Source organism: Chlamydotis macqueenii, chromosome 5 (assembly GCF_036417535.1).
Source record: "Chlamydotis macqueenii isolate bChlMac1 chromosome 5, bChlMac1.mat, whole genome shotgun sequence".
NCBI classification, from domain to species: domain Eukaryota; kingdom Metazoa; phylum Chordata; class Aves; order Otidiformes; family Otididae; genus Chlamydotis; species Chlamydotis macqueenii.
In genome coordinates, this window is record NC_141560.1 from 52,178,311 (window position 1) to 52,294,450 (window position 116,140).

General features: G+C 40.0%; 3 protein-coding genes across 5 annotated transcripts; 1 reads left to right on the forward strand and 2 right to left on the reverse strand.

Annotated features, from left to right (window-relative positions):
- Positions 1 to 1,103: 1,103 nt before the first annotated feature.
- TOLLIP (toll interacting protein) lies at positions 1,104 to 33,792 on the forward strand. 3 transcript variants are annotated; one of them, XM_086748848.1, is made up of 7 exons: positions 1,104 to 1,255; positions 11,681 to 11,830; positions 16,858 to 17,040; positions 18,479 to 18,631; positions 19,957 to 20,047; positions 25,230 to 25,250; positions 30,329 to 33,792. In XM_086748848.1, the coding sequence occupies exons 1-7, from the start codon at positions 1,223 to 1,225 to the stop codon at positions 30,541 to 30,543; spliced, it is 846 nt and encodes a 281-aa protein (XP_086604974.1). In that variant the 5' UTR covers positions 1,104 to 1,222; the 3' UTR covers positions 30,544 to 33,792. The 3 variants fall into 3 exon arrangements, with proteins under 3 accessions (XP_086604974.1, XP_086604975.1, XP_086604976.1); XM_086748849.1 differs by lacking the exon at positions 25,230 to 25,250; XM_086748850.1 differs by lacking the exons at positions 25,230 to 25,250; positions 30,329 to 33,792 and adding an exon at positions 21,396 to 22,281.
- Positions 33,793 to 35,837: 2,045 nt separating this feature from the next.
- On the reverse strand, positions 35,838 to 39,073 carry LOC147600580 (uncharacterized). Its single transcript, XM_086749622.1, has 2 exons — positions 38,150 to 39,073; positions 35,838 to 35,984 (listed from the first exon to the last, which is right to left on the reverse strand). Exons 1-2 carry the CDS (start codon positions 39,071 to 39,073, stop codon positions 35,838 to 35,840), a joined length of 1,071 nt encoding a protein of 356 aa, XP_086605748.1.
- Positions 39,074 to 49,485: 10,412 nt separating this feature from the next.
- LOC147600581 (uncharacterized) lies at positions 49,486 to 92,831 on the reverse strand. The gene is made up of 44 exons (XM_086748146.1): positions 92,759 to 92,831; positions 89,565 to 89,633; positions 88,553 to 88,618; positions 87,201 to 87,462; positions 86,749 to 86,863; positions 86,052 to 86,142; positions 85,099 to 85,208; positions 84,666 to 84,882; positions 83,639 to 83,764; positions 83,042 to 83,159; positions 82,100 to 82,238; positions 80,790 to 80,900; positions 80,135 to 80,204; positions 79,181 to 79,318; positions 78,932 to 79,096; positions 78,370 to 78,464; positions 77,434 to 77,560; positions 76,416 to 76,671; positions 74,731 to 74,783; positions 74,253 to 74,353; positions 73,273 to 73,424; positions 72,702 to 72,840; positions 72,501 to 72,614; positions 71,814 to 71,993; positions 70,320 to 70,559; positions 69,449 to 69,605; positions 67,527 to 67,655; positions 67,029 to 67,155; positions 65,780 to 65,823; positions 65,500 to 65,691; positions 62,698 to 64,176; positions 61,568 to 62,451; positions 60,382 to 61,006; positions 56,986 to 60,078; positions 56,367 to 56,522; positions 55,910 to 56,160; positions 55,266 to 55,440; positions 54,091 to 54,137; positions 53,113 to 53,235; positions 52,912 to 53,010; positions 52,385 to 52,507; positions 52,017 to 52,062; positions 51,515 to 51,626; positions 49,486 to 49,843 (listed from the first exon to the last, which is right to left on the reverse strand). Exons 1-44 carry the CDS (start codon positions 92,829 to 92,831, stop codon positions 49,603 to 49,605), a joined length of 11,430 nt encoding a protein of 3,809 aa, XP_086604272.1. The 3' UTR covers positions 49,486 to 49,602.
- Between the last annotated feature and the right edge of the window lie 23,309 nt (positions 92,832 to 116,140).

Consider the following 116,140-nt stretch of genomic DNA (forward strand, 5'->3'; position numbering starts at 1 on the left):
AAAAATCCATGTCTTTTCAGGTTTAGTTTCTTTTCTAGCGTTAGGAACAAGACAAGGATGATTTGCTGCTTCTTTAATGGTTTTGTAGGTTTGCCTGAATTCTGCTTCCAGCAGAGGAGCATTGATGGGGGTAAGAGGGAATGTTACCGCCTTTCTCTTCAGCTGGCTGGTTGACTTACAGCTGGCAGCAAGTACATTCATTCAATGGCTCCCAATCAATTATATCTTGTAGTAGTCATTCTTCTGAGTACCAAGACATATGAAAATAGATGAGTCCGTTCCCACTCCAAGTAGATGCTAGGGTAGTGTGGAAGAAAAAGCTGGTGCTATATTTGGAGCATTCCTAATTGCACTGTTCTATTTCCAGCTGCCGAAATCTGCGCTAGAATTTTAATTAAGGGCTAAATTCGTGCAGCAGATCCTAACAACAGGAAACAGTTATGTTATTTAAATAGGCTTTGAAATGATCAGATTTTATCTCCCAGAGCAGCGCTCGGATGAATATTAAAGCCGCTTTTGTTCTTCTGGAAAGGGCTGCAGTTGCTCAGCAAGCTGAAGGAGGTCACGCGCTCCGCTTTGCCACACCACTGACACCGGGCCAGCTGTCCAGAGGACAGGCCGGGCGGGACAAAAAGTCGTTTCCTTACACACACCGCGCCCACTGGCAGTAAAACCAGTGGGGACAGCTCCACGGACTCCTCCGCAAGACCTCTGCCCCGCTCCTCTCGGCGTGGGAGACGGCAGCTCTGCCTCAGGCCGCCGGGGACCCTTCCCGCCGGCCCCCGCTCCCAGCCCTCCTACGGGTCTCGGCGCCTCTCAGCACCACAGCGCCCCCTAGCGGCCGCGGCGCTCTTCCGCAGCTTTCGGCCCCGCTGCGGCGGCCGCAGAGCTGAAGGGCGCATGCGCAAAAGCCGCTCCGCACCACCCCCTCGCTCCCCTCCCAGTAGGTCGATAGGCGCGTGCGCAAGAAGGCGCCGCCGCATTCCCCCCCTTCCTTCCCTTGGCGCATGCGCACGGCGCGGCTTTGGAAAGCGCCAGAAGGGGCGGGCGAAGAATGCGTTGCTGATGGCACGCCTGGCGCTGGGGGCGGGGCCGGGGTCAGCTGACCGAGGAACCTCGCGCTGAGTGACGGTTGGCAGAGGCCGTTGGAGCAGTAACGGTAGCGACGGCGGCGGTCGCCTGCCGGGGCGGAAGGAGGGGTCTCGGCCCGAGGGAGGGCGCTATGGCGACCACCGTCACCACTCAGCGGGGTCCGGTGAGTGCTGCTGGGTGAGGATGAACCGCAGGGACCTCTGAGGGCTGTCTCCTGTTAATTCTTGCGACTGCAGCGTGTTGGGCTGCTGAGGCCCAGCTTGGACCCTTCTGGGCTTCAGCTTCTGTCCCTCTTCCGCTCGGCCCGGTTCCTGCCAGTGGGCCTCGGCAGGAGAGTGACTCACCCTTCTTGTCTCCCTCCCTTCCCCCGCTCGCGACCTGTGGCAGCGAGGAGAGAAAAAAGCTTCAGATTGCCGTGATAGGAGGGGAGGGCGCCGGGGAAGGGAAGTCTGCCTCTTCTCCTGGTTCTCCGCCTTGGGAAGAGGCTTTGGGAAAGGGGAGGGGAAAGTCCCTCCTATCTGCGTGTAGGGCTTGAGGCTGTTCTGGCTGTTCTTTGTTTAAGGGCCTTCCAAAGGAGCGAACGGCTTAAACTAAACCCAAGCTAACCCTCTTTCTCTTTAAAGCAGAGTAGAGCTTTGGGTTTGCATGGATGGGCTGGGCACATTCAGGTAGCTGTCTAGGAAATTGCTACCTGAAAGCTGGGACGTGAAACGTGCTGAAAGACGCATTCAACGGTAGTATGTAGGCGTGTGTGTTTGCAAGGGAGGAACTGAACAGTCTTACAAGCAATTTAACAGTCTTCTCGGAGTTAGTGTTTGGAATGTGTTATAGTTTAGTTTTACCCTGAAATAAACTTGCCCCACACCGGGATGTTCTGCTGTGCGCTGTATAACTCCAGTATAACATCAGCTCTCAATTGATATGTTGTTCCTGTCTCTCCTGTCTGGAAGGATCCGGTGGTAGTTGACAATATGATGTTGCTCTCCAGGTGAAGTAGGATTTTCTTAAACAATCAGTTTAAACTGCTATATTTTACTTGCTAGAAACAGCTGCTTTTTGTGTGTGTGTCTATGCAGCCTTGATGAAAGATCAGAGGAGTGACTTATTAAACTGCTAATCTGGAAAAACTGCATCATGGTCTGCTGTTATCTCATGACAGTAATATTATATGATTATCAATTTAATTCCTTAAAATGCCTTACGTGTCTGGTCATCCAGAATAGATTCCTTTTACAATAGATTATGATGATGGTTCTGTTGTTGGAATGAAAGTTTTAAGTGGAGAATTAAGGTAAGAAGAGTGAATTAATCTCTTGATGGTATCATGAAAATACAACTGCTGTTTTGGTTGAATCTGTGGTGAATTAGGTAGCTGCTGTCCCCGAAGGCTTGATCTTTGAGAGCTGATGCCGTGATCACACCCAAATAGAATTCTGTCAATATGTAAAAGATTTTGCTCGAAATAATGTAAATACCTGAAAAACAGTAAGAGGTTGTTTGAAAGTAACTTCACTTTTAGTTATCCTTTAGTTTATGTTTGGAGAAGGTTGGAGAGATTGAGGGAGTAGGTGTGTGAGTAGGGATAGAAGGAAACAGTAACAAAGTAAGTGGTTTGGCTAAAGCTGAGGGGTAGGCTTGATTGCAGTCCTAATTTGTGGAAAGATGAAATTATGCAGATATTTTATCTCTGAAATGGGGGAGCATTTCTGAGAGAAATTTTAGTTGCCTGTGATACCAAACACCTTGTTGGTACTGAATAGAGTACTTTCAATACCTGCTTTTTTTAGCGTGGTGAAATCCTCTTCTTGGGTCAATATGAGATTTTAGAGAGAACTGGCTTGGACGTGGTTATAATCTTGCAGATGTCTGAATCTCGTAACTTCCCTAGTCTTTCTTAAATGTTTTGAAGGAACTGCCTCTTGGTCCTTAGAATGTTATTCTTCTAGATGTGTTATTTTAGAATTATCCAGGTACTCCTATATAATCTCTTGGCAATGTTTTGTTACTTAAAATTTATTTAAGCCTGACAAATGGAAAGATTTATTATGATTTATCTTGTACAACTTTGGCTTGTTTTGAGTTTTTGATTTTTTTTCTTATATGTTCCTAATGTTGTGTATGCTTTTCTTCCTTGTCTTAACAACTTCAGAGACTTGACTGTTTTCAAGTGAATTAATAAATTATGGGATATTAAGCTACCGTTCACAGGTGTGAATGCTGATATGATAGATGCCTGCCTTTCTTAGCTCTCTCTAGAGTGGCACATAGATTTGTACTTGATTCTATATATACAACTGCATTACAAATGAATAGCCACTGAATGGTGCTAAAGGATTGGGAAACACTTTCTCTTTAGTGCTGCAGAGAACAGTTCTGTCTCTTTCCATTTGAACAGGGAAGAAAATATTCAAGGTTGTTTCATGCAGGTAAGAAAATAAAGTATACTGATATACTGTTGTTGCCAGTCTTGTTCTTATACCTGTGCTTTCTAGTTTGTGATGATGCTTATTTGGTGACTAATTAAAACCTTCTGATTGCTGTTTAGTTTTTCAGATTAAGCAGAACTGGAATTCATCTTATCTGTTACTGGTAAATACTCTGCTAGAATATAGATTTCTCTGACTGTTTTCAGGATGTTATGGAATTATTGTATTTTCATGTTTTGTGATCTTTTGAGAATTAAACAGCTTTTGAAACCTAAACTATAACTGAATATGGAAGGGCTGCTAAATGACACCTTTTCTAAGTGAGAGGTGTTAATGAACAGTTTGATCAGGCTTCAGGTTAAGTCTGAGAGACCAGAACATTGTATTTATGATTCCTTAGCTAGCCAAGCACACCCAAATCTCCATGATTTTTCACCATGCTGGCAAATATGTCAGGTCCTTCAAAATTAGATTGAGTACCAAGCTAGGACTATTTAGATTTCTGCTCCTAATTTCCCTGGTAATCACCACTTTGATGACTGGAAATCTTCTAATGTTTAAACTATATTTATGGTTATTTCTCTTTTCTTGTACTAATACGTCCTTTAACTATGTAAGTCTTGTTGTCTCTGATTTTACTTGAAATTTTGGTTTGTGACTCTTCAAAACTTTAATATCTTTTTCCAAACAAAGGTGCCAAAGAAACGATTTGTGTTTGCATTGTCCAGTATCAATACATGTTGAGATATTACATGAGCAATTTTGAATACAACATCTGATCATCAAAATAATTGTGTCGATAATTCTGGGTGTAATTGAGTATGTAGTAGATATTTTATTTCTTATTAGAGTGTGGATATATGTAGTATTAAAATCCTGATCTGTGAAGTTGGAAATCTCTTAAAGGCACATTCTTGCAAGCAGTTTGGATTTCAGAAGTTGTTTAAGAAGTTGAGGGAGTAAGATGACTTTGAGTCTTTCTAAGCAAAATGTGAAATTTTTAAGTGCTGTGATCTGATCTCTGGAGCATGTTCCTCTGACAGAAAGTGTTGAGGGCAGCATTGGTAATGCTTTGAAGTTCTTGCTCTCTAACAGATGAGAGAAGTCCCTTAAGGCACTAAGTGGCTTATGTTCTGTTGCATCCAATGGCATTTTCTTTTAACCAAGACTTGGAGGAAACAAAGATCTGTACTGTTATGTCTAGTGGTAGTGTAGAAAAAGTCAGAAGCCTGTTCCTGGAATTGATGGCAATTATTCTCCTTAATGCTAATCCCAATGTGAATTTGTGGGTTTCCTTATTTTGACCTGTTTCTATGACTTTTCCTGATGTTATTTCTCTGTTACGTTGAGTGCAGACCAAATCAGCATAGCTCAGATATGCTGTAAATGCTTCTTAAATTTGAGATGCCTATGGACACTCATTCTGTCTTTAATTTTTAGCTCATGTTTGAATACGATAGTTCCTGCCATACTTAACAAGAATTCAAATTACTGTTTTAGTGAAGAAGACAATATTTTCTGATTGTAATAATAGTACATATTGATTTCTTCTTCAGTAAGACCAAACTTTTTTTTCTTTATTAACAGTTATGCTTTTGCACTGTGGAATGTATTTTGCAAATATTTAAATGTTAATGTCTCGGGCAAATTTAGACGTGCTAGGAAAATCCAGAGGAAGTAGCTTGTGGCAAAATACTTAGTCAAGACAATATATAGGTGGTATACTTGGGAGAAAGGGAAAATAACATTAGGGTGTTGACTATAGAATCATAAAGCCTTACAGGTATATGTATGGAAGTGAGTGGGAAATTTCTGTCAACAGAAAAAATCGTGAGAACAGGAGAAGAAATGTCTTGAACCTTGTAGTCCATGACAGTTTGGTTTTTTTTTTTGTTTTTTTTTTTTTAATTTTGGTGACATTTAAAAAAACAAACAAACAAAACCAAACAGCAAAAATCTGTAAATGTAATAAAGTTAATTGCCATTATATTCTTTCTTTTGTCAATCTCTAAATTGAAATGCTGAAGTAGAGCCTTTGAGTACAATTCTACAGAACTTGAACTGGGGATTTGTCATGCTATGGTGTGAGTTATATAGAATCATAGAATGGGTCAGGTTAGAAATTGTGTCAGGAGGTCATATAGTCCGATCTTTTGCTAAAAACATGGTCAGTTTTTAATTCAGACCAGGTTGCTCAGGGCTTTGTCCAGCAGGATCTTCAAAACCTCTAAGGTGAGAGTTTTTGCAGTCTTCCTGGGCAGTTTGTTCCTATCGGTGATTGTCTCTGTGGGTGCATTTCTTATTCCACCTTATTTCATGTCAAACCTCTCCTGTTTCAGTTTGACAATTGATGTCTTCTTTCTTCTTGCCTTGCATCTTAGAAGAGAACCTGGCTCTGTTTTCTTAATGCCCTCCTCACAGACAGCAGAAAGCAGCTATGAGGTGCATCCTAAGTTTCTTCTACTTCTAAACAAATCCTCAGCCTGTCCTCACGAGTCTTGTGCTACAGGCCTTTTCATGAGCTATCTTGGTGGATCTTTGCTGGGGTTGCTCAAGTTTATTATTTTTTTTTTTTATGTACTGCTGGGCTGCAAACAAGTTACAGTATTACAGATGTGGTCTAATGAGTGCTGAGTAAAGGGAAACAATAGCGTTCCTCAGTCTAGTAGCTAGGCTTTTGTTGATCCAGTATAGTATGCTGTTAGGCTTCATTGTTGTGAGAGTGCTCTGCTCATTCATGTTTAGCTTGCTTTCCAACAGAACCCACATGTTTTTGGGTTTTGTTTTGGTTTTTTTTTTTTTTTTTCTGTAGAGCTGCAGCCCTGCCAGTTCTTCTCTAGTCTGTACTGATGTCAGGGATTTTTCTGTCCAAAGTACAGGACTTTGCACTTGTTGAATTTAATGAGATTCCTGCCAGTGAATTCTTAAGGCTCTCTGGTTGTTGGTCCCATCCTCAAGTATACCAGTCCTTCCCTGCCAAATTTGGTGTTGTCCTCAGAACAGATGAGGGTACATTCTGTCTTCATCTCTGGTCACTGATAAGGAAAAATATTAGACGCATAAATTAGTCTCAGTACAGACTTCTGAGAAACTTTGCTTTTAACCAACCTTCAGTGTCATTAACCACTGAACTTGAACTTCTGAGCTCAATGATCCAAACAGTTTTTCATCCATACAGTGATCCACTTATTTGAGTTGTAATGACCCAGCTTTGATACCTACCGCTCTCTCCTAATTCACGGATTCTAATAATTTTATTGTAGGAGGCAGTTGGGCTCATTAGGCTTTTTTTTTTTTTTTTAAAAAACAAAACAAAACCAAAAACCTTTGTTAAAGGCTAGATTTTCCTAGTCTTGGGTTTTTCATTTGTGTGTCTAGAAATGGCTTTCAGAAGAACTTGCTTTGTGAATTTCTTAGCAACTGAAGTGAAGCTGGCCTGCCTGTTCCTCGGGTCATCATCCTTCTTGCCCGTTTGAAAACTGGGTATGACATTATATCTTTCTCCAGTTATAGGGGACTTCCTCTAATCTCCATGACCTTGCAAAGATTATAGAGAGTAGCCTTGAAAAAAATATCATCTTGCTCTTTCAGGGCCTCTGGATGCATCCTATCTGGTCCAATCTTTAGTGTGCAAAACACAGAATAATAGTTCAAAATTCTTTCTCATTCTCTCATTCTTTCTTAAAAACAGTAAAACTGTTTAAAGGAGAATGGTTAGAACCCTTGAGTAGCTAGATGTTTAAAGCTCTTTAACATGAAAATTCTCTGAAACGTAGTGGAAACCTTAGTAACGATTCCCTGAAGGTGTCATGTCTCTGCGTATGGTAAGTCAGGGCATTTGTGGTTGTCCTTGGCTCTGCAGTTCCTTTCCTTCCATTATATAGGAACCAGTACTCACATGATCAATTAGTGAGGTAAGGATCCCGATGGCTTCTCCTTCTCTTCCCCTTACCTCCAACCCTTGTTTCATTTTCTTCTGATCAGCCAGCCCTCTGCACTAGCATACTTTAATGTTGCACAAGAAACACGAGTAAGAAGAAACAAGAGGGTGAAACTGAGACAGCCCAGTCCTAAATTAGCTCGAATAGCTGTTGAACATCACACCGCCTTCATATTGAATTAGTTGAGATGCAGTTCTTATACCTGTAGCTTTTTACTTTGAAGATCCTCAAAACTAGCTCTTAGGTGGTTTTAGCAGGTAGGAAGGACAATATTATTCTGTTTCTAGATAATTCTTATTTTTATAGGCAATGCTGTCAAAGTTTATTAAGAAGTAATTACAAGGCAGGCTTGTTCTTACGAATGCCTGCTCAACATGTATCTTCCAAATTGTAGTTCTATCGGAGCACTATCATATTGCTGTCTTGCTGAAAAAGCAAGTTTGAGTAAAATTCTGATGTTAAATGGAATTATTTTGTTTTGTTCTACAGTTAATGGCAGAGCGGGGTTGAGTTTCACATTCTTCCTTAAATGTTGTTATGGTAGAGGGAAGTGTATTTGTTGTAAAGTGGGTGTTGAGTAGGATCAGTGGTACAAACTTGTCACTTATGTTACCTTTGCTTTAAAAACAAAAACTGGTTCAGCTCCGGTTATGTAAGTCTGTATTTTTGATTCAAGTTTGGAGGTAGCAATTATATGCATGCTTTTGAATGCTTTGAGGAAGACAGAAATTAGCCTGTTTTCTTTAGAGATAAAAAAATTGCAGGCTTGTCGTGGTTTTGTTAGTGAGGGGGGGGCCTAAGGTGGTAGCTTCTGTAGGAAACTGCTAGAAGTCGCTCCCCTTTGTTCAGGGGACTTGGCCAGGCCTAGGGTGGACCCGCTGCTGGCCAAGGCCGAGCCGATTGGTAGCAGAATGTCTCGTGATAACGCCTCTGCGATAACGTATTTAAGAATGGGAAAACAGAAAAAAAAGAGAGAGAAGAGAAGATGTGAAGAAGCTGAGCAGGGGCAGAGGCGCAGAGGGGGAGGCGCAGGCCTCATGGGCCTTGCAGGCCTCACCCTCTGGCCTCTCGCCAGGCAGCCGACTGGGCCCGACTTGGTCCAGCCCAGCTGCAAGAAGTGGAGAGGAGATGAGAAGTGAGTAAGATGTAAAAAAGATCCTGAGAGACATCTACCAGCCTGTTGTGAGGAACGGCTGCAGACACCAAGGTCAGTGAAGAAGGAGGGGGAGGAGTAATGCGGCTCCTGGCCAAGATTCCCCTGCAGCCTGTGGTGACGACCATGGTGGAGCAGGTTGTCCCCCTGCAGCCCATGGAGGTCCACGGAGGAGCAGAGATCCACTTGGAGCCCGTGAAGGACCCCGTACCGGGGGAGGTGGATGCCTGAAGGCAGCTGTGGCCCGTGGAGGGCCCGCTGGGACAGCTGTTCTGGAGAGACTGCACCCGTGGAAGAGATGACGCACGCCGGAGCAGTTCCACGAAGGACTGTGGCCCGTGGGAGGGACCCCACAATGGAGCAGGGGAGGAATGTGAGGAGTTCTTCCCCCGACCACGAAGCAGCGGCGTAAAACAACGTGTGATGGACTGACCGCAACCCCCATTCCCTCTTCCCCCCTGTGCCGCTCGGGGGGGGAAGGTAGTAGAGATAATGTTAAGCTCGGGAAGAGGGAGGGGTGGGGGGAGGTTATCTTGTTCTCTGTCTCATTATCCTGCTGTTTGTAGTAATAAATGAATAGTTTTCCCCAAGTTGAGTCTGTTTTGCCCGTGACGGTAACTTTAAGAATTTCTCCCCGTCCTTATCTCAAACCTTGAGCCGTTTTTCCTTATATTTTCTCTCCCTGTTCTCTCGGAGTGTGGGGGGAGTGAGAGAGAGACTGCGTAGTCTGGTCCGATCGGGGCTGAACTACGACAAGGCTACTGATTTGTCTCCATCAATATGGAATGAGCTGAGCATAAGAACTTTCTGAGTAGTGTATTTTCCTCAGTAAGCATCTCTCCTGGATATTTTACTGAATGTATCACCAGGACTTGTGTACCGGATCTCAGTCAGAGCTGAACATTTAAGATGGGAGCATTTGCATCTCCTGTTCCCTGCCCTTCCTTTTGGAAGTTACACTGCCTGTTTTCAGTTTCTGTGTACGTCTGCTCTGCAGTTCCAGGATAAGAAAGTAGCTTTGTGCAAGATAACTGAATGACATAAAATCAGCTTAGATGTTATAAGAAAAATTTGGTCTGCCTTACAGATTGTTTGTCCCTTTTGGACCTCAGTGCAGAAACTAGTCTGTTTTATTTTGGAGCAGTATTTGAGTGGTTTAAATGAAATTAAAGTGAAAGGTACTATTAGACTTCTCACTTGTGAATGAATTAAGCTTTCTGATGTCCATGTTAAGATGACTGAGACAAAATATGCTATCCTGTTTTCTGAGAAATTGGCAGAGGGAGCTTGCACATATGGGAATGTAATTTCAGGGCTGCAGCCATTGCTTCTAACTGTGGGAGACTTTTATGTTTTCTATTCTTAGAGATGCTAATAATACCAGATTTGAAACTTTCTGAAGGTCAAGGGTTGGAGGGGACCTGCTGTGTTGTAAATGCCATTGCCTTGATAATTCTGATGCTATTTCAAATCTTTCCTAAATGGATTATATTTTATTTCAAAATAAGCTCCTTTTTTTATAACATGTATTCTAATGAGAAGGCTGTTACAAGACCCTGTCTACTTTCCATCTTGACTTAAATAAGCTTTCTTTTAATATTAGCATTATCTTTTAGCTTAGTCTTCTCCCTTGCTGCCCCCGATTTCCCACCCCCACTTTTTAAAACTTAAGCTGCTTAAGTTCTTAATTGTAAAATTTTAAGATACTTGTAAGCAAAACTGATGCCCTCTTTTTTCCTCCCTCCCAATAGCCTAGCAGCAGGCATTCAGTACTTCCTCCTTAGCTTTTCTGATAAACTTCCTTTCTGGCATGTAACACCTAGTGTTGCCAGGATCCTGAGGCTCTCAGACAGAAATTGCAGCTCCTGCCAAATCACATTTGGTATGACTATTGCTAGCTCTAAGATGCAATCTTGGCATACAAGTGCTGTCTAGTCTTCAAAAGCTATGTCCTAGAGGCCTGTTAACTTCTTAAAGTATGTTCTGTAGGCATGCATCTGCCAGATGCACAATTGGGTAATCTTGCCTGGGATAGCAGGATTGCACTGTCTTTTGTCTTGATGCAGTGGACAGTTCTGTGTTAAATATGCAAGCAACTGTAGACAACAGAAATAAGTACAGCTTAATTATGAATTTTCTATGCCACTTTACTTGCCTTTTAAAATCTATTATTATAGTATGCTTGTTCTTTTAATGTGATGATCTCTTTAAATGTGTTATTGTTAATGTTTGCTTAGCATTTAAAACCTAGAAAGAACCTGAGTTGTTGAATTGACGGTAATAGAATTGACAAGTAATAGGTAGAAACTTTCCCTTCTTTTACCATAAAGCTAACAGAAAATACATGATGACTGCTGATCTGTGCTGGCACGTGTGGCAGAGTTCCTCTAAGATTTTCCTACTTTGACTTTTTCATCATGGTTCTTTCTTGTAATAGATCAGATTTTGAATTCCTCCATTGTTGTTTTGAATATAGTGGGATTTTGTCCCCGAATTGTCCCCACGGTTAGTTGTAGGCTGGCCGTGCTTAATGTTAGAAAAGTATTAGGACATCTGTTACATTGAAGAATTCTTAGTTGTGTTGAAGGATTTGGTTTCGAGGAGACGTTGTCTTTATGATCTGTCTTGAAGGTGTCTGAGAAAGTGACCCTTTCAAATGAAAGCAGTCTGCTGTGCCTTGTCACAGGAATGAATGTATGCAACGTGAGCAATGAGTAAGTGAAAGAGCAGGTATCGTGTGTGATTGGAATGGAATGTAATACATGGTAGCTCTGACTTTTGTATGGACTACTTAAATGTTTAGTTGCAGAGCAGCCTTGAGTCTGTATGTCCTACTTTTTTTTTCAGAGGTTTATGTTGAAAATTAATTTTTTTGAAAGTGAGTATGAGAACATTCTCTGTGATTTGACAGTTTTGTCACTTAATTAGTTCTTTTTTCATACTATTAAAACTAGACTAAATTCTGCTGAGTGTTTTTTGTTAAGTTTTTCTTTGATTTATATTCTTCTGTCTTTTTCATTCTGAAAGTCAAAACTTAAGTTTGAAATTTTTTTTTTTCTTTTTTTAAGGTATATGTTGGTGAGCTTCCTCAAGATTTTCTTCGCATTACCCCAACCCAGCAGCAACAGCAAATCCAGCTGGATGCCCAGGCAGCTCAGCAGCTACAGTATGGAGGACCGATGGGTACAGTAGGCAGACTCAGCATTACAGTAGTACAGGTATAAATTGTACCATCTTTGTACAATTAAGTAATTGTAATTAATACAAATAATATTTTTGATTCGTGTTCAGAAAAAGATTTTCTGTTGGAATTTGGGTTACTAAATTACTTGTGTATAGGGAATGAGTAATTTTAAAAGTCTTTCTGGCTTCATGTTTCTGTATATGGACATGCCTTCCAGTTTCATGTTTCATAGCTGCATCGTGCATGGTCAGTAACTTCCTGTAAACCTTGCTGTTGTAGTGCATAGTCAAATAAACTTTTTGTTTGTTTGTTTTGTTTTTTTTTTTTAACAGTGAACAGTTTTCTCTGAAAACTTCTATTAAGGAGGCTTCCTGTGGAAACACTTAATATTGGAAGACGTTAGCAATTTTGAGAATATTGTAGGGAACTGCAGTTGCCTTACGTATTTTTCCTGAAGTGACTGCTCTGTTCCATCCTCATTTCCTTTAAGGCACTTGCTGTCTTTCCTAGTGCTTTCTGCAGGTTTTCTTATTAATCACAAGTGCATAGTCCTAGCTCTTTTATTTTCTGCTTCCTCTTTTTCCTTTTTATATATATGTTTTATCTCTTGGCAGTACTGTATTACTCCATTATGCATAAGATTTCAGGTTTTAAAACTTGTCTGTCTTAACGCAATTCTGTTTATTTACTTTAGCATACCAGATGTCCTCCATATTAACACACCTAGTCTATTTACAAGTGCTGTTTTCAAGTCATTCTCTAAAAACATGCCAAAGAGATACTTAGCCTCAAATTTAGCACCAAGCATGGAATAGTACGTGTATGGTTATGGCTTCCATGGTGAGGTCCTTATTGGAGAATAAACCTATATAGAGCCTCTCAGGAAAAGAGGCACTGATGCTTCCTTTCCATGGCTTTTGCTGATCAGTTTGCTTGTTCACAGACAGTATTCTTCCTTTGAAAACTGGAGGTAATGCTTTTTCAAAGTTTGTTACTTCTAAGGTCTAGACACTTTAACTCATTCTTTGCATTCAGTTGCAGCCCTCTTTCTAGTTTGGAGGAGTTTCCCCGACTGTGTTCAGAAAATGTAAGATTGGAAGCTGCTTCTGCAACTCTGAACAGCAGAAAAATGTTACCACTTGTATAGCATAGTTGTTGAAGCTTTAGTAAAATTTTTTCCAGAGCTCCGAACAGATCTTTTTCAGGTTAAACCTCAGGCCTATGAGGAAACAAAACATTTATCAAACAACACACCATGTCTCTCAACTCTTTGTTTCTAACAGCTTCTATGCTACTCGGTAGGTTGTTCATCTGTGACTATTTGCTTGGACATCTGAAAGTCCTTTTTGTCACAGGATGTTGATCCAGTCAGTATAGATGGTAGAAGTTCCTAGAACAGATAAGGGGGGAGACAGTATAGTGTTCAAGAGGAGTTTTGCTTTGCAATTTGAGTGGCTCTGTACAGAAACATCCAGGTTCCTGTTTGGATGGGTGAACTGATGGAGTTGATACTGGTCTTCATCAGGTTCAGTCCTTGTTTATTCTTAAGTACTTGTGCAGACAAGAAAAAAATATTTATCTTGCTTGAAGAGTAAAGCCTAATGGCTGTTCTTGATGCCATGTCTGTAAGTATCCTGTGATTCTACAACAAGTGCTTAGTTGAGGTTAGAGGGCACCACTGGAATTTATTTTGTCCAAACCTCATCCAACCTCTGGCACCCCGAGGCCAGTCCCTTAATCGAGGATTAAGGAGGATGTTACGTACAAGGAAGGCTGGATGGCCGCACTCAGAGACTGGTTGTCAATGGCTCAATGTCCAGGTGGAGACCAGTGACGAGTGGCATTCCTCAGGGGTCCATATTGGGCCCGACCCTGTTCAATATGTTTCTTGGTGACCTGGACAGTGGGATAGAGTGCACCCTCAGCAAGTTTGCAAATGACACCAAACTACGTGGTGCAGTTGACATGCTGGAGGGAAGGGATGTTCTCCAGAGGGACCTTGACAGGCTGGAGAGGTGGGCCAGTGCGAACCTCATGGAGTTCAACAAGGCCAAGTGCAAGATCGTGCACATGTGTCGGGGCAATCCCAGGCACAAATACAGTCTGAGCAGTGAACAGATTGTGAGCAACTGTGAGGAGGAGGACTTGGAAGTGCTGGTGGGTGAGAAGCTCCACATGAGCCAACAATGTGTGCTTGCAGCCCAGAAAGCTAACCACATCCTGGGCTGCACAAGAGGAGCATGGCCAGCAGGTCAAGGGGGGTGATTCTGCCCCTCTAGTCTGCTCTGGTGAGATCCCACCTGGAGTACTGCATCTAACTGGAACCCTCAACATAAGGACGTGAACTAGTTGGAGAGGGTCCAGAGGAGGGCCACGAAGACGACCAGAGGGCTGGAGCACCTCTCCTATGAGGACAGGCTGAGAGAGTTGGGGCTGTTCAGCCTGGAGAAGAGGAGGCTCCAGGGAGACCTGATAGCAGCCTTCTAGTACCTAAAGGGGGCCTACAGGAAAGATGGGGGAAAAACTCTTCAGTAGGGCTTGTAATAAAATGAGAGGAAGTGGCTTTAAAATAGAGGGAAATAGATTCAGACTCGATATAAGGAAAAAATTTTTTACAATGAGGGTGTTGGAACACTGGAAGAGGTTGCCCAGAGAGGTGGTAGATGCCCCATCCCTGGAATCGTTCAAGGCCAGGTTGGACAGGGCTCTGAGCAACCTGATCCAGTTGAAGGTGTCCCTGCTCCTTGCAGGGGGGTTGGACTGGATGACCTTTGAAGGTCCCTTCCAACCCTAACCATTCTATGATTCTAGGGCTGAGAGCGCTAGGGTACAGTCTTGAGGGGGAATCTTAGCAACAAGTAGTCCCTGCCATCAGATATTTAAGAAGACAACAGCTAGGCTTTTTTCAGTGCTGCCTAGAGGAAAGGGAAGAGGTGTAGTGAGCACAAATTTAAATACAGCAAACTCCATTTGAATATATGAAAAACCTTCTCACTCTGAGAGTTGTCAGACATCAGAACAGGTTGCCCAAAGGTGTTGTGGAGCTTCCATCTATGGAGACACTCAGAACTTGCCTGAGCGTTTGACCCTGATTTGAGCAGGGACTTTAGACTAGACAATTTCTACAGATCCCATCCAACCTCAGCCATTGTGTGATTCAGTGGAATCGTTAATTGCCTTAGTGGACCTTTGCTGCACTCATTTGAGTACAACTGTGTCTTCTACTGGGCAGCCCAGAAGTAAAGAGAATAGTACTCCAGATACGATCTTACTGGTGCTGAGCAGATGGGATCATCTTCACCGACCTGCTAGCTGTGCTTTTTCCTAATGCAGCCCAGGGTGCTGTGTGTCGTCTTTGCCGCAAGGGTGCATTGCTTACTTATTGCCAGCTTGATGTCCACCAAGACCCCGATGTCGTTCTCTGCAAAGCTGTTCTTCAGCCACTTGACCCACAGCCTGTAGTGGTAGATGTGGTTATTCCTCGCTCAGTGGCAGAACACTTTCATTTGTTGAACTTCGAGATTCCTGTCTGCATACCTCTCCAGCCTGTCAAGGTCCCTCTGAATGGCAGAACAACCCTGTGGTGTCCCAAGAGATAGTCTTCTGTACCTGCCTGAGAGATTATGCAAGAGTGCTGTGGGAATCTTGGCTGCATGTTGAGGCATGCAGCATTCTGTATAGGAGACTTGCCACGACATGGTTAACCTGTGGAACATGAAAAGCTGGTTAAAGTCTCTTGTATTTAAATATGTGTTGGCAAAGTATATAGAGCAGTCATCCCTTAATTCAGTTACTAATAAACTGGTGGAAGATCAGAAGATCAGAAAATGTTTTGGGGAAGGTAATTTACTGCTTTTTTTTTTTTTTTCTTGCGGATATATGGTGGTGAGTTTATCTAAGCACAGTTGATTGTGTCCTTTTAAATTACTAGGCAGACGATTTATATACTTTTTTTTTTCTTTTGGTGAAATTTTATGATAAGCTGCTTATTCTCAGGACTTCACAGTCCAGAGAGTGCATAATTTAGGTGCCAACTTTCCTACTTCTAATTGTTAAGCCCACATTTACAAGGAACAGTTTGAGGCTTTTCTTGCCAGCTCTATTATACAAATTACTGAATCAGCATGTGCCCTGAAGGAGAAAAGGCTTTCCAGGCTAGAGCTGCAGCCATTGTGATTAAATCTTATCCAAGTCTCAACTGTTCCAGTTATTTAAATGTCCTGTAGGTGGGAGGCATCCTAGGCACCATATTTTTGTCACTTGTCTTACTATAAAAAGAACTATAGACTGCTTTGTACAGGTCAGAGAAACAACATATCCAAAAGTCCAATTTCTACTTTGGTGTAGCTACGCAACAGTACTTGGTGTTATCTTCAGGACTGTTGTCAACTTTTTTGTTCTGTTCCTCTGATGTTACATCAAAAGTACGTTGGATATCTTCTGATTCTATACAGCATCTGTTTTTATAGTAGCATAGGACTTAAGCTGCACACTGAATTAAGTAATATCAAATGCAAACACTGAATTAAGTTTTGAAATAACTTTTAAAAGTATGATCTACTAGATTTTACCTCAATTGAAATGCTTTTGAAGTTTGTGCTTTTGTATTGTGTAATGTTCTTCAGGCTACTGGATTTCTATATTTCGTCCTTTAAAAATACTTCAGTGAAAGAAGACAGGCTATGAAGTTTATGATTGTATATAGGAGACCAGATACCTAGGCAAAGATTGAATTACTACTATTTCCTTGTAATCATGTCTTTTTTGGTTTGGTCTGAAGTAACTTATTTTAGCTATGGTGAAGATTTGTATTTTCTACAACAGACAGGTTAAAAAGAGGTTCCCTTTTCAAGGTCTCAGAGATATTTAATGGTGTCACTGGCTGTTCTATTTTTTAATTTAAATGCTATTTTCCTTTTTTTTTCTTTTTTTCCATCCTGTCTGCCTCATAATTGAATTTAGTTTTTTTGTTCAGTATCTGAATCTCTTTTGGAACTAATAATAATTAACTTCTTGAGTTAATATAAATATTACATGCTTATAGGCTTCTTTTCTTTCCAGGCAAAATTGGCAAAGAACTATGGGATGACCCGCATGGATCCATATTGTCGAATACGGCTGGGGTATGCTGTGTATGAAACTCCAACAGCACATAACGGAGCCAAGAACCCCCGCTGGAACAAAGTTATTCAGTGCACTGTTCCCCCCGGTGTGGACTCTTTTTATCTGGAGATATTCGATGAGGTCAGAACTACTATATATATATATTTCCCACCCCCCTGTGTCCTGTTTGGACTGAGGTTTGGGCGGATTCTTGCAAAAATAGGATTGAGTTAATAAAGGCTATTTCTTAGCTGTGCTCTTTGTGAGATGACAATTTTTCATAATCCCAAGAGCAGCAAGGGGTAAGGCTTCACTCTTCCCCAAGAATGTCAGAGGTGTTACTTTTCCTTTGGTAGCTGATAAGGGTTCCCTGCAAAGGAAGAGAAGCAAAAATATCGAGTGATGTTTAAGCTTGTCGTTGCTATCAGAATCCCCTGGAGCCTTATATTCTGTGCTGTCCCTATTAAAAATAGCTCGTTTATACAATGCTATTTTACTCAGAAATTCTTCAGTGTTATTCTAACCCAGGAGGAGCTTGGAAGCTTTCCCAAGCTCAGAAGTGCTGTCAAATAAAACTATCAGATACAGACTGTGTGTAGTCACTAGGATTTATTAGCAGAAACATAACTGAATCTGTACTTGCCTGAATTTCATTCCAAGTGTGCATGTAGGCACTTGTCTAAGCTTTACTTAAGACACAGTGGTAATAAATACCTAATCTCTGAACAATCTTCTTTTATTAGGGACTGAATGGGTCTAATTACCTGCCAGAGCTGTTAATCTGCTCTACAAAGTTTTTTTAGAAGAGTGCTATCTTGAATTCTAGTATGTTGTTCTACTAGATGTTGTTATTGTTGGCAGTAGGGAAAAATGTGTGTACATCTCAGCTGTTCCAGTTCAGGATATTGACTTTGACTTAGCACAAACATGCCTTCCTGAACAATTGAAGCTAAGAGACTACAACTGAGACTAAGGTGTGTGGTTTGCCTTTTTTTTTTTTTTTTTTTTCTTTTCTTTTTTTCTGCTTATCTTACTGCGTGTGGTAAAACTTGACACTGCACCAACTGTGTGGTCATTACACAAGTGAGATTTTTGGGTGCTACTTTGTGGGCTTAGCTGATCAGTTGAAGTGTCTGTTTCGTTGCTGCAAGAGAGATGGCAGATCAGTACTTGTATCTACTCTTGCATTACTGGAGTTCACAGCCTGTTGTAGTAGAATAGAAGCTGTTTTCGTTCGTTTAATGGCCTCTGATATGATGTCACTATATTCACACAGACTATGCTGACGTTAGAATGTTGTATTTCTAGGAGTATTCTGCTTCAGGTTTTCCATTTCTTCTTATTAAATATCTGTCATCAGTCTATCATCCCACTTAAAGTGTTGTTCATCCTTGTTGAAAAGGAGATGGCTGAAATATTTACTGACGTTTTAGTAATTTCAAAACAGATAACTTAAAATTGGGAAAATGAAAGAGCATAAAACTCTGAAAAGGGAGTGTTAGTCAAGAATAATTTTGTTGGGTTTTTTTTTTTTTTTTCAGGACAATTAACTTGGTAATATTTTTTAATTATATTCTAGCGGGCCTTTTCAATGGATGACCGCATTGCTTGGACACATATTACAATTCCTGAGTCTCTGAAACAAGGAAATGTGGAAGATGAGTGGTATAGCCTGAGCGGAAGACAAGGTGATGACAAAGAAGGAATGATTAATCTGGTTATGTCATACACGGTAAGCCAAGTCTGGGACTGGGAGGAGGAAGGGAGAGAAGCTTCTTGGGTAGTAGGAGGGAGAGATATTTTAGCTTGAGATAGAAGTACCGTTGTACCTTACTGGGTGTTTGTGTGTGTTACCATTTAAAATAATTATACATAACTTTGGGAACAGCAGTAAAAATGTCAGTTAAGGCAGTAAATACTTTTTGGTGAGATAGTAAATAGGTATTTATTTATCTGGGTTTGCAATGACAAAAATTCAGATTATTCCTGTGCTCATAGAAGTATAAAAAAGATATCCTCAGTCAAATGGTCCATTGTCATTTCTAATTTAATAATAATAATGATTTTTTAAATGGTTCATGGAATCTAACAAAACTTTCTGGATAGTTTGAATGCTCCTTCTGATTACTTTGTTTTTTCTTCCATTCTTGTTCATTTGGTGCTCCTAGTCGTGAACTGCTGCCTTACACACTGGTTCATTTAGCAGCTCATGGAGTGTTCTGTCATCTATCAGTTTTGTCTTAAGTAGCTGTTGCATAGCAGGTGTAGTATGTGCAGCCCTGAATGCGTCTTGCTCTGCTTGTACGTGATCAAAAGTTCCAAATTGCTGTTGAGTGCCTAAGTAGGAACAGATGTTCCATGCTTTTTGGAATTCACATTCTGCCCCACATCTGAACAGTTATTCCATTAACCATAGGAGAAATGGTTTGTAATTAGCTGTTAAAACTCTCTGCTCGTAAATGTACTGTGCACAGAATCTGACCTTTTCATATTTTCAATGACCAAACTGAAGAGGAATTGTGGTAGTAAAAGGGAATAGAATTAAATTGATATTTTGTTTGAAGTAGTGGTTTATTTAAAAAATAATTGGTTTGAACTAGAATTTGCTTCTAAGAGCATACTGCATACTAAGAGTATACTGCTTTTAATAAAATTTGGATTTGCTCTAAGTTTTCATTTTCAACTCATATGTTGTATATTCATTTCACAAGAATAAGGCATGAACGGTGGTTAAACCTATATTTTAAAATAATTCACATCAGTAACAAAATTTCAGTGGCAAAATTTATCAAACTGTTGCAAAAAGCTAGTTTGACATGATGTGTTTATATTGATTTATAGGCAAATTAATTGTCGTTTGAAAGGGTGGTAGTTCATTTTATTTGCCAGAGATTTTGCTTAATATAGATTCGCACTTAATATAGTCATATTGTAGTAGTGAACATGGATTTGCAATGTGCTGATTTTTTGCAAATACTGTTTTAATTGTTGGTTTAGCGTTTTTTAAAAATTTTTCTTAAGTATTTCTAATCTGTCTATTGTGCTTTTGCTGTCAAGTCTTTGCCAGCTGCCATGATGATGCAGCCGCAGCCAGTGGTCCTGATGCCCACTGTATATCAGCAAGGAGTTGGATATGTGCCTATAGCAGGTATGTTTTCTGTCCTTGAAGACTCTTAAAACTTCCAGATGAAGGGTTTTGCAGAAATACCTACCAAATTTCTCCTGTTTTCTGGAATGTAAAGGAAACTAAATTATTTCATCTGTGACCACTTTTCCCATGAATCATTTTTGGGAAGAGAGCAAGTGAAGTGTAGGTCTACTTTCAGTCTTGTACCTTGTTTAAGGGAGCTGTATGAGTTTGATTAAATGGATTAAAATTACTCTCAAGTTGGAACAAGTAGCTTGAAGGCTTCTCTTTCTGTGTATTTATTTTAGACTTATGTCAGATCACTGAATAACTAAATATGTAGCAGACTGCACTCTAGTATAATGTGTGCTTATTTAAATGGTGGCAATCCATGTATAAAACTTCAGACTTCAGAAAGTGCGCCAAATGACTTGTGCTGTCAGGACTGCAGCTTAAATAACCTGTAAAGGGTTTGACTCTTCTGTGGTCTTTGAAGAAACTTTGTTGGAAACTTGCTACACAACATGCGAATTGTGTAGCACAGTGAATGAAAGAATGTTAGGGAGCTCCGAGATCGTTACGTAAATATATCAAGAAGAGCTAAAGCGAGTATTATTCTCTTAGTCTGTGCAAAGTAAGTTTTGGACTTGTATATGGATATGTTAACTTAGGTATTGTATTTTTTCTTTTTTTCTGTCAAGGATTAAAAGTTTAAAGTATGTAAATAAGCTTGAATTTGCCCTGCTTAGATAACTGATAAGTAAAGTTCAGTTGATTTTTTTTTTTTTTTTTTTTTTTTTTTTTGTGTATACATTTCCCTTACAGTTCTTAAAAGCTCCAGTTTGTTGTATGGACATTTATTCAGTAATATGTGCGCTTTTTAGGGAAAATAAGATATAAATTTACATATTTTGACTTTATTTGCATACCAGTGTACGAACGAGTGATAGAGTATGTGGGATGTAATTGCAGGAGGGCTGACACAACAGATTTAACTTTTTTTTTTTTTAAAGATTCAATTCCTAATTAAATTTAAAATTTCATTCTGTGTAAAAACAAATCTACTCAACAGAATGCTGTGTATGTAACTTGAAGAATCATACCCCTGTTTCATTTTTAGAGTTAAGTTACAGCAAAACATGGAAAAGTTTAGTTTTATACTTTATTTCCTGGTGAAAACATGCAGTTTGCTTCATTTAAAGTGCTTTTGTCTCTATAGCTTAATTCTCAGGATTTAAGTCGTTTGCTTTGCCAACGAACTAATTTCAGTTTCTGTGTGCGTCCTGAAGTGTGATTCCATTGTGGTAAGCCAGACTTCTGAGTAGCTTTTCCGTATTTGAATTAGGTGCCATATCTTTTTTGCTTGTAGGTTCATCACATCCCTATATGCTGAAGCAGTTGATGATCTTCAAACGTAGTTATCTTGTGTATGGTTAAAAGAAAAAAAAATAGCTGGGATGATACATATAGCAATGTAATAGAAGATGCTATAAAATTTCTTGAACAGGTCAAAATGTGTATATTTGTATTGCCAAGTTACTGTGCCAGTCAGAGTACAAACAGTAGAAATGAAGAGACTAGTTTCAAGTATAATTGAAACTAGACAGAACTGAACAGATAAAACCGATACTAGACCTTGAAACTTGAAGAACAAGTGCAGTGGTGCATCTTGATGTTCAGATCTTGGTGTTCTGTGAATTTTGTATTTGTCTTGAGAATATTTTCAGTGATACTTAGTAACTCAACTTGGACAAGTGAAGAAATAACTAGTATTTAGCAAATGATAGTAATGCCTGACATTTTAGCATATAAGAATGTCACTTTATGTAACAATATTCTTGACCTGTATGTTGGAGCATTGGCCTTCTGCAAAGATCTGGCATGTTTGTTTCAATTACTGCTAGTATTCTGTATTGAAAATTCTTCTTGATTCAGTGACTTGTATATTTAAAGTGTTGCAGAGTCCCACCTTCAGTGTGAACTTTTCTTTTTGTCCTGTGAAAGCTTGACTGTACTTCCTTGACTTTATAAATGCTAAACTTATTACAAGCCACCTTTGACATATTTAGATTTTTAAGTATTTTTAAAATTTTCCTGTGCTTTATGTTTGTGGTTTTAGAATTTCTGTGTGCAACATCAAAATTTCTTAAAGCATATGAGTTTTAAAGCTTTTTCCTATTCAGTGATCAATGACCCACTCATAACAATTAGGTGAATGGTTAAGATTGGACTTTGAAAGTGGCTTGACTTCAGAATACTCTTCCTGTTTCATACATTTAATTGTATGGCTTAATAAAAGTAATTTTGAATAATAAAAGGAACCAATAGTGCATCTTGAAAGACATGGAGTATTGTCAGAATGTTTTCTATATATTGAACTAGATACGCCTCCTGCCTTCTGCAAGCTCTTTCAGAAAGGTGCATGCAAACTACTGGCCTTCCATGGCCAGCTGAGTTGATTGTATCTTCTGGAGAAATGCTGTTGGTACACTTTTTTTGAACACTGTACAGGGTTTTCCCTCTTTCTTGAGACTACATCAAAAAGAGCAATGGTAGGACATCAGTATGCTCCACAGGAATATGTTTACCTTCTTCCCATCTTCTTAGTTGAGATTTTTTACCTATCCAGTTAAATGAATGTAATCAATAAGCAAGTTCTATTTGTTTCCTTCAGAAGAGTGGAAAAGCAGCACTAAATAGTTTATTACCCTTCTATGATGGAGTTAAAGCATCGGTGGACAGGGGACGGCCAACTGACATCATCTACCTGGACTTGTGCAAAGCATTTGACACTGTCCCACACAACATCCTTGTCTCTAGACTGAAGAGACATGGATTTCATGGACGGATCACTGAGTGGATAAGGAATTGGCTGGATGGTGGCACTCAGAGTTGTGGTCAATGGCTTGATGTCCAAGTGGAGAGTGGTAATGAGTGATGTTCCTCAGGGTTAGGTATTGGGACCAGCCCTGTTTAACATCTTTGTTGGTGACCTGGACAGTGGGATAGAGTGCACCCTCAGCAAGTTTGCAAATGACACCAAACTACGTGGTGCAGTCGACACGCTGGAGGGAAGGGATACTCTCCAGAGGGACCTTGACAGGCTGGAGAGGTGGGCCGGTGCGAACCTCATGGAGTTCAACAAGGCCAAGTGCAAGGTCCTGCACATGCGTCGGGGCAATCTCAAGCGCAAATACAGACTGAGCACAGAATGAATTGAGAGCAGCCCTGGGGAGAAGGACTTGGAAGTGCTGGTGGGTGAGAAGCTCCACATGAGCCAACGATGCGTGCTTGCAGCCCAGAAAGCCAACCGCATCCTGGGCTGCATGAAAAGAACCATGGGCAGCAGATCAAGGGAGGTGATTCTGCCCCTCTAGTCTGCTCTGGTGAGATCCCACCTGGAGTACTGCATCTAACTGGAACCCTCAACATAAGGACGTGAACTAGTTGGAGAGGGTCCAGAGGAGGGCCACGAAGACGACCAGAGGGCTGGAGCACCTCTCCTATGAGGACAGGCTGAGAGAGTTGGGGCTGTTCAGCCTGGAGAAGAGAAGGCTGTGGGGAGACCTTATAGTGACCTTCCAGTACCTTCCAGGGTCTTACAAGAAAGCTAGGGAGAAACTCTTCAGCAGGGCATGTTGTGATAGGATGAGGGATAGTGGTTTTGAAATAGAAGGAGGTAGATTCAGATTAGATATTATGAAAACATTTTTTACAATGAGGGTGTTGGAACACCGGAAGGGGTTGCCCAGAGAGGTGGTGGATGCCCCATCCCTGGAAATTTTCAAAGCCGCGTTGGATGAGGCTCTGAGCAACCTGATCTGGTTGGAGATGTCCCTGCTCCTTGCAGGGGGGTTGGACTAGATAGCCTTTTAAAGGTCCCTTCCAACCCTAATGTATCTGTGATGCTATAATTCATATCTGAAATGGAGGAGATTCTTCTAAGTCTTATATATGATGGACACAGTGGGTGGACGAAAATGTTTATCCAGACAATTTAGCAGTTATTTGTTAATGGTCCAAAATAATTTCACTTTAAAGAGAGATGATGTTAATTCAAATTTAGCTGTCACGAAAACCAAGCTTTTTTTTTTTTCTGTAGCAGAAAATTTCTGTTCAAAACTTAGTTTACATAACTTACCTTGCTGAAGCAAGTAATTCCTCTCACACACATCTCTGTGTAAACTGAGGTAAATAGTAGTAGCAAGCAGTCACTGTGGTAAGCAGATGAAGCTTGAAATGCCAACACATGTAATGCTTTTTTTCCTCACGTTTGATAGTAGATGTTACAGAATTATGCTGAAAGCAGAAATAGCCCTAGAATATTCTTGCAACAAGTTAATTGATTCCAAAAGTTTTAAAAATTAAAAATAGCTAGCAGTAGCGCTACTTGCTACAGACTACAGTTGCCATAGGTGATGTCTATGGATTGGGAAAATTTGAACTTGTCGATCCTGTTGCTCTTCTAAAAGTTGAGTTTATCTACCATTTCTTCCAATTTCTTTTTTCTAAAGATTACTTAATTTAGGCTGTAGAATATTGTGGTATAGTGGTTGGTTACAGTTCAAGCTGATCTTCTTGACAGTGTATGAAAGACTATGCTAAAAAATCAGTTCAATGAAGCGAGCTGTATTTCTTATCAGCTAAGTATTCATGGGATAAATAGGAAGTCTACTTGTACTGAACTTACAAACACCTGTGTAAAACGTAGGTTAGAAAACCCATGTGTTTCAGTGCTCTGTCAGAGTCCAGAGTATCATTTTTCATTGAGGCAAAGGTGTGTGTATATGTGCGTGAATCCTTCAGGTGTCTGTTGAGTTTCATAGGTAAGCTTGTGATGTTATTGGTACTTGTTCAGAAAACCATGGATGTATGTTGGCCTTTGTGGGCTATAAAACAGTCCTTGCTGCAAACACTTGGTGGCTTACTTATTTTGAAAACATTTCCTCTAATTGTTACTTCTGTAAAACCAGTATATTTAGGAAATGTGTTCAGAGTCCTGAAGGAAATTAGTAGGGAGACTAAATCCTAGCAGCATTTAGTTTTTTATATTAGGTAGTTTAGTTTTTACCCAGTTATCTCAGTTTATCCGACTTTCATCTTTGGAATCTAAATGGTTCATTTCCTTTTAAAAATAGATTAATATTTCTTTCCCATGTCTTATTCCTTTCCCCTTGCCTCCTTCATTTTCACCTATCTTTAGGGCTTGAGTACTTTGCTCTGGGTAAGTTTCCAAGCTCTTTTCTCACTGCCAGCCTCATTGACTCGAGAGTCTTTGCATGAACTCATCTAAACAGCTTTATTTTTTACAGCAAACTGTATCACAAGGTATTACCACTGGGGTGTCACAATAGAACAATTTAATGCATCTCCTGCAAATTGTTAAAGCCCCTCTAACCTGTTGGAAAGTCTCTAAAGGCATCTACTCAGCTTCAAGCTGTAATGATTAAAGTAATTGATAATAATGGTTTTAGTGGCTAAAACATGATGTTAATACTCTTCTGAAACTGTTGTATGTCAGTGAACTATTTTAGGTGATGGTACTGGTTTCGTAGAAGAGAAACTTTAATCTTGCAGTTGTTCTACTACTGCAATATTTGGGGAGAAGCAGGTAACATCATAACTTTTTGTAAACTTGAAAGTGAAGAAATCAGTTCTGCAATGACATTGAGAAGATAGCCTGCCAATTGCCTTCTGTTAATCTTCAAATAAGCCTTTTAAAAAAATAACACTTTTTTCATCGGTGTGTTTCTTTGCACATCTGTTTTAGATCCATGCCGACTTGAGCGTTTGACTTGAACTCTAAAGACAAATTATGTTACAGGAAATCAGTTTTTCTTCAATTTAGACTGACTTTACTGTGTCACCTTTGATTTTGAATTGTACGAAGGTATTGTGACATCCTAAAGTTTCATAACAGTGTTGGTCTTCAATCAAGTATGTTCAGAAAATTCTGGAATTCTGTGAAATAAAATCTCATTTCTAGGTACTCTGAATTGCAGAAAGATGCTGTAAATAAAACTGATGTGATTGTCGCAATGCATTTGGTTTATTCAGAGCAGTGGAATTGTAGAATTTTTCTGTTCATGCTTCATTTTTCTAATAGTTTGCAAAGAAGCAACATTTTAAAACCATTGAGGTGATGGCATGCATATTTTAGCACTATTTTTTTTTTTTCTGAAGCAAATATCATTAAGACCTATTTGTATATTTTAAAAAAGATTATACTATTTTTTTTCCTTTAAAGGAAGGAATTCTTACTGAGAAGATTCCTGAGTTTGCTCTGAAAGGGTCTGTGCATGGGACAGAATAATAATGAGTTGAGAAATAAAGCATAGGGCACATGACTGAACAAGAAAATAAAATAAAAAGTGTGTAATGCTTTGTGTGCAGTTAGAAAAAGTTTGCCCTGGTAATGCTGCTTTGATGCTTCCATTGCTGCTTGTAGTAATTGAGTTGCTATTGTAAATACTCATTTCCTGTATTGGAATGTCACTGCTTATGCCAGCATGTTTGTCATTGCCATTTCACTGAATTGGAAAAGAGTGTTCCATTCTTCTGATTTATAACACCTAATACCTGAGAGCACTCAGGAGTGTGCAATTCCATTTGTAGTGGATTCTTACGTGATTTAGTTTCAGTTTTCACCTGTTAGTAAAATGTGATGCTTAATCTGTAAGGCAGCTTTTTACTGAACGTTGATAATTTTGAGGTTTATTATAACTTTCTCTTAACTGCATATATATATGTATATTTGCTAAATTTTAGTGCGTAGTTCTTTATGCTTGAGCCTTGCTTGCTGTTTTGTAAATCAGCAATTATGGATGCTTTGCAGAACAAAGCAAAAACACTAAGGTACTCTTTAAATTGGTATTTATATAGCTTGAATGTTGAGTTTTGGAGAAAAGTGAGCATTTATCAATGGAAATATTTATTAAAAAAATCACTGTGATACTAATTTCCATTTGTGTACAGTGTAGTTATAGACAGCATAAACTAATTGTAGAACTATGAGAGCTGAGAAAATTGATTTTGAAAATAATTACTGAAAAACAATACTGTTGAGAAATCACTTGTCTCTAAAATTGAATATTTAGATTGAAAATACTTCTTGAACACTGCCTGTGCAGATGTCTGGCTTCATAATTTCCTTGTTTTGATGAAAGCAGTAGGAAAAACTGTTTGCTGCTCTTGATTTTTCTGACATTGACAAGATGCTGAAACTTTTATTGGTAAGCTGTAGGATGCTGTGGCACTCAAGAAGTGAGCCTCGTGTTTCATTTGGATTAATAGTTTAAACTAACCTCTTGTATGGACAGTTCCTACACAATTTAGGCTGATAGGTAATCTTAGACTGCTGATAACTTATCGAAGAATGTTAGGATGCTTGTGTTAGAAGTAAAACATAACTTCTGTTGCTCTCTTCTTTCAGGTACTTTGCAACTTTATTTTTTGAGACCATAAATCTTTCTGCATCTCTTGTAAATGCCTAGATTGTTTGTAGGAAGTGAGGAATGAGTCAAGACTTATTGTAGTTATAGAAGAGGTAATCTGTATTGCTGCTGGATATGATTATTAAGTAAAGTGTATTTGCAGTGTTTGTGAGGACTGCATGGTGGTTTGTCTCCAGGGTGCACACATGGTCGGGTTTGGCAGATGTTCAGACACATCGTGCCAGACAGAATTCCAGGGACTGTGGTCTAGATGACATAAGAAGCTCTAGAGCTGAACTTTACGTTGTTGCCAAACAGACAATAGATATCCTTGGTAGTGATGGATATAAGGGGCTAGGCAGAGACATTGCTCCAGTGTGTAGGTAATAAATTTATGGTCAGAGGGACCTTTTTTTAGTTACTTGTGTGTACCTTTTCCAATAGATGCAGCCTGTACATTAGACTTAAAGCATCTAGGTTCCTTTTTTGCTTCTGTTAAACTGAAGACTATTGCAATTTTAAAGTCAAACTTAGAGAACATTGGTAGGTATGGAGGTGCTTACAATTCAGTAATGCATCCTTTCAGATAGGACACAAGTCCAGATTGAAGAAAGAAATAGCAAATAGTACACGAGGTAAAATCTCAGTTGCGATGCTCACAATCAAACTATATTGAATTACAGTACCTTGTCAGCCAGAGTTGATGTAAGTTAAGATAGATTTAGCTGATCCAAGCATGAATGTGAGTTTTAGCATAGCACTATTAAAGCTGAATAAAAGAATGATAATCACTGAGATGCTAAAATACTTGTGCAAGTCAGAGTAAGCATAGAGATTACTGATTAAATAGTTGGAGGTTAAAGAAAATCTTTGAGATAGTGCAAGTATTGAAATTGCTCTTTGCTCTTTTTGCTCTTTTTTTTTTCTTTTTTTAAGGTGTTAAGTCTGAATAGAGGTAGTATAATATAGTTGTAGTACATTTGGTCACTTTAGTAGTGCTTTAGCCATTATACTAAAAGAGATGAGGCTGCAAAGAGTCACACTTGAAAATAATGTCAGTTGTAGATCTACTTTACGTTATTATGCTTTTCAGCAGTTAGTCAAAATTCGATAAAGGAGAAGCATCTTTTCATCTGCTCCTGAGTAATAGATGAAACCTGGTCCAAAAAGAACCTTATTTTGAAGATGTGTAATAGTGGTGATGCAAATAGTTAATCCTTTGTGTAACTTAGGGAGAAGTAATTAAGGTGAGGGAAAGAAAGCCAAACAGGTAAACTAAAAACTATGTTAAAAAAAACCCGAAGTTATTAACTACTCAAAGGTGAATGTATGCAAATTTATTTATTTATTTATTTATTTATTTTAAAGGACTCTTGGAGAATCCTAAAAAGTCTCTGCAGTAAAACTGTAAAGCCAAAATTTGGTAGATCTGCCCAAATAAGGGAATGTGAGAGAGTTACATGATGTATTAAATCTGAATTGGGAATAAGACCGGTTAACAAAGCACTTAAAGATCAAATGTATAAGGTGTTGAGAATTATTTGTTTTAAAGAAACAGAGAACCTAGAATCACTTATGTAATAAGTGACTTAAAGATACAAGTATATAAGCAAGTACAAAAAAGCCAGTTGGCATGTGAGCCCAGTATGAGGGAAGGAAGAAAGTGTTTGGATTTGTCCTTCTTAGGAAGGAAGGCTGTTTTTGTATGGAGAAGGAGCCTCAGATTGTAATTTTAGAGTTTAACACTAATTGTTAAGATGATGGTTAAGAAAATGCAGGTAAGATAACATTTGTTCCCAGTCTTGTATTTTGAATTTTTTCACCAAATGAAATGTAACCTATTGCTTAGTTTTGTCTGCAGAGGACTGGAGGATAGCAAAATTAATATTTTTATTTATTTATTTTTTTTAAAAAACACCGAACAGTTCTGAAGTAACTTTTCCTTATTGCATAAACTCACTAAAACCTATGGAGATTAGAACAAGCTGATTTAAAACAATGAAGCAGGTAAACTTTAGAGGAAGGTGACACGTTGATGTAGGGAAAGCTCGTACCTTAGAAATTACAGATGTTTGAATATGTGGGTAAGAATTATGTGATCTGTGTATATCGCCTTGTCAGCTGCATTATGAAAATGTTATTTGCTAAGGACTCTTCCTATCATATGATATTCTGATACAGTAAAGGTCGTCTTGTGGTTTAACAGCTGTTTTGAAAAGCTGATGAACAGATGAAAATAATTGATGAGTCATCACCTGCTGGAGGGAGGCCTTTGTATTTTCATTGTATTTTTAAAAAAATAATGGAGAGAAGAAAGGGCTAATAGTTTTGTCAAAAACTCTTAGTAATTTTGTAAGTTACTCTGACTGCAGCAGGTTGCAGAAGGATCTCGTTATAGTAAATGGAAATAAAATCGCATATTAAGGCTGGTGTTAAAGTATTATGTGTAAAGAAAAATCTTTAATGATACGTGGTGATTATTTCTTGATTGGTCATTACTGCACATAAGCTTTGAATTACTGTGTACTGCTATGAAAATACCAGGTGAATAGTGTTTGAAACAGTGGATACAATGCTTGAAAGCAAATAGAGAACAAATAACAGAAGCTTTATCATACTGCTGTATGAAGCAGTGCCATGTCTGCGTGCAAGTAGTTCTCCTTACCCTACCTTAGAAGCAATACAGCAGAACTGGAAAAGTAACACACAAAGGTGTGGGACTAAGGTAATCAGGGGTCTGGAACTACTTAGAGAAGAAACAAGATAGGCCATTTTCCAAAGTGATAACAAAAGATTCCAGATGTATACCTGTTTTCAATTTTATAAAAACAAATGTTCCTTCTTTTGTTTTTTTTTTTTTTGTCTGCAGGGTTGCCTGCAGTCTGTAATCCAGGCATGGTACCAGTGGCAATACCACCTCCTGCAGTCAACCCTCAGCACCTGTGTAATGAAGAGGACCTAAAATCTATCCAGGACATGTTTCCGAACATGGACAGGGAAGTAATCCGCTCAGTGCTAGAAGCTCAGAGGGGGAACAAGGATGCAGCTATCAACTCCTTGCTTCAGATGGCTGAAGAATCATAGATCCCCACTTCCTGCATAGTCGCCGTCCTTGATGCCACTTATTTTTACTTGCCAAGCCAGGGATTTAGCTAGAGGAAAAATTTCCCAACAGCTTTCTGTTAGTGCATCCTGTGTGAAAGATTATACCCCTTCTGTCCTTGGACATTTGGATCTTTTTCACTTTCTTTCTCAATTTGTACATACTCAGTTTATCTTATATCCTACAATACAGCATTGAAGCATCTTTACTATCAGCTGTGCCCTCTGTGGCTATATTCTGATGGGGTGGGGAGTAATGCTGCTTTTTGTTCTTTCTCTCTCCCTTTTCATAAACTTGTTCTTACAAAGTAACTCTATGCAGTACAAGGTTTACTACTGTTTGTTAGATTGAAAAAGTTTTTTTTTTTCCATGGAGGAGAGTTTGCTCTTTAAACGTAACTGATTTGTTAAGTATTTAGGTTTCATCAAGCAGCCTGTTTCTGCCAGAAATTAAAAGAAAGACACTTTCCTTGTCCTGGGGTGTTTAGTTATTGCTGCGATACATTCAGCTGTTTCTGATTGAAGATTTTTAATTTAGTAAGGTAAATATATTAGGTTGTGCTGTTGGTATTTGTAATGAGCATCTTCTATCAATATAATCATTAGGCACCAAAGCAATATATTATCTGGCATGCATTTGGGGCTTTATCCTCCCATATAGTATTGTTATGTATCTGTAAAATCTTAAGAAATAACTTTTAACATGTACAGTATGTATTGCTGTAGCAGAGAACTGGACTGAGCCCTAATGTAATCCCACAGTTAATTGCACTCCAATTACTGCTTCTGCATGCTCATGACTACTTCAAAAGACAAGTGCAGAAGGAAAGATTTTTATATCTGGAAAATTATTGAAGCCGTAAACAATTATTTAAGGTGTTGTCTTACATTAAAAAAAGCAGAAATCTGTGATCTCGTTATAAGGCTTCTTTCTTTACATCTGTATTTCAGCAAAATTGTTGTTTCATATGAGTGGAAAAACTACTGTATTGTTTCTTGTAATCTGAAATAAGAAGCACAAAAAGTAGCTTCAGAATCTTTGAATGGCATTATGAGTTGCTCAGTGACTTGTTAGACTACGGTTGTTGTAGTCATTATTTGATACAGATCGAAATAAATACTTCGAGAGAGAAAATTTAACATATCTGAGTTATAGTCTGATCCTCAGAGGAGATTATTTATTGTTAGTGTTATTTTTTCAGGTAACAGTTCATCTTGGAGCTGCAGAATCTTACAGTATGCACCAGTTACACCTGTTGGATAAATTTCTGCGGAATCTGTTTTTGTAGCTGGTAAAGTAATGCACTTTAAATAGTATGCACCAGTTTATTTTTTCCAGTGATGTGCAATGTTGCTGTTTTATCTTTTTAATGTTTGATTTCAAATACTTTCTATAAGAGCCATAGACCTTTATATTTTCAAGAGTTGGAATGAATGTACACTTGAAATCTAGGCTCTTGAGTGATTCGTGAAAACACTGAAGCCAAATTTGGAATAGGGAGAAAAGACTTGTATGCTCTTCTTCCCCACATGTTGTTTCATTCCCATGCTTAAAATATTTTATTATTTGCTGAAAAGCCGATTTCTGCCCCCTCTACATTCAAGAAGCCTTTAGGTAGCACTGGCAGTAGAGCATGAGTATTTATTTTTTAATGATTAAAGTGATACTAAAACTTCTAAAATACAGCACCAAAAATCATCCTAGTTTCTGACCTTTTAAAGTTGTCTTTTCATGATGTACAATTTTAAGTTTTGTTATGAATCTCTTATGTTAAATTTACCATTGAAAGCATAAGTGTCTTTATATGTCCTCCAATTGGCTTTTCAATAGGGAGATTTGAGGCTATAGTTTCTGTGTTCTTTAGTTGTAGAGTCACCACGCTTTTATTTTCTAAAATAAAACAAGTGTTCATCAAGATACTAGTCTTGCTCCTTCCCTACAATCATGGTAAATTTAGTGATTGAGTAAATACAGAGGCATTTGGTCTTTATAGCATAGTGATTTGTGACATGGTCACCAAAAAGGGTGAATCTTGGTAATGTTCTAATGCTTGGATATCTCCAGGAAATGTCCCTTGCTCTAACTTTTACACACATAGCATGAATTGCTAGATATGAAACAATTCAGGGAAAATGTATATATTTAAATTTTTATATTAAAACGTTGGGATCCATAATACAGCTTTTTATAAAAGCAAGTGGTCATGATTCAACTTAATGGCTGGTAAATTGTACTGCATCCTATTACAGCTCAATTTCAAGTACAGAATAAACATGTTTCAATCCTAACCACCAGAAGGGGTAATTGCAAATGTTAGGTTAGCCAGATGTATTCATAAACAAGACTCTGGGCCTCTGAGGGAGGCTTCTGTTCTTAGAATTTTTTTCTTTGTTTTTTTTTCCTAGGCAAATGTTACACAAAACAGGGTAGATGTACGAGTTGAAGATGGGATATGTAGGAGCAGTATGGCCAGTAGATGGACTTCAGCATGTTACACTATACTTAAATATTATTCTGGGGATTTTTTGTCTTGATTTAATTAAGCATTATAGCTGAAACTCTTGTGTCAAGATGTGCTACTTCATCTTGTTAAAAAGAACAGAACATTGATCATAAGCTTACTTAGCTTTTCAGCATACATATCCTCTTAGTCAAGCTGTTCGGTGTCAGGTTGGAATTGGAGGGATGAAAAAAGACAGGGAGTGTATAATTATTCTAGGGTCTGAGAAATTAAGCCATTGGAATGGAAAGTCTGTTTCTTGATTTAAAACACATAAATTGTCACTGATTATGATTGTAGCTCTTGACAAAATGCTAATGGGATAATACTGTGTCCTATGCTGCTCTTCTGCTCAACAGCTTCAAGCCAGCTGTGTAAGACTGGTGTCTGCTAAAAGTTAGTGCTCTTAGTACTAGTTTGAGTCCTGCCAAGAGCCTAAACTTGCTAAAGGTAGGAACGTTGTTTTGTGTAGCTAGATCCTTGCTACTTTCTTCTCTACTGCTCTTAGCCTCTGCTGATGGTACTGAATGTTTTGGGTTTTTTTTCCCCCTTACAAATGTTATTGCTTGTTTGGTTGATATGTAATACCATACAGAGGATGTATTTTGCTGTAATAGTTCTGAAGACATTGTTTCTCTGGGTTGAGGTCCACTGTCCAAATGTGTTTCTTGCACTCTACAGTACATTAACTTTTTCATTCTAATTTAATAAATGTATTATCTAAATGAAAGTGTTTGATGTCTCTGTTGGACAGCACCACAATTTTGAGTCTTTGTCTATAGACTCCTCTAGAATTCAAATATCAATTACAGTCTTTTATTTAGTCTTGTGCATTAGTTAACAAGTTACACTGGTTCTTAATGGGATCGTCTGATGTGACTAGTAGAGTAAATGCTCAAAAGTATTTTAAGCATTCATTTCTAGGTAGGTGTCTCTTTCTAACTATTCTATTTGCTACTTTCTCAAGAACATGTTCCAGTATTGCAGATCTAGAGGACAGAATGAAGCAGTTGTGAGGTTCCATTGTTCAAAGCACAATGTTGGGGGGCAAGGGAGGAGGGAAGAACAGCGTGTGGGTATGGAAGAAATGCCCTGCAGTATGAGGGGACAGAGAACTCTGTAGATGAGAGTGATGTCCAAGTGAAGAGTTATGAAGTAGACCTTGTTATATGCTATTTTAGATGCAATAAGAGCTGGCTTTATCTGCTGATATATAATAAATTAATTTAAAAAGATTTGGTTCACATCGTATCTCTTTTTAATTCTATGATTGACTACAGAGCTATCTGATGTCCTCTTTCTTATTTGACAGCATTACTATCTATGCTCAGTGATTATCAATCAACTGGTAGTCTGTAGTATTTGGTGTATTATCAAGCTAACATTTTGGGTTTTACTGTCCAGTTCATAGTGTGTTTTTTGTCATGAGTTAATTCTTTTTTAACAAATTATAATTGAGAGGAGTCTTTCACAACTGAATTTCCTTTGATTTGTTTCCTTAATGTACTTAGTACCTACTATGAAATGAAATTGCGTTCAAGTTGTGCTTTCTGCTAGCCTTTGAGTGCCAGTTTCTATCTAAAGCTTACAGTTTGCTTTAGTGCACTGTGAGAGATGAGAAAAAGTGAGAAATCATTTACTTAAGCAAATGTTCGTGTTCTTGTGGCTGGTAAAGCATCTGTTAAGCATTTTAATATTTATTAGCTTTTTCATTTCAATGCTAATCAACCACTGATAATGTGTGGGAGTGTAAAGAGAAATCAGTGTATTTTGAATTATTAAAACATTTAAGTACATCAATGAGAGCAGGGCCTATAGGAAGAAATGCAAATATGTGTTTTCTTAGAATAAGGAGGAAAAATTAAAACTCCTATTAACAATTTTCTCTGCTGCACTTTTAAGTTGTAGCCTACTGAAGACTTCAACATTCTCTCCTAGATCTTCAGAAAGCTTACTTAGAAACCCAAGTTGATCTATTTTCATACTACACTATATTTTAGGAGGATTTTCTTTACTGTCTTCCCAGAAAGTGTAATTTATTTTGTAAGAACAAATAGTCTGTACTTATGGTATACCATAACTTTTGAAGTAAAATTTGAATATAGAAGGGAAGTGCGAATTTGTGGAAAGCAAGTAGATGGAAGTTGATTTTAGCTATGTCTGTGTTTCCATCTGTGGGAGAACTTTGAAAGTACCACTGTTTTGGAGTATTCAAAGAATTCACTTAGAATGTGTTTTTGAAACATTAAGTGTACTAATCTGGAACATGAAGCAGACTAGATACCAGTGGACAACCTTTGTAATCTTAATGCATTTATCATTGTAAGAAAATGAAATATGATTCCATTTATTTTAAAATTATCTCCAATTACAAAATAACTACAGTGAGTGGAAAAAGTACACTGAACTTACCTTCCATGGTTGTGCTGTCTATATTTCTTTATGGATTAGATTCAGCTTGGCACTACATCACCGGACAATGTTTTTTGCCCCTTAAATGCATAATTTCTGTAATAGTAATCAGGTTAATGTGGAGCATTGAGGTTGATTTGAAATGCTTAACACTATTTTTAAAATGAACCACTAAGTAATTATAAAAGCGCACATGGTGGGGTGGGGGGGGTGGTGACAGGTTCCTGCCCAGCGCAGCAGGCAAATCAGCTCTGTGACTGCGTCACCATCCCAGGTCCCCTTGTGTAATAGGTACAGGGCTCTGCAAGTGGAGCCAAACAATGATGAGGATGATGGTTCATTTAGGTGGAGGTGTTGCCAAGGTTAAGCTGGCCTACGCCCTGCATCAAAACTACTTCCATAAAGAGAAGACGACAAGTTATTGTCATAGGAGACTCTTCTGAGGGGAACAGAAGGCCCAATATGATGACCTGATCCACTTCTTACGGAAGGCTGCTGGCTCCTTGGGGCCTAGGTTAAAGACGTGACAAGGAAACTCCCTACACTGGTACAGCCCTTGGATTACTATCCGTTATTGCGTTTTCATGTAGGCAGCAATGAAGTTGCAACAAGAAGTCTGAGGGTGATCAAAAGAGACTTGAGGGCCTTGGCACAACTGATTAAGGGATCAGGAGCACAAGTAGTGTTCTCTCCCCTTCCAGTTGCAGGCAGTGATGAGGGAAGAAACAGGAAGACCCAGCAGATCAGTAACTGGCTCTGAGGCTGGTGTCACTGGCAAAATGTTGGGATTTTTGATCATGGATCAGTCTACATGACACCAGGCCTACTGGTGACAGGAGCTACACCTGTCTCAAAAGGGGAAAAGGATCTTTGCAGAGGAGTTAGGAGGGCTCATTGAAAGAGCTTTAAACTAGATTTGAAGGGGGAAAGGGATAAAACTAGGCTTGCCAGAGATAAGCCTGGGGGCAGCATGTGGTGTTTAAGGGACAGTGTGCCAGCAGGGTCCTTTGGTCTGCTCCACAATGTGCTGAGTACACTGAAGCGCATTTGGAATGTTTTTATACTGATGTGTACATTAGGAGAACACACAACAGGAGCTAGAAGCTTTGGCCCAGTGCCAGAGCTACGCCATCATTGGCTTAAGCAAAACCTGGTCAGATGTGTCCTGTGATTGGTGTGCAATGATGGATGGTTATAGGCCCCTCGGGAGGGATGGGTAGGACAGGTGAGGCGAGGGGGAGGCAGTGCTGTGTGTAAAGGGGGAGTTTGATTATATGGTGCTTACAGTTGTCTACAACGTGATTGAGAGCCTCAGGGTAAGGATGTAGGGGAAACAAATACAGTGCATGTTGTTGTGGGAGTCTATTATCAACCACCCAGCCACGACAATGACACTAGTGAAGTATTGTACAGGAAAGGAAGGAGTACCTCTAGATCAACTACTGTTATCCTTATGAGCTGGATGCACATAAATCTATGGGATTCATCCCAGGGTACTGAAAGATCTGTCCAACGTTATTGTGGAACCTCTCTCGATTATTTTTCAGTGGGCTTGGGATTCTGGAGGGGTCTCAGTCGATTGGAAGCTGGCAAATCTTGTCCCAGTTTTCAAGAAGTGAAAGAAGGAAGGCCCTGGTAATTACAGGCCTGTCAGTCTCACTTCAGTGCCTGGTAAAATTATGGAGAATGTTATTCTAGGAGTTACTGAAAAACTTGAGAGACAATCCAATCATTGGTTTCAGCCAATAGAGGTTCATGAGGAGAGAGTCCTGCTTAACTAACTAATTTCCTTTTATGACAAGGCCACCCATCGGGTTGACCAAGGGAAGCAAGTAGATGTGGTGTTTTGGGACTTCAGCAAAACTTTTGATACTGTCTCTCACAGTATCCTTTTGGACAAAGTGTTCAGCACACAGCTAGACAAGTCCATAATACATTCAGTGAGCAAATGGCTGATGGGTTGGGGTCAAAGAGTAAGAGTAAAAGGGGTTACACCAGGCTAGCAGCCAGTCACCAGTAGGTCTCCCCAGGGCTCAGTTTTAGGACCAGTGTTCTTTAATGTTTTTGTAAATGGTCTGGATGCAGGAGTCAAATGCATGTTAAGTAAGTTTACCAAGGATACTAAACTAGGAGGAGCTGTGGACTTCCTCAAGGGTAGAGAGGCCTTACAGAGAGATGTGGATAGACTAGAGAGCTGGGTGTTGACGCGGAAGTCATGGACACTGCTGACGACCAATATGATCAAGCAAATGCCACTTTATTGCCTAGATAGCTCAGATTATATAGACATAGCAAGTCATTCATTGATTGGTTAGTATGTGCTGTCCGTACTCCTAAAGTCATAATTTGATTGGTTAAAGATGTATACTGGATATAGTCACGTATTTCTTACTTTGTCTATTGTACCGTTGCTTCTCAGCATGTATACTCGCTTTGTCCATTGTGCTCAGGTCCTGTTCACTTCGATACATTCGCCCATATTCCCATCCGCATAGCTCACTTCGCTACATTCGCGTACATTGATACACTTGCTCATATTCCCATCTACTACATCGAGGGCCTACTGCCTGCAGAGGCCTCTGAAACAGTCCCATTGTGTCTGGATTGTTCACTACGTGTCCATTGCTTTCCAAATATCCCACAAATCCCTCTTTTTGTTTTTGAACAATCCAGACTTTGGCCATTGCATTCTGTATCATCTTTCCTAAACAATTGAGTATGCAAGGGACAATTAGTAACAAAACCAATAATACCAACGAAACAATTCCCAGCATTTTTAACACATCTCTTACCCATCCCATAATTCCCCACTGGGTAAACAGCCTATCTAGCCATCCTAGACCATCACTAACTTGCAACTTTCGAACTTGGTTTTTCATCGTTTGTATAGCTTTATGGATTGATTCAGAGTGATCAGATAAATTCATACAACACATCCCATCTAAATCTTCACAACTATGTCCATGTGCTAACAACAAAAAATCTATAGCAGCTCGATTTTGCAGTGTTGCATGTCGTATGCTATCTACATCACTAAGCAAACCGTCTAGGGCTAGTGAAGTTAGATTGCTCTGTTTTGCCAGCCAACACCCCAACTTTCGCAGATTAATTAAAGCACTTGCGACCCCTACTCCTGGGGCTAAAAAGCTGGCTGCTATAATTTCACCAGGAGACCAAAATTCTGCGTGATCATTGCAGTCTGATTGAAATGCATGCTGATAAATTTTCCGTTTATATCTTCTGTGCCTTCTTCTACGTTGCCAAATTTGAGTGTCATTGGGAAGTAATAGAGTCAAACGACCCAAACTACACGGCCTGCCCTGCAAACAAGAGGGTATACCAGGCCCGGCTCTGCCTCCACAGATCAAAAGCACCCCTGGAGGTAATTGTATTGGTGTATTGCTAGATTTCGAGATATTTGGACTAGTGTAATTGCACCAATCAGTTGCATTGCGATACACCGGCAATGTTGCATTGACTACTTGTCCTTTCTTGTTATGATTACTGCTATAATTAAACATTACACAATAATCCATTTTTATAGAACCCAAAAGTTCTAATTCTTGGGGTTCTACAACTGCTCCAGGTAAATGTGGCATGATCGCATCCCAGTTGTCAACCCTTCCCTTGCCCATGCTTGGCAATGAAGTAACTAGCGACGGCCATATCTCATTGTCCAAAGGCACTCCCACCAAGCATGTAGAAAATGGGTTGTCAGGGTTGGTCATAGACAAACACAGGGTTGATTGTCTGGTGAGATTAGCAATCGTGAGCCATACATTGGTTCTGGGTGAAGAAGGAACCCAAAATGTTCCAACACTGTGACAAAGCATTAAAACAACAAAACACCACTTCAGCATTGTTAACAATAACGACAAATGACTGCGTGGACACGGTGATCGTCTGGCTTGATTGTTACTGAAGACAAGCATCTGGCGAAAATGGTGGTATAAGATCGATCACTGCCCATCCAGGTTTCTGTTAAAAACAAAAATGATAAAGTCATGAATCAGATTCCTTGTTTCCAGGGTTTTACCCATCTACTTGGTACCCATTTTGGTCCCTCATCTGTTAAAACACAAACATAACCATGACCGGTTAATTTCACTTCTGCTGTACCATTCCATTCTCCACTTCGTAGATCTCGGTATAGCACTTTAATTGCATTAGTTTCTCTCTGAATCCCTGATTGCAATGACATGTGATGAATTACAATAGGAGGAGAGTCTCTTCCTTCTGTCAAGCGTAAATAGTTCAACACATACAGCGCTTTTTCAAGTCTTTCAGAAGGCGGTAACAGTTCTCCCCCTTTTTGTTTTTGCAAAAGCGATTTAAGAGTTCCATGAGCTCTTTCCACAATGGCTTGTCCAGCGGGTGAATGAGGAATTCCTGTTAGATGACGACTCCCCCATAAGGTACAAAACCTGCTAAAAGAAGTTGAAACATATGCAGGACCATTGTCCGTCTGAAGCTCTTGTGGGATACCCAAAGCTGCAATAGCACTATGCATGTGCTTCACTACGTGTTTAGCTGTTTCACCTGTTTGAGCAGTTGCCCATATTACATGTGAAAAGGTGTCAATACAAACATGAACATATTTTAAACGGCCAAATTCAGGCACATGGGTGACATCCATCTGCCACAGTTGAAAAGACTTTAAACCTCGAGGATTCACTCCAATGCCTAAGCCAAATCCAACTTTTTGACAAGCTGGGCACGACTGCACAATACCTTGCACATCAGAGACTTTCAAATTAAATTGTCGCGCTAAAACTTTTGCTGATTGATGGAAAAAATCATGTGATACTCGGGCCTGCTCAAACAGATTAATTCCTTGCTGCTGCCATGCAGGAGCAACTAACTTGTCTGCAATATTGTTGCCAATAGACAGTCCATGCTGAAATTGATGACTGCGAATGTGAGTAATAAAATACTCTTCTTGTCTCTGATTTAACAAAAACAATAAGTGTATTAGTAACAGGTATAAGACAGGATTTTTTATCTGCTTAATCATTGCTCGCTCTACTCTCTGAGTGGTTCCCACCACATACAAGGAGTCTGATACAACATTGACAGGTATGTCAAACCAATGTTGAAAAACCCACAAAACTGCTCGTAATTCTAGAGTTTGTAAAGAATCCCCAGCATGTCCTGAAAGTAGCTGTTGATGCCACTGATCATTTTCATACCAAGCTACAGAAGCTCGTTTTGATTTTCTTCCTGCATCTGTAAATACTGTTAATCCATCAACAGGAGTTTCTGATCTGATTGGTTTTTCCTCAAATTCTTGATTTTGTAACAATGGTAACAGTTTATCAGAGGGATAATGATTTGTAATCTTTCCTGGGTATTCTGCTAATGCAATTTGAATTGTTTCTGAGGTGGCCATCAGCCAATCCAAATAATTTTGCTTTGCAGGCACAAACATGGTTTCAGGTTCGTCTCCTGAAATTTCCAAAACTCTTTTTCAGCCCTTCATCATCAGATGCGCTAGTTGTTCAATTTTAGTATATACAGTAGTTTTAGACTGAAAAGGTAAAAGCACCCATTCCAAAATAGCAATTTTCTGTTTTGTTATTTGAACTATCAACCCAATAAGATGTTTTCATTCAGCAGAATTGTTAATCAGCAAAAATTGCAATGGCAAATCATTTATTTTTCTTTGCACACTACCAGAAATTACCTTGTCAATGATTTTATCAAGTGCAACTTTTTGCTCAGATGATAATTGTCGATAATCATTTGCTCCTGTTGATGTTCCTAGCAATGGCATCAAAGGCTCTAAATCATCATTAGTAATTCCCATAACAGGTCTTACCCATTGAATGTCTCCCATCAATTTCTGAACATCTGTAAGGTTTGAAATTCTGGAATTAAATACAATTTTCTGAGGCTGTATCACACTTTCTGTAATGATCCAGCCTAGATATTTCCACGGATTTGAACACTGAACTTTTTCTGGGGCTAATTTTAAACCCTTAGGCTCCAATGCTTTGGTGATCTTTGCTAAAGTATTATTCTTGTCCATATTTTCTCCTGCAATCAATATATCATCCATGTAATGATATATCAACAATTCCGGATTGTTTTTTCTGAAAGACTGTAACGCCCAGGACACAAACGTCTGACATAATGTAGGTGAATTTTTCGTGCCTTGTGGTAGCACCACCCAATGATACCTTTTAGCTGGTTCTTGCTTGTTAATTGAGGGCACAGTAAATGCAAATTTTTCAACATCACCTGGATGTAAAGGAATTGTGAAAAAGCAATCCTTCAAATCAGTAATTAACAGTTCCCAATGTCCTGGAATCATAATGGGGGAAGGCAAACCTGGTTGCAAAGCACCCATGTCTTGCATGACCGCATTTACTGCTTGAAGGTCATGTAATAGCCTCCATTTTCCTGATTTTTTAGGAATTGCAAAAATGGGTGTATTCCATGGACTTGTGGAAGGTACAATATGTCCTGCTACCAATTGTTCATTCACTAATGTCTGAATTATTTGCAGCCTATCTTGTTTTAGCGGCCACTGATCCACCCACACTGGTTCGTCTGTTTTCCAAGTGAGTTTTAATACAGGCTGCTTCTCAGAGGCCGCTCCTAAAAAGGCTGTGTAATTAAACGAGCACCCATTTGGGATAAAAGATCCCGACCAATTAGAGTTATCGGTAAATGTAGCACATACGGTCGAGTAGTTACCATAGTGCCATCTGAAAAATAAAAGGAAATTGGTACTTTACTGATCATTGTTGGTTGGACACCTCCTACTCCCACTACCCCTGTAGTTGCGGGTACTAGCGGCCACTCGCCAGGCCATTTGGATGCAGGGATGATGGTGACGTCAGCTCCAGTGTCTATCAGCATTGACACTGTCAGGGATTGTCCACTAGGGTACGCCATTGTGACGCTTTCCTCAGGCTTTCCTCTGGCGATGTCAACAGCCAGCAGCACCTGAGGCTGACCCGTGGAACCAAAGCCCCCGTGGCCTCGCTCCACAGCCTGCGCCTTGGGCACACATGCCCGAAAATGGCCCCAACTGAGCTATTTTCGATTGAGCTGGTATGGTAACAGGAGGAGTCAGTGTATAGACCATAATTTTTATCACACCACAATAATCTGCATCAATAAGCCCTGGCACTACAAAAATGCCTTTCCGAGAAACAGAAGAACGACCTAATAGTAATGCACTTCAGCCATGCCCTAATGGTTCTTTCTGATCAGAAACTATGAGTTGTAAAACTTCTGCGGCAAATTGTGCTTGCCAGTCTGTCCTGACATAAGGACCTGCGCCCAATAACATTTGAGCTTGTATTCCAAATAAAGGATCCCCATTCTGTCTTGGGATAGCGGCTGCACTTTCACAAGCCGCTTGCCAGTTTTGATAAAACTGGATTTGCTGAGATGGAAGCAATATCATTTGCACAATCATTTTAACATCATACGGTGTCAGCAAATACGTAGAAAATACATGTTGAATAATAGATTGCTTGTACGGTGATTTTAACCCATATTGAGTAACTGCTGCCTTAGCCTCTTTTAAAACTTTCCAATCCACTGCTTCCCAAACAGGACCCCCATGCATACCTCTCACAACCGGAAATGCAGACGGAATAAATTGACCTTCAGATATAGCATCTCTGATTACCCCCCTCCACCTATTTGCCGGATCTCCCACCCCGCTCCCCGTTAATAAGGTCGCCGGAGGTGGCGGCAAAGGTGCTGTGGCACCGATCTCACCCGATATGTCCTTGGAGATAAAAGTGTTCGTTGGAGGTGGTTGCGGGAGTGATGACGCTCCTGCGCTGAAAGATGATACCGGCACAGGCTTCACTTGCGTATCCCCCATATCTGTCGCCCGCTCCTTCTTTCCCTCAAACGGCGGCAACAGTGGATACAGAGACGTGCTGACTGGTTTAGGTGATGAAAAATGAGAGCCAGAGACTGAGTTGTATCCCGTCTCTTCTGCTGTTGTCGGCGGAAGTTTTACCAGGTTGTTGGCTTTTTCCAAGGGCTGGTCCCCAAGCTCTGGAGCTGCTACTGCAGATTTTTTGGCTGCACAAACCCTTACGGAGACTCCATTTTCTCCAGCTACACAGGCGGGAACAACAGCTGGAATAGTTGGATCTGTGAATAGCATACTTGTCACAGAAGAAGTTTCTTTTGAATCTTCCGGAGTTAACGCGGCAAAAGCAGAAGCTGCTGCCAAACGTTCTGCCTTCATATTTTTTAAAGTTTCTATGATTAACTTCCACATAGCAGAAAGCTTACTCGCCTCCTTGGATCCCTTACATACTTCTTCCTACAGCTCTGCCCCTATCTTTTCCCATGTTGGGATTTCAAAAGCAGCATCAACTGTGAGGATCAAGTCCTTTTTCTTTGCCCAAAACAGCAAAGCTTCTAGGAAGGCTGAGTCATATCTTAAGTCTCTCTTAGAGAGCATACGTTGGAGGAGCTTAACCACTGCTGATTCCTCTTTGGTCAGCGTGGACCCCATCTCCTCCCCGGCCGCTCGCCTGGCCAAGACGAGATTCCCACTGTACCTTTTTGCACTTTAGTGTCTTCCGAATGCCGGGGCAGCACTCGACTTCGGCCGGCTTCCGTCCCCTCACTCCGTCGGTTTTCTGTCGTGAAATTCAACACCGATCCGAGGGTCCCCGAACCCTTTCTCCAAGGGTCCCTGTTCGGGCACCACCTGTCGACGCGGAAGTCACGGACACTGCTGACGACCAATATGATCAAGCAAATGCCACTTTATTGCCTAGATAGCTCAGATTATATAGACATAGCAAGTCATTCATTGATTGGTTAGTATGTGCTGTCCGTACTCCTAAAGTCATAACTTGATTGGTTAAAGATGTGTACTGGATATAGTCACGTATTTCTTACTTTGTCTATTGTACCGTTGCTTCTCAGCATGTATACTCGCTTTGTCCATTGTGCTCAGGTCCTGTTCACTTCGATACGTTCGCCCATATTCCCATCCGCATAGCTCACTTCGCTACATTCGCGTACATTGATACACTTGCTCATATTCCCATCTACTACATCGAGGGCCTACTGCCTGCAGAGGCCTCTGAAACAGTCCCATTGTGTCTGGATTGTTCACTACGTGTCCATTGCTTTCCAAATATCCCACAGCTGGGCAACCACTAACCCTATGAAACTTAACAAGAGCAAGTGCTGGGTTTTGCACTTGGGACGGAGTAGTCCTGGTTATACGTACAAGCTGAGGTACAAGAGGCTGGAGAGCAGCCCCGCAGAAAGAGATCTAAGAGTTTGGATTGTTTGCAAGTTGAGTGTGAGTCAACAGTGTGCCCTGCAGCCAAAAGGGCTAACTTTGCCTGGGGCGCATCAAGCACAGCATAGCTAGCCAGTCAAGGGAGGTGATTGTCACACTCTACCCCACACTGATGCGGCCCCACCTCAAGTACTGTGTGCAGTTTTGGGTGCCTCAATATAAGAAGGACATCAAACTATTAGAGTGTGTCTGGAGCAGGGTGACCAAGATCTTGAAAGGTCTCGAGGGCTAGACATACGAGAAGCAGCTGAGGTCACTTGGCTTGTTCAGCTTGGAGGAGAGAAGGCTGAAGGGTGACCTCATTACAGTCTACAACTTCCTTAAGGGGGGCAGCAGAGGGGAAGGTGCTGATCTCCTCTCTCTGATGATCAGTGATAAGACACAGGGAAGCGGAATGTAGCTGTGTTATGGGAGGTTTATATTGGACATTAGGAAAAGGTTCTTCACTGGAACAAGCTCCCCCAGGAAGTGATCAACTGTGCATTTCCTTGATTGTTAATTGACCATGTATGTAAAGCTATAATATAAATTCATTTGGATGTTTCAATTTGATTCAAGTCCTACTAACAGGAATAGACAATCAACTATCAATTAGTCTAACTTACGTACTGCTGCTGGGAGAAACTGGTACTGAGATCGTTGCACATAAAATAACCCTCCAAGGTACTTGCTTGGGGGTTTTTTTTTTATAGTATTGGTAAGAAGAAGTTGTGAAGGGAGGATGTGGGTTTTTTTTTTTGTTACTGTTGTTTTTTTCCCAGCTCAAATTAAAAATCAGTATGTGGCTTGTAGCAGAAAGATTGAGAACTCCTTTCCTTCTTTGTCCTAAATAATATATTTTCAAGTGCTATTTTTGTCCATCTGACAAGCTTATAAGAAAGATAGGGAGAAACTTTTTAGGAGGGCCTGTTTTGATAGGACAAGGGTAATGATTTTAAATTAAAAGAGGGTAGATTTAGACTACACATGGAAGAGATTTTTTACAGTGAGGGTGGTAAAACACTGGAACAGGTTGTCTGAAGATGTGGTAGAAGCCCCATCCCTGGAAACATGTCAGGTCGGACAGGGCTCTGAGCAACCTGATCTGGTTGAAGATGTCCCTGCCCCTTGCAGGGGGGTTGGCCTAGATGACCTTTAAAGGTCCTTTCCAACCTAAATGGTTTTATATATTATAGACATTAATTTAAAACTTAGCAAATGTCTTTCCTATAAATAAGTATTTAAGTTCCACAAATGCACTGACGTTTGCACAAAACCAGCATAAGCTTCATATTTGCCCAGTTTAGATCGTCAGACAATAAAACCTGTAAATTATTTGCTAATGGGACATTTTATTCAGTGAGCTGTTTAAGAATCTCACTGTGGTCAACAGATTTGTTTAAAAGGCATTATGTGGACACATCAATAAAATGCACTAACTGGGTGGTTTCACCATATATACATGTGTATTGCTATGTAACATTTCCTAATGCAGTAGTTCCTTGTAATTGGCTAGTTAGTGGAACAGAAAAATGAGTGTGCTATTTCCTGATGTCAGTAAATGCTTTTCTGTGGTAAGTTTTAGTGAAGCATCAATGTATTTGATTATGGTAAATATCACAGGATGAAAAATCAGCACTTTCTGATGAATTTGATACCCCATGGAAATGACAGGAAAGAGCTCAGGATTCATTTTATATTATATAGTGTTTCTTGTTTAAAATATTATTTATTAATCTGTAGTTCTATAACTGGAGCTGTTTTGCTGCTATGATTGTACATTTTGCTATAAAATTTGGAAATTTTGCTATAAAATTAAGGAGTACATGCATTTTGTCATTTCAAGTCGTAAGGAACTTGATACAGTACACAATAGCTAGATATATTTTAACATAAATGGTAACTTCTTATATATCAAACAAATGTATATCTTCATGTTTTCCTGTTTTGCTTATTTCTCTACTTTAAAGTAATTACTAGAGATTCCCTGGACTTGTAATTGTAGTATAGTATTTGTTCCAAAGAGAAATCTACATGTTTGTCTCCTCCTCAATCTTGTTTACTTAAAGTGCAAATCCCTTGGATTGTCTTTTTTTTAGGCTTGAAAGAAAAAAGGTAAAAAATAGATGACTTAAAAAAAAATAAATGTGGAACCTGTATTTTAAGGAGAGCAGAGCATTTAGCATTTTGCAGTGGGCTGGTTTTGAAAGTAAAAAAAACCAAACAAAACAACACAACCCAAACCCCCCAAAAATGCACTAATCAAGATTATTTCTTCTAAGCAGTGAATTGTGGTGCTGGTTTGTTGGTTTTTTTTGTGTGGTTTTTTTTTTTTTTTGATTGCTGTACATGAACACTGAAGATTGCAATGGCATCTTCAAATTAAACTCATGGATAACTGATCAGCTACCTGGAAATAATGTGGTGTTCAGCTTTGAGAAATAGCCTCTATATCTTCCATAATTTGGGAATTTAAAGTAAAAAAAAAATAATTTTGTGTGCTAATGTAATTGATCTCTGATGAATGAACATGCTCTGTAAGGCTTAATGTTTCCAGTAGAATTAAGGGAATAGTTCCTGGTTTAGTTTTCTTTAGAGAAGCAAATAATGACCGTTAGAGGGCAGCTTAAGACTTGAACTGAAATGTACTGCTAAACATGTTAATATAGTCCTTAAAACATTTCAGAGAAACCTGCAGACCAGAAAAGTTAGGGAAGCTTTGTAACTGGTGGACATGGTACTAAATACTCAGAATATAGGGACTAGGGAGTTAGGGAGAAGGAAAAGCACACTGAATTCCTTGGCTTCAGCCTGAACTCAAAGTCAACTTTAGAAGTGTTTACAGATGTTTGTTATATGTTACATAAGTGTCACTGGGTTTTTTACACTCTGCACCCCGACCTATCAGCTCTGCAGGCATCAATTTGTCTATCTTGAATTAATATTGCTAGCTCTGTGTTCTAGTGCCAGGCCTCAGAAGGCTGGCATACATGAATACCTCTCATGTAGGAAGCCCTCCTGCAGCCAGCAGTGCTGGTTTTTCACTGCAGTACAGTTCTAGATCATAGTTTTTCATTGCGGCACAATTCTAAATCCCATCCCATCGTAGTGCTATGCCCAAAGTGCTAAACCCTCTGGAAGCCAGAAACTTTGGAAGCTATACTGAAGCTGCCAAACTGCTTGACCCACTGGTCACTCTGTTCAGGACTGTTTGGATGTCTCCTCATAGCAATACCTGATGTTCAGAGTCTGAGGATGCAGTGGTGGAATTGTAAAACTGGTGGTGTGCAGCTGGTCTGGCTTCAGCCCAGGTTCCCAATGAAAAGTGGCTTATTACTGGGTCAGAGAAGGTGCAGGGAGTGGTAAAGCTGTCTGCTCTGCTGTCATAGCTGGTAACCCTGTCTGAAGCCTGTGTACCTGCTGTGGAACAGGAAAACTGTGAGTACTCGGGAGTTGAATGGAGTTCAGCCATAAAATGCAAAGCTTACAAACCTGCCTACTTCTCCCCACTGGTTAATCCTAATATGATATCAGGTTGTGCCTGTAAAGGACAATAGATAGGGCTCTACTGATTTTATTCAGGGACTGAATTTCACTTCAAAATAAGCATGCATAAAATGTGCAATTATTTGGTCAAACAGTTCCTTGTTTATTTTTCAGCCAAGCCTTCAGGGCATATTTCAGGCTTTGTATTATAGCAGCTACTGATAAGGTAAATGCTCCCAGCAGTTTAGGTAAACGTGATGAACTACTGTGGGAAAAGGCAGCCAATTTTCTCAATAGTGTAAATCCATTCAAAATTTCTTAGATAGCATTTTTTTTCCCATGCTCACTTTATATCCTGAACTTATTTGCAATATTGTTAAAATTATGGGCAGGAGAATTTTCTGATTTTACAAAGTTCACTGATTTCACCTTAAGTATTCTTCAACTACTTAGAGCTTTCATTGACACACAGATTTGTTTCTTCAACTGAAGAAGCATGTGCTGATTTCTACAACCAGATGCCTTTTGATCTGGAACACGAAATGCTAGTGATGAATCAAGTTTTCCATTCCTTTTTTTTTTTTTTTTTTAATACTCATCTTCTGGATCTCTTAACTAGTTACAGGGAAAACAAACTGGAGCCTGCCTGTTATCGCACCATCTTGGCAACTAGAATACAGTGAGCAAATAAGAAGAGTTTCTTTATCTCTATATATTTTATGCCAGTGAGCAGAGCTATTTAGATCTGGGTGAGGGATTTTAACCTCATCCAGGAAAAGAGTTTTGAGAGTGTCTTCATTCCCAAGGGCTGCTAGAGAATATATCCATCTGAGTTAGAAAACACCCTGATGCCATTGGACTCTCAGTCGTTTAGATAATAAAGATGGATATCAAACAGTCACTGAAACTGAAAAATGCTGAAAGTTTTAAGAGACAAAATGAACAAGAAGACAGTCTTCTCCCTGTTACTGTGATTAGGACTATTACACCCAGCTTTCTCTAGGCACAAGAGTTAAGTGCAATGTAGCTACAATGTTTTCTGATTTTGTTTTTCGGAGACCCCTTAAACCTTTTTTCCCCAAATGTAACTTTTTTGATTGAATGGAAACGTATTTGCATATTTCTATAATTTACACAAAATTATTTTACACAGTCATCTATTTTTACTCTTGAATATTGTATCACTTTAAAAAAAAACCAACAAGATTTAATTATTTGACTTTTATTTTTTTTTTTTACAAGTAAGAAGTGAAAAAAAGGTGATAACAGAAATGGAAATAAGATCTGTTAAAGAAGGAGCACATGTTATTCTGGGGAAAATACAATTCCAGCTTCCCTAGGGTCTCTGCTTTCTTTTTCGAATGATCATCTCTTTCTTCTGCTGATTTTCCATTGGGAACCAGATGCTGCAGATGTTTTCACCTGGGAATCATATGCTGTAGTTTTTGGAGTGCATGCATTCATACACTGGCATTGTTCCACGTAGATATAGTTATAATTTATGCTTGTCCCGTTTTGGCAAGTCAGGGTCACCTCTCTTGTTTGGCTGCTGAACTCCTGGCAGCAACTGCACTCGTGTTGCATCTGGTTTGCTTCAAGAGAATATCTGTGTTCCACCAGGAAAAGAAAATAGACCTTCTCATTAAAACCTGACAAACATAAATCCCCCCAATGACATTGTTTTGGTGTTTGTTGATAGTTTTGGGGGTGGTGGTGGTTGGTTTTTGTTGTTTGGTTTTTTTTTTTCTACATCCTCTCTTCCTCCCTCCAACACACACTTACAAATGTGATTTTAATTACCTATCTCTTCAGAAGTGAAACTGTTGTTCTATAGATCTGATTCCACTTAATGGAATCATGTAAACACATTAACTTTGTTGCTATTCTGTGATCAGGTTGGAAAAGACCCTTCAGATCTTCGATTCTAACTGTAAACCTAACACTGCCAAGTCCACCACTAAACCATGTCCCTAAACGCCACATCTACACGTCTTTTAAATATCTCCAGGGATGGTGACTCAACCACTTCCCTGGCCACCCTATTCCAGTGCTTGAAATTTTTCCTAATATCCAATCTAAACCTCCCTTGGCACAACGTGAGGTCATTTCTTCTGGTCCTATCACTTGCTACTTGGAAAAAGAGACAGACGCCCACGTTGCTCAACTTCCTTTCAGGTAGATGTCTTTCAATGTCTTTCTTGTAGTGAGAAGCCCGGAACTGAACACAGTATTCCAGGTGTGGCGTCACTAGTGCCTAGTACAAAGGGACAATCACTTCCCTACTCCTGCTGGCCACACTGTTCATGATACAAGCTGGGATGCTATTGGCCCTCTTGGCCACCTGGGCACATTGCTGGATTGTATTCAGCCAGCTGTTGACCAACACCCACAGGTCCTTTTCCATCAGGCAGCTTTCCAACTGCTCTTCCCCAAGACTGTAGGATTGCTGTGACTCAAGTGCTTGTTGAACCTCATACAACTGGCCTCGGCCCATCAATCCAGCCTGTCCAGATCCCTCTGTAGAGCCTTCCTATGCTCCAGCAGATCAACGTTCCTGCCCAACTTGATGTCATCTGCAAACTTCCTGAGGATGCACTTGATCCCTTCATCCTGATCATTGATAGAGATTTCAAGCAGAACTGGGCCCAAGACTGAGCCTTGGGGAACACCACTTGTGACCTGCCACCACCTCGATTTAACTCCATTCACCACAACTCTTTGGGCCTGGCCATCCAGCCAGTTTTTTACCCAGTGAAGAGTATGCCCCTCCAAGCCATGAGCAGCCAGTTTCTCTAGGAGAGTGCTGTGGGAAATGGTGTCAAAGGCTTTATAAAAGTCCAGGTAGACAACATCCACAGCCTTTCCCTCATCCTCTAAGTGGGTCACCTTGTCAGAGAAGATCAGGTTAGTCAAGCAGGACTTGCCTTTCATAAACCCATGCTGACTGGGCCTGATCACTTGGTTGTCCTGTACGTGCCATGTGATGGCACTCAAGGTGATCTGCTCCATAACCTTCCCAAGACTGACATCAGCCTGACTGAGTTCTAGTTCCCCAGATCCTCCTTTCGGCCTTTCTTGTAGATGAGAGTCACTTTTGCTCATTTCCAGTCAACTGGGACCTCCCCAGGTAGCCAGGTTTGCTGATAAATTACGGCAGTTGGCTTGTTGAGCACTTCTTCCAGCTCCCTCAGCAGGGTGATAGATTAACTTGAGAAACCAGTATAAACGGAGTATAAGTAAAGCCATAGAGATGCTAAATTAAGTTTTCGGAACTTACACTGAGGAGCCAGGACAACTTCCTTCACAATATGCCAGTTCAACAGGTTCAGAAGATTCACAGTCACCTTGATGGATCACAGTTTTTTTGCTGTAAGGTTTGCAGGTTGTAGCTTCATAAAAAGAGAAGAGGGAAAAAAGTATACTTCAGATCTCTAGTTCAGAATTAAATGAATGCTAAAACAATTTCAAAGTGCATAATGTCTAATTATTGAGCATCTGCAGTATGTAACCTGGGGCAGATTACTACGTAATCTGGAGGCTTTAGGTTTTTCTTTGATCTCAGCTCTACAGAGTCTTTGGAAGATAATGCAGAGTTGTGGTATTCAGTATCAGGAAAACAAATTTGCTTTTTCCTTTTGAATACATAGTGAAACATAGGGTCTTGATAAATAGAGTAAGTGAAAACTGAGGGAGTGAGGAATCCTTCCATCCACTCAAAGAAAGTTAGAAGTTGAATACAGCACTCTTAAAGCAGAAAACATAAACACGGCATCACTTACGTTTACATATTTTGCAGCAACCATCAGGAGTAGTCTCTGCTTCATCCTTTGAAAAGTAAAGAAGGATGATATATTAATGAGCAGATGACAACCATGAGTATGAATATGATACTGATACTGATACTCGGCAAAAGGCTCCTCTGTGATGAACACTGGATGACTTACTGCCCCCACCATAGAAGTCTTGAATCCTTGTAGCCTCATGGTAAAAAATACTATGCTTTTCTTATTATTAATGTTATAGCAAGATTATTTTCATTCTTAAGACATTTCTGCAACTTTAGTGAAAGTGATTTGTTATAGTCTTCCTTACGCCTCCTTGTTCTTTAAAACTGCATTCAGTTGATGAAGAATTTATTAAAACTTACAGGATCGCACTCTCCTGGGTTGTACTCAGGGCATATTCTTTTAGTTTGGACTGCAACAAATTGATCTTCAATTTTTTCACATTTGTAATGGCTGCAATTATCGAGTAGCAGGATCTCATTAACCTAAGATTTTATAAGAAAATAAAACAATTTTTTTTTCATTATCATCAGGTATAGTGTTATCACTTAAAAAATGTCTGAGCTAATTGAGTTTTCACACTTCAAAAATTCTCTGATGCTTCTGAACTTCTTTCAAGTAGCAAAAGCAAAATTTTGCAAACTGTGACTAGTTTGAACATTTAAATCCTGGATCTGAACACTCGGACTACAAATTAGAAACCGTTGCCCAGGTAACCACACATATCAAGATTTTGCTATTCCAAGTAAGCATTCAATTCAGAGAACTGGTGTGTTCTTTTTAGAGTAATTTCAGTTTTAATTAGATTTTCGCTAGTAAGGGACATGAGTTGATTCTTAGCTGTTCTAACCTATTGGCTGATAGAGAGATCTGAAAATGAAAGACTTACATTGAGCACGTGAACAGTGTTGTTACTTAGTTTGATTTTGCAAGCTACTTCAATACACTTCCCACAGCAGTCGCCATCCTCAGTCATATATTGATGACCCTACTCGCAAGGAGATGAAAGAGAAAGCATGCTGAGTTGGTGATGGAGAATTGCAGACTTCCTCTGAGGGCTGACTGGGCAGTCTAGCGAATCTGAACTCACCGGTGGGCAAGATGTTTCACATGGAACTGTTTCACAATGCACAATATTTTCCTTAGTCACTGGGTTTTTCTCAGATGTGCAGGTACATTTCTCACATGAATTGATTGCTACTGACATTCCAACCTGGAAGACAGAAAAGAAATTCAAATGGCAACAGTTTCTATATAACATATATGCAGAGTTGAAAGCATTGCTGAGAACCGCTAAGGTTGCTGAAATGCAAGTGCACCTGAGTTGTTCAACATTCATCGAGCATAAAGTTGTTTAGCTGTATGCCTTGCAAGAAAGCACACGTTAGGAGGAGACTAAATGAAGCAATATAAAAGAGAAACGTAAATTAATAAAATGCAGGTAAGACTGGTTTATACTACCTCATTGTTTCACCAGCTTTTCAATCCTCCATTTAAGATTTTTTTTCCCTGTAAGTCATGTCCAGTGGTTACAAAACAATTATAATTTACGAATGGAGATTAAAATAATTGGATACATATGCAAATACATAAGCAGAAATACAAATTTACACATGGATTTTAGTCTTTCTGAAATATATCCCTAAAAGGCTCCGGTGCTAATGTTTAAATTTTGACTAAATGACCTAAGTACCAATTTTAGCAAAAGATTTAGGTATCAATTAAAGCAAAGATCCTAGCTTTATTTTTGAAGGTTTTCTGGGTTTATTTCAAAGAGCGGTTGATTTTGAGCTATTCATCAGTTTGGAAAATTCAATAATTACAGTAGTGGGATAGAGTTTAAAAAGAAAGTACATAACTAAAAACGGTACACTTGTTTTATGCTACATGTTGGGGAACTCTTCTGTGATCTTTTTTTTTTTTGACATTAGAAAAAAAAAAACTTCTATTAAGGGCTAGAGGTGAAAAACCATGAACTAGGAAAAGAACATTCTCAGAGGTTTATTTTGGTAGAAAGGGTGCATGTTTCACTTCCAGCAATACACCACTATAAGTGTAACATTCTCACCTTGTACACTGTACTGTTTATCACACAGATGTCATCAGGTATTCGTTCTGAAAAATGACAACAAAAAAAATTCTGGAGTAAACTCAAAGTGTGAAACTTTCTGAGAAGTCAAGATGTTATCAAGTTTTGTTAGTAACACAGAGATAATGGAAAACTTGAATTGTGGAATACATGCTTAGAGCTCATATTCAGTACAGCTGGATGTTTAAGTAAAGTTTCATCTTTGAAACTAGCTAGAAGAGTTGAGGAGGAACGGCTTCAAACTCAAGCTATACATGAAAAATCCCTTTTTTGCCCTTTTGGTATCAGGTTCACATCAAATTAAATTTGTTATCTCCTCTTTGAACCCTAGAAGTCCAGTAAATTTCAAAGATGTCTTTGTAATTGATGCTTTATGACCTCTCAGAACATGGCTTAGATGGAGGATTGACTCTGAGTGGAGGTATTCTTACAATAGTCATATAAATAATTTGACAACATGGAAGAGCCCATTTGTATCTTTCACAGAACTACTTCAAACTTGGCTGTTCCTTTGTTTTGATCTTCCTGTTTTGGGATTAATTTATGGCTACCTTTTCCTTTTTATTATTTTGTATAAATATATGTGTATAAATATATATAAAAATAAACATATACAACTTGAGGTTTAAAATTTTCATGAACATTCAACAACAGTGTAAGTATTTTTCATACATCAACAATTCAGTTACTGATTACAATTCACTTGGTATTATTGCTTTATCTTACTTGTTTTGTAGTTATCTGTTAAGCTTTCTGCTGGCTGATTATGCATCTTAGTTTAGCTACAGTTAGGCTAATTTTAGTGTGCTCCAATGTTACATAAATAACAGGAAATAAAATGCATTAATAACCTTTATGATTACAGAGATAGTTGAGCTACATAGACCACTTGAAGGTTCCAAGTATTATCCTGCTCTCCCACCCATTCTAATTCTCTCAGCAAACGTCACTGAAAATAACCTTTTGTTTTTAAATAAACTTCTAATGCGTATTTAGTAAAAAATGGATGTGTGTTCACTGAGCCAGAACAATTTATGGAAGATTTTGCTGATTTTGTGAAAGATTAAGAACTTGCTTTAGTTATTAAGAGAAGTGCAAATCTAATTTACCAGACTGTGTAGCCTAGTGTGTATATATGTATTTTTAATACTTACGGCATTCAAATTCAGGACAACATGGGTCTTTTGGTGGCAGTACAGGCATGGAAACAAATCCTAGGTCGCAAGTTGGTGTTTGAGCTGTTTGGCATAGGAGCGGCTTGCATTGTACAGTAGTAGTGAGAGGGTCACAGACACAATTCTGGCATTCACTGATCCAGTTCTCTCCGGGCTGAAAATACGGAAATGATTTATTCTTAAGTGCTCTCTTACTCTAATTGTTCTGTGTCACCTTGAGATAGACTCTCAAAATGAGTAAGGAGTTCAGGTTAGAGTTTTCTTAGCATATGATTTCAGGCCCTAAGAGCAGGCAAGCTGAGAGCAATCACAGAATTGTCTTCTGTGTAGAAAGAATGAGATTTTAGCAGTTTCATAACTGTTCTACTTATTTCTATGACACTTATATGTCTCTTATTTAAAAAAAAAGTCTCTACTATGTGGTATTAGTGAACTTTTCCATCTCCAGATTACTTAAAAGCCTGCTAATGCCAGGTTGAAGAATGGTGTGCTATCAGGTCATTTTTAACATGACCAACTTTGTTATTGAAATACATAAAAGTTGGTTTAAACTGGCTATTAGAGGATAGAAATTGGGCTGTTTTTGCAACGATGATATATTAGAAAATAATGAGGGGAACCACCTTTCGTGGAGGACTGACATCAGTACAGTTTCTTTCTGCTGAAGTTGTGAGGGACGTTGCTGTGGTTGGTGAGACAGAAGAAAATATATGTTCTGTGGATGGGGCGACTTGCGTTGTAGTTTCTGAGGTGACTGAAGTGAAAGGAGTTGTTAAAGGACATGGGCCTTGATATGCATCAATTTCGCATTCCTTGCTGCAAAGTGCATAAAAATTACAGCCGGCCATATCTGTTCTGTTGTATACCACTTCCCCTGTAGAGAAAAATTGGAGGAGAAATTAAAAGACCAATAAAATACTTAGGGGAAAAAAACAAGAAAATATTGTGAAATGTAAAGTGTATTTGTGTGTAAGAAGTTCTTTTTTTAGATGATTTTGAGTAGGTATCTTTAACTGAATAGACTATTAAACGTTTATATTGCTTACGAACATTTTTATAAACATAAAAAAAGACACTTACCAGGAGAAAAAAAATTATCAAACACGTGACAAAAACATAGAGTTATTCTGCTTGATGTACTTGATTCAGTTACAGCAGGTGTGCTGGAGGAAGAGCTGAAGATTGCAGAAGTGCTTGTTGTAACGTGACTTGATTGTGATGTACCAGTTGTGGGTACTGTTGAGCAGAAGACATACTTTAGTTTCCAGCAGTGAATTTTGATCTCATAATTTTTACATATTGGAGAGGAATGTTCAACATTCTGGCAAATCAAGCCAACATTTCTGTGCATTCAACTACTTGACCTACTGCTAAGTGGTGATTGTAGAAGTCCTTTAGCTCTACGCTGACTATCATCTAGGGATCTGACAAATCTTAAAAGATTTAGCTCCAATGTTTTCAAAACTTTCAAAGTCACCACTGTCTCCCTCAAACTTAGGATGAGTGATATCATATGGGGTCCACTCACATGCTTGTCTAACACAGATACTAGTAGCAGAGGGACAGATAGATGAAAAAGTGTTTTATGTGTTGAAAGAAATAGAAATGATAGTGGAAGAAGTTACAGAAGACAGTGAAACCGATGTTGTTGTACGGAAATAGCTCTTTGTAAAATTTCCAGAGCTAGACAACAACATACCTGGGCTGCTTGTGGTAGTGAAACCTGTGGGAAAAACAGTAGTGGCAGTAATTTGTTGAGTAGAAGAAACGGATGTTGAAAGAGTAACCGTACTGCCTATGGTGCTTGTAATTTCTGACTGGTGGAGAGTGGAGGTGGTAGTGGGTGATGCTGGAGTCTGTGGTGGCACAGTGGAGGGTTCTTGTGGAGCAGACGTGGTTGTAGACATTGTGGTGCTTCCTGCGGTGGTGCTGGAGGTGCTGGTAGTGCTGCTGGCTCTAGTTGGCGTGATGATGGTGGTTGTGCCTTTTGTTGGAGGGGGAGAGGTCTTGGCAGTGCTGGCCGTGCTGGTGGTAGTGATGATGGTTGTGCCCTCTGTTGGTGGGGCAGTGGTACTGGGGACAGCTGTGGTGCCAGGAGTGGGTCTTATTTTTGTTGAAGGGACAGTGGAGGTGGTAGTGGGTGATGCTGGAGTCTGTGGTGGCACAGTGGAGGGTTCTTGTGGAGCAGACGTGGTTGTGGACGTTGTGGTGCTTCCTGTGGTGGTGCTGGAGGTACTGGTAGTGCTGCTGGCTGAGGTGGGCACTGTTGTAGTTTGCGTGATGATGGTGGTTGTGCCTTTTGTCGGAGAAGGAGATGTCTTGGCAGTGCTGGCCGTGCTGGTGGTAGTGATGATGGTTGTGCCCTCTGTTGGTGGGGCAGTGGTACTGGGGACAGCTGTGGTGCCAGGAGTGGGTCTTATTTTTGTTGAAGGGGCAGTGGAGGTGGTAGTGGGTGATGCTGGAGTCTGTGGTGGCACAGTGGAGGGTTCTTGTGGAGCAGACGTGGTTGTGGACGTTGTGGTGCTTCCTGCGGTGGTGCTGGAGGTGCTGGTAGTGCTGCTGGCAGAGGTGGGCACCATTGTAGTTTGCGTGATGATGGTGGTTGTGCCTTTTGTTGGAGGGGGAGAGGTCTTGGCAGTGCTGGCTGTGCTGGTGGTAGTGATGATGGTTGTGCCCTCTGTTGGTGGGGCAGTGGTACTGGGGACAGCTGTGGTGCCAGGAGTGGGTCTTATTTTTGTTGAAGGGGCAGTGGAGGTGGTAGTGGGTGATGCTGCAGTCTGTGGTGGCACAGTGGAGGGTTCTTGTGGAGCAGACGTGGTTGTAGACATTGTGGTGCTTCCTGCGGTGGTGCTGGAGGTGCTGGTAGTGCTGCTGGCTGAGGTGGGCACTGTTGTAGTTGGCGTGATGATGGTGGTTGTGCCTTTTGTTGGAGGGGGAGATGTCTTGGCAGTGCTGGCCGTGCTGGTGGTAGTGATGATGGTTGTGCCCTCTGTTGGTGGGGCAGTGGTACTGGGGACAGCTGTGGTGCCAGGAGTGGGTCTTATTTTTGTTGAAGGGGCAGTGGAGGTGGTAGTGGGTGATGCTGGAGTCTGTGGTGGCACAGTGGAGGGTTCTTGTGGAGCAGACGTGGTTGTGGACGTTGTGGTGCTTCCTGCGGTGGTGCTGGAGGTGCTGGTAGTGCTGCTGGCTGAGGTGGGCACTGTTGCAGTTGGCGTGATGATGGTGGTTGTTCCTTTTGTTGGAGGCGGAGAGGTCTTGGCAGTGCTGGCCGTGCTGGTGGTAGTGATGATGGTTGTGCCCTCTGTTGGTGGGGCAGTGGTACCGGGGACAGCTGTGGTGCCAGGAGTGGGTCCTATTTTTGTTGAAGGGACAGTGGAGGTGGTAGTGGGTGATGCTGCAGTCTGTGGTGGCACAGTGGAGGGTTCTTGTATAGCAGACGTGGTTGTGGACGTTGTGGTGCTTCCTGCGGTGGTGCTGGAGGTGCTGGTAGTGCTGCTGGCTGAGGTGGGCACTGTTGTAGTTGGTGTGATGATGGTGGTTGTGCCTTTTGTTGGAGGGGGAGAGGTCTTGGCAGTGCTGGCTGTGCTGGTGGTAGTGATGATGGTTGTGCCCTCTGTTGGTGGGGCAGTGGTACTGGGGACAGCTGTGGTGCCAGGAGTGGGTCTTATTTTTGTTGAAGGGGCAGTGGAGGTGGTAGTGGGTGATGCTGAAGTCTGTGGTGGCACAGTGGAGGGTTCTTGTGGAGCAGACGTGGTTGTGGACGTTGTGGTGCTTCCTGCGGTGGTGCTGGAGGTGCTGGTAGTGCTGCTGGCTGAGGTGGGCACTGTTGTAGTTGGCATGATGATGGTGGTTGTGCCTTTTGTTGGAGGGGGAGAGGTCTTGGCAGTGCTGGCCGTGCTGGTGGTAGTGATGATGGTTGTGCCCTCTGTTGGTGGGGCAGTGGTACTGGGGACAGCTGTGGTGCCAGGAGTGGGTCTTATTTTTGTTGAAGGGACAGTGGAGGTGGTAGTGGGTGATGCTGCAGTCTGTGGTGGCACAGTGGAGGGTTCTTGTGGAGCAGACGTGGTTGTGGACGTTGTGGTGCTTCCTGCGGTGGTGCTGGAGGTGCTGGTAGTGCTGCCTGCTGAGGTGGGCACTGTTGTAGTTGGCGTGATGATGGTGGTTGTGCCTTTTGTTGGAGGGGGAGATGTCTTGGCAGTGCCGGCCGTGCTGGTGGTAGTGATGATGGTTGTGCCCTCTGTTGGTGGGGCAGTGGTACTGGGGACAGCTGTGGTGCCAGGAGTGGGTCTTATTTTTGTTGAAGGGGCAGTGGAGGTGGTAGTGGGTGATGCTGCAGTCTGTGGTGGCACAGTGGAGGGTTCTTGTGGAGCAGACGTGGTTGTGGACGTTGTGGTGCTTCCTGCAGTGGTGCTGGAGGTGCTGGTAGTGCTGCTGGCTGAGGTGGGCGCCGTTGTAGTTGGCGTGATGATGGTGGTTGTGCCTTTTGTTGGAGGGGGAGATGTCTTGGCAGTGCTGGCCGTGCTGGTGGTAGTGATGATGGTTGTGCCCTCTGTTGGTGGGGCAGTGGTACTGGGGACAGCTGTGGTGCCAGGAGTGGGTCTTATTTTTGTTGAAGGGGCAGTGGAGGTGGTAGTGGGTGATGCTGGAGTCTGTGGTGGCACAGTGGAGGGTTCTTGTGGAGCAGACGTGGTTGTGGACGTTGTGGTGCTTCCTGCGGTGGTGCTGGAGGTGCTGGTAGTGCTGCTGGCTGAGGTGGGCACTGTTGTAGTTGGCGTGATGATGGTGGTTGTGCCTTTTGTTGGAGGGGGAGAGGTCTTGGCTGTGCTGGTGGTAGTGATGATGGTTGTGCCCTCTGTTGGTGGGGCAGTGGTACTGGGGACAGCTGTGGTGCCGGGAGTGGGTCTTATTTTTGTTGAAGGGGCAGTGGAGGTGGTAGTGGGTGATGCTGCAGTCTGTGGTGGTACAGTGGAGGGTTCTTGTGGAGCAGACGTGGTTGTGGACGTTGTGGTGCTTCCTGCGGTGGTGCTGGAGGTGCTGGTAGTGCTGCTGGCTGAGGTGGGCACTGTTGTAGTTTGCGTGATGATGGTGGTTGTGCCTTTTGTTGGAGGGGGAGAGGTCTTGGCAGTGCTGGCCGTGCTGGTGGTAGTGATGAAGGTTGTGCCCTCTGTTGGTGGGGCAGTGGTACTGGGGACAGCTGTGGTGCCAGGAGTGGGTCTTATTTTTGTTGAAGGGGCAGTGGAGGTGGTAGTGGGTGATGCTGGAGTCTGTGGTGGCACAGTGGAGGGTTCTTGTGGAGCAGACGTGGTTGTGGACGTTGTGGTGCTTCCTGCGGTGGTGCTGGAGGTGCTGGTAGTGCTGCTGGCTGAGGTGGGCACTGTTGTAGTTGGCGTGATGATGGTGGTTGTGCCTTTTGTTGGAGGGGGAGAGGTCTTGGCAGTGCTGGCTGTGCTGGTGGTAGTGATGATGGTTGTGCCCTCTGTTGGTGGGGCAGTGGTACTGGGGACAGCTGTGGTGCCAGGAGTGGGTCTTATTTTTGTTGAAGGGGCAGTGGAGGTGGTAGTGGGTGATGCTGGAGTCTGTGGTGGCACAGTGGAGGGTTCTTGTGGAGCAGACGTGGTTGTGGACATTGTGGTGCTTCCTGCGGTGGTGCTGGAGGTGCTGGTAGTTCTGCTGGCTGAGGTGGGCACTGTTGTAGTTGGCGTGATTATGGTGGTTGTGCCCTCTGTTGGTGGGGCAGTGGTACTGGGGACAGCTGTGGTACTGGGGACAGCTGTGGTCCCGGTGCTGGTTGTCATTGGTGGCTGTGGGCGGGTGGAGGTCAAAGTTGTCGGTGCTGAAGTTTTGATTGGTGTGGTGGAGGTTTGTGCAGCAGAGGCTGTGGAGGTGGAGCCTGCAGTGGTGCCTGGGGCTGGTGATGTTTTCTGGCAGTGCTTACGGTCACAGCACAGCACCCTTATCTCATAGTCAAAACATATGGGGTACTTTGTGATCTGATCCTGGTTTCTGCACACAAGTCCAGTTTCAAGGCTGCACTCAAATGTCTGTCCCAGTTTGTCCAGACTCCTGTTAGGGTAATTTACAGCACGGCAATTGATGTCTTGTGGCGTGTCACAAAGTGTATAACCAGCAGCTCGGATTTTTGCAAAGGTCTCGATGTCTCCATTTTGACTCCCAGGGCTAGGGGAATCCACGTTGAACCACTGCGTCCAGGCACACTGCTGCTGGCAGCTCTGTGTGGTCTTAGAGGTGCTGGCAGTGATGGTGGCTACTGGGGTGGGCACAGTTGGTGTAGCTGTGATGGTGGTTGTACCTTTTGTTGGAGGAGGAGAGGTCTTGGCAGTGCTGGTTGTGCTGGTGGTAGTGATGATGGTTGTGCCCTCTGTTGGTGGGGCAGTGGTACTGGGGACAGCTGTGGTGCCAGGAGTGGGTCTTATTTTTGTTGAAGGGACAGTGGAGGTGGTAGTGGGTGATGCTGGAGTCTGTGGTGGCACAGTGGAGGGTTCTTGTGGAGCAGACGTGGTTGTGGACGTTGTGGTGCTTCCTGCGGTGGTGCTGGAGGTGCTGGTAATGCTGCTGGCAGAGGTGGGCACTGTTGTAGTTGGCGTGATGATGGTGGTTGTGCCTTTTGTTGGAGGGGGAGAGGTCTTGGCAGTGCTGGCCGTGCTGGTGGTAGTGATGATGGTTGTGCCCTCTGTTGGTGGGGCAGTGGTACTGGGGACAGCTGTGGTGCCAGGAGTGGGTCTTATTTTTGTTGAAGGGACAGTGGAGGTGGTAGTGGGTGATGCTGCAGTCTGTGGTGGCACAGTGGAGGGTTCTTGTGGAGCAGACGTGGTTGTGGACGTTGTGGTGCTTCCTGCAGTGGTGCTGGAGGTGCTGGTAGTGCTGCTGGCAGAGGTGGGCACTGTTGTAGTTGGTGTGATGATGGTGGTTGTGCCTTTTGTTGGAGGGGGAGAGGTCTTGGCAGTGCTGGCCGTGCTGGTGGTAATGATGATGGTTGTGCCCTCTGTTGGTGGGGCAGTGGTACTGGGGACAGCTGTGGTGCCGGGAGTGGGTCTTATTTTTGTTGAAGGGGCAGTGGAGGTGGTAGTGGGTGATGCTGCAGTCTGTGGTGGCACAGTGGAGGGTTCTTGTGGAGCAGATGTGGTTGTGGACGTTGTGGTGCTTCCTGCGGTGGTGCTGGAGGTGCTGGTAGTTCTGCTGGCTGAGGTGGGCACTGTTGTAGTTGGCGTGATTATGGTGGTTGTGCCCTCTGTTGGTGGGGAAGTGGTACTGGGGACAGCTGTGGTCCCGGTGCTGGTTGTCATTGGTGGCTGTGGGCGGGTGGAGGTCAAAGTTGTCGGTGCTGAAGTTTTGATTGGTGTGGTGGAGGTTTGTGCAGCAGAGGCTGTGGAGGTGGAGCCTGCAGTGGTGCCTGGGGCTGGTGATGTTTTCTGGCAGTGCTTACGGTCACAGCACAGCACCCTTATCTCATAGTCAAAACATATGGGGTACTTTGTGATCTGATCCTGGTTTCTGCACACAAGTCCTGTTTCAAGGCTGCACACAAATGTCTGTCCCAGTTTGTCCAGACTCCTGTTAGGGTAATTTACAGCACGGCAATTGATGTCTTGTGGCGTGTCACAAAGTGTATAACCAGCAGCTCGGATTTTTGCAAAGGTCTCGATGTCTCCATTTTGACTCCCAGGGCTAGGGGAATCCACGTTGAACCACTGCGTCCAGGCACACTGCTGCTGGCAGCTCTGTGTGGTCTTAGAGGTGCTGGCAGTGATGGTGGCTACTGGGGTGGGCACAGTTGGTGTAGCTGTGATGGTGGTTGTACCTTTTGTTGGAGGAGGAGAGGTCTTGGCAGTGCTGGCTGTGCTGGTGGTAGTGATGATGGTTGTGCCCTCTGTTGGTGGGGCAGTGGTACTGGGGACAGCTGTGGTGCCAGGAGTGGGTCTTATTTTTGTTGAAGGGACAGTGGAGGTGGTAGTGGGTGATGCTGGAGTCTGTGGTGGCACAGTGGAGGGTTCTTGTGGAGCAGACGTGGTTGTGGACGTTGTGGTGCTTCCTGCGGTGGTGCTGGAGGTGCTGGTAGTGCTGCTGGCTGAGGTGGGCACTGTTATAGTTGGCGTGATGATGGTGGTTGTGCCTTTTGTTGGAGGGGGAGAGGTCTTGGCAGTGCTGGCCGTGCTGGTGGTAGTGATGATGGTTGTGCCCTCTGTTGGTGGGGCAGTGGTACTGGGGACAGCTGTGGTGACAGGGGTGGATCTTATTTTTGTTGAAGGGGCAGTGGAGGTGGTAGTGGGTGATGCTGGAGTCTGTGGTGGCACAGTGGAGGGTTCTTGTGGAGCAGACGTGGTCTGATAAGGGGTTGTTGAGACTTGTGTTGTCGTAGTTGTTTCAGTCTGAGTTGTGCTTGCTGTGCTTTCCTCTGGTGTTGGTACTTCAGTTTTTAGCATATCAGTTATTTTTTCGGGTGTTGTCAGTTTTATCTTTGTCTGCAATGTAAATGATGTTGATTTTACAGCAGTAGTTGTGAATTCTTCTGTGGTTCTTGTTGTAGTTTGTATTTCTGCACATGGTACATAGGTGCAGCATGATACTCTGATTTCGTAATTATAGCACTGTTTCGATTCTTGGTCTTTGTTATTGCATATTAATCCTCTGCTTTGACTACATTCTACTGTTTGGTTTAGATTATTTATTTCTCTGTCTGGGAGTTCTTTGGCTCTGCATTGAACACTGTTTGGATTTTGACACACACTGTGTCCTTCAGCTCTGAGATTTTCAAACGTTTCATAATCTCCACTATCCTCTTTGTTTTCGGGCTGCGTTGTATCGTACCATTCTGACCATGTACATACATTCTTCACACATACAGTTGTCACCGGTGCTGCAGTTGTCATTTCTGTAATTAAAAAGAGGAAATATAAGTCTTGCTTATTTTTATTAAAGTAAGTGTCAGGAAAAATATTCTTCTTCTGTACATTTTAATGTTGCATGTAATATTATATATGATAATGCAGTATCTTAATTTTAATGAACTTGCTTGAGAGTCTTGAATGTAATCTCTAAGATAGGTTTTGATCTCATTGGTATTATTTTCTAGTGGTACTTTATATGACATTTATTAAAAAATTGTAATTAAATATGGCTCATATGATACCCTTTGTGTGGATTGTCAGTACATAGGATAATGTGATGTCATGATTGCCACGGTGTAGGAAATATACCTTGGTAAATAAGATACAGAGATAATACCTCCTTGGTATTATCTCTATACTTTTTTACACTTAACTGTGTAATCACACAGGCTTTAAAATATTTTTACAGGTTCATTACTTTTCTACTTATTTTAATATTATTATATGTATATATTTATAAATATAAAATATAAAGTACATATGTAACACTTGTAACATTATTTAATTATTATATTATATACTATTTTATATATTATATATAAAATAACATTATAATATAGAATACACATATACAATATATATGAAATATACAGTCTAATAAGCATTTTCTACTTATTTTAACATGATTTCTTTTCCTATTCTTAGCATTATGAAGATAACCATGTAGAATATATACCACTCTCTTAATATGAATGTTAGTTATTAGAAGACTTGAAGGGAAATATTTAGTTCTTGCTGTAGTAGTGTATAATCCTGTGGAAATGTTTCTTAGAATTTCTCAGAATCACATAGTCACTATAATAAATTCACTGCAGGAGTAGAAGGAAACTGTTGATTTGGTTATTAAATAGAATTAGGAAAGGTTCCAAAGAATGGTTTTAAATAATTTGAGCATATTCTCAAACTAGATTTCTTATCTTCAGTTTGCATTAATGTGGCCAGTAATTTAAAAAATGGCAGTCTTCTATGTTTTCAGAAGTTGGTCTAGAACTACTAGTTTTGTTTGCAAGGAAAAAAGGAGATTCTCTAGGGTACGATGATTAATAAGCTGCATTTTTTTTTCTCCTGGAAAATACATGGTGAAATAGTGGAGACAGTTTCTAAGAAATGCTGTACTGATTTCTACATCCTTGATCATGGTCTTTTTTAGCAGCTGAAGCTGCTAGATGAATGGGTGGCTCCAGCAGAAGTCAACAATTTCAAGTAAAATTGTATGCCATTAACTGATGAAAAGGCCCTCCCTTTCAGGCAATTTTCAGTCCCTTCCAGTGATTTTTTCTATTATTTAAAAGAGTATATATGTTTACCTGAAACAGTAGTTGTGGGCTGACTTGAAGAAAATGTAAACGGGGTTGTAAATATGCCACATTTAAAGATATTTCTGTTTATTGTTCCATTGACATCGCATGTTGCACTGAAACACCATCCAGTTCCATCTGTGGTGTTGTAGATGAGTTCACCATATTTATAGCTATTCTCTTCATAAATGCAGTGGCATGCTGTAATTCAGAAGAAGTTTATTGTCAGACATCTATGAAAAGATATCCAGCATTTAATTTTCTTAATAATTCTTCTTGGCTATCTTACCTTTGTCATCAAACTTGCACTGTAAACCTTCTGATGTGCATTCACTGAAATGAAAAAAAACACAAAAAAACCCCATATTTTTTTTTTACTATGAGATCATTTTATTAGTCATCTTTCTGCCAGATACTAGCATCAAAATACTGGACACTTTATTTGTGTTTATTCCTTGAGTGTCCGGTTCATATTGGCCTCTTTTCTGCCTTTGCTTTCCAAAATCTTTCTTTATATTAAACCTAAATTTATAAATAGAAGTGAAACTATATATTCTAAATATTATGCAAAGCTACATGTAGGAGTCTTAAAGAAGACTTTCCTTCTTTCCTCCTCATCACTTTCCTTGCACTTGCAAAGTTTTTGTACTAAAAAGCAGGCTAAAAAGGGAAACCGAGTCTAAATGCTACAAGCAGTGTAAGAATGTAATAAAATCCTTGAAAGCAGAATCATAGAATCATAGATTCGTTAGGGTTGGAAGGCACCTTTAAAGGCCATCTAGTCCAACCCCCCCTGCAAGGAGCAGAGACATCTTCAACTAGAGCAGGTTCCTCAGAGCCCCGTCCAGCCTGGCCCTGAATGTTTCCAGGGATGATGCATCCACCACCTCTCTGGGCAACCTCTTCCAGTGTTTCACCAACGTTATTGTAAAAAATTTCTTCCTTATGTCCAGTCTGAATCTGCTTCCTTCTATTTTAAAACCATTATCCCTTCTCCTATGACAGCAGGCCCTGCTAAAGAGTTTCTCCCCATCTTTCTTGTAAGCCCCCTTGAGGTACTGGAAGACCTCTATAAGGTCTCTCTGGAGCCTGCTCTTCTCCAGGCTGAATGGCCCCAACTCTCTCAGCCTGTCCTCAGAGGAAAGGTGCTCCAGCCCTCTGATTATCCTCATGGCCCTCCTCTGGGCTCACTCTAACAGCTAGTTGGAGTAGACCCTTGTTAGATATCTATACTCCTTGAACAATATTTTTCCTGATATAAGAATGGGAAATAGAGAAAGCATGGTCATAAAGAACTTACTGGTTGTATCTTTATGCTGAGGATTTACAACACAATCAGGAACAAATTCAACAGAACATAAAATCACATAAGAAATTCTTACTGATAATGTTGTAAGAAAACTGTCATTAGATATTAAGGGATTGTTTTTACACCAGTAGTATAAACTAGCCCTGTCATGTAACAGGAACGTGCAGTTTCCCACTGCTACTTTGAACGTTTTTCCTTGTGCAGGATTGGGCTGGTATGGAAGTCTTACCATAAAAGACATTCATCCCGTCTATATATCTTTCCATCTTCATTATCATAACAGTCGCAGAGACTGACGCACTTCATCTGATCCTCATGAAAATATGGCTTGTCTGATGGGCAGTTAGGGTAGCAGCCTGCAAGAAGGAAAAGGGCATATAGAAGGTAGAAAAGGTGAGAATGAGATATGGTCAGAAAAAATATTATTTGTGTAGAATGCATTTGCAGGTCTTGTTTTTAATAGTCATAATTTTTACTACTTGATTTTTTCCAATAATTCTAGAAAATAATGCAGAGTACTAGGATCACCAGAGCCCACCCAGAAGGACTTAGTCCTAGAGGTGTTTTTAACTTCAGTTTCCATACTCTGCCTCCATTCCTGTGGATGCAAAGATGGTGAAGAGAATTCAGTGGTGCAAATGCAGCTGATGGGGGAAATACATGGTATTAAAGACTATTAAAATATAATAAAATGTACCCATTTAAAGGTACTTGGAGCTCTTTTTACCTTCTAAACCTGGCAAATTATGGAGGCATTTTCCACTTGGATTCCTACAGGTCTTCATACAGGAGGCTCCACAAGGCTTATAGTGCCATTCACATTCCCCTTGTTGATTGTAGTAATCACAGAACAGTGCTAAGGAGAAATAGAAATTTGGTCATGTTCAGAAAAAAAAAAAAAGAGCTTTTTTTTTGGCTCATGTCGAAAAAGTCTACACAGTGAGATTATAGAATCATAGAATCATAGAATGGTTAGGGTTGGAAGGGACCTTCAAAGGTCATCTAGTCCAACCCCCCTGCAAGGAGCAGGGACATCCCCAACTAGATCAGGTTGCTCAGAGCCTCATCCAGCCTGGCCTTGAACGTTTCCAGAGATGGGGCATCCACCACCTTTCTGGGCAACCTGTTCCAGTGTTCTATAACTCGCATCGTAAAAAAATTTTTCCTAATTTCTAATCTAAATCTACCCCCCTCTATTTTAAAACCATTACCCCTCGTCCTATCACAAGAGGCCCTACTAAACAGCCTTTCCCCATCTTTCTTGTAGGCCCCCTTGAGGTACTGGAAGACCACTATCTGGTCTCCCCGGAGCCTCCTCTTCTCCAGGCTGAACAGCCCCAACTCTCTCAGCCTGTCCTCATAGGAAAGGTGCTCCAGCCCTTTTATCATCTTCGTGGCCCTCCTCTGGACCTTCTCCAACTGGTCCATGTCCTTCTTATGTTGGGGGCTCCAGAGCTGGACACAGTACTCCAGGTGGGGTCTCACCAGGACAGACTAGAGGGGGAGAATCACCTCCCTCGACCTGCTGGCCACGCTTCTCTTGATGCAGCCCAGGATGCGGTTGGCCTTCTGGGCCGCAAGGGCGCATTGCCTGCTCATGTTGAACCTTCTCATCCACCAGCACTCCCAAGTCCTTCTCCTCAGGGCTGCTCTCAGTCCATTCCCCGCCCAGCCTGTATTTGTGCCTGGGATTGCCATGACCCAGGTGCAGGACCTTGCACTTGGCCTGGTTGAACTTCATGAGGTTGGCACGGGCCCACCTCTCCAGCCTGTCAAGGTCCCTCTGGATGGCATCCCTCCCTTCCAGCGTGTCGACGGCACCACACAACTTGGTGTCGTCAGCGAACTTGCTGAGGGTGCACTCTATCCCACTGTCCATGTTGCCGACAAAGATGTTGAACAGGGCCGGGCCCAACATGGACCCCTTAGGGACGCCACTCGTGACCGGTCTCCACATGGACATTGAGCCGTTGACCACCACTCTCTGAGTGCGGCCATCCAGCCAACTCCTTATCCACCGAGTTGTCCGTCCATCAAACCCATGTCTCTCTAGTTTAGAGAGAAGGATGTTGTGCGGGACAGCGTCAAAAGCTTTGCACAAGTCCAGGTAGATGATGTCAGTTGCTCGTCCCTTGTCCACCGATGCCGTCACCCCGTCATAGAAGGCCACCAAATTGGTCAAGCACAATCTGCCCTTGTTGAAGCCATGTTGGCTGTCACCAGCCACCTCCTTGCTCTCCATGTGCCTTAGCATGGTTTCCAGGAGAATCTGCTCCATGACCTTGCCAGGCACAGAGGTGAGGCTGACCGGCCTGTAGTTACCTGGGTCTTCCTTATTCCCCTTTTTAAAAATGGGGGTTATGTTCCCTCTCTTCCAGTCATCGGGGACCTCACCAGACCGCCACGACTTTTCAAATACAATAGCCAGTGGCTTGGCAACTTCATCCACCAGTTCCCTCAGGACCCACAGATGGATCTCATCAGGACCCATGGACTTGTGCACCTTCAGGTTCCTCAGATGATCCCAAACCTGCTCTTCGAGTACAATGCACATACATAAGACACCCAGAGTGTGTGTTCATGGACATCAGAAAGGCACTATGCATTTGACTACACTCTCAGAAGAGGTGTTTATGACATAAAACTCACGACAGATTGATGGGCTTCTCCAGGCTACGCAGACGCCAACTGCACTGCACGCTTGAGCATAGGCAGCTACTGCTGTACAAAAGCAATCGCAGTCTCCTCCAGTGTCACATGCACAAGCGTCTGTCACACAAGCTTGGTAATATTTTGCTGGTTCAACCTGTTATTAAAAAGAAATGTAATATTATACATCCTGCCTTCTGAATTGTTTCTTAGCTTTGCTAGGCTAATTTTCTTAAAACTATAGTATCTCAGAAGAAAGGTCTACATGAGTAATTTCTTTTTCTTCTGTTTGTATACACTGTTAAACACCAGAGGTGATGCCAGATGATGCATCCAAATTGTGTATTGACAGATTTTCAGACACTCAGACTTGTGTCCTAGTGGAAGATTTAGATTCATGTTCCCAAGCAGTATTAGGCAAGTACACTTGAAAATGAAGGTCTCAGCCTTTGGAAAGAGTTAAGGTAATAGGAAGAGCACAAAGTTGCCATGCATTGCTTGATATATACTTCATGTCAAATAAAGACTATGCTGATACTTCATTACTATGTTTCATTGAGATTGTGTTCTGTACGTGGTATATGAGAATTTTTATTCAATTCACACTACAAGAAAACACATAGCAATTAAGAAATTATTATTCCTTGGTAATAGGTCAATATTTCCTATGAACTAAATGTCCTTTTATTTCTTACAGGTAGGGACTATAAATCTATCCTACTGAGCAGGATTCAGATTGAAGTTTTTCCTGACACAATTCAAAGTGAAACATACTAATGAATTAGGCATGCATGTTAAAATGTATGAGGTTAGCAGCTTCAATAATACACAGACCTAGTCTTCACACAGTAAACTTCTCTCCTGGTAATACCTGAGAGTGACAGGCAGCAAAGACGTTGCTATTGATGATACTACACTGCTTCTCTGACCAGGACTTTCGGTAAGGGTTGGTAGAACACGGGTCCTTTATGCTGTAAGCATCAGGACATGTAGAGGATACTTTCCAGCTGTTTCCAAACTCTAGGACATTCTCTACCACAGACTGACTCCTTGTAGTAAAGTCATTGATGCCGTTGCCATCATAATTTCCACAGAGGCCACAAATCTGGCCCTGCAAAAGGAAGTAAATAAAATAATAATGGATGTGAGAAAACTTGAAACAATATCCGAGACAGAAAGAATACTTGAAATTCAGCTCTTAGCATGGTGCCATTCTATTCTAACATTGCTCAACATCTTTATCCTTTGTTTCCTCAGCAACAGAACATCACCACTAACGTTAGAAGGATACTGCTGTTGACTTTTCTTCTTTTAAATCTGAACAATAAAACCATCTTTGTCATTGTAACTTTCTGCCTTTGAGGTATGTCTTTAACAAGAAAATGAGGACTCTCAGTTAGCTGACTAAGCTTTTAATCTAAGCCTTCTTTCATACAATAGATGTACATACAAAAAGCAGCCTTGCAAAGCTGTCAAAAATACTACCAGTCCAGCCACAAAGTCATTAAGTCTTTACTATTATGACTGCTCTCAGGTATAAAAAGAAATTACGTTTCCCTTGCACATCCAGAAGTATCCCTCAGTCTAAATGTATGCATCTGTAAAACTGTGATAGGCTGCAATAGATGCTATGCTCTCTGTATTAAAGTGTGTACTTTCCATATTACTACTATTTTTATAAAGTGCCAGTGGGTGAGGCAGCAAATGGACCCATGATACTGAAATAAATTTGTATATATAGTTCTAAATCACAGTTACTTTATATACCTAGTTGAAATGTTACTGTGATATACAACAGGATAACAAATTCTTTATATACTGCAGTTCGTAGTACATACATATCATAAGCTAGGAGAAGGAGTATGACAACAGGAATACATTTTGCTGTGCAGATATATGCTTGAAAAATACATAGTAGCATTTTACAAGAGGCTTTAACACATAATATTTAACTTCCTTCTTCTTGACGTATGATAATTTGATTTGTGTGTCAATGAGAAATTGAAAAAATAGATTGCTTTCAAGATAAAGACTACTTAATTGATTTCTGCATATGTAGATACATAATTTTAATAAGGTCTCATAACCTTTACCAAGGTTCAGGGGGTCATTTTAACAAAGTCAAGTCTAAAAAAAGCTGATTGCCAACTCAAGTTCTGTCAGGCCAAATAGGCACTGAAAGCTGCCTTCAGAGCTCAGAATAGCAGCAGGGGGATGACATGGTTTCCTGAGGCACCAGAGGAATGAAATCTAACACGGAATGTCCTGCAGGAGTGCTGGAGACATCACAAGTTTGGGATCTTGGCAGATTCACACCAAGTCCAAATCTGGACTGTAAATTGCCATTTAACTGCTAGTTCCACACCTTAAAATCAGGGCTGAGCTTGATGAAGATGCTCGTTTTCTTGTCCCACGTGAGGATCAGTCCACTTGTGGTCTCAATTACCAAGTACATACCCATATAGCGGACTGTGTATGGCACCTTATCATCTTGTCCTCTCTTTACAACACTGATGTGCTCCTCACCAAGTATCAGTTCATAGCTCTAAAACGGGAGGGAAAAGTGATTAGAAATGAACTCAGTAGCTAGATGAACTTTAAAGGTCACTTCCAACCCAAATTGTTCTATGATTCTATGATAAATCAAAACTACATAGTTCACATCACAAGTTCCTGGAACTGTGGTAAAAAGGTATTTAACATGGCGTAGGGAAAAAAAAAAAAAGGGTGTTTTGGTAGTCATGGAGGAACTATATTATTTACAGAATAAAATAATTTTCTGCCATGATAGAATAAATTTCTGCTAAAGACAATTTTCCTGTAGATCTGTAGCTTGCCTAGGAATGGTATAAGATAGGGTGGGAAATGGAAAAGATAGGAAGCTGGGAAGCTCTACTAAATATTTCACTTGAAAATTATTTAAGCTTAATTTACAAGTTAGTTTGCTTGTAAAAATATTTTTCCAACTTCCTTGAATCCATGGATGTCTAGGCTTCTCCTAAGCCTTAAGGAGATATAGAACAAAACTAGTCTATATGCAAAACATTCTTACCTCTAAGAAAACTTTGATCGATTTTGAGCAAGTTGTCCCAGTGTTGCCACAGGGAATATTTTCAGTGATAACCCTGAAGGTCCCGTTGGGTATGCCGCTTTTCCCACAGTGGTCCTGGGTAGAGAATAACATTTTAAAATGTATTGTTTTTGTAGACATGACCAAGGTTATGTCTCATTTCCTATTGCTAATTATCAGTACCTGGACTAGTGTGTATTCACAGTTTCCATTGAAGCTGAACCTTTTGTCATCAAAGGTGTTATAATGACCATCTCCATAAACAGCACAAGTGCCCAGACATTGATCTTCAGTGCATTCCCACTTTCTATTCTTGCATACACTAGGAATGAGAATAAAACATTTTAATAATAAAACAACTCATTGTTTTGTGTGGACATATCCCAACAACTCAGTATTTTTTTTGGCAACTCATCCCTGGTAAATGTTTTATTGATTCTGGAGTCAAAATAGTATTTTACATTCTTCATGTAAAGAATTAAAGCAAAGTTCTGTTCTTCTACTCTGAATGCATTAACTGCAAAACAGAATAACACTTAACAAACCCTGTAGTCCCAACGATTTCTTCTCATTCTGTGCTGTGGCTGTCTGCCTACATTAGAAGGAAACCTGCTTGTACTGTTTAATCCACAACTAAAGGACCCATCAATTGGTGAAATGTGCAATCCAAATCTTTCCTCAGTGCTCTACTATTTAAGATATTTGGAAAGGCAAATGATGGAAGCAGGAATGCTACTTCCAAGGAAATATTTACCAGGTGTTACAGTCAACGTTGATCTTTTCCCCAGGCTGATACATGGCTTCATTGTGAATGCATGGACATTCCTCTTCATGAACACAACCACCATTCCCATCTAACACAAGCCCAGCTGGGCACATGCAGCCAGATATACATTGTGTGCTGTACTGGTAAAGTCAAGAGGAAAATATAATTTCAGAATGAAATAATCATAATTGAAAAGGAAGATTAAATTCTCATTAAATGTCTTTATATGATCTCATTGCTGCCCAGCTTAAATGAGAGAAGACTACGAAGTACTTACAGGACAACGGAACAAAAAGGAAATTATTAGGCATTGATTTAATAGAATATGTCTGTTAAAGGTAAATGTTTTATGTATGCCAGTCATAATTTCTCTGCTGAAGTCTGTGAAATTTGAAACACATTAATCTTAATTCTTGTTCTGTGTAAGATGAAGAAGCCTTGCTTCTTGTAGTGGATCGTTTGTGATTGAATGTAGCTTTAAAAAGAAAATATGGGCTTTTTTTTTCAGTTTGGTTGAGTTACATTTAAATCTGTTTATCTCATATGGTACTTGTTCACAAAAGTGGTTACCATGCACCTAGGTGGAGTAATATAATTAGATGTGCAAGAAGTTAAAATTGCATCATGGTATGAGAAAGAATGATTTCTCCTAGCCAGTTTATAGCCAGTGATTTTCTACTAAAGAAGTAAAATGTGTGACAGAGCCCTAGATATTTTCACTACTAATTGCTGTTACCTACCAAAGTAGCTGAAGAAAAGTAGACACTAATCTTATGAATTAAATTGGATGTTACTTTAGTATATTTTGGTCCAAGGGTCTCATTGTTAATGCTTCAGAACATGGTTTTAGGCTTTTGCTACAAGATCAAAGTATCTATGTGGTAGATTTGGAGTAGATCAATTACTTTATCACCAAGAGCGCAAACAAAACCTGGAAACAACATTCCATCCAGTCACAACATACTTACACACTGCATATCTAGAGTCTGGCAACTTTTTTGACATTCTGCTCCAGTTGTTCCTACAGTGATGTTTCTACAGTCAAAGTAGACCATGGGAAATTCACAAACTAGAGGAAGGAAAGAATTGAGAGCAGTAAGAAATGACACAGGGCTTATACCACAGCAGCAGCCATTGAAATAATCTAGAAATTCTTTGGAAATTGTGTATTTCAGTTAGGAGGGATTGCTGTCACTATTCAATCTGCTAAATAGATTCATTCAGAGCAATGAATTCCCAGAAAAAAAGTCCACAGTATTTCAGAAAAAAGATCTTATAACTAATCTAGGTTCACTCCTGCCTTTTATGATAACTGTTGCTCTATAACTAAATGATAAATACTTCTGTTAGTAAAAAATCCATTAAGAAAAATAAATTCTATCAACTATTTGTGTCTAAAACCTGGCACAGAAAAAAAGATAAGTGAAGAGTTTTGTTTTTTTTTACCTGGATTTGGATTGGGTGCTCCAATGCAATCCAGTCTTCCCTGGATGCAAGTGCTGCAAGAGAGCGAAAAACATTTTTTTTTTCCTCTCAAACCACGTATTAAGACTAAGCGCTAGTTCACTCTAGTCAGGTTTCAGAATTTTTGAAGGAATTCCCGAATGCTGTTTTGCAATCTCAGGAAAGAATTTCCCTCCATACCACTACCAGTGCTGCTTTCATATGACATCCATTATAGCTTAACAGGAAAAATCATAGCTTGAAATGAGTAAATGTCTCTACTTGTTATTTTCTCATAAGATCTCTCCTTGCTGGTGTTATCATAATTTTATGTTTGAAAAATGATAGAATTAAATAGAAAATGTAACTAAATACATTTGATCTATCAATCTGGAAATATCATAGAGTCATAGAACTATGTAGACTGGAAAAGACCCTTCAGATCATCGAGTCTAACTGTAATCAGTGCCAAGTACAAAGGGACAATCACTTCCCTACTCCTGTTGGCCACACTGTTCATGATACAAACTGGGATGCTATTGGCCCTCTTGGCCACCTGGGCACATTGCTGGATTGTATTCAGCCAGCTGTTGACCAACACCCACAGGTCCTTTTCCATCAGGCAGCTTTCCAACTGCTCTTCCCCAAGACTGTAGGATTGCTGTGACTCAAGTGCTTGTTGAACCACATACAATTGGCCTCGGCCCATCAATCCAGCCTGTCCAGATCCCTCTGTAGAGCCTTCCTATGCTCCAGCAGATCAACGTTCCTGCCCAACTTGATGTCATCTGCAAACTTCCTGAGGATGCACTTGATCCCTTCATCCTGATCATTGATAGAGATTTCAAGCAGAACTGGGCCCAAGACTGAGCCTTGGGGAACACCACTTGTGACCTGCCACCACCTCGATTTAACTCCATTCACCACAACTCCGGCCATCCAGCCAGTTTTTTACCCAGTGAAGAGTATGCCCCTCCAAGCCATGAGCAGCCAGTTTCTCTAGGAGAGTGCTGTGGGAAATGGTGTCAAAGGCTTTACAAAAGTCCAGGTAGACAACAGCCACAGCCTTTCCCTCATCCTCTAAGTGGGTCACCTTGTCAGAGAAGATCAGGTTAGTCAAGCAGGACTTGCCTTTCATAAACCCATGCTGACTGGGCCTGATCACTTGGTTGTCCTGTATGTGCCATGTGATGGCACTCAAGGTGATCTGCTCCATAACCTTCCCAAGACTGACATCAGCCTGACTGAGTTCTAGTTCCCCAGATCCTCCTTTCGGCCTTTCTTGTAGATGAGCATCACTTTTGCTCATTTCCAGTCAACTGGGATCTCCCCAATTAGCCAGGTTTGCTGATAAATTACGGCAGTTGGCTTGTTGAGGACTTCTTCCAGCTCCCTTAGCACCCTTGGCTGGGTCCCATCTGGCCCCATAGACTTGTGTGTCTAAGTGGTGTAGCAGGTCACTAACCATTTCCTCTTGGATTACAGGAGCTTTATGCTGCTCCCTTTTCCTGTCCTCCAGCTCAGGGGAACATGTACAATTCTCAAATGTTGAAAATGAAGTTGAAAAAAATGAGAGAGCATTGTACTGAAATTCACACAAGGCAGGGCAAGACCAGTTTAAATGCAGAAGATTTTAATGAGAAAATACATACACTATTGCTTGAGTGTTTTACAAAAGATTCACTTACCATACAAGCCCATTTTCGTGGACGACTTCTCCAAATGGTACAGGAGATCCTCTGTAGTAGCAGGGGCATTCATTAGCAGGCACGCATTTGCCGCTCTCATCCATGTAGGTTCCGTTTACACAGGTGCAGCCATCAACTGGGACAAACTTAATGTTGCATGTGACATCAGGCTCACTCAGAGACCGACAAGTGGGTTGACAGGAAGAGATGGCATAGCTGTAGCTTAGGGATTTGGGACATGAGGTGGTGTATTTTGCTTGAGAGAGGAAAATAAAATAGGTTTGTTAGTTCCAGATGGTAATTTCTGGTGGAGAAAAAGAAACCTTAGGCAGTAGAAATAACATGTAAACAATACTGTACACCCTTGCCTATGTTGCATCTTTCATGTAAATGTATTTCTGAACACTTCCAGAGTTAGAACTGAAAAGCTACTGTACATGTGGAATAAGTGATGTATGCAAAGAAGAAAATACTTTTTCAAATGAAATTTTTCAAAGAAACCTCCATTTGGTGCTGCTATTCACTGCTAAGACTTCAAAGCCTTTTCAAAAATGAGGCAAAATGTGTCCCTGATTGTTTCCTGGTATGCTGAAAACAGACCTGCTGGAACCCGTGGAACCCGTGGAACCCAGCACGCAGCTTCAGAGACCTTTCATTTGCAAGTGTTCTGGTTAGTATTACTAGTACTGTTATTCTAATATGTCACATTTTCTCTGTAATAGCTTGTGATACATAAAGCTGTTCTGAAATTCAAAGTTGCACAGAAACAGGTGGAGGCATTTCTGTAACAGCAGTCTCTTTCCTAAGCAAGCTATGTCTCCCAGCTATTTGTATTCACTCTTGCTAGCAACGGATTGATTTTAAGGGAATAGCAGAGAATTACTTCCAGGAGTGCACTTAACAAAATCCTTGCCTCAACACTTACTATCTTTGTCTAGAAATCTGTATAAAATAATCTCTGACCAGCATTTTTTATTGATGTGTGTCCTTAGGAAAGGGAACAGTTAAGAGCACTTACAGCAGACTTGAGTCCTCCATCCATGCAGCTCGATTCCTTTCGCAGCACAAGCTCTCACATAGGAAGACAGGGCTGCACACAGACAGTCCTCACTATTTTCACAGTTACATGTGTCAAACATGCAGTTCTAAGAATGCAGAGAAAAATAAAGTCAGCACTGGTAATATTGTCATTCTAAAAAAAAAAAAAGAACATTATCTTTCTGGTCTTATGCACTAATCCTTCTTCAGATATTGTTGACTCATAGACAACACTAACAGAACTTTATCACTTTCCAGTCTTTGTCTAAGTTTCCTGGCAAGGGAGAATGAACGTAATGGAAATTCAGTCAGTGTCTGCAGTTATTGTTGGGAAATAGTGGTCTTAAAGTCTGTTATGCATTTAACAGCTTTGTGGTCCTCTGAAGCCTATTTAGGAATATACTGTAAAATAGCCTACAAAGCTCTATTCACAGTATGAGCATAGACACATCATTTTACCAGTGTCCATACTTGGATGATTCATAGTGAGAAGAAATGTTGGCTACAATTTGATAGGAGAATGATGATAATTTGCTAATGGGCTTTCTGTGTCAAGTAGTTATTAATGAGATACAAGGCAGACGAGACAACAATTTGCTGATATTCAAACAAGCATTTGGCATGCCTTTACATACACTTCCTCCTATATGTGTGTATCCATCCAGGAGTAAAGAGCTGCATTTTCATTTGCAAGCAAGTCAGGATCTTGAAGCCAAGACTGACAATTGAAATAAGGAATGTTACAACACAAACAGAAACATATATTGATAGAAGGAAGTGCTGCAGTATGGAAATTAAAATACAGGCATTGCGTAAAACGAGACATGCCTGGAACAGTCCTTTTCTGATAGCTGGTTGTAATTATCCTATTTCTGTTGTTTCTAAAGAAAAAAACCCAAACATTCTAACAAAGTACCATGTGGTAAACAGAGGGATTCACTGCATAGTGACAATCAGCAAAAGGTCCTTTGCTGTCAGTTAGTAGCCCACACCAATGCTGAGCGTATTTTTCTGTGAAGAGAACAAACAATACAAATGCACATCACTCTTTGTGTTTCATTAGTCACAAAACCACACTGCTTTGTCTGTGAAATTACATCAAATCTCTCCTACTCCTGTCATTTTTTCACTCAGCTTGTGGGCTAAGGTCCCTAAAACCAAAGAAGAGGACTTGCTGAAGGGGACAAAAAAAATATTTCCAAAGATACTCCTGCAATCCTCTCCTCTCACACCAAGTTGTCAGCTTCAACATCCTCTCTGTTCTCAACCACCAGTTTCCTTCAGTTAGGTTTCTATGACTCATCCTTTACTTTGTTACATATCTCTAATGCTTTTATTTTTAATATTTGTTTCTGATTTCAGATGTATGTTTTTACCAAGTATATAAGTCTTTATTCTCTTATCTTTGCTCTCCAATGGATCCTTTTTCCTTAGAGATGAGCAAAAAACCCCTAGAAAACATTCTAAGAAGCACGCACCGTTATCAATGCTGAGTGCACAAGGGTTCTCAAAACTGTACTGGATATTAGGGCATGAAGCCTGAGTTTTCCACGTGTTAGCAAATGCTGTTGCTGTTCCTTCAATGATTCCACTTATGGCTTTGAAGTCATCAGTTTGGATATTATTGAAATTTCCACAGAGACCTGTTGAAAGGCAGTGAAAAGTTCATACTGCTCATACTAAACAAAAGAAATCAAGTAAAGGTTTCTTATATTTCGTTCACTTACCACAGGTCTGGTCTTTGAAAACAGGATCTAGCCGCACAAACACTTGCATAATGGGTGTGATCTGGATTTCAAGGTGGACACCAAAGTTTGTCTGTATGATGACGAAGAATGATGAAGGTCTGAACATGGTGACGTTAGCTACAGATTAAAAACAGAATGATCACCTTCTGAATGACACTGAATGCTGGAAACAGTGCATCATTATATTATTCTTCCTGAATTTCTATCACAATTGTCACTAATTCTGAGGTAAAATGAAGCCAATCTTTATGAAAATGACTCAGAAATATAAATAAAAATTTACAGTTCAGAATTTGCTGGTAGCTAACAAGCTAACTTTTTTTTTTTTGCTGTCTCAGCATCAAGCAGTTGGAGATTAGCTTTTCCAAGAGAATAAGAAGGAAAAACTGTATGGTAATGAGTGTTAAAAAGAATACTTCTGGTTTTGTTTCTAAGCTTGTATGGCATACATACACTCCACTGGAGAAGGAAACGAAGCAGATCTGGAGGTCAGAGATATCACACAGAATCATTGAGACAGAGAGCAAAAATCAAATTTCTATCTGAGGAAGTGTGAGTATAAGCGTGGTAAATTAAAAAAAAAAACGTGGTAGGAGAGGTAAACAGATGTCTTCTGTGTTCAACTTTGGGCAGTGAGAAGGAAGTAAACCTTACAGTGATCAAATCAGGAGAGTGTAAATGCTGTTTGCTTCTGTCTGAACTCTTGCCTATGCTTATACTGTCTCCCATTTCTTTATAGAATTGTAGAATCTTCCCACTTCTACTTCAAAAGCACTTGCATGACTCAGGAAATATCCCAAAGAGAACTGAGGTGTGAACATGCAGGTTCTGAACAACTGACAGTCCTTATATCTTCCATAATTCAAGAAAATAAGCACGTGTGGAGCTGAAGTTCTGAGCTTATTGCTCATGGACAGTTAGAGGAAAAAATACCTGCTGAGATGGGCAGCTGGGTGTAGATCGAGTTCACAAACACACCACCATCAGGTTTCACCTCAATGAGCTGGTAAGGAAGAGGAACAAGAGGCAATTGTGTGAAGGAGAACTCTAGTTCAAAGAGTAATAATGGTGATTACTCCAGTGGTATTAATTTAAAATATATTAAATAAAAAGTAGAGTTTTTTGTGATTTCACCTCCTCCCTCTTTTCACTTTGTACACTTTACTAATTTTCCCTGCCATAAAAGAATTATTTTTAAAGAGACTTTCTCAGCTCCTTAGGGCATTATATCATCTTGGTTTCTTTGAACACAACTTTGTGTTACAAATTACATCCCTTATCATTTTATTTGTAGTTTCTAACCTAAAAGCTCTTGGTTTTTTCCATCTAATTGGCAGAGAAAATAGCTTTTTTTTTCTGCTTTGTAAGTGCAACATTTTTCTTAAGGAACTTCCACAAAGCCAAATTTATAGCTGATCTGATTTTCCTAACAAAATCAATTTCTTTTCACTTAGTTAAAAATAACGTGTACTTATTGCATATGCTGACCATTTGAGAGAGAAATGTAGTTTCCTGACTGATTAAGGCCTAGCCTCTTTGCTCCCCATACTTTTAATGGTCGTTTCCCATACTTATTTTGCATTCTTACAGTTTGTCCTTTGTTCATGTTGAGGGTCACTGCCTTTAAGCATGTCTCAGTGTCTGTCAGGCCACATTTGCGTAGTTCTACCAGGATGGTGAATGTTTCATCGTTGCAGTGCTGAAAAAAAAAGCCGACAGTTATTTCATGAAAGGCAAATTACAGACGCTTCCCCTGTAAAATTTTCTCTCGACTCTGAAAAAACATTTTTGTTTCTGGAGGAGATCCAGACTCTCCCACATCGCAGGCCCTCTTTGGCCTAAGATTCAGTTTTGGCTTTTGTAATGATTAGGAACAACGAGTGAATTAGAATCTAGTTTTGCATTTTATTGATGATACCCACATTTGGAGTTTTTATTCATGCCCACTTCTAATGTTTGATTCAATTGTAGCTTGTATCAATGCTAGACAAAAATTTCAGATAAAATATTTTTCAGGAGAATGATTATATACAGCAATTTTTTTTCCCCACTGAATTGTGTAGATGGGGAAAAAGGAAAGCAAAGAACAAACAGAAAAAGGCCCTAAAAGATCAAAACATTTCACTTTGCATGTTGCTGTAATTTAATATTTTTATTATAATTTTATAAATTTAATTTAATTTATTATATATAATATATAAAATAGTCTACTATAAATTTATTTTCATTTTATTATATTTTTAGATAAAATTTTATACTATATATAAAAATAAAATATATAAACTTTTAAAATTTTAATATATTTTATATTTATATTCATTCTATTGTATTTTCTTATAATTAACTTTTAATTTTTCTATTTCTTTTGGCTTGTTTAAAAATCTATTAAAAATGTTCAAAACCTAATTGAAATTTATTAGTTGACTTGAACTGATTTTCTGCATTTGAACTTCCCAGAAATTAAATAAAAATATTAGTCTTACAAATTAATGTTGTTTTTTTTTTTTCCAGAACTGTTAGTATGATTTTTCAGACTTGTACCATTTGGCCCAATACCTTATAGTACAGTAACATGGCAAAAATTATGCAACTCAGTAAGAAAGCGGGATTAATCGCACTGAAGGCTGTACACTGAGCAAGTTCTTAAAAAAGGCAGTGCTCTTCAGCAATTACTACATCGCAGAACTGGAAACTCCTCAGTAAACACCGTATACTGTTGCGTGACATCCTAATAGTTAACTGATGATTGTCATTTGAATAGTAGCAGATGTTCTAGTAAACATCTGGCTAAGCGACGCCGTATGTCAAAAGAAGTCAGTTTCAAAAGTGTTGATCGAGATCACCTTCTCTTTCTTCAAATGCATAAGGCTTTATGGCCTTGCAAAATCTGATTCCCACCTTAGAAAGGACGTAAGTGCAGTCTCCATGGTGATCGTAATGTTTTTTATCGTATGTGGAAATGTGCGAACCTCCCTCTACTGAACACGTTCCTGGGCATGACATGTCTTGGCAGCTCCACTGGCCTTCATTACAGGTACTGGAAGGGAGAGAATAAAGTCAGCTGAAATCAGTAACAGTGGTCCAGAGTAAAAGGAATTACAGTGACATTAGGTTCAGCTATTTTTGCTACTGTTTTTCCCTTCAAGCAGTAGCTGGACACACAGTAAATCTAGGCTTAAGACTTTCCAAAACATTGTGAACGTGTGTAAAAGTAATTAGTCTGGTATGCATTCACTGTGCTTATTTAATTGTTTTCCTTCTTTGAACAGGTGAACTCTCCAGCAACAAGTATTGCATGAGTAATTACTTGGTTCTTGCAGCTAACATAAAGCACAATGACAAATTAAAATATCTTCTGTTTTGTTATACAAATGTGCCAGAAACTAACAGAAATGTTATCCCACTTCTGCTCTGTTTTCTAAGGTGATGTGGTAGAGCACAGGTACAGGATTAATAATTGTGAAATCAATGTTGTATTGTGTCATCCCTCACTTTCTCCAGAGAAAATAAATATTTGCCAATACATAAATGACTGCAACTTCATTCCCCTTAGAGAAGTCGCAATGTTTGAACAAAATAAACAAAGAGGAAGCATTTTAACTGACTGGTGAGAAATCTAAACATTGTAAATCCTTGCTTTGATCACCTTGAGTAAGAGTGCAAAGCTAGTTAAGGCTGTTGCTAAATAAAACAAAGAAAGTTCTTTAGGGGTATTTTGGAACTGTAGCAGTCAGTTAAACAAACCTATCAATTACCAATGATGCAATTGCATCTAATAAACCATTAAACTCATTGAATATATGAGAGGAAATAGTAAGATAGAAAAGTAACAAAGGTTACCAGGAATGGCACTTGTCTGAAAAAGAAGTTCCTGGAGCGTAGGTGTTGCCATTGTAAATACAGGAGCACTGCTGATGGGGAATGCAGCCAGAATTGTTGATGTCATCAAATACAGTTCCTAGATTTAAAAACAAACAAAAAAAAAAAAGGCACAACCTTGATCAATTAAAGAGGCATTTGCTATTCACTGTTTTTGTTTGTTACAAATCCTAAATACCGTATTAGAGACAGATCCACAGCTGTTGTGAATGGACATATCTATGCTGAGGACAGTAGGACTATGCCAGTTTGCACAGTGAGGGATTCAACCTTTGTGCTCTTAAATTCCACCTGCTTTGAAAGAGGGACTTACTGCAGCACAGGTGGCTTGTTGAGAGACTATCTTGATCTGTTTGCTGTCTGTTTTCTTGCTTTCTGAATACTGCACATGTATTGGCAATTAATTCAGATACCTTTTCTCAGCTGAGACATGACAAATACTTGTCACCTGCAGCTGTGAAAAATGCAAATACTTAAAGCCCAGGGAACCTGCCCAGATCCTACAGGTAGGCTATTGCTGTTCTTTGAGATCAGAGATGTGAGTACATGAGAACTTGCCTGGGGGGCAGAAACAACCATCCATACAGTGTTCTTCGCAAAATTGAGATCGTTCAGGATTTGTGCAGGTGTCAGCACAGGGGGAGCCACACTCCTGGTACTGCATGTTGTAAGGACACTTCATGGCTGAAATTTTAAAGGAGATTTTTTTTTAGTCAAAAGTGTTTCTAGTGCACTATATATGAAAATGTTTATATTTGTTCAAGTTTTTCAACTAGATGTAAAACCACACTAAATTGCAAATTCACCACCAGCTCTCAAAATTTGCTAGTGTAGTCACTTAGGTCCATATTTTACAGTTGAGATGTGCTTCCCATGACTATCCAGTGCTGAACTGGTTCAATGACTGGATTTCTGGGGACAGCATAACGACCCCACAAAGTCAGCGAGGCCTGTGTTTCTCATGAACACCTGTATTGCTAGTGAAATGTAAGACTTAAGTTCCTAAAGCTTGAGTATATTTTCATTTTTCAGATACCATTGGAATGGCAAATAGAACCTCATGGGGTTTTGTTTTGGAGCAAATACTGGTGACAGTATCAACAGCTACACCTCATAATCTAGTATGTGTTTAATTCAGTGGAATTTCTATGGAGATTACAGTGGTGTGAACTCCTGACTACTAAGCAAGAGGAGATAAATAAGTGCTTAGCCAGCGAAACACCTGTGAAGAATAAAAAATGCTACAGCCACCACAAGAACAGGAGAGAAACAGTGATACAAGCAAGTCTCATTCTTTCTGTCTGTTTCTCCTTTATTTGCTTCCTTTACTGCCCCAGTTGATTAAATAACACTTTGACTCTCAATTAAAGTATGCATGCAAGTGTTCGATAGTGTTTAATCCAACTTGCATTAAAACTCTTAGCTCTTTTGCTGAAGTCTTCACGCTAGAACATGTACATCAGAACTCTCTCAAGAATACAGCCTTGAATGGCCTGTAATTCGTCATGCATCCTCAGCATCATTTCTGAGCTTGTTGTTTGTTAGTTACTGAGCATAAAGCAAGGCTACCTCCAGTGATACTCACGGCACAGTTTTGAGGTTCTCCAATTCAGAGGGTGCCCACCAGCATGCGCACACTGCCGGGAGTATTCAGCAAAGGTGTCACAGATACATGAGGTGTTTTTAGACTCTTCAGAGCGGCATAAGTCATCTTGGCAAACCATAATGTAGTCTCTAACATCAACTAGGTCATTACACTCTGCAAATGCAGAGCTCGTCAATGTTTTCTGGCATATGTCATCCTTAGGAGAAAAAAAAAACAACAAAATAAACTTCTAGAAAATAGAAAGGAGCATTTTTTTTTTATTCGTACTTTGTATAATTATTCTCTGATAGAATTTCATATCACTTTTTAAGTTGCTGTTGCCCACGGGCTTTTCCTGTTGAGCTGTCCAAAGCTGTAGAAGGGGACAGAGAAATTTGAATAAAAAATAAAAGAATAGTCAAAAGTTCCTTACAAAATTATCGGTGCAATTATCTAGCAGAGTAGAAGTGACGTCTTCACAGTGTTCTGTTGGCCCATCCATTTTCTGCATATTCCCAAACTGCAAGGCTGTCATCTTAATATCTGTACAAAAGAAGTTTAATAATGAAGGTTGTGATTTTTTGTTCAATGCAACTGCCTGTTAACCTTTTTTCTCCTCTCAAGTATTCTGCTCAACACTGGCCAAGGCAGCAAGTTCCCTTAAGTCTTTAAATTTAATCATCACCCTTTCCATAGGAAGCACTAGATCACCGTCTCAATTTATCTTGCACAGCACCCTTGAAAAAGTACACATTAGGAAACAATTCTCAGCCTATTACATCTAGATGCAAACTAAGATTTTTACCAGAAGAATAACGAACTGTTTTCAGATTATATTGAGCCCATGCAGGGAAGAGAGAAAAGAATGTCAGTGGTGCTTTGGACAACGGATACTGCTGTGAGACAAGGTTTTGGAAAAAGCTCAAGCTAGGAATAGATAGAATGATGAAGATAAGATCTTATAGAGATTATGCAATTCAGCAGTTGAATGTGGATATACCGATTGAAGACAGAACTGAAACAATAAATGTAACAACTAGAGAATACACTTGCCTTTTGTTTTATTGAATATATTTCTAGATTTATTTATGTTATTAGTGAAAATCTGGCTCGTTTTTATGAGGTTAGCTGATTAGGAAAATAAAACCATGGAATACAAGAAATATGCAATCAGTTGTTAGCACCAGTACTATATTTATACTTAAAGTATTAAATCATATTATCTGATCTCTGTACTACATATTTTTCAACAGAGATTGAATCATATCTTCTGGGTAAATCATTTAACAGGATAGGAAGGAGGAATGCTGATGGTGTTAAAAAAATACAAAAAAAAGGCATTTTGGAGACTCCAGAAACCAATTTTTTTTTATTTAAAAAACTTACTGTTTGAATAGAACTCGTTGTAAGTTTGAAGGCCATTGAAGTCCCCACAAAGTCCACAGGTCTGATTGGCATATTTCCCACTTAATTCCAGCTAAAATGATGGAGAGTAAGTTGATTGAAGCTAGTAAAAACATTCTAAAATATCTTCAAGACCACTGGAAGCACCTGCACCTGCTGCCTACAAGTATTTTTTGTCAGATCTGTCTAATTTTATTTAGCAATCCCATTCAAACCTGTGGGATAGAATGAAGAGTTGGCTTGGCTTTTATTTGCAATGCAGAGTCCAAACTGTTGATGCAAACTTAAGTTTTTGCTGTAATATCTATATTGCTCTCAGCCTCCTTCTCTCCATTCTTCAGAAAGAAAATCAAATCCACAGAAAAAAAATGAAGTCCTAAGAGAGTGAAATTCTGCTCGAAAATCATATTTGAAGGGGTAAGTAGGCCCTATAACAATGCCAATACGTTAATGATATAACGAAAGTGATTTTTCATCCTTTTCTAAGCAGATGTCTGTTATCCACTAGAAGTAATTTTCTTTAGGACTACATAGATGCAAACCTGTATTTATTAAGAAAGAATTGTTCAACAGTATGAGATGGGAAGGCAGTACTAACCCCCTAAACAGATAGGAACTGGCCTAATCATCATTAGCTCTGGTCTCTGAAGGTGTAAACAGGGCCAGGAGCAGTTCTTACCATAACATGGTTATGTCCATCCCACATTAATGCAACACCCATTTTGCTGGCAAATTTCACATAAGTGCCGCTTTTCTGTATCATAATTCCGGATTGGCTGTATGGCAGTTCAACTCTGGGAAAAGGCAGAAAGAATGCTAGGTATTTTCTGATCTAGATGTTTGACAAAGTGCAAAAAAAAAAAAAGACTTGTGGCATCCAGCATCTGTAGAGATTTTAAAGTAATGCAGTTGTGTGGAAAGAAAAGCAATTAAAAAATAAGACGGTCCAACATCATGAAATACGCATCTGAATTTGGATCTAACCTCTCAGGATTTTTCATCTAAGTTTTTTTTTGAGGTAATCTTTAAAGGAAGGATTGGTTTACTGTGAAAGAAATTAATAGCAACTTATTCATTATTTATGTTGGTAAAATTGTTAGATTAGATAACAAATGTTTTGAATAAACTAACCTGTTACCGTTGATCATGACAGCATTCTTTGTCAGTTCAACAACTACACCTCCAAGTTTCATGGTGATACGGTCGATTGTTGGAGTATTGTTCACCATTGTGCGCCTAATCTGAATGTTGAAATCCTCATAGGGAGCATTGCAATGGGATGCAAAAACATAATTACAGAGCCCAGGAAAGGTGAACATTTCTCCATCAAAGGTCTTGAAGTGGAAGTTGCCCCATGTGCTGCACACACGGTTGTTGTGAGCAGGATTGGAAGCTGTGAATTAAAACTAGCTGTAAAAACATGGCTTAAAATTTCCAGCCTTAACATGCTGAAAAATTAACTTGTCATAGAATCAGAGAATCAAAGAATCATTAAGGTTGGAAGGGACCTTTAAAGGTCATCTAGTCCAACCCCCCTGCAAGGAGCAGGGACATCTCCAACTGGATCAGGTTGCTCAGAGTCCCGTCCAACCTGGCCTTGAATGTTTCCAGGGATGGGGCATCAACCACCTCTCTGGGCAACCTCTTCCAGTGTTCTACCACCCTCAGTGTAAAACATTTTTTCCTAATATCTAATCTAAATCTACCTCCCTCTATTTTAAAACCATTACCCCTTGTCCTGTCACAACAGGCCCTACTGAAGAGTTTTTACCCATCTTTCCCATAGGCCTCCTTTAGGTTTTGAAAGGCTGTTGTAAGGTCTCCCCAGAGCCTTCTCTTCTCCAGGCTGAACAGCCCCAGCTCTCTCAGCCTGTCCTCACAGAAGAGGTGCTCCAGCCCCCTGATCATCTTTATGGCCCTCCTCTGGACCCTCTCCATCTGGTCCATGTCCTTCTTATGTTGGGGGCTCCAGAGCTGGACACAGTACTCCAGGTGGGATCTCACCAAGGCAGAGTAGAGGGGCAGAATCACCTCCCTCGACCTGCTGGCCATGCTCCTCTTGATGCAGCCCAGGATGCTGCTGGCCTTCTAGGCTGCAAGGGCACATTGCCAGCTTATGTAGAGCTTCTTGTCCACCAAGGCTTCATTTTGTATTGACTATTTTTCACCTGCCTACCTTTATTTGTTATTTTCTGTTCATCTATCCATTATAAAACTGTATTAATTCTTCATGCGTCTTGTATCTGTTACTCCTGTTATGTAACTCTATAAATGGTTATAGTTATGTTCAGCTAGAGCTTTATTAGTTGTCCATATTTCAGCTAAAATAACATTTCAATATTATGTTTCTTAACCGCCCTCTTTCTCCTCTTAATAATCCATTACTTCCTTCACCAGTGCCTTTCCCTATTTGTATTTGAATCCTCTGTCTGCATCCCCTAAAACGGAAAAGTTATTGAATACATTTAATTTCCTTTACTTACCTGTTATTACTGGATTTGTTAGCATTGGCTGGATGATGTTCACCTTAGCTGAAACTGTAATAGAAGCTAGAAAAAAAGTAAGAAAGAAAACAAAAGCTGGTATAACAATACAAAAATTTGCACCAAAAATTGACCTAGAAAAGACTAGAAAGTTAATATGCCAGATGCAACCAAACAATTTTAAGCCTATTTCGCTTTACACAGGCCATAGATCAGGTTAAAAATGTGTACTAAAATTCAAAATCAGGATAGTTGAATCATAAGAAAACACTCTCAACAGTGATGATTTGCATTTTCTACCTTTTAATTTTCACCCTTTTATGAAACTCTGTATTGTGGCAGGAAAGGCAGAAATTCACAGCTCTGCATATTGGAGTGCTTCAGACACACTGAACAATACAAAGGGTTTGTACTAAATTAGCCTGTTACTGGTAGAAACTCATAGTTGCCTTCTATTTAAACCTCATCTTTCTAAGGAGGGAATAAAAACTTTAATTATCTTGTTTGCTCTCTGTTTAATATTTTTCTATTAAGGGGCTGAAAACCCTTAGAAATGACAACAAATCCATTGTACAGGGTGATCACAAATCATTACATGGTAAAAATAAATGAATTTGGGTCGCTGTCTTGATTTCCTAGCATCAGACACTGACTTTACAGCTTGCCAAACTGTTCTCATTTCCTTGTTTATAAGGAACCAATCATCTTGCACATATATTCCACTTTTATTTTATATATACATATTAATGCATATATGCATACAGCCCCTACAAACACACCTCTGTTTTCTTAATTATCTATTATTATACAAATATAACCACACTGTGAGTGTTTAGTATCTAATAAAGATATTACTATTCTTACATAGAGAGAGACTTGTTAATACACATTTTTCTTTATTTGACATTATCGGCAATATGCTAAGGAGTTTTTTAGGCATTTTTATTGTTTAGTAGAGATGTAGCAAGTAAACACAGATACACATACAAATACACAGTATACATGAACGTACTGTTTTGGTTCTGCTGAAAAACATCAGTGTATTTGACTCCTATTTCCTGTCGGATTCCAATCTGGGCTCCTGTGAAGAAATTGGAAAAAGCATATTAAGTACAATGACCTGTATGTGAACTTTTAGAGTAAAGCATTTAGATAGGATCAAAGGATCCAGATACATCTCTGTGAGATAAAGGGGAGAGTCCTTTATCACATCAAAAAAAATGAAACAGGCCCCCTCAAAAGTAAAATGTAATTATAGAAAGAGATTTTCTATTAAAAATACAAAGTTTGAAATCCAGATAGCATTTCATGTGTATCTGCTTTCTTTGTTTCCCTTAGAAGTCACTACAAGGGATTGTAATGACTGGACGACAGCCCTTATTTCACTGCTGCACTGAATCTCACTAACATGTGACACAATTACAGGAAGAATTTACAAAATGTAAGAAAGAAATTTATTAAAATTGCTGTGTAGTAGCTACACAGAACTATTTAAAAGAAACAAGAGACTTATGGCTTGATCCAGTAATGGCTGCAGATATTTACATGGAAGTTTCTTTAGTGCTCAGGCACAGGCCCTTTTCTTCTGGAGCAAACCTAAAGCCTAAATCAGGGATCTAGATTTGCTTTACAGCTGGATGCAAGAAGGTACCTCCAAGTGATAATACAGAGCCCATAGGAACATCAGCCTACCAAGTCTAAATCCTCAAGATTTAGGTGATGATATGACTGATATCTGAATCCTGATCAGGATTATGTGAATGAGCACTCCAGGTGTCCAGCAAATTTCTCAGCCAAAAATGAACTGCCTCAGTAATTTAGTCCTAAGTTAAGCCCCCTCTTTCCTTCTACAATAGGTGGGAAGAGTTCCCTGACTCAGAATTGGATCCATAACACCCATCTCCCTGAACAGGGAGACACATTGATGGAAGAGTGGGAAATGCTGAAGTCAAAGGTGTCCCATAAACTGCAGTTCCCTTTGGTGCTTACATTCCTTGCTGAGCATTTCCTCCACTTATGAACCACAGCCCAGATACCTCCACTAAAGCTGGACAACTACCTTTGCCTTAAAAATAACCAGATCTGGAGCACTTTTTTAAAATTTAATTTTGCTAGTATAACTTTTGGCTGTGCCCATCATGTAAGCAGATTGGGTACTTGATCCCAGAGCTGAAGGATGCCTATTTGAAGGGAGTCAAGCCCCTAGTCTCAAAGAGGTGCCCAAGAGACTGTTGGCTTTGGATAAAAAGGTTCTGGGCAGCCCCACCATATGTAGAAGTTGCTGTAGTGTTTGCAGATTCTTTCAGACCTAAGCTTTTAATTCTTTTCCCATTTAACTTTATGTGTGACAACTAATTCTGTACAAAGAAGTAACTTAGGGCAGAGTTTAACTGGTTTCCGTTTCCTGCTAGTTTTTCAGTATCACAGATAATGTCATTAGGTAAGTGCATTCATATAATTGTAATTGATACTGATCAGGTAAGACAAATTGATACTGATCAGGTGAGACAAATGTATCTCTAAGTCTTAATAATAGGCCAGAATTTGTTCTCGCCCAACGCACCTATAGGAATCTCAGCAGACACAGAAACATAGAATGTTTGTTTATTCTAGCATGACAACCTTTGTAACAGAGCAAAATACTGTATACATGTACTTTGCTTTGTTATTTTTTCTCAAGGAAACAGCAGGGGCTTTTGTTTACTTAACAAATACATCATTCCCAAAGAAATTCTAGCTACTTTGGTTTATTTAGCAATTGCACAATGCCACGTTGTGCACCATTATAAAAATAAGTGTCTCTCAGTTGTAAGAATAGTCAAGACAATTTACTATTTGATAATTTTAGAACTGGCCTAATTATTAAGAATATTTCTGGATGCACATTGCTAAGTCTATATCCAGCTGCTAATCCACATATGCCATTATCATTACAATAAATTTATAAAAGTTAGTATTTGACTCAAAATATAAAGTCAAGCACAGAATGTTTGTGGAGACGGCATGGGATCAGACCGATATTCTTTAGTCACTCAGGACATCCAAAAATATTTTCCACAGAGTGTGATTTGAATAAAGAGGAGTTTGCTGGACACTGGCTAACCACTACTAATTTTTCAATGCAGTTTATCAGGTTAGCATTGCACAGTACAAGTAACTTTCTTGTTCAATGAACGGCTGAAGATGCTTTTGACCGACACTGCATAACTCTAAATGTAAGCTTATACTTTAAATGACTGTTGTATTTTGTGCTTAAATCAACTTGCCAGTATTTTAGTGTTTATTTCACAAACTATAAAGTAGCCTAAAATTATACGTGCAGTTGTCAATGTTTTGAAAATTATATGCAAGATAAATTTACATAGGCAATCTGAAGTTTTTCAAATGTTAGCTGACAGGGCAGTAAGTGCTGTACATGAATGGGACTGACTTAGCAAGCTTGTAGTCATACAAGTAACTTCAATTTGAGTGGTCCCATTGACTTAATAGGGCTACTCATAACAAAAACTGCCAAGCCCAACCCTGGTGGATATAATATTGACAGGAGAAAAAAACCCATGCAAAATAATGGATTGCATGAGTCAGATAAATCCCCCAGTCTGCTCATGCTCAATATCAGTAATTCATATAACTATTTTGCATAGGGTATTATCAATGCACAATTAGTTACTGAAAATCATTGCCACGTGAATATTCCCTTCTAGTCTCTTTTGCAAAAGAAGTTGCAAGAAAACTCGAGGAACCTGGTATTAGCTTTTGGTAGGTGACAAGATACTGGAAAATATTGACCAGTGCTTTGATCTAGCAACTAGAAAATGTAGTGTTTCAAATTTCACAAAAAATATAACATTCATAATCAATCCTAATACAAAATGTAGTAGGAATAAAATTCTTTTGGAAGGCATAAATGATACTGAGAAACTGGTATTGAATGAACAAAGGTTCTTTTTGATTTAATCTTCAAGGCTACCTTCCAAATGTAGTTACATGCAGTAGTTTGAGGCAATATTATGTTGAATCAGTCTAGTTAATAGACAGACAACAAATATTGGATGAAAATTGAAAAAAAAAAGATACCAAGAAATTTTATTTAAATGCAACAATCTGATAAGTGAAAAAATAGAATTAGTATAGTTGTTTACAATGTATTACCAGATCTAAATAGAATAGTTTTTCTTTTCCCAGTAAAAAAAGAGAACTTCTTACCTATCTGATGGATATGGCAAACTGCTAACAGGAAAGCCCATGCTGGTACCCATATCACCCTTCCAAACCCCATCTTGAGTGGAGTCTGGCAGAGGATGTTGGGTCTAAAGTTGGTCAGGAGGAGTAGTTCACCTGTTCTCTGTGAGTCTTATATAGTAGGTGACTTTGGCTTCAGTCCCAGATTGATTCAGAGAGTCTAGAAAGGTGGGGTTTGGGGGATTTTAGCAAATGAACAGGTAAACAGAGGATGCTTTTCCTTCCTCAGGAACTAGCCAATGGTATTTGCATTTTGGGAGGAGTATATACATCTATGTGCGTATATTTTGTTAAGGTTCAGTCTAAGAAAGAAACATAACATGATTGCAAATAAAACACAACTCCTCCTCTACAAATTAGAGGTCCTGGCACAAATTTAATTTGCTGTTTTGTTATAGTTATGCAGATGGCATGCAAGAGACTAATCTCAGTTTTTGAATACTGTAACTGATGCCAGGCAGCTCCTTGGCAAAAAACCCTGCAGATTTCTGAAGTCTGATGAGGTGTGGAGTATTTCGTATGTAGGGACTTGGCGTTAGGAAGTCACTCTGTGCCTCCTGGGGCAGCTAATCTTCTTGCAAAAAGAACAGACTAATGATCTTGAAGGTTCCTGTACCATCACACAGCCACACTGAGTGTACACCATGGAAACACTTCTGTGTGCCACCAACAAACATTAGGCACCTGTCTAAGGAACATTAAGCCAGCCTATATCCTACATATATTAGAGATGGGCTTAAACCTTGAAATCTACTTCTGAATTCTCTGTGTAATCTGATTTTGTCTTCTCATAGAAAATATCAGGAGTAATTTCAAATAGTCAGTCAGCCTTAAACCAGTTTTGTAGGGGAAAAATGGCCTGTGACCTAGGGATCACACTGTTTCAGTATCATTCCTGTGTAATTCCATTGTCATCCGTGGAGTTATGAGGACTACAAGTTAGAGAAACAGGCAATGAATCAGGCCTATAAGGCCTGCCAGTAAATGTTTAATGTACTTTTTTTCCTAAATGTTGTCTTTTTGCAGTTGTGTTGGATTATAATTTCAAAAGAAGGAATGACTGTATACTTCAAGAAACACAGACAATACTGCTACTTCCTGTTACTTTATCCTTCTTTTATCTTCTTTTTTAGCTTGGCGTCAGGATGAGTTGCTCTGGGCAGATTTCTATCTCTGTCCAAGGTCAATAGATGTTCCTTTAATATGGTAAAAGATGGACAAAAATGTTCAAAGTTAGTGAAACGATTCTTTTAAAACTGCTAAGTTTGGTAAAAACAATGCACAGGCCAGCACTCGGTGTACAAATTAACATCTGCCCTCAGTCCATCTTCATCTTCAGCCTACTACCAGTTTACAAGAATTCAGGTCCCTGATGGATCAAAAAATCTTCATCGTGAGAAATGAAATGAGAAATGCTGCTCAGTGGGGGATTTAGCAAGGGGCATCTGGGGAAAATATATATATATAATTGGTGTGGGGGAGCCACAGGAGAAGAATTTTTTTAAAAATTATGTATACTAGGATGTGTAGAGATGCAAAAATTACTTTCTTTGCATAAAATGGGACAGTATTGTCTTCTGCATGTCTGGTAAGATTCAGTTCAGCAGTCCCCAGTGATCATTTTCAGTTTGTCATTTCTGTGGAAGCAGAGGAAGGAGACAAAGTTAGGAAAGTGTCCTAGTTACAGCTGGATGCCTAATTCCCTTGGGTTCTTATCAAAATCCTACCCCACAATTATAGATTTAAAAATATTTCTGTAAAAGAATAGGAGAGTGTAATACAATATTCCATTCAGGCGTTACTGAATTGAACTGTGTCATTTTTATTCAATTTGTTTCAGTTCAGCCCTTATTTCTACTTTTGCTTAGCACTACATATATTATACCCTCACTTATTTAGAATTATCAAATAAATAAAAATAAGAGTTCCTTTATGAAATATCAGTCTGGATTTTATTTTTGGACTGAAATCAGTGGTAACTTACTATTGCAAGGTTGGGGTACTTAAGTCAACATATTGGCCTGCAATAGCACGAAACATGTTCCCTGTCAAAATATCCAGGATGTTTAATGAAGTTACATCTTCATATTCAGTAGTAAGCTGTTTACACACCCTAGATCTGTATCTTCATGCTTCAGCAGACCAGGAGAAAAGACAAGACTGGATTTCCTGCCCATAGAACGTTTTTTATTCTGTGCCAGGATTCATAACTAATATAAATTCATCTGTACATAGAGAAGGCAAATGACATCTTGTTTACGTGACCAGTTAGCTATATTAAATCAATATACACTAGTCTCACTTAAGCAATTAAACAAGCCATCCAATAAGCCAGGCTTTCAGCAACTAATGTGCATATATCTTTAGCAATGGGCCACGTGATCCACCTCTGCATGAGGGGAATAACTCAATACCAGGATCTTCTTGTGTTACTTTAAAACATTTGGAGAGAGTTTCTTGTTTCCCATTGGATGTATTAGAGCAAAGGACTCCTGAAAAAGGGAGGAGTTTTCTGAGGGGGCACTTAGAGCTTTGATACGCACTTGGTGAAGGTGAGGAGGGTGTCTGTACCTAGGATGACTTGGTGTGTCAGTGGGGTCAAGGCTGTTTTTTTCCTTTGCCCTGTCTCTTTTACTGGAGCTGTTGGTAAGCAGAGTGCTAATATCAAACACTTCTTTCTTCTTCTAAGGCAGTTTTTAGTTTTCACTCATTATCACTCTTTGTGACTAGAACCTTGCATATAAAACTTGAATATACTACTTCACTAAGCATTTGCCAGTGCACAGTATTATATAGCTGCTGTGAAGGTTTTCCTAGTTGTTTTCGAAGGTGCTCTTCAAAAGATACTGCTCAGATATTTTTCTCAAAGCTTTACATATTCTGGGGTTGTTATGATTGCTACTGCTTAGGCTGAAAGTTATGCTCTCCAGGCAGTAGTGACATTCAAATGATATTCCAGTTTTCAGCTTATCCAACCACACAGATTCTTTCTCTTCGTCCCTCTCCACCACAAAGACTGGGTGAAACTGACAGTAACAAAACAGGTAGAGAAGAAATTCATGTCACTCTGTTAGGTGGCTTATGAAATTTTGAAAGTTATTAAGCTGTGAGATTTTACTGATTGTTGGGGGATTGTATCTGTAGATGAGAGTATCACAAAACCCAGAAGGGTTTAAGTAAACATGTTCATTAGTCACATGGGTGGTTACTCCGAGTGGTTCCTGTAGGTTTAAAAAAAAAGTAGTTGGAGGACTTCTGAGTTTCTCAGGCAGTACAGTGAAAAGAGCCTACCTATGCAGTCAGGGAGGAGCAAGCTCCCCTCTTCAGTTGTATGAGGGGAGAGAAACCCCAGAGGCAAGTTTTGAAGTATTTTAGTAACAGAAACTTAAGCAACTGTCTTTAATGTACACAAAGAATCCACTAAGGGGCCACAGTTTTGGTATTGCCTGGCACTACAAAAAAAACCCCCACTTTTACTTGCAAGAGGGAATGTTGAGGGAGGTGCTGAAAGCATTTTTGTTTCTTTCCTGCATTTTTGTCTGGTTTTCTCAGTTTTAATGCTGTGTGAAACCCAGAAGCTTATCTTGACATCTCAGTGTCAAATAACATGGAAGTTTGTTTAGGATAGATCTGTAGAGCTGATATAGACCAGCTCATTTGATAGGAAGTTATTGAAAATTAATTAAAACAGCTGAGAATCTGGCTGACAAATATTATTCTGACTCTTATTTTGATCTTGTATCAAAAATCTATACTAATGGGTTGGTCACTAAAAGTAACTCTTGTAAGAATAAATCCAATGTATGTGTTATTTGACCCATAATTCTGACAATGAATAGAATCTCTCCAATTTTACCTTTTCTTCTTGGCTTCCTGTGTAGAAGTAGGGACAAAATTTGAGACATCGATTATACAAATTTAATGTAAAATTTCAAACACAAGAGAAAATATGGTGTCCTGGTTTTCATATATACTATAAATACTATAATTACAACTGGAAAGTAGATCATATAACATGAGAGTGGCAAAGGCAAGCATTCAGAAGTTAGGAAGTGGTGGTAGTATTAAGGCTATTAATGAAACCAGAATTCGTCTGCCTTCTGTACTCAAGTTAAAACTACACTAGTATTGAGAACTTCTACCTCTTCACAAGTGTGATAAACCAGAGATAGCTGGGACCTGGGTAAAGCTGCATTGTGCCTCAGATCTGTGAAGTCCTTGCTTGCCATGTGAATTGGGAAAATGAATGGATAGTTGGACTGGTCAGAGAAAAGACTATTTATTGTGGTGTGGAAAGTAATATAAAGCAATGACAGGCTGCAGTTAATGTAAACCAAGTTGACATTAACTTAAGCAGAGGATCTGGTACATCCTTTCCACCTGGCTCTGCAGAGGTTTAGTTGCTCTCCTTGGTGTGTCCTGCTCATGCTTTTCTCACCTTTCTCTGATAGCCTCAACCATTCTTTCCTTTCGTCTGTCTACAGGTGACTTACCGGAGTTTTGCTTTCCTGCCCTGCCCAGGGATTCATGCTCAGTCTACACCCTTTTTTTCCAATGGCCCGTTAAATTCCCCGTAGTAAATATGTGCACTGCCACTATGGAAGGAAATGGTGGACACACTCTGGCCATGGGCTCCTTTCCCTGGTTCTTGCAATAGATGATACAGTCTGTTTTCTGTTTAGTGTAACATGTCACACCACTTGAGAAATCTCAGAGAGACTTCTCCATGGAAAACAAAGCTGCACACAGCTTTATGGCGGAAAGCACGTGGAGAGGGTGTTAAACCCCTGCAGTGAATGGCAGATGAGCTCTGTGTTGTATATGGTAGTTACTGCTTTTTGGTTTGTTACAGGAACTTTAGAACTGAGTTATGCAAGGTACTATGGCATGTGGAAGAAAACTCTGGCCGTGGAGATTAGATCATCTAAATGGAAAATAAGTGAGAGCTGAAAGTAGTGAAGGTCAGAGAAAATTAAGTAATTTGCCTCATTTGTCAGTGACATTAGTCATAGTTCCTTAATTAGAGTAACACCTTAAGTGCACAGCTGTGCTGTCGTCCCTTTTCTTGATTCTGTTTTACAGGATTTGGAATAGGAGCCTGTAAATGATGTCTTGAACTGCTGGTAGGCAAGGAGGCTCTGCTCACCTTAACTAAAGGGAATGAAACATGCAAGAAAAATAAATGAAATCCATGTCTAATACCTTGGCAACAATAGTTTCTGCACATTTCAAACTGAGTTGATGAAATTTGGTCATTAGTGTAGCGGTTTTCAAATTGAAACTTGCTTGACTTCTACGAGGTCAGAATATAATCCAAGTGAGCTCAACACCTTCTTTCTCATGTGAGTCTTGCTCCTGGTCTTTAACTATAGCAGTACTCAGCTGTACCGGCTGAATAATTTTTTTTTTAATCTAACTCTTAAAAATCTAATTGCCATCCTTTAAAAATATCCAGAAAAACATTTAATAGCTTTGCTGACAGAAAGCTGCCATACCTTGTCTTTTCTTAGTATTTTTGATTGATGGGTGCTATTTTTTTAAGTTTGGAAAATGTATATACATATGTGGTGAATAATTTTTACCAGGTTTAATATCCTTAAGTTCCTTGTGCACTTAACTCAGCTGAAAGCATAACTTTTCCATTGTACACGCTATCTGAAAATTCAGCTGGTAGATTTTTCACCTTTAGTTTTTACTCGGTTCTCACAGTGTTAGAATGGTGTTTATAGCTCTCATTTGGTTGATCTGGCTGGACTTAGCTTTGTTTTCCTCTTCTGCATAGTGCTGAGTATGCCTTTCTGGACTAATATCACCACTGATGTTTTGTTATCTATTTGGTATTCACTATCCCATATGTTATTGTGCTTTTACTTTATCTGTGCATTTTTTCTTCATTTCATAAATTGCTTATTCTGTGGGATACTAATAACATACATGAATCCTTGGTGAGAGTCTTAGTTATAGTTATTTTTTTCCTTTTGTTTTCTTCTCCACAAGCTTGGCATAATTATTTCTCCTGCCCCAATAATTGCATGTATCCCCTTATTTTAATGATTTTTTTTTTTTTTTCCAAAACACTCTGAAGTTTTCATTTGCATTTCTTTATCTACTTCAGAATCTACTCTTGAACACATTTTGGTGTATTTTCTCTTGTATTGTGAAACTTTCTCAGTGATACTTGAGTAATTTCTGCATCTGTTCCATGAAAGACAGTTCAGATTTGAGTATGCTCATTAGTGCTGCACATATCCTTGATGCTTGACAGACTAAGTTTATGCCCATACTGGCAGATAACTTTAAGTTCAGTCTGAAGACTGTATGTGGGGACCAGCCTCCAAGTTTAACTCCTGCCTGCAGTTCTGAGTGAGTTTAGAGGCTCAGCTGAGTTTCTGCCTAAGGAGTCAAGCTTATTGTCCCTTATCTCCTTGTCTGCCCTATTCTTCAGATTAATGGAAGTTACCCAGCATCCATCCTAAGCACCACAACAATTCAGTTTTCAATTTGCGGCTCTTCGGCTCCGTCTTTCCTTTTCTATCACTAATAAAGAATATGAGGCAGATCTACAAGCTGATAAAAGTCTTGCACAGAATAACTCCTGGAATAGCTCAATTTGCAAATGAAGCCTCAACATAGATAGTTTTGTTGTGGGCTACCAAGTGTGCAGCAGAGTCCCTCTGTTTTGGGACGGCTGGTGCTAATGGTCAGTGCAGACAAGAACAGCAGTTCCTCCTGCTGCTGTCCTCTATGACATCCTGTTGTACCTCATTTGTAAAGTTGTGGTTGCCAAGAAGGTCAAACTCACCTAAAGCAGAGCTGCTGCTATTTCCTTTTCCCCTACACTGGCTACACGTCCATTCCTTCCCTTACTCCAGCCTTGACACTCTTATGACCCCCATCATGAACAAGGTTAATGAATGACCCAGCTCCAAAATTTCATCGCACTTTTGTGCAAGATTATCTATCATGAATTTAATTATTTTCTAAAATTTTGGCAATTATAGGAATAATTTTTTTTTTGTGATTGATGATCTATTGTTTCTCCAAATTCTTGAGTGCATGAACTGAAAACACACCTTTTATAGATAACATATTTGTGGCTTGAAATTTTTTGGAGGGAGCTTCTAGGACTTCATACAAACCCTCCTTGTCTTCTCATAGCACATCTAGATGCTGCAGGAGCACCTGTAAGCCTTTCCCCTCTTTGTACTAATTCTGTTTCAGTCTTTATTTCCCCTACTCATTCTTAGTTCAATTTCAGACCCCTTCTCTAATGTTTAAAAATCACCATGAGATTGTTAAATGCACTTCTGTCTGCTCAGGGACAGGCAATCGGTGTTCTAGTTTAATTCTTTTTTCTATATATAGTAATCTTTCATCAAATGCTTCCAAAAAGTAGGATTTTCTGAACCTCTCAGCATTGTTCTGTATATAAGACATCACAAGGGCTGCCATATCCATGGAGGAGAGGGGCGGTGAGCTGTGTAGCTGTGACTATATTATCCCATTACAATGTTCTCCATATGTTAGCTGTCATAACACTAGTATGGACTCGACATTAAAAACACTGTCCAGCCTGGTGGTGAGTACAGCACCTGCTATCTGAGGGTGTTCTGCAGCCAAGCAAGAGAATAAGAGAGGCAAAGAATGGATGTAATTTTGATGTTATTTCTCTTGCCCCAGTCTAATCAGACAAAGAAGCTGGGCAGGAACAGGGGTAAGCAAGCTCCTGCTTTCCACAGACTGCAGCATCATCTTTTATTTTAAGACCAAGCAAGAATTATGGGACAGTAAAGTGCTGACTGCCACTGCTGGAGGAGGTAAAGCAGTTGAACTGAGTTTCAAACCACTTGCAACTCATTCAAAATACTTAGGAAACAAAAGCTTGGTATTTCTGCTTATGTCTGAGTATGAATCTGGATAGGACACAATTCATGGTAAGAATCTCTTCTTTCTCTGACTGCACTGTTCAACTGCTTCTAGTTGTAGCAAAACGCTTCAGAGTAACAGAGCTGTATTAATTACTGTTATTCTTTTACTGCTGAGGTGAGTTTTCATTTTAAGTATGTTCCTTACAAACAGAACGAACACACAGAGCAACTCATACTTGGTTTAAATTAATTGCCATTGTGCATACGGTATTTAAGGGCCAGTCAAAGCAGAATGTTAAAGGATCTCATACAGTCAGGCTTTGCTCTGGGAGAGGCTGCAAGTCACCCATTCTATTTATTATTTGCACATCATAACCTCTTGGTGTATGCACGTAGATGCATGCTGGTTTACCATAATGAATATATTGCAACTACTGAAAGAGATGATCCTGATAGCTGTAAGGGAGTTTGTTTCTTCATTTCTAGTTTCAAATTCCCAAAGAGAATTTGAAATGAACCAGGCTTCATTTCTTCTCATTTCTGTGGCATATATCTGTAAAGAAGAGGGAAGTCTCCACAACTTTTGCAATTTTATTCAATAAATTCAACAGTATTTTAGGACCATACTCAATAATGGTGCTGACTAATCTGTAGAAACATGTGAAGAACAGTAAAAAATATTCTCGCAGCTTTCTGGACATAATGAACAAGATTCTGATCTCATTTACATTCCTGCATGTCATAGACAAATATACTCAGGTACCCTGCTTACAGATAAGAAGGTTGAGAATCAGATTAAATGCAGATAGTGTGGTGTTAAAGTGGCTTAGTGGAGACAGAGGGTTACACAATGCTGAAGAGGTGGTCTGAGATCCTGAAGGTCATAATCCAAATACCTGCCTATCACAGGCTCTTCATGAAACCCATGTCACTGCACATAGGATCTCTTAAAATTTGTGGTTAAGGTATGGAGGAAGGGTAAACTTTAATATGAAAACCAATCCCCGGGAATACAAATCTTTCCGCCATTCATTGCTGAGTTTGTTGGTTCTTTGTCAGGAAACATCAGGCAATGGTGTGAAGGGCTACACACCTCAGCTGCGTACTCTACAGCAACTCTCACTCTTGTGCCTAACCTTTCAATCCCACTGTTACCCATAGACAGCAAACAGCCTCCTCTACAACTCCAATGTGTTTGTACTCACCTAAATGTGCTACCAAATGGACTTCCAACTTCCTTTTAAGGAAGTTGTGCAACTTGCAACACCACTACTTGTACTCCAGTATCTACCCTGCCTATTGCTTCATAAGCCCCTTCCACACAAGAGCATCTCATGCTTTCTGACCCTTCATGGAAATAAGCTCTTTGGACACACATTTGTTGTGTCCTCCTGAAGCAGCCTCTCTTCTCAGTCACTGTTTCTGGCTGGAGAAGCATGTCTTGCCCTTCTGAAAAGGGGGAGTGGAGAGGGGTGAATTTTTAGTATAGAAGAGGAAATATTGGCAAAGGAATTGGAGAAGCAGAAGTACAGCTGTGTTCCAGAGACACGTCTTCCAGCTCTGATAACAACAATTCCCAGTTGCAACTTACTGTAGCTCAAGTAACTCCTCAGATCTGTTAACTTTATTCTTTTGATAGTATCTAAGTCATGAGTAAATATCAAAGTAGCTTATTAAATAGCATTACACATAAAGTGCCTGAAATTTCTCGTCATAATAAATAAAGGAAGATACAGATCTTTTAATTACATGCTTCTTAGAGTATCCCATATCCATACTATCCTGAGATAGTGTATCTATTGTCTACGTAGAGCATAATATTTAAATTCATCTACCCGGTGCTTAGGACTAAAATAAAGTGTTTTAAACAACCTGTCAAGCTCTCCCAACCCACCTGTTGATGGGGTAGGTAAAACAGTTCAACTGTTTCAAACCACTTCCAACTCAGAGTACTTAGGAAACAGAAGCTGGGTATTTCTGCTTGTGTTTGAGTATGAACGTGGATAGGACACAATTCACAGTAGGAAACATGATGGGTATTGCAAGAAATGTTATTAGAAAAGATACAAAAATAAATTGTCTCTAATTCACAAACAAAGTAGCTGTGTGATCATTAACAGGAATCTAGTGGGGCTATGGTCTCTTACAGAAGTGGCTATGGCAGTCTGCTGAGAATCAGCATTCCCTGGATTTATTTTCAGCTTTGTTTTCCTTGCAGAATGCCAGTGTGCAAAATTCCTCTCTGTGTCTGATTTCCTTTCTATCTTTTGCCTGGCTAAAATAATATTATTATAAATATCTCAAGGAGGTACTAACAAATTCTCCATTTATATACTAGTATGATAGGAACTTGATACTCGTTGCTACTGAAGTAAAAAAAAAACCCTAATTATTGAAAATTGCTAATTAAAAATGCTAACCCTTTTTCCCAGATTTTGGTGTACAGAGTTTAGGTATGGGCTCTTCCATCTGCAATGACTTTGTTATATCTTGGCACTAGGAGCAAATTAAAGTATCTTTCAGGTCATCTTAATCTGAGCAAAGGAAGTAGTCCTTTCTTGTTCCACTAACGGAAGCAGTGTTTCTCCTCCGGCTTTGACTGTATTGAGTAATGCTCCAATGAGGCCAAACATCTGCTCTGCCCTATCCTTCCATACATGGAGGCATATGCAATGCCTTACGTCTATCTTTTGTGGTTCACAGGTCACTATCACAGTAGCTCTGAGTTTGGTACAGCAGTTCCGTGACATTTCAAATGATAATTTCAAAGTAACATTTAAAGTTTCAAACCACAAACGTAGCCAACTCAAGGACTTTCTAGGTTCATTTTATACCTTTAAGAGATAAACTGACTTATTTTCTATTCCCTTTCAAGTTGATAAGGAGTTTTTCCGATGTATTCAGTTTGAACATAATTGTGTTAACCCTGAGGCAAACTTTTGGGACTCTTGTACATAATAAAAACTTATTGTTGGATTAATATCAGATACACCTTAATTGTGAAGGCGAAAGTGGTCTCAACCACAGAGCATGCTGTATACACACCCTGGACAATCCAGTGGATTTTTCATTTTGTGTTACTTTGCTCCTAACAGAAGCAACATCCTGTATGTATAAAGATCAAAAACAAGTAGGACTTTGGGAAAGAATTTCCAGTTTGAACACTCATGAAAGACCTGAATGAGCTCATTCTGTACGCCAGAGACATTAGCTGTACCCAATAAGACATTTGACTCTAGAATTATTTGCTAGGATATTTGTGAATCAAAACCATATAAAAGTTTTGAGAAGAGCAAAACATTTGGTATGTTATATTTTGAAACCAAGTAGAATAGAATAGAATGTCCTTTTGGGTGTACCGGCTAATTAGTCACTATTCTAGCTAATATTTGCTCATAAAAAGGAAGGAATGTAAGTACATTAATTAGTACGTGTAATAAGTACATGTAATTTAGTAAGTTCTACATAAAAACTTATTTCAAAAATCATGCTCCTCAGAGCTTTTTTTTTTATTCAATAGCCCTTGAATGTTAAGGTGGGAAAGTTGTTCCTGTGGGCTTACAGGAAGGAAGATTATTTGAATTGATTTCAAAGATTTTTGATTTTTGAAGAACACCTTGGGAAAAGAACTGTCTTTGGTTATTTTTTCTGCGGTCCAGAGATCCAGATAATGAAAGTGACGACAAAGATCCATGTAAATTAATGTTTTTCTTAAACTATGCTACTTTGCTAAACCATAAGAAGCTGCACTTGTATTTTAGTGATTAAGCTTAGATATCCTCTATTCTTCACAGCTGGGTAAGAATTTAATGTATGTAGAATATTATTCACCTCCCACTGAAATAAATGAAGAGACTTCTGTAAAACTTCATATAAATTTTATGAATCCTTTAATAATGTATACTTTGATAATAATTGTATCCTTTCACATGATGTTTTACTAAGTGGGCAAAATACTTCCTATCCCAAGGCAGTGCGTAATGCAGAATCATGGAAGCTGAATGATTAGTTATACATTAGCTAGAACATGACAAACTCTAGTTTTGATTTGTTCCTGAATCTTTCTTGTATTTTTACCTTATAACACTGCCAGATATTATTATACAACTTTTTCATGCTAAGACCCTCTTTCCAATTGCTATGACTTTGTCAATCTTTTAATTGTTTAGTTGACATTTTACAGACTTTTCACGTGCCTATGCCAAGTATTTTTGGAAGGAGGAGGTGGAAGTATTTCAATCAGAATGATCCAGCTGTTCAGAATGTAGCAAGAGAATAAATTGCTTGACACATCATTGAACAAATCAACGTGTTGCAATATAAGGGAATTTGAGGGGATCTTGCTTCTTTTTAAAAAGCGTATGTTGACAACTACATTTGAAAAGGAAAACACTGTTCATTAGATTTTACTGGAATTCAAGTTGTTCATACAACTGCTGATGCCGTCCTAGGGTGTTATGTTTAGCTCAGCGAGATCCTGGTATTTCTATTGTGTGATAAAACATTTAATGAATGCCAAATCAAACTCTTAACCTTTCTGTAACTCAGCCAAAAAGTAAACTAGATACTGGGAAAGAGAATGAAACCTTTCTGATAAATATGTGTTTGCTTTGCTAATATGTAGGAGTTTTTTTTTCCCCCAACACTAAGTAAAACAAGAACAGTAGGTAAGTTGCTCTTGGTTTTACGCAGACAAGAACTATTTCCACTCTGTTCATTTAGTATAGGAACGACTACAGTAGATAAGAGGAAATGTCCATCTAACCCAATACCCTGTCTGTGGCAGTGGCCAACACAGCATGTCAAACAAAGAGCTGAGCAAGCACAAAGTGATAATTCTGAAGAATAGCCTCCTATACTCCACAAATATGTGGTTCAGGGGATCCTGATGCAATGCCTTTGGGTTCACTAGCTCTATAGCTTTGTTGTTGTTATTAAGTTAAAAGGGCATATGGATCGTGGTTGCAGTCTGTACAGGGAAGAAGCCAACTTAAAATAGAAGGTAAAAGACCTTGAAGACTGACCAGTTTCGTTCTCTTCATGACTTCTGTTGCAGCTCAGCTGTTGCCAGCAGATGAGTTTCCTCTTCACTGCCCCTTTTCTTTATACCCTTTGCTATTGCTGCTCCTGTACTATGAGTGTGATAGCTTCCTCTTACAGAAGCTAAAGAGAGACGGAAAGTGGAGCACTGACTCGGAGAGAGGGGAGAGGAAGAAAGTGGCATTTGGGGATGATAAAGGGGGAATAGCTAGAAGGAATGATAGAGGAGACAGGTGTCAGAGGGAAGTGGGTACATATGGATGAATGAGGAAGTTGAGAACATGTGAGGTAGAAAGTGAAAAAATGAATGGGATAATATAACTATTTTTACCTCTAAATTCTGGAGGTAAACTAAATTAAACACAACTAAAGATACTGTCTGGCCTCTGTGACTGAAAGAGTTAAGTATCTTGTTTTAAAGAATTCCTTTCTGTACTGTTTCAGGCAAGCCATAGAAAGGACGTCATGCTTCTGAATTTTATTTGTCTTGGAGGTGGTGTGCGGACATCCTTGTATCCTTGTATTTAAAGTCTCCTTTAAATGACATTGCTTGTTGGAGTTTAAGAAAAGTTTCTGTCCCTCATCAGCTTTGATCCTTCCCCTCTGCTTGACGACTACTGTTTGCTCCATGAACACTGTGACTACTGTCCTAAAACTAGCAGAGCAGGGGCCACAGTGCTACAGAAATAACTAGCAAAATCCCAGCTTCAAGCAGTTTGTTTCCTTTAAGCTTCATAAATAGCACAGGTAACCTTAGATGCCTATTACTGTTCTCTCTCTCCTCTCTTCTGTGTCTTTATATTACCTTTTATCTCTAAGAATTCTCACGTTTCATGTTTGCACAGCACAGCAGAGAGTAATTCTATGCTATTCTACTACAAGCACCACTATGGCTTAATAGATATCTAGATAAATAATAGTAGGACAATGCAATGAGATGTAAATAAAATGAAAATCTAATCTAGTTTGGCAAAGCATGTATGTGCGTATTTCAAAGAATTGATTCAGACCATAGTATATTATAGTGCCTAGCACAGGAAAATCCTGGTCCATGTTGGTGGGATTCTTAGCTGTTAGGGCAATACTAATGTCAAAACAAGCATTTAGTTTATTCTGAAATGCTGATGTTCTTAAACTACCTTTCTGAATACGTATATGGAAAGGGATTGAGTATTAAGTGGAATCTGACTTTACAGACATAAATAATACCAGTTGTTCAAACACAGCTATTCATGAGTTTAGAGTTTCGTAAATTCTCAAGAATGTTACTGACTTGACAGCTAAGAACAAGTACCCCACAGCCCCAAAATCCAAGTATTCTTAATGAAATGCAATCAGAAAACTAGAAAAAAAAAAAAAAACAACAGACAAGGGAGGGGGGAAAAAAAAGAAAAAACAGAGGGCAACAGAGTAGTCAGAGTAGGATCACCTTTTCCTTGCTACTCATTCCCTCCTATAAAGGAATGTTACTCATGCTTTTACATGATTTTTACAAATTTCAGCCAAAACTCCCAGACCTTGTTCTGTGTTCCTGCAGCTTTCACATGGCTTCCAAACAGCGTGTCTTGGTAACTTATATTGATCTTTTCATCAGAGAGTACATTTTTGATGAGGATTTACTTTATCTACCAGCAATTATTTTACAAGGCTCTGATCTGTCAACATGTACATTGTGTTGGGGTAGAGCCAGGACCACACCTCAAGGACATTTTTAGGCACAAGGCTGAAGGTAATACAACTCATCCACAATGGCAGTCTCTGTCTGACTGTTTGCTCTGTATAGTTTCAGTTTGTGTGACGCCTGTTAAATATCTAAGCCTTTGTCGAAATGAATAGGAGATTTATTATCAGGGATAAAATGACGACTACTCTCAACCTTTGAAGAACTCAAGGGCAAACCAGTTTTTTTTTTTTGGTTAGGAGGAGGACTTTGTCCACTACCAGCAACTAATGGTGTCACATGTGTAGACAGAAGTGAAGGGCCCTGAAGCAACATATCATGAAACCAGATTCAGTAAAAGAAGCAACCACCACTGCCCCAAACTCACCAATGTTAATAGCAGAGGGACCAATCCCTTCTGGTGGGAACAAGCCCTCGAGACCCAGGAGCTTTGCTGAGATGTGTTTACAGGCAAAATATTGACTGCTTATTTAGAATTTGTCTACATGGCTGTTGCATATGTTTGAGTCTTATATGCAGCGTCAAGACATGTAAACATAGCACTGCAGTATGCTCTAATTGAAGTAAAAAACCAGTCCACCAGTGTACCAGTACAGTTAGTGGGATGGAGTCCTACAAGTCCCTTTCATGTCTAGCAACATTTATATATTACAGTAGTAGTACCAATTGTTTAGAGTATCTATAGAGGAGTAGAAGTACATGGAGAAAGCAAGCCTTTAAACATATCGCTAAAATAATGCAAGATTTTTCTTCAAGTGTCAATAACGCAAATGTAGTCCTGAAGCTGACTGCAGGCCAAATTCTGTCCTGACTCTGTAAATCTAGTCCTCCTGGCTTCAGTTGAATGGGCTAGGAGAATAGAATTTGGCTGGATTTCACCACTTCCTTAGGTAGGCTTATCTAAGAAATAACTCTCTTATGGCAAAATATTTAGACACCTTTTTTCGAATCTGACTGGAGGGCTTCTGTACCAAAAATCTTGCTTAATTTTTCTAATTATGCCAGCTGAGCCAATAAAACATTATCTCTACCTGTTTGTAGATACAGGCTTATAATGTAGGCTTATACTGTAGGCTTATACTACCTATGACCTTCATTTGAGAGAAAGAAGGCTGTATAGACTTCAGAGAATAACGGTATAAGTAGCTCCAGACTGATTATTGAAAATAAGAGGAAAAAATTTGGTAGAAATAACAAACAACAATAGAGAAGAAATCTGCACTTTCCATGTAGATCCTTTCCCCTTTGCGATCCTTGTGCACTAATCATAGAAAGTACTCTTAACGTGAGAGTTCATACATATATCAATGCATATTGCCTAGCACAGCTGAAATATCTGAGTCACACACTAGATGACACAAAACTTTTTGAGAGAAAGGAAAAAAATAACCTGTTGCCTCAAGCAAAACACTGTTTACGGTCGTATTTTACAAAAGTTTAAGTTTGACAAGATAGACCAATGATCTTCTATGTTGACAGGTGAATAAGTCAAATGCACAGCTGTGAAACTTCTTGTGTGGTTCTGAAAGCAGCTAGCTGTATTTCCCAGAGATTAATAACACAGTTACTTCAGAAAAGTTAAAGCTTATAGATTTCATTTAAAATATAAATACACATTATTATTTTTAAAAATGCGCTTAAAATATGTATTTTGAAATTTTAAGAAAACATACATGTCAGTAAACAGAAGGAAACAGTCAGTAGCTTATATCACGTAACAGAGGAAATGCAATATAATCATCAGTACAAATATGCATTAAGCTGCATAATACAATGGATATTAAGAACGAAACAAAGGATAACTAACAAGACAGACATAGCCCCAAGAAATATAAGCAAGGATAGAATTACTATTTTAGTAAGGTGACAAACAGGCTGTTCTTGCATACATTCTGCTGTTTCCTTGTAAGTGACCTGTTTGATCTCGATGGTCACTACTTTTGCAGCCAGGATACACGAGTTCAATGGTGTGACACACGAGATTCTCAGCAGTGCCAGAACACAGTTTGGCACACCTTACGTAGAGGAATATGTACAGCTTTGGGCCTTTCCCACATTGTCCTGATTCAGCCCATTGTCTAAACTAACAGAATTCTCAGCCTTGCCTGATGGCCCTGTGAACAGAGCAGAAATGTGCACCAGGCAGAGACGGGGAGCATCTGCTAAGGCACACAGATGGCTGTAAATTGCAGAACCTACGCAACTTTGCTTTGCCAGGAAACTAGGATCAACCAGCAAAACGTGCTGAAAAGAACAAAGAGGTTGGAAAAAGGACATACTTTCAAAAACCAGCTGGAGACATTTTTCTCTCTCTTCTCTTTAACCTTTAAAGATAAAACCATTCCCAGTGAAGTTAGGATCCGGACTTCATGGAGAATGGTAGAGTAACTTGCTTTGTTCACCTGTGTATAAATACCGTGTATTTATACCACCTGTATAAATACTGCGTGGTTTGTGCTTTGCCACAGAGGATGCAGGAGGGATCACCGTGCCCTGGCTGCAGGGGCTGAGGGAGGCTGGCCCTGGGGCTGCAGCAGGGCCAGGGCAGCCCATAAGGGCCTGGGGGGTGTTGCGGGGGCAGTTTGCCACCAACACTTTTCCGCCCTTTACATCTAATCTTGAGTATGAGTTAAAAGCTTACTTTTCTGAGGTGGAGTAGCTTGCGCTCCACTAAGTAATTTTGGGGTGGAAAGCCTATGATTTCATTTGTGGTGTCTGTTTGCATGAGGGGATGGGGTTGCTCTGCCCCAAATTCCTGTCAGGGGAAAAAAAAAAAAAAGAAGAAATAATTAAAAGAAAGGGGGGTCTTGAAAGAAATGAAAAGAAAGTCCCAGGCCTTTCAGGCACAGTTTTTATTGTTGTCCCGAGCAGAAATACAGCAAACTTGTCAAGTCGTCTCAGAGCAGGTTTCACAAAGGGGCAGGAGTACATGCTCCAGTACGTCCTGCAGGGACATACCTCTCTGCCTTTGTCCTGAAGAAGTGGTGATGAGGATGAATTGCCCTGCAGGCACCGTTCCTGTGTGGTGCAGGGCATTGCCTGGGTGGTGCCAGTCACCCCTCTGTGTGGGGGGCTGGGCTGAGGTAAATGGTGCCCGGCAGCCCCCACGAAGGGCTGTGCTTTCTCTAGGAGGCAGGCAACACCCCACATTTGGGTGCACATCATGCCCGGGTGCTTTACCTAGCCTCAATGACAATTACGTGTGAGAAATTATTTGTAATGCATTGCATTAATTCTGTCTTTGAGATAAACTTTTAAAAAACATAGTCACCGTGATTGAAGCAATTCGCTACCAGGTGGATTTATAATGGGCAGTTCCTGAAAGCTTAGCTTGGCCACATCACCAGATCAGATTAATCTCAAATTGCTTGAAGTGAATTGACAACCTGAAAAAATAAACCTAAAGATGGCCCCTTCTTTGTCATTACTATCATAAATGCAAGAAAGATAGTAAATCTCATGTTCTCTTTGTGTTTGATTCCCAGCATACAAAGGCATGATACTCCTGTCACGTGTGCTAGAAAAATAATGGAATAACACCTGTGTGACTATACCAAAATGACTGAACCAAGGTAGGAGAAAATCTCTGTCTCTCTCTGGTCACTTTTGTCTATTTATTTATTTCTAACCCTTGTGTGTTGCTCAATTGTTCTTCCTCAATCGCCTAAGTGAGGTGTGCTTACTGAGGCATTTGGGATGTTCAGTAATTTTTTCAATTGAGGTGGATGAACTGTAAAAAAGAGTCTCTAAGCCATTTTTGTAGTTTCCTGAAAGTCTCATAGATTAGTCACAGTGCATATTTGTATTTTCCTGTGAGGTAAATTGAGATCCTGCTTACATCATGTCCACTGTAGTTATGTCAGTGTAATGTTGACAGATTTTTCTGTGTCACTTGGAGTGTAGGCTAGCTTTGATGGCCTTGTGGCTCAGAATTGCTGTTTTGTGTGAATTTCTTCTCTGAGGGTACAAAAATGGCTTCTTTGATACGGAGGTAGAAGAGGTCATGAGCTTTGTGAGGTTCGCAGGAGTTGAGCAGGCTCGAGCTATTCTTCACCCTGTCCCTGCAGTGTACTCCTAACCTGGAGAGCTGAGAAGGGTCGGATTAGAGTAGATCATGTACTCTTTGAATCAGCTGAAGTCTTCCTTGTGCCAAATAAGTGGCTGATGGTTTAAATCAATTTTATAGTGCAGTTGTGTCACAGAAGTTGTAGGAGTTTAACTACAAGCAAAGGTTTGGCCCAGATTTTTGCACAAATAAATCTCTGCACTTAACATATAAAGACAATCTGTAGAGCAAGTATTCCCATAAGATGTACTTTTTTATTGTGTTCCTTCTGCTACCTGGCTTTTTTGGTAATCCCACAGAAGATTCCTCTCTTTTCCAGGGTGTGATTCAGCAGTGACTGTGCTGATTTTACATAGATACCACTGAGGTCTTGGTTGCGCATTGTTGTGGAAGGGCTTCCTTTCGTGGGTGAGTTCTTGCACTGGTGGAAAGGCACATGCGAATTTGTGTGGTCTGATGGCTGACTGAAGTTCATAGGCTTTTTGATGGCTTTCCTCCTTTTCACCTCAAGTCCACTGTTCCTCTTGCAAAGAAAGTGAAATAGAGGAATTCTTCAGGAAATAATTTAAGAGCAGATCTAATAAATCAATTATAAGCTAATATGGTAAGGGGCTATTTGTTTATATAAAAATGTGAATTTTCTGCTAAATGTTTGTATTCTGCTGGAAAGCTTGCTTCAGAGGTGTCTTTTCTTCAGGACCTCCAGCTTTCTAGGTTGAAACAAAATTGCAGGATACTCTTGTTATTTCTGGTTAGTAATTGCTCTGAATTAACAGGCTCTGTGTGTGTATGTTGGTTTTGTTTAGTGGGAGGGGGGCTATGGTGGCAGCTTCTGCAAGAAGCTGCTAGACATTTCCCCTTTGTCCGGTGGACTCAGCTGGGCCGAGGGTGGACCTGCTGCTGGCCAAGCCAATTGGTGACGGAATGTTCCCTGCTAACGCCTCTGCAATAACGTATTTAAGAAGGGGAAAACAGAAAAAAAAAAAAGAAAAAAAAAAGAGAAGATGTGAAGACATTGAGCGTGGGCAGGAAGGGGCCTTGTAGGGCTTGGGGCCCACCCTCTGGCCTCCTGCCGGGCAGCCGACTGGGCCCGATTCAGCCTGGCCTGGCTGCAAGAAGTGGAGAGGAGATGAGATGTGAAGAGATCCTGAGAGGCATCTTCCAGCTTGTTGTGAAGAATTTCTTGTGAGAGGAACGGCTGCAGACGCCAAGGTCAGTGAAGAAGGAGGGGGAGGAGTAATGCAGCTCCTGGCCAAGATTCCCCTGCAGCCAGTGGTGCAGCCCATGGTGAAGCAGGCTGTCCCCCTACAGCTCATGGAGGTCCACGGAGGAGCAGAGATCCACCTGCAGCTCGTGGAGGACCCCACACCGGGGCAGGCAGATGCCTGAAGGAGGCTGTGGCCCGTGGAGGGCCCACGCTGGAGCATTTGGTTCCTGAGGGACTGCAGCCCGTGGAAAAATGACCCACGCTGGAGCAGTTCACAAAGGACTATAGCCCATGGGCAGACCCCACGATGGAGCAAGGGAGGAATGTGAGGAGTTCTATCCCTGAGGAGGAAGGAGCAGCGGAAAGTGACATGTTATGAACTGACCATAACTCCCATTCCCTCTTGGGGGTGGGGAAGGAGGTAGAGATGGGAAGAGGGGAGGTTATCTTGTTGTCTTTCTCATTATCCTGCTTTGGTTTTAATAATAAACAAATAGTTTTCCCCATGTCGAGTCTATTTTGCCTGTAACGGTAACTTTAACTCTCCCTGTCCTTATCTCAAACCTTGAACCTTTTTTCTTATATTATCTCTCCCTATTCTCTCAGAGGGTGGGGAGAATGAGAGAGAGAGATTGCGTAGCTTGGTCCCAAGAGGGGCTAAGCTATGACAGTGTGTGAAACCTCTGGTGTTAACCATTTCAGTCTGAAGATAGAAGATAAATGGGAGGTAGGATTATTGATGAGTTTGTTTGAAGACCTTTGCTGGTCTTCACACACACACACAAATATATAAAAATAAATATAGAATCTATAACAATGTAATACACATTTACAATGACTAACAAACATTTTTTTTTTGATGAAAGCCCAGAGTATATTGGAAATTTGAGAATGGTTTAGGTTGAAAAATTACTTCTGATGGAATCTGAGATTGAAAGACAGTTTGTTGAAATACTGGTCATTAAAATCCTGTCTAGGATTACTGAAGGATGGATTATATTAATCCCATAGCTTCCTTGCTAAAGGTAAAGGTTTTTTTATATGTCTCTGTTAGATCAAGTGTACTGTGACAACTTCTCTATTATGAAAGCTGTGCAACTGGACCTTGCCACAAGGCATGTGATTCAGTATTGTTTTGCATTGTCTTCAGCCAACACAAATTCAGTGCAACTGTAATGCTCATTTCCTGTAAAATAGCAGATATCTGAATAATGGACTTGAATTCCCATTAGAATGAGGTCATAAAGCAAGAAAGCATTAACAGCAGAGCAAGTGATTAATCTCATTCTCCAAAATGAGAGCAACCACCAACTAATGTGAATTAAGAAAGTTAATTCTGCCATGATAGGAGGTCATTGCATGATGCTGTTTTTTACACCTTTTCCGCAGATTCTGTATCACCTGCTGTCATATTTTGTCTGCCACTTCTCATATTGTGCCTGTGTTGTGGGTGTCAGCCATGTGCCTCAGTAGGTGTGATGCTGAGCAATGCGATAAACCTCAGTTTTGACCGGAAACCTTCCTAGATATCAGCTGCAGTGGAATGAGAAATTTTGACTGTCTCCTTGCTGAGTGAGGGAAAAGCTGCAGAGTCCACATCTGATATTCTCCAAAACTGAGGTGAGTTCCAAATTTGCTTTGGAATCAGACTCCCCTCAAATATTTCTGGCATTTATGTTTTTGAAGTCAGTGAAAATCAGTAACAGCCACAGAGATATCCTTGTGGTTAGACTTGTGCAAGTGCAGATGCAACGATTTAGTTTCAGGATTGGCTACAGCATTTTGTGAGACTTAGTGCACAAGAAGTCTATAATTGCTCATGTTTAAAGCCACCATTTTTGACTGCCTGGACAGTCTTTGCTTTCTTAAAACAGTGGGAGGCAAAAGTGGGATTTTATTTGCATGCATGGCTGTAACAGCAGAAGAGGAGTTAGTTAGGAGTAAGTTTCTGTCTATTTAAAATATTTTAACTATGTGAATAATTGTTAGTGACAACAATTATTGTAATACTGCAAACATTTACTGGTTCCTTATAACCAAATTGTAGTTATAAATAAGAGACAGAGAAGGAAATCTGAGACTCAAGAAGGAAAATAATTTTTGAAACAGTAAGGAGCAAAAGAAAATGTGACAGTCATGAGCACTGCATCATTTGCAAAAATGTACTTTCTGTGCATTTATAAGTGTTTTATTATTACATTAATAACTTCAAATAGAACCAGTCTCCTGTTCTATTATAAAACTCTGTTTTAATTTGGCTAGTCACAACAGAGCTGCTCTTTTTTTTTGCAATGGTAGAACAAAACTATTGAAGAGGAAGAAAGCTCCTTCCTTTAAATTTGGGTTTTGTGATTATAAAAAATTGTGATTTGAGACATTCTTGAGTTGTCTTTTATCAGCCCTGCTCCTGAGTTATGCCACAAAAAAAATCCTACATAGTTCCATAGCTGTTTTCAGAACATGATGTGGCTTAAAAGCTGGCTGTTGTTCTTTAACAGTCAAATTAATTGCTTGAAGTGGCGGTAAATCTGAGTAGACATATACTTTCAGGTTATATTTTATATGTTACTGATAATTACAAAGCATAGTTGAAAAGTGTTTGTTAGTAATTTGTTATTTACACTGCAGAGTTTTAAAATGCTCTGTGGAAAAAGGAAAAAGATAAGCTTGTTGTGCAGTGGTTAGGCTACGTAACAGGAGTCCTGAGTGGGGAGCAAGTGTATGAATGCCCAAGGAAGGACTGCTGAAAGTCAATGTTGAAATTAGGCCCAAAAACTTTGAATTTTTTTTTTTTTATGCAGCTGGAATAATTTATGTCCTAAGTGAATTGTTTTCTCTGCTGCAATTTATTTGTGCTCCAAAGATGACCAGGTAAGGAAAAAAAAAATAAAAATTAAGTGACGTATAAACAAGTATTAGTACGTTGTGTGGGATGAATGCCTGTAGATTCAAGAGTAAGTTAAGAGCAAAGTTTGTCTTAATGATTTGAAAGTAAGGCAATGGGTATTATGAAGCTCACTTCAGAGTGCCTTTAAAGAAACCCTTTTGACAGAAAACCTTTTCATACAGCCTTGTAGACTGTGGGCCTAGAGCCCTCTAGTGTTAGAGTTGGTGTAATGTACGTTCATAATCTACACTAGCATAGTTCAGTGTGACCTGCGCAATATTCTGGCTTACATCACTAAAGACCTATCAAGCCAATCACTTTCTTCCACCTAATTGTTTATTGACTTTATTATTTATCTACAGTTTAAAAAATTGTCCATTTATTTTTGAGAGATATAGCTGTGATCTCATTCATCCCAGTTTTTAGAAAGGTTTACTTTGGAGCTATTTGCCAGGCTGTGTCAGCAATAACTCAGAGCACAGCTAGGTCCCATGTAAAGAAAAGTTTAGGAAACCTCTAAGACTGGTCTGATACATCCATCCACTGCAGCTCTCTGTTTTTCATTTACTCTGAGTCTTGTTTCAGGGAGTCCCTACA

Coding starts and splice junctions, on each gene's coding strand:
- LOC147600581 (XM_086748146.1), bottom strand. CDS start 92,831: ATGGGGTTTGGAAGGGTGATATGGGTACCAGCATGGGCTTTCCTGTTA. Junction 67,156..67,526: donor TAATTTGCCAGGTTTAGAAG/GTAAAAAGAGCT, acceptor TCCTTCTTGCAG/GCTGCTACCCTAACTGCCCA. Junction 53,011..53,112: donor GTGAAACATCTTGCCCACCG/GTGAGTTCAGAT, acceptor CCTTGCGAGTAG/GGTCATCAATATATGACTGA.
- TOLLIP (XM_086748848.1), top strand. CDS start 1,223: ATGGCGACCACCGTCACCACTCAGCGGGGTCCG. Junction 18,632..19,956: donor ATCTGGTTATGTCATACACG/GTAAGCCAAGTC, acceptor TTTGCTGTCAAG/TCTTTGCCAGCTGCCATGAT. Junction 20,048..25,229: donor TGGATATGTGCCTATAGCAG/GTATGTTTTCTG, acceptor ACCTATCTTTAG/GGCTTGAGTACTTTGCTCTG.
- LOC147600580 (XM_086749622.1), bottom strand. CDS start 39,073: ATGCCACATTTACCTGGAGCAGTTGTAGAACCCCAAGAATTAGAACTT. Junction 35,985..38,149: donor TACAGAATGCAATGGCCAAA/GTCTGGATTGTT, acceptor TCTTTAACCTAG/GCCCCAAGGAGCCAGCAGCC.